Source organism: Physcomitrium patens, chromosome 3 (genome assembly GCF_059467195.1).
Source record: "Physcomitrium patens ecotype Gransden chromosome 3, ASM5946719v1, whole genome shotgun sequence".
NCBI lineage: Eukaryota > Viridiplantae > Streptophyta > Bryopsida > Funariales > Funariaceae > Physcomitrium > Physcomitrium patens.
The window spans coordinates 1628516-1771601 of NC_143412.1; the positions used below are offsets into that span (position 1 = coordinate 1628516).

At 35.7% G+C, this 143086-nt stretch overlaps 10 protein-coding genes and 3 long non-coding RNA genes across 50 annotated transcripts; 6 read left to right on the forward strand and 7 right to left on the reverse strand.

Moving 5' to 3' along the window:
• Nucleotides 1–46426: 46426 nt before the first annotated feature.
• Nucleotides 46427–47713, reverse strand: LOC112279470 (large ribosomal subunit protein uL29). The gene is made up of 5 exons (XM_024513938.3): nt 47642–47713; nt 47438–47493; nt 47181–47260; nt 46746–46902; nt 46427–46582 (listed from the first exon to the last, which is right to left on the reverse strand). The coding sequence occupies exons 1-5, from the start codon at nt 47643–47645 to the stop codon at nt 46508–46510; spliced, it is 372 nt and encodes a 123-aa protein (XP_024369706.1). The 5' UTR covers nt 47646–47713; the 3' UTR covers nt 46427–46507.
• An 11260-nt stretch (nt 47714–58973) lies between these two features.
• LOC112279785 (uncharacterized) lies at nt 58974–65298 on the reverse strand. 5 transcript variants are annotated; one of them, XM_024514458.3, is made up of 19 exons: nt 65232–65298; nt 64136–64255; nt 63886–63955; nt 63619–63659; nt 63350–63419; nt 62967–63110; nt 62715–62765; nt 62379–62518; nt 62162–62207; nt 61878–61903; nt 61681–61755; nt 61269–61322; nt 60836–60957; nt 60644–60688; nt 60508–60546; nt 60161–60247; nt 59900–60009; nt 59601–59704; nt 58974–59430 (listed from the first exon to the last, which is right to left on the reverse strand). In XM_024514458.3, exons 2-19 carry the CDS (start codon nt 64189–64191, stop codon nt 59259–59261), a joined length of 1452 nt encoding a protein of 483 aa, XP_024370226.1. In that variant the 5' UTR covers nt 64192–64255; nt 65232–65298; the 3' UTR covers nt 58974–59258. The 5 variants fall into 5 exon arrangements, with proteins under 5 accessions (XP_024370226.1, XP_024370223.1, XP_024370228.1 ...); XM_024514455.3 differs by having other exon boundaries at nt 63619–63707; XM_024514460.3 differs by having other exon boundaries at nt 63619–63745.
• Nucleotides 65299–65430: 132 nt separating this feature from the next.
• Nucleotides 65431–66607, forward strand: LOC112279787 (uncharacterized). Of its 4 annotated transcripts, none has more exons than XM_024514472.3 (2): nt 65431–65620; nt 66050–66607. In XM_024514472.3, exon 2 carries the CDS (start codon nt 66106–66108, stop codon nt 66382–66384), a length of 279 nt encoding a protein of 92 aa, XP_024370240.1. In that variant the 5' UTR covers nt 65431–65620; nt 66050–66105; the 3' UTR covers nt 66385–66607. The 4 variants fall into 4 exon arrangements, with proteins under 4 accessions (XP_024370240.1, XP_073388727.1, XP_024370241.1 ...); XM_073532626.2 differs by having other exon boundaries at nt 66087–66607; XM_024514473.3 differs by lacking the exon at nt 65431–65620 and adding an exon at nt 65627–65783.
• Nucleotides 66608–66985: 378 nt separating this feature from the next.
• LOC149989464 (uncharacterized) lies at nt 66986–68169 on the forward strand. Its single transcript, XR_016501965.1, has 2 exons — nt 66986–67248; nt 67360–68169. It is a non-coding gene; the product is annotated as an uncharacterized LOC149989464 (long non-coding RNA).
• Nucleotides 68170–69876: 1707 nt separating this feature from the next.
• On the reverse strand, nt 69877–74378 carry LOC112279786 (putative protein S-acyltransferase 16). Of its 14 annotated transcripts, XM_073532730.2 has the most exons (13): nt 74093–74373; nt 73589–73843; nt 73048–73143; nt 72633–72798; nt 72441–72519; nt 72076–72124; nt 71822–71850; nt 71570–71623; nt 71232–71305; nt 70876–70992; nt 70671–70730; nt 70332–70452; nt 69877–70124 (listed from the first exon to the last, which is right to left on the reverse strand). In XM_073532730.2, the coding sequence occupies exons 2-13, from the start codon at nt 73717–73719 to the stop codon at nt 69943–69945; spliced, it is 1158 nt and encodes a 385-aa protein (XP_073388831.1). In that variant the 5' UTR covers nt 73720–73843; nt 74093–74373; the 3' UTR covers nt 69877–69942. The 14 variants fall into 14 exon arrangements, with proteins under 14 accessions (XP_073388831.1, XP_090104647.1, XP_024370231.1 ...); XM_090248521.1 differs by lacking the exon at nt 72633–72798 and having other exon boundaries at nt 74093–74378; XM_024514463.3 differs by having other exon boundaries at nt 69964–70452; nt 73589–73743; nt 74093–74370.
• Nucleotides 74379–74906: 528 nt separating this feature from the next.
• LOC149989465 (uncharacterized) lies at nt 74907–80797 on the reverse strand. Of its 3 annotated transcripts, none has more exons than XM_090248514.1 (7): nt 77766–80797; nt 77047–77107; nt 76786–76880; nt 76430–76463; nt 76180–76228; nt 75805–75866; nt 74907–75425 (listed from the first exon to the last, which is right to left on the reverse strand). In XM_090248514.1, exons 1-7 carry the CDS (start codon nt 79713–79715, stop codon nt 75358–75360), a joined length of 2319 nt encoding a protein of 772 aa, XP_090104640.1. In that variant the 5' UTR covers nt 79716–80797; the 3' UTR covers nt 74907–75357. The 3 variants fall into 3 exon arrangements, with proteins under 3 accessions (XP_090104640.1, XP_073388829.1, XP_024370189.1); XM_073532728.2 differs by lacking the exon at nt 74907–75425 and adding an exon at nt 75464–75624 and having other exon boundaries at nt 75824–75866; XM_024514421.3 differs by lacking the exon at nt 74907–75425 and adding an exon at nt 75464–75624 and having other exon boundaries at nt 77766–80796.
• A 2980-nt stretch (nt 80798–83777) lies between these two features.
• LOC112279346 (uncharacterized) lies at nt 83778–92128 on the forward strand. Of its 8 annotated transcripts, none has more exons than XM_073532590.2 (19): nt 83794–83902; nt 84004–84083; nt 84413–84506; nt 84860–84951; nt 85143–85220; nt 85513–85724; nt 86860–87033; nt 87194–87452; nt 87728–88122; nt 88365–88654; nt 89001–89055; nt 89375–89442; nt 89599–89744; nt 89977–90184; nt 90437–90505; nt 90645–90694; nt 90928–91050; nt 91206–91290; nt 91533–92128. In XM_073532590.2, exons 7-19 carry the CDS (start codon nt 86917–86919, stop codon nt 91990–91992), a joined length of 2325 nt encoding a protein of 774 aa, XP_073388691.1. In that variant the 5' UTR covers nt 83794–83902; nt 84004–84083; nt 84413–84506; nt 84860–84951; nt 85143–85220; nt 85513–85724; nt 86860–86916; the 3' UTR covers nt 91993–92128. The 8 variants fall into 8 exon arrangements, with proteins under 8 accessions (XP_024369473.1, XP_090104651.1, XP_073388691.1 ...); XM_024513704.3 differs by having other exon boundaries at nt 86880–87033; XM_024513707.3 differs by having other exon boundaries at nt 86883–87033.
• A 436-nt stretch (nt 92129–92564) lies between these two features.
• LOC112279347 (uncharacterized) lies at nt 92565–96732 on the reverse strand. The gene is made up of 5 exons (XM_024513715.3): nt 96550–96732; nt 95966–96128; nt 94252–95460; nt 93846–94079; nt 92565–93538 (listed from the first exon to the last, which is right to left on the reverse strand). The coding sequence occupies exons 3-5, from the start codon at nt 95188–95190 to the stop codon at nt 92642–92644; spliced, it is 2070 nt and encodes a 689-aa protein (XP_024369483.1). The 5' UTR covers nt 95191–95460; nt 95966–96128; nt 96550–96732; the 3' UTR covers nt 92565–92641.
• A 715-nt stretch (nt 96733–97447) lies between these two features.
• On the forward strand, nt 97448–103188 carry LOC112280668 (uncharacterized). 4 transcript variants are annotated; one of them, XM_024516415.3, is made up of 12 exons: nt 97448–97547; nt 97933–98682; nt 98840–98979; nt 99110–99332; nt 99793–99934; nt 100053–100238; nt 100415–100549; nt 100711–100821; nt 101002–101378; nt 101511–101727; nt 101955–102148; nt 102330–103188. In XM_024516415.3, the coding sequence occupies exons 2-12, from the start codon at nt 98282–98284 to the stop codon at nt 102514–102516; spliced, it is 2313 nt and encodes a 770-aa protein (XP_024372183.1). In that variant the 5' UTR covers nt 97448–97547; nt 97933–98281; the 3' UTR covers nt 102517–103188. The 4 variants fall into 4 exon arrangements, with proteins under 4 accessions (XP_024372183.1, XP_090104650.1, XP_024372186.1 ...); XM_090248524.1 differs by having other exon boundaries at nt 102572–102711; XM_024516418.3 differs by having other exon boundaries at nt 102305–102483.
• Nucleotides 103189–112665: 9477 nt separating this feature from the next.
• Nucleotides 112666–119546, forward strand: LOC112280558 (fatty acid amide hydrolase). 6 transcript variants are annotated; one of them, XM_024516167.3, is made up of 22 exons: nt 112666–112947; nt 113132–113341; nt 113929–114038; nt 114247–114310; nt 114447–114652; nt 114750–114873; nt 115077–115154; nt 115282–115429; nt 115705–115817; nt 116038–116113; nt 116468–116539; nt 116704–116755; nt 116867–116962; nt 117088–117168; nt 117320–117423; nt 117541–117633; nt 117791–117859; nt 118013–118077; nt 118279–118340; nt 118516–118611; nt 118923–119045; nt 119232–119546. In XM_024516167.3, the coding sequence occupies exons 1-21, from the start codon at nt 112878–112880 to the stop codon at nt 118977–118979; spliced, it is 2046 nt and encodes a 681-aa protein (XP_024371935.1). In that variant the 5' UTR covers nt 112666–112877; the 3' UTR covers nt 118980–119045; nt 119232–119546. The 6 variants fall into 6 exon arrangements, with proteins under 6 accessions (XP_024371935.1, XP_024371937.1, XP_024371936.1 ...); XM_024516169.3 differs by having other exon boundaries at nt 113132–113324; XM_090248528.1 differs by lacking the exon at nt 112666–112947 and having other exon boundaries at nt 113305–113324; nt 114467–114652.
• Nucleotides 119547–119586: 40 nt separating this feature from the next.
• LOC149989466 (uncharacterized) lies at nt 119587–119901 on the reverse strand. The gene is made up of 2 exons (XR_016501966.1): nt 119808–119901; nt 119587–119647 (listed from the first exon to the last, which is right to left on the reverse strand). It is a non-coding gene; the product is annotated as an uncharacterized LOC149989466 (long non-coding RNA).
• A 500-nt stretch (nt 119902–120401) lies between these two features.
• Nucleotides 120402–124894, reverse strand: LOC112280559 (glyoxylate/hydroxypyruvate reductase A HPR2). Its single transcript, XM_024516171.3, has 4 exons — nt 123551–124894; nt 122411–122596; nt 121924–122172; nt 120402–121527 (listed from the first exon to the last, which is right to left on the reverse strand). The coding sequence occupies exons 1-4, from the start codon at nt 123812–123814 to the stop codon at nt 121258–121260; spliced, it is 969 nt and encodes a 322-aa protein (XP_024371939.1). The 5' UTR covers nt 123815–124894; the 3' UTR covers nt 120402–121257.
• A 2530-nt stretch (nt 124895–127424) lies between these two features.
• Nucleotides 127425–131414, forward strand: LOC141045153 (uncharacterized). Its single transcript, XR_012217116.2, has 3 exons — nt 127425–128022; nt 128298–129285; nt 129600–131414. It is a non-coding gene; the product is annotated as an uncharacterized LOC141045153 (long non-coding RNA).
• The last annotated feature ends 11672 nt before the right edge of the window (nt 131415–143086 follow it).

A 143086-nucleotide genomic window follows, 5' to 3' on the forward strand; every position in this document is an offset into this window, starting at 1 on the left:
ATCTTCGCCAAACATACATTCGGAAGTAGAAGACATGCAAATTGACGCGGTACGTTTTAAACCCCTAATTGAGCAAAAAAAGATTTGTCGACGTCAAGAAGGATTATGTTTATATTGCGGAGAACCTAAGCACACTGCTCAACATTGTCCAAAGAAACAACGTAACTATAAAATGAGGGCTACGGCGGTCAAAGAAGACAACATGTCAGAAAACGGATTCGTCCAACTATAATAGGGACCGTGCAGCTGGAACCTTCTACAATTCCTAATGAAGGTCCTATCCTCTCCTCAGAACCCTCTTCTTGTTTTATAATAGAATTATATTTAGGACCTAAGAATTATAAAGCCTTTGCTTTATTAGATTCGGGAGCCTCACCATGTTTTTTAGATGAACAATTTGTTAAAAGTCATAAAATACCTTTTGTACAGAAAACTAAACCCGTACATGTAGAAGTCATTGATGGCCGTCTTTTGTCTTTTGGAGATGTCACTCATGAAACTCGCCCTATAAAAGTAACAATAAACGGTCATGTTAGCTACATAGCTTTTAACATAATTAAATCCCCGTCCAATCCAGTTATTTTAGATTTATCCTGGCTAGAAAAATATAACCCTCGAATAGATTGGAATTCTCGTAAACTTGACTTTTCCCAAAGCATTATTAATAGTTCTACTAAGCAAGTAAAAAGTTATAAATCTAGTATAATAAAACCCGTACTTATAGGTGCAAAAGCATTTATATACGGAGCAAAAGAAGGATCAACTTTTGCTATTTATGCTGTACCTATTTCTGAAAGCGTAAAGACTTCAAGTGGCATTCCAAGTCAATATCAGGATTATCAAGACGTTTTTGAGAAAAAGAATGCAGATATTCTTCTTGAGCATTGCCCATATGATTGTTCAATCGACCTCAAGGAAGGAACTCAGCCACCATTTGGACCAATTTACAGTTTATCGCAAGATGAGTTGGCTGAACTCAAGACATATATTGACGAGAATTTAGCGAAGAATTTCATACGCCATTCAAAATCTCCAGCAGGAGCTCCAATTCTATTCGTAAAGAAAAAAGATGGATCTTTGTGAATGTGTGTTGACTATCGAGGACTCAACAAGATCACAATCAAGAATAGGTATCCATTACCTTTGATATCAAGACTCCTTGACCAATTGAATCAAGCTAAGATTTATACAAAAATAGATCTAAGAGGAGCATATAATCTAGTACGAATCAAGGAAGGAGATGAATGGAAGACTACATTTCGAACCAGGTACAGACATTTTGAATATAATGTCATGCCTTTTAGACTCACGAATGCACCAGCTGCTTTTCAACATCTCATGAATGATGTATTTCATGAATTCTTAGACAATTTTGTCGTTTGCTACCTAGACGATATCCTGATCTATTCTAACAACGTCGAAGAGCATGAAATACATGTTCGTCAAGTATTACAAAAACTTAGAGATGCAAGATTGTACGCCAAGATGGAAAAGTGTGTATTTCACACTACTCAAGTTGACTTTTTAGGATACATCATTTCAAATGATGGTCTCATGATGGATTCTAAGAAAGTCCAAACAATCATGGATTGGAAGATTCCAAGGACACTCAGAGATGTCCAATGTTTCTTGGGATTTATCAATTACTATCGGATCTTCATCAAAGAATTTTCACGAGTTGCAGCTCCATTTACACGCTTGACCAATAAAGACAAATTTCAATGGAATCAAGAAGCGGAAGCAGCATTTGAAGCCTTGAAGACATCGTTTGTATCTGCACCAGTCTTATATCGTGTTGAATTTTCTAAGGTATTTTTTATGGAAACAGACGCATCGAATTTTGCCTTGGGTGTAGTTTTGTCACAAATGGGAACAGATGACAAACTTCATCCGATAGCTTTTCATTCAAGAAAATTCTCAGCAACCGAGATCAATTATGAGATCTACGATAAAGAACTGCTTGTAATCGTGGATTCCTTTCAAGAATGGCGTCATTATCTAGAAGGCGCTTCTAGTCCAGTCACTATGTATACAGATCACAAGAACCTCGAGTATTTCATGTCAACACGCGTGTTGAATCGTCGTCAAGCTCGTTGGAGTATGTCTTTGTCAAGATTCGAGTTCATTATCACTTATCCGCCAGGAAAACAACAAGGTTTGTCCGATGCATTGTCTAGACGTTCTTATTTTGCACCAAAAGAAGGAGATGCAGCTTTTGAGCAACAAAGAATGGTCCTCTTGAAACCGGAGCAATTTCATCTCCCAGCAATGAAATCAACATTGACTGTTGATTCAACTTTTCTCAAGCAAATCCAGTCCAGTATGTCCTTAGACCCTCTTGTTCATGATATTGAGAATAATTCTTCCAAGTCTCATGATTCTTCTAAGTTCGAGTTCAAGAATAATCTATTATATTTTGAAGGACACCTATATGTTCCAAAAGGAGAAGCACGTGTACGTGTTCTTCAAGCACGTCATGATTTTCCAGCAGCAAGACACTTTGGATATAATAAGACTTTGGAACTCATATCAAGAGATTTTTGGTGGCCACAAATGTAGAAGTCAGTCAAAGACTTTGTACAATCATGTAATATTTGTTCAAGATCAAAAACTCCTCGTCATCGAGCTTACGGACTTCTTCAGCTATTACCTATACCAGAACACCATGGTCTTCTGTTTCTATGGATTTCATCACAGATCTTCCAAGCTCAAGATCTTATGATTCTATATTTGTGATAGTAGATCGTTTCACCAAGATGGCACATTTTGTGCCATGCATAAAATCTATCACAAGTGAAGAAATAGCTAAGCTTTTCATTGATAATATCTATCGCTATGATGGATTACCTAAAGATATCATATCGGATAGGGGAACTCAATTTGTGTCGAGATTTTGGAGGATCCTTTTCAAGATTTTAAAAGTGGACATAAAGCTATCTTTGGCTTTCCATCTTCAAATTGATGGACAAACATAGCGCGTAAACCAAGTCTTGAAGCAGTATTTAAGGTGTACCATCAACTACCAATAAGATGATTGGACAACCCTTCTGCCATTGGCAAAGTTTGCTTATAATAATACGGTATATTCTTCCACGCAACAAACATCTTTCTTTGCCAATTATGGCTATCATCTACGACTTGATGCTTTTGATTTTTCAAAAGTTGATAATCCTGCAGCAGAAGATATAGCAAATCGGTTGTCAGAGTTACATGCAATAATGAAGGCGCAATTGAAGGAAGCTCAAGAACGACAAAAGATAAACGTAGATGTATATTGTAAGGAGCAACCACAACTCAATGTGGGTGATAAGGTATGGCTACTTCGTCGTAATATTAAGACCACTCGTCCTTGCAACAAGTTGGACTATCGAAGGCTGAGACCATTTTTTATTTCTATACAAATCAATCCAGTTGCATATCGTTTACATCTATCGAAGACAATAAAAATCCATCTAGTATTCCACATGTCTCTTCTTGAACCATATAAGATAGTGGACATACCAAGAAGATGACAAGCTCCACCTCCTCCTATAGAAGTGGACAATAATGAAGAGTTTGAAGTAGAAGAAGTCTTAGATTCAAGGCGGCGTCGAAATAAAATAGAATATCTTGTCCATTGGCGCGGATATGATATTAGTGAACGCACATGGGAGCCAATGAAGAATCTTACAAATGCAGCAAAGGCGGTGGAGGCTTTTCATCGATGACATCCATCAAAATCAAGACTAAAACTTTTTTTATAAAAGAAACAACATCTAGGTAAGATAACATTCTACTTTCAATTCTTGTTCGTAGCTTCTTTGTAGTAGTTGCGCTCAGGAGATGGAGAACCAACAACCAACGGATTTAACTCAAGAGCCTTTATTTGCTGACCTGTCGGACGAGACATTACGATTGTCACAACCTTCAAGACAATGCAATCGAGATGAAGATCTTCAAGAACGACATGTTCTTCCTCGAATAGATGGTGAGATACAACGCGTTTGGTATCACGATTTGGAAAGGGACTCCCGATGTTTGGTGATTTTGCTAGAGGTAGGAACAATTCTTGATGGTGTTCCAAATATTCTATTCAAAGGAAGTTACGAAGGCCTAAACAATGACCAAATAAGTGGATGGTCTTCCCGCCCTGGTATGGGACACTACAGATGGTTGAGAGGCCCTATCAATCATCTTCGAAGGGAACAGAGATCAGAGTATGTGGCAAATACAATTCGTCGCATCATAGATTTCTTCAACATATGATGACCGCTCCTCGTGGAACTCGTCTCTAGAAGGGGGGGTAATGTCACGGCCATAATGATGTAAGCTAATAATTACATATAGAAATAGGTAGAAGTAAAAGTAGGTAAAAGTAAGTTAATTCTATAATATTTAATATAGAAGCTTCCTAGAAACTTCTTAGATGCTGCTTTGACTTCATAGGTGTCCTTAATTGACTTCTTGGATTAGAAACGTGGTCAACAAGTTGGCCATGTGCCACACATGTTGTTAGCTTAAAGATCAAGCTAACTATGTATCCCACACGTAGAAAAACTTGCCTTGTAAGTCAAGGCATGTGCCCTACAAAGTCAACACATATTGGAGGTCCTATAGAACGTCGCCACGTAGCCCCTAGTTAGATAGTATATATAAAGACAAGAGTGAAGGCTTCTTCACTCTTGTCAACTCCTTTCTTGCTTCTAGTCTGTTTCAAGGGTCTCTAGTTTTCTTGTCTTTTGGCAATAACCATTCCAGTTTCTCTTTTAATATATATACTTGTTTATATATATTTTGTTACCTCTCTTTGAGTGAATGCTCACTTGTTTGAATTATTTTTTCATTGAGTTCTTGTCCTTGACATTAACGCCCTATAACTCCTTCATATAAACTCCAAATGCAAAATCTCCTTCGCAAAAGATGTATGTCTTGAAGTTGGCCTTCTAGCCACTTCTTTCGATCTCCAAAGGCTTTCGTAAAACTCCTCTTAAACTCAAAAGAGTAACAATAGGTCTCAAATTGACACCTTAACTTCAAACGGCTATAACTAATTCACCCTAACTCCAAACCCTATAAAATTTGTACGAAAATTGTAGCCAAAATCCTAAACTTTACAATCTTTTCCTTTGATTTCCTAATGGCCTCTTTGAAATCGCCGAAACCCTTATCAAGGTCGCGGGCAGCCGCCTTAAAGCCCATTGGGCATGGATTTCGACCAATGAGGATGAAGATCCTTATTTCTACCTTCATCCAACCATGCCTTGGTTTCATCCCTCCCAATTAACCTCCTATTAATTTAAATCTTCATCTTTAGGCTTCTACCTTCTTCCAAGGCTTCATACTAAACATTTAGGTCATATATATATATATATATATATATATATATATATATATATAATTTCAAAATCAAAAGAAATAAAGAAACAAAGTAAAGTTTCTTATACCAACTCTTTTTAATTTAATCTACTAGCCACTCTAACACACATCTAGATTTATCAACATGTAATATGTTTTAACTAATTTTTACATATTGTAAGCATTTACAGTACCACAACGAGGAGTTTTCGATCTTGAGCAAATATCACATGATTGTACAAAATCTTTAACTGCCTTCTACATTTGAGGCCACCAAAAATCTCTAGATATCAACTCCAAAGTCTTATTATATCCAAAATGTCCTGCTGCTGGGAAGTCGTGATGAGCTTGAAGAACATGTAAACGTGCTTCTCCTTCTGGAACATATAGGCGTCCTTCGAAATAGAATAGGTTGTTCTTAAATTCAAATTTAGAGGGATCATGAGATTTAGAAGAATTATTCTTGATATCATGAACAAGAGGATCTGAAGACATACTTAACTGGACTTGCTTAAGAAAAGTTAAATCAACAGTCAATGTTGATTTTATTGCTCGAAGATGAAATTGTTCCGGCTTCAAGAGAACCATTCTTTGTTGCTTAAAAGTTACATTTCCTTCTTTTGGTGCAAGATAAGAACGTCTAGATAAGGCATCGGACAAACCTTGTTGTTTTCCTGGCCGATAAGTGATGATAAAGTCGAATCTTCATAAAGATATACTCCAACAAGCTTGGCGATGATTTAATATGCGTGCTGACATAAAATATTCGAGGTTCTTGTGATCCATATATACGGTGACTGGATTGGAGCGCCTTGTAGATAACGACGCCATTCTTGAAAAGAATCCATAATTGCAAGAAGTTCTTTGTCATGGATCTCATAATTGATTTCTGCTGCTGAGAATTTTCTTGAATGAAAGGCTACTAAATGAAGTTTGTCATCTATTCCCATTTGTGATAAAATCCCACCCAGAGCAAAGTCCGATGCATCTGTTTCCATAAAGAATGCTTTGAAAAAATCAACACAATAAAGGATTGGTGCAGAAACAAACGCTATCTTCAAAGATTCAAAAGTAACTTCCGCTTCTTGATTCCATTGAAATTTGTCTTTATAAGTCAAACGTGTAAGTGGAGCTGCAATTTGAGAGAAGTCTTTGATGAAGATCTAATAGTAGTTGGCAAATCTTAAAAAACATTGGATATCTCTTACCGTTTTTGGGATCTTCCAATCTATAATAGTTTGAACTTTTTTAGGATCCATCATAAGTCCATCATTTGAAATGATATAACCTAAGAAATCGACTTGAGTAGTGTGGAATACACACTTTTCTATCTTGGCATAGAGTCCTGCATCTTTTAATTTTTGTAACACATGACAAACATGAAGATCATGTTCTTTTGGATTCTTAGAATAGATCAAGATGTCGTCTAGATAACATACCACAAAATCGTCCAAAAACTCTCAAAAAATATCATTCATTAGATGTTGAAAAGCTGCTGGTGTATTTGTGAGTCCAAAAGGCATGACATTGTATTCAAAATGTTCATACCTAGTTTGAAACGCAGTCTTCCATTCATCTCCTTCTTTGATGCGTACTAGATTGTATGCTCCCCAAAGATCTATTTTTGTATAGATCTTAGCTTGATTCAGCTGATCAAGAAGTCCAAATATTAAAGGTAGTGGATATCTGTTTTTGATGGTAATCTTGTTGAGTCCTCGATAATCAACACACATCTACAATGATCCATCTTTTTTCTTCACAAATAGAATTGGAGCTCCTGCAGGAGATTTAGAATGGCGTATGAAATTCTTGGCTAGATTTTCTTCAATATACTCCTTGAGTTCAGTCAACTCATTTTGTGATAAACTATAGATTGGTCTGAATGGCGGTTGTGCTCTTTCTTGAAGGTCAATTGAGCAATCATAGGGACGATGTTCCGGCAATGTATCCACATTCTTTTTTTCGAATACATCTTGAAATTCTTGATATTGGCTTAGAATGCGACTTCAAGTCTTTTCACCAGTAGAAACGGGTGTGGCATAAATAATATATGGTGATTCTTTCATAGAAGCATGCAAGAAAGCTTTTGCACCTATAAATACGGGTTTAATTGAACTGGTCTTATGACTCTCTACTTGCTTAACTACACTGTTAGTTATACTTTTAGAGAAAGTAAGAGTTCGGAAAATCTAATCTATTTGAGGGTTGTATTTTTCTAACCACGATAAACCTAAAATGACTAGATTAGAGGGAGATCTAATGATTATAAATACTACAAAACTATTATGACTATTGATTATTACTTGTATAGGAAGGGTTTCGTGAGTAATATCTCTAGAAGATAATGGACGACCATCTATGACTTCTATATGAACAGGTTTAGTTTTCTTTACTAAAGATATGCTATGTCTTTTAGTAAATTCTTCATCTAAGAAACATGTTGAGGCTCCTGAATCTAACAAGGCAAAGACTTTGTAATATTTAGGTCCTAAAATAACATTTAATGTAAAACAAGGAGAGGGCTCCGAGGAGAGAATAGGACCTTTACTAGATGTTGTGCAAGGTTCCAATCGCACTGTCCCTATTGTAGCTCGATAAACTCGTTTTCTGACATATTGTCTTCTTTCAGAGCCATACTCCTCATTTTGTGATTGTGTCATTTCTTTGGACAATGTTGAGCAGTTTGCTTTGGTTCTCCATAATATAAACATAATCCTTCTTGACGATGACGAGTCTTTTCTTGCTCAGTAAGAGGTTTGAAACGTACTGCATCAATTTGCATATCCTCTACTTTCAAATGTATGTGTTGAAGAGGTGTTGGTATTGCCATTGAATTATAGTAACGTTGAAGTCCACTTGTACGGTTCTCAGATCGAAATTCAAAAAGGCGATTGTCGCACTTCACATCAAAGTCAATTGCTTGACTCAATGTTTGAGGATCAAGTAAGTTGAGTATTAATTTTTTTACCTCATATTGTAATCCATAGAAAAATTGGCTAATAAGTGCAGCATCATCCCACTTGATATCAGTTGCAAGTTGTCAAAATTGTGAAGCGTATAATGTTACTGATTGATTGCCTTGTCGTAAAATATGGATCTTATTGGTTGCAACACGAATTATATCATGTTTTCCATACATGGATCAAAACTCCACCAAAAAAGCCTCTAGATTATCCAATATTGGATCTCGTCATTCAAGAAAAGATGAAAACCACGATAGTACCGATCCTGAAAGAAGCATACCAATGAATCTAACTTGCGATCCTGGAATTGGATAGCTTTGGGGTTGAAGTTCAATCAAAAGTTGCACTTGATTGATAAATCCTCAAAACTTAGATCTGGTGCCATCAAACTTCTCGAGTATGGCAATTCTTGGTTCTCTAACATTTGAAGGACATTCCACTATAGGAAAAAGGACATGGTTTGGTGCAGATGTTGAAGCAGCTTCAACCATTTCTATATCTTCACTTCCTACCAATCTTGTTGCTCCTTATGGTGGTAAATTGAATTGAAGGATCGCAAGCATTAACTCCCTCAATTGCTCTTATATTTGTGCCATTGCTCTCTTCATTTCAAGAAGTTCTGCCATGATAACACTTAGAAGAGAGAAGATGTTTAATATCCCTCAAGATAAATAGAAGAGAGGACTTGAGAACAAAGAAAATACTAAGGAAAATATTAGTTTAGAAGAGGATAATCCGTAACTTCTAATATACTTATATCTTATGAAGAAAAAGGGGTAATCCACTCTTAATCAAGATTAGACAAAGCTCTAATATTGTAGGTATACTCTTGTCAATCTGTCAAGGACAAGGACTCGATGAAAAAATAATTCAGACAAGTGAGCCTTCACTCAAAGAGAGGTAACAAAATATATATAAACAAGTATATATATTGAAAGAGAAACTGGAATGGCTATTGCCAAAAGACAAGAAAACTAGAGACCCTTGAAACTAGACTGAAAGCAAGAAAAGAGTTGACAAGAGTGAAGAAGGCTTCACTCTTGTCTCTATATATACTATCTAACTAAGGACTATGTGGCGACATTCTATAGGACCTTTAATATGTGTTGACTTTGTAGGACACATGCCTTGACTTACAAGGCAAGTTTTTCTACGTGTGGACCACATAGTTAGCTTGATCTTCAAGCTAACAATATGTGTTGCACATGGCCAACTTGTTGACCACGTTTCTAATCCAAAAAGTCAATTAAAGACACCTATGAAGTCAAAGTAGCATCTATGAAGCTTCTAGGAAGCTTCCATATTAAATACTATAGAATTAACTTACTTTTACCTATTTTTACTTACTTCTACCTATTTGTATATGTAATTACTAGCTTACATGATTTTGTCCATGATATTATGTCCATGACACCGGGGCAGTTTGGATCACTCAATTTCAAAAGAAGAATTCTCACGACTAGATCATTAGATTGCAACAAGGATTTTTGGATCAAAAGCACCTACAAGTCAGGCTTGCAACAAGCTAAGAATCATTCAAATTGAAGCCGATTACAAATTTTGGAAAATTTTGGAGTAGAAGGAGGTCGTTGCCTTCAATCTTTACGTTTTGTCAAGGTACGTTTGCTTTCACCTCTCTCATTTTATTTTTACTATCGTCTTCACAATGATTTGTAAATTCTACATTTTACTTTTTGGCTAATAAATTTTAAGTTTAATTTTTTACCTTTAATATTCTCACTTTAAATTTTAACTTTTAACTTTTAACTTTTAAATTGAACTTTTAATTTTAACTTTTCACTTAACCTTTAATCTTAATTTTTAACTTAATTTTTTTACTCCTTTTAATTTTAACTTTTAACTTCACTTTTTAATTTTAATTTTTAATTAAACCTTTTAATCTTAATTTTTAATTTTAATTTTTTTTGTAACTTAACTTTTAACTTAGCTTTTAATTCAAACTTAAGTTTTTATTCTTATGGTCAATTAATAGTAATAACTTAGTTAATTATTTTTATTATGTTTGCAAAGTAAATTTCATTTAACATGTTAATTTAATGTTGGTAACCATTGCTTGGAAGGCCTAAAACTAATTGAATTTTTAATATAAAAATTTAAATTAGTCTAACAATTACACAATTGGGAGCTCTCCAATTCCACCTCTTGGACTTGTTGTATGGTATAGGTTTCATCAAGTGGTGAAATTTGGCCTCACACACTGGTTTACATTCTTTTTTACTTTCAGCTCCAGGTTAATAATAAGGCTGGATGTTGACATGAGCACAAGGGGTTCTAAATGGAGGACAACCTTCTCTGAGCAATTAGAACTGAAAGGGACAGGATCTAAAAAAATTACAGGTGTAGTAAAAGATTATGACAAATGTTGGTATCTTGGATACGTATAGATGGGATATGTATGTATCTCTTCAAGAACGTCAAATTGAATATCGTAACATGGCCGGATCAAGTCGAATACGACGCCGTCCGTGACATGATAAAGCTGAATTCTGATAGAATTATGGATTCCGAACTGTCAATTATTGTTTCAATAAAACAGAAGAGTGGTAGACTCTACCTCTTCAATTGTTCGGATTCCAGAGGAGAGCACTAGTGACAATTATGATATTTTGTGGACATAGACATCACAACTGCTCTCCGGACGAAATGGGACAAAGTGATGCTAAGATTCTTTGACCCCTCTGTAGGTATGCGACTGCCCATATGCTTTTGCCCTGTTGAAATGCCAGGGATTGTAGCACAAGGATACTCTCCAGAGTGACTGGAAACCTGCAGAGTGAACAGTCGCACGGTAGTTGCATTACGCCGTCTACCTGGTAGGCAATTATTAATTCATTCTCTTAAGATGAAGAACCCGGAGCTTTCATCCCTCCTTACTCAAGGCCCTCAAGTATCCTTTTTAATGAGCTTCTTGCATGTTTCGATAAACTAATATTACTTATCTTATGACGTAGAAGATAAGTCCATACATGTTGCAATTAGGCTAGCCGCTCTCTGTAATTGGCATTTATTTCATCTCTTAGTCTCGGCATTAGGTTTTAATTCTCCCTCTGCATCGGGATTTAGCTGCAGCGTTTGTTGTGCCCCAACACGCATTTACCACTTCGGGCAGACTGCAAGGCAGGACATGGATGCAGGCACGACAACCACCAGGGCAGAGGTAAGTATGGTAAATAATGAATCCGAGGAGCGCGAAGAGCTTGCTTCGTGAAGGTATGATCAGTAATAATATTAGATGTGCTTCCTACAACTCCTAGGCTAAAAAGATCAGAAAATACCAGGGAGACAGCAACAACACAGAGCATTTATAAGTCCATTGCACGTGTGATGGCAGCGCTATCTGTCGTATTAATCCAGTTACTCACACTTTTAAATTCTTCTATGACGCTCCTTACGCTAGTGTTAAATTTCCGTGTTGGAGATGTTTACTAGACATCTACAACGACCTGCTTATAAAATAGAACACCATCCAAACGTGCTAAATTTCAAATCCCCATCAAGCAACTTATGACTTTGATGCGGACGGTATATTGGAGAACGTGGCTTCAATCACTTGCAACATTAGTGAACGTGCACAGAGGACTATGCTATTGATGATAAAACTGCAAATGAATTAAGACCGAATCAGATTATAGCTTGCTGTCGAATTAAGTATTCCTTAGAAGCAATTTTGAGACGATCGTGCTTTTGGGTTGAGAGTGGATTGGATTTTATACAGGTTTCACAAGACTTACACTTTCAGCCAGGTTGGGGTTTCAAAGAAGTTGTCCTGCAATGCTGTCAAGTTCAGAGGCAGAGTTGGGGGTAAGCTCCCCTGAAACCGCAACCTGGCGATAAGTGAGAGTCTCTTCCTCACATATCAGAAGTGTAAATAACTTACTAATTGTTCTTTCGATCAATTTATCAATGTGCATAGCTTCTGCACAGTTCCTGACAAACTCTCGGTACTATGCTTGGTTTCAACTGCGAGTAAGTCAGCCTTCATTGCTAGTAAGGTGACTTGCCATGTGGATGCATTTTGCTCTCAACCGTGAAGCAGTAGACATATTATTGGCATTGAATTGTTGTTGAATGAGTGAACATTGCAAACTAATCTTCTGTTAACACAAATTAAAGATTATTGCAATGTAAAGGGCATCCACCACCCACCACCCACTTGATGAATGGTTTTGTATAATCTTTACTCTGGCACTAATAGCACCTTTGCAAAGATAATATACAATGAAAAGGCTAAATAATGTTGTGAGATTTTTCCTACTTGTTAATTATATCAAATGTTATTAAATGAATAAAAAGAGATGTATCCAAAAAAAATTCTCAATAATTGCCAAGATATTTCCAACAAATTTTAATCATAATTTGATATATATAAATATAAATATTATGTATCTTAGAATCGTAAATAAACAATATGTAATGTATAAGATTTAAATCTTTAATTTATCATTGCTTTGTTGTTATAAGTTAAATAATTCAAAAAAAGATTTATACATAAATTCAAAAGCCTATACATTATTATATTAAAATTTAAATAGTAAAAATAAAAACCATATTTTTATAAATTAAGAGGATGATATTAGATTAAAATTAGTTGAATATTAATTAGTAGTAATTTTATTTTATTTATATTACTATAAAATAGACATTCTTCCAAATAGACACTTCTATATCATACCAATAATATAATATTGCTACAAATTTTACACTAAGTGTCAAGGATAAGAATTCGATGAAAACAAATAAACAAGTGAGACTCTTTCAAAGAAATATGAAAAAATAGAAATAGAGAAGTATATATATTAAAAATAAAAATAGAATGGATATTGCTAAAAGACAAGGAAACTAGAGACTCTTGAAACTAGACTAGAAACAAGAAAAGAATGTATAAGAGTAAAGATGTCATCACTCTTGTCTTTATATATACTATATATTTAGGATCTATATGGCAACATTTAATAAGACATCTAAAAATATGCTGACTTTGTATGACACATATCTTAACTTGCAAGGCAAATTTTCTATATGAACGCCATATAGTTAGCTTGTTTCACAAGCTACTAATACATGTGGCACATGATTAGCTTGTTGACCAAATTTCTAACCTATCAATTAACTACAAATACATGTAAAGTCAAAATATCAATTACAAAGCTTTTAGGAAGCTTTTTTATGAGATATTATGAAATTAATCTATTTTTATCTACTTCTATCTATTCATATTACCTACATAATAATTACAATAGATATATATCCGTGACATTATCCTCCCTTCTAGAGACAAGTTCCATGAGGAGTGATAATTACATATGGACGAAGTCTAAAATGCGGCAAATTATATCTGCCATGAACTTTGATCTTTGTTTCCTTCAAAGGTAGTTAATAGGTCCTCTTAGCTATTAATAATGTCTCATTTTAAGATGGAAAGACCACCTTGTTATTTGATCATTGTTAAAATCTTTATAACTTTCTTGAAATAAAACATTTGTAATACCATGAGGAGTCATTCCTACCTCCAATAAAATCACCAAACATCAAGAGTCCCTTCTCAAGTCATGATATCAAATGCATTATATCTTATCATCTATTCAAAGAAGAATATGTCATTTTTAAAGGTCTTCATGTCTATTATGTTGTCTTGAAGGCTATAATAATTACAATGTCTCATTTGATAAGTTAACAAATAATGGCTCTTGAGTTGAATCTGTTGGCTGTTAATTCTCCATCTTATTAATGCAACAATTATACAAAAACTACAAATATAGATAGAAGATAGAATGTAATCTTTATTAATCATGTTTTTTTTATATGAAAGGTTTGTTATCCTTCATCTTAATTTTGATGGATGTCGTTGATAAAAAGCTTTAATTTTCTCTATTGCTTTTGTAAGATTTTTTACTAGCTCCTATGTACATTTGTTAATATTATATTTGTATTAATGAATAAGATATTCCAACCTATTTTAGTACTATGTTGAGTCTAAAACTTCTTCTATCTCAAATTCTTGATTATTATCTAATTCTATAAGAAGCAATGGTATTTTTCTTCTTTCTAAGATATTCACTATCTTATATGGCTCTAAAATAGGCATGTGAAATATGAGATAGATTTTCATAGACTTTGGTAGATGTAATCGATAAGCGACTGGATTGACTTATTCACAAATAAGAAATAATTCAAGTCTATGATAATTCAACTTGTCAAAAAAAAAGAATAATTTTAATATTACAACAAAGTAATTATATTTTATTACTAATATAGAAATGAGGTTTTTTTTTGTGATAAGCATCCATGTTGTTCTTTTGTTATTCTTGAACTTCTTTTAGGTGTCCCTTCATTGTTGTATGTAGCTTAAATCAATGATTTGGCAAATCTTTTGCGATAGAATTATAAACATTTGAAAAGTCAAAAGTATTAAGTTCTAGATGATAACCATAATTAACAAAAAAAGGTGTTTATTGCATAAAAGAATGTACCATATTACTATAAACAAACTCTGCCAATGATAAAAAAAATTGTCTAATTATTTTATTAGTAGTTGATGGTAAACTTCAAATACTACTCCAAAACTTAATTTACTAACTTTTTTTATGTATTAGTTTAAAAATAAGAAGCCAAAGATAGTTTTATTTTTATTTTTAGAATCTTAAAAAATATTCTCTAAAATCTTGATACAAATTGAATTCCTCTATCTAATATAATAACCTTAAGTAATCTATGATAACAATAGATATTATCAAAAAAAAGCTTATCTATTTCTTCACTTGTGATAGAATTTTTACATGGTATAAAATGTGCCATTTTAGTGAAACAATCTACTATCACAAATATAGAGTCATAAGAACTTGATATTGAAAGATTTCTAATAAAATCCATAGAAACAAAAGACCATGGTTGTTCTAGAATGGATAATGGTTGAAAAAGTCCATAAGATTGATGACAAGGAGTTTTTTACCTTAAAAAAATGACATATAATTGGACAAAGTCTTTCACTACCTTCTATATTTGTAACCACTAAAAATCTTTGGATATAAGTTCTAAGGTCTTGTTTTATAAAAAATGTGTAGCCATTGGAAAGTCATGATGTATTTGAAGAACACATAAATATGCTTCTCTTTTTAGAATATATAGGCATCCTTCAAAATATAGTAGGTTGTTTTTGAAGTCAAACTTGGAAGCATCATGAGACTTGAAAGAAGGATTCTTGATATCATGAACAAGATCATAGAACATACTTGATTGAATTTGCTTAAGAAGAGTTGAATCAATAATCAATGTTGATTTTATTACTCAAAGATGAAAGTGCTTTGGCTTAAAAAAAAAAAAAATCTTTATTGATCAAAAGATGCCTCTCTTCATTTTGATGCAAGCTAAAAATGCCTAAAAAAGGTGTTTAACAAACCTTATTATTTTTTAAGTTGATAAATGATCTTAAAATCAAATCTTAACAAAGACATGCTCCAACGAGCTTATGTCAAGGATATGAATCTTGAAGAAAGTAAATCCTCAATACACTCTTGTATCACTAAAAAGAACTAAAAAATCACTCAAAGATGATATAATATTGAACTAGAATGGCTATTACTAAAAACAAGAAGAGTAAAAAGTCTTGGAACAAGACTAAAGACTAAAAAGGCGTTGATAAGAGTGAAGAAGGCTTCACTCTTGCCTCCATATATACTTTTTAACCAAGAGCTATATGGTGATATTCTATAGGACCTCCAATATGTATTGACTTTGTCAGCCATATGTCTTAACTTGCAAGGCAAGTTATCCACGTATGTGCCATATAATTAGCTTGTTCTATAAGCTATTATATAGAGTTAACTTATTCTACAAGCTACCAAAATGTGGTTAACTTATTAGCTAAGTTTCTATCCTACAAATACATCTAAAGTCAAAACCACATCTATGAAGTTTCTAGGAAGTTTTTCTAGAAGACTTTACAAAATTAATTTATATTTACATACTTCTATCTAATCATATAAGTAACTATTAGGATATATATATATATATATATATATATATATATATATATGTCTGTGATATTATTTTCTCTTCTAGGGATGAATTCCACGAGGATTAGTCTTCATATATTGAAGAAGTTCAAGATGTGGCAAATTTTATTTGTCACATATTCTAATCTTTGCTCCCTTTGAAGATGGTTGACAGGCCCTCTCAACTATTGATAGTATCCTATACGAGCCAAGAAGACCATCTTATTATTTGATCATTGTTGAGGCCTTTGTAACTTCTTTCAAATAAAATATTTCGAACACCATTAGAAGTTGTTCCTATCCTAATGAAATCACCAAATATTAGGAGTCTCTTCCAAGATTGTAATACTAAATATATTATATCTCGCCATCTATTCAAGGAAAGACATGTCATTTTTGAGGATCTTTATCTTGATTTTGTAATCTTGAAGGTTGTTACAATTACAATGTCTTATATGGTAAGTCTTCAAATGAAAGCTCTCAAATTAAAACTGTTAGTTGTTGATTCTCCATCTCCTTAGCGACACAAATATACAGAAGCTACAAAAAAAGATAGAAGATAGAATGTTATCTTTTTTTGATCTTATTTCTTTTATAGCAAAGATTTGTTATTCTTCATCTTGGTTTTGATGGATGTCATTGATGAAAGGCTTCAACTCTCTTTGCAGTAATTGCAAGATTCTTTGATGGCTCCCATGAGCATTCACTAATACCATATCTGTACCTATGAACAAGATATTCCAACCTATTTTGATACTGCCTTGAGTCTAAGACTTCTTCCACCTCAAATACTCGATTATTATTTACTCCTATGGGAGGAGATATCATTTGTCTTCTTCTCAAGATATTCATTATTTTATACGGCTCAAGAAGGGATACATGGAATACAAGGTGGATCTTCATAGACTCTGATAGATGTAATCGATAAGCAATAAGATTGATTTTTTCACAAATAGAAAAAGATTCTAGCCTACGATAGTCCAACTTATCACAAGGACAAGTAGTCTTGATATTGCAAAAAAATAATCATATCTTCTCACCTACATTGAATTGTGGTTGTTTTTTGCAATAGGTATTTGTATTGGTCTTTTGTCATTCTTGAGCTTCTTTTAATTGTGTCTTCATTGCTACATGTAGCTCTGATAAATAATTTGTTAAATATTTTTTTATAAGATTATCAACTTTTAAAAAGTTAAAAATATCAAGTTATGGATGATAACCATAATTGGGAAAGAAAGGTGTTTATTGAGTAGAAGAATTTAGCAAATTATTATATGCAAATTTTGCCAATGGCAAAAAAGATGTCCAATTATCTTGATGGTAGTTGATAGAATACTTCAAATATTACTCCAAAATTTGATTCATCCATTCTATTTGCCTATCAATTTGAGGATAAAAAGCCAAAGAGAGCTTTATATCCACCTTTAGAATCTTGAATAGAGTTCTCTAAAATTTTGATACAAATTGAGTCCTAGTATCTAATATACTAATTTTTGGCAATCCATGATAGTGATAGATATTGTCAATAAAAAGCTTAGTTGTTGTTGTTGTTGTTGTTGTTGTTGTTGTTGTTTTTTTTTTTTTTTTTTTTTTTTTTTTTTTTTTTTTATTTCAAATAGATTTTATATATTGCATAAAATGTGCTATTTTGGTGAAGCAATCTATGATTACAAATATAGACTCATATGAACCTGAAATTAGAAGATTCATGATAAAATACATAAAAATAGAAGACCATGGTTGTTTTGGAATTGATAACAGTTGAAGAAGTCTATAAGACCAATGGTGAGAAGTTTTGGATCTTGAATATATATTGCATGATTATATGAAGTCTTTGACTGCCTTCGACATTTGAGGCCAGCAAAAATCTTTGGATATAAGCTCTAAAGTCTTATTGTATCAAAAATATTGGATTGTTAGAAAATCATGACGAGCTCGAAGGACAAGTAATCGTGCCTTGCCTTTTGGAATACATAGGTGATCTTTGAAATATAATAGGTTGTTCTTGAATTCAAACTTTGCAGTATTATAGGATTTAGAGGAAGTATTCTTGATATCATAAACAAGAGGATCAGAGGACATACTTTATTGAATTTGCTTGAGAAAGGTTGAATTAATAGTCAATGTTGATTTTATTGCTTAAAGATAAAAATACTTGAGCTTCAAGATAATCATTCTTTATTAATCAAAAGATGCATCTCCTTCTTTTGGTACAAGATAAAAACGTGTAGAAAGGATGTCTGATAGACCTTATTATTTTTTAGGTGGATAAGTGATCTTGAAATTGAATCTAGATAAAGACATGCTCCAACGGGCTTGAATACAATTCAAAATAGGTGCTGATATGAAGTACTTGAGGTTCTTATGATCCATATACATGGTTAGTAGACTTGAGGCGCCTTCTAGATAATGAGGCTATTCTTGAAATGAATCCATGATTGCAAAGAGCTTTTTGTCATAGATCTCATAATTAATCTTGGCTATTAAAAATTTCTTGAAATAGAAAGTTATTAGGTAGAATTTGTCATCTATTCATATTTGTGACAATAGAATATACAGCAAAGTCTAACGCATTTGTTTCCATAAAAAATGCCTTAAAAAAGTTGACATAATATAAGTTTGGTGCAATAATAAACTCCTTCTTTATAGTATTAAATGATGCTTCTGTTTCATTATTCCATTGAAATTTGTATTTATAAGTCAAACGTATAAGTGGAGTTATAACTTAAGAAAAATTCTTGATGAAGATTTGGTAGTAATTAACAAAGCTTGAAAAACATTGCATATCTCCTATTATTCTTGAAATCTTCCAATCTATGATAATTTGAATCTTTTTGAAATCTATTATAAGACCTTCATTGGAAATGATGTACCCTAAAAAGTCAACTTGAGTAGTGTGGAATACATACTTTTTCAACTTGGCATATAATCTTGCATCTCTAAGTTTCTGTAATGCGCGACAAATATGAAGTTCATATTCTTAAGTATTCTTAGAGTAGATTAGAATGTCGTATAAATAGTAAATGATAAAATTATTGAAAAACTCATGAAAAACATCATTCATAAGATGTTGAAAAGTAGCCAGTGCATTTGTGAGTCCAAAAGGCATGACATTATACTCAAAATATCCATACCTAGTTCACAAAGTAGTCTTCTATTGATCTCCTTCTTTGATACAAACTAAGTTGTATACTCATTGTAGATCTATTTTGGTATAGATCTTTGCTTGATTGAATTGGTCAAGAAGTCCTGAAATCAAAGGCAAAGGATACCTATTTTTTATGGAGATCTTATTGAGTCTTCAATAATCTACATATTTATAGAGATTCATCTTTCTCCTTCAAAAATAAGATAGGAGCCCTTAATAGAAATTTAGAATGGTGTATGAAGTTTTTTGGCAAATTTTTATGAATATATTCCTTTAATGGAGCTTACTCATTCTGTGATAAGCTATAGATTGGTCCAAATAGTAGTTGAGTTTTTTCTTGCAAATCAATTGAACAATCATAAGGTCAATGCTTTGAAAGAATATCTACATTCTTCTTTTAAAAAATGTCTTAGAATTCTTGATATTGGCTAGAAATACTACTTGATGTTTTTTCACCATTAAAAATTGACGTAGTATATATAACAAAAGATGATCCTTCTTTTGTAGCATACATGAAAGCTCTCGCACTTATCAGTAAAAATTTGGATATATTCGACTTATATACTTCTACTTCATTAACTCAATCTTGGATTATACTACCAAAAAAATTAAGGTTACAAGAAATCTAATGTATTTGAGAGTTATATTTTTTTAGCCACGACAATCCTAAAATAATCAGATTTGATGGAGATCTTATTATATTAAATACAACTGCACTGTTATGATCTTTAATTGCTACATCTAAAGAAATAGTCTTATGGATAATATTTCCAAAAGTCTACAAATGACCATCTATGATTTCTACATGTATGGATTTAGTTTTCTTCACTAAAAGTATTTTTTGATTTTTGACAAAATCTAGGTCTATAAAACAAGTTGAGGCTCTTGAAGCTAATAAGACAAAGACTTTGTGATTTTTAGGTCCTAAAAATACATCTATTATAAAATAGGGTGAGGGATCTAAAGAGAGAATATGACCTTTATTAGGTGTTGCATATGATTCCAACTGCATTGTTCTTATTGTAGCTGGAGAAACTTATTTTTTGACAAATTATCTTCTTTGGTAATTGTACTTCTCATTTTGTAATTGCATTGCTTCTTTGGACAATATTGAGTAGTGTGCTTAGCTTCTCCATAATATAAATACAAATCCTTTTGGCGATGTTAAGTCTTTTCCTACTCCATGAGAGATTTAAAATGTATTGTATTAAATTGCATTGATTCTGGCCTTGATGAATATGTTTAGGAAAACTTGGGAACTACTGCCATTACTTGACTTATTCTTTTCCAATCAAATCTTTGTTCTTAATGCCTTTCAAATAATTGATTGTCACATGTAATGGCTTGAGTAATAAATTATTTCAAAGATTTTGTTTTTGGTATTATTAATAATAAATCTTTGATGCTATCCTTGAACCTATATCAAAATTGATTGATAAGTGCTTTATCATTCCAATCCATATTGCAAGCAAGATTTTGGAATTTAGTAGTATATATGGTGATTAATTGTAATCCTTCTCGTAAAGATAAGAGTTTGGTTATTATTACTCATTCTCAATTATTTCTTCAAACGTGATTGTAAACACTTTTAAAAATGAATTTAAATCATAAAGAATTTATGAATCTTTTTCTATTAAAGGTACAAACTAAAAAAGAGCACTTCTAAATAGAAATGTGATTATGAAGTCGACTTGAGTAAATCCATCTGCGTATTGAAAAAAGTGTAACCTTAAGTAGAGCTTAATTTGTTGTAAAAAACCTCAAAATTTTGATCTTGTTCCATTAAACTTTTGGGGCATACTAATTCTTATCTCTCTTGATTTTGTAGAAGTAAGATCTCTTGAATTTGGTTGTAAGGCTAATCAACTTGTTTCTTTCAACTGCACAACTTTTTGATATAGACTCTAGACTTCTTCCATAGATATAAAAGTAGTGCTCCTATGATTGACATTGGTGTTGTGTGAAATTTCTGCCCTGAGAGTGTTGACAAGCTTAAAAAGATCCGCAATAGTTGCAAATCTATTCTCATTTTTGCTAAGAGTAGCATCCATAATCTTTCCTTCTATAGATAATTCAAACAAATCTAAAAAGTTAAATTAGAGGAGGGTAATCCATAACTTCTAATAAAAATTTCCACAAAGAGAGGTAATTGTCTCCTTTTAACAAAAAGATCAATTTAAAAAAATAAGATCTTTTGTTTAAAGATGAGTAGTTTGTAATCTTCAAAATAAAATAATAGAAGTGAAATAATCTACTCACTTCTAAAATAAGTCAAAAATAATATGTTAGTATTCTTATCAAACTGTTAAGGATATGAATCTCAAAGAAAGAAAATCCTAAACACACTCTTGTATCACTTAAAAGAACTAAAAAGTCATTCAAAGATCATATAATATTGAAATAGAATGACAATTTCCAAAACAAGAAGATTAGAAAGACTTAGAATAAGAATAAAGACTAGAAAGGTGTTGATAAGAATGAAGGTTTCACTATTGCCTCCATATATACTCTCTAACTAGAAGCTACATGGCAATATTCTATAAAACCTCCAATATATGTTGGCTTTGCTAGCCACATGTCTTAACTTGTAAGACAAGTTATCTACGTATGCACCACATAATTAGCTTGTTCTATAAGCTATTACATAGAGTTAACTTATTCTACAAGCTACCAATATGTGATTAACTTATTAGCTAAGTTTTTATCCTAAAAATACATCTAAAGTGAAAACTACATCTATAAAGCTTCTAAGAAGTTTTTTTAGAAGACTTTATGAAATTAATCTATATTTATATATACTTCTATCTAATTATATAAGTAACTATAAGGATAAATATTTATGTCTATGATAACTTGGCAACAATTCAAAACACATGCTTATATAAAATATTCAAGATTATTGTAGTTGATATAAAAAATGATTGGATAAGAAGAACCTTCTAGATAATAGCATCATTCTTAAAACGAATCCACAATTACAAGAAGTTCTTTATTGTGAATCTTGTAGTTGATCTCGATTATTGAAAAATTTCTTGAATGAAAAGCTATTAGATGAATTTTATCATTTATTCCTATTTATAATAATATGGCACCCAAATCAAAGTTCAATGTATCTGTTTCATAAAAAATGGTTTAAAAAAGTCAATGTAGTAGAAGATTAGTGCAAATATAAAGGTTGTCTTCAAAGCTTCAAATGTTGTTTATATTTCTTGATTCTATTGAATTTTTTCTTTACAAGTCAAATGTGTAAGTAGAGCTACAACTTGAAAAAAATTCTTCATAAAGATCTATTAGTAGTTGGCAAATCCCAAAAAATATTAGACATCTCTTTTTATTTTTGAGATCTTCCAATCCATAATAATTTGAACTTTTTTAGGATCCATCACAAGTCCATCATTTGAAATGATGTATTCTAAGCAGTCAACCTGAGTAGTGTGGAATATATACTCTTATATCTTGGCATAGAGTCTTACATTTCTTAGTTTTTGTAATACACAACAAACATGAAGTTTATATTCTTCTGTATTCTTAGAATATATTAAGATGTCATTTAGGTAACATACAAAAAAGTCATCTAAAAACTCTTAAAAAATATTGGATGTTGAAAAGTTGCTAGTACATTTATAAGTCCAAAAGGTATGACATTTTATTCAAAATGTCCATATGTTAGGGACATAGTGCTTAGAACCTTCTAGAGACAAGTTTCTAGAACCTTCTAGAGATAAGTTTCTAGAACCTTCTAAAAACAAGCTTCTAGAACCTTCTAGAAGCAAGTCTCTGAAACCTTCTAGAAGCTTCTTAGTTGATAGAAGATGTTAGGGACATAGTCCTTAGAACCTTCTAGATATAAGTTTCTAGAACCTTCTAGATATAAGTTTCTAGAACCTTCTAGAAGTAAGTCTCTGGAACCTTCTAGAAGCTTTCTAGTTAGTAGAAGTTACTTGAGAAGCTTCCTAAATAGGAGTATATATTGGAATCGAGGCTGAAGAGTTCTTCAGTCTCGACAACACCTCTCTTGGAGCTCTAGCTCACCTCTCTGGTGTTGTTCTTGTATTCATCTGATTAATGTAGTTCTTGCCAGTTCTTCTGGAACTTCTTCGTAGATATCAAGTTTGTATTCTATGTCCGTGACAGTTTGTCGAGACTTCACTCACCTCAGATATCAAAGCTAGTTTCTTCTTTGTTAGAGTGTGGATTATCCCTCTATTTGGAAGTGTACTAGCACTTTAGAGGTTGCGGATTATCCTCCTCTAAACTGATACTTCTTTTGTTATAATATTGGAGTCTTATTCTTCTTGGAGAGAGTGGATTACCCCTTTTCTTGAAGCTCTTAAGGCATTTGTCACGGACACAAAATACAGACTTGAAATCTAACAAGAAGTTCAAGAAGAAGTGGCAGAACTAGATTAAACAGATGAGTACAAGAACAACACCAGAAAGGTGAGCTAGAACTCCAAGAGATGTGTTGTCGAGACTGAAGAACTCTTCAGTCTCGATTCCTATATATACTCCTACTTAAGAAGCTTCTCGAGCTACTTCTATTAACTAGGAAGCTTCTAGAAGGTTCCAGAGGCTTTCTTTCTAGAAGGTTCTAGAAACTTCTCGAGCTACTTCTATTAACTAGGAAGCTTCTAGAAAGTTCCAGGGGATTCCTTTCTAGAAGCTTCTAGAAACTTCTCTTCTAGAAGGTTCCAGAGACTTCCTTTCTAGAAGCTTCTAGAAACTTCTCTCTAAAAGGTTCCAGAGGCTTCTCTTCTAGAAGGTTCCAGAGGCTTATTTTTTAAAAGGTTCTAGAAACTTCTCTCTAGAAAGTTCTAAGGAATATGTCCCTAACAGCATTTTAGAGGTTGCGGAGTACCCTCCTCTAAACCAATATTGTCTTCTTGTAGAGTCATTTTTGTCCTTCTCTTAGAATGGTCGGGGGCCAAGACATTAGTATGACAAAAAGTTCAGAGTCCAAGTTAGATGCTATCATAAATGCCCTGGCTACGTTATCGCAAAGAACTGCAGAGATTGAAGGAGTCATGGCAAGGCTTCATAATGATGGAGCATCTGGAATGGCACAATCTAGGTTGTACTAGCTTCAAACTTCTACACTTGGAGAAGCAACTTTACCTCAGGTTCGATAAGCACCGCTGTTTTTACAACATAAAGAATCTCGAGATAGCCTTCCGGACAAGTTCGATGGTACGTATTCCAAGTTTCGAGGATTTGTCAACCAAATCACATTAATAACAGCTTTACAGCCCGAACACTATCTAACGGAGGAGTCACGTGTTGGGCTTATTGGAACCTTACTTATAGGACAAGCTCTATCATGGTTTGCTCCTTGGTTTGAGAAACGATCGTCCATACTAAATAACTTTGAAACCTTTTTGGAGGCATTTGCGGAAGCATTTGGTGAACACAACAAGGTTCGATGGGCTACAACAAAGATCCGGTCACTACGACAAGGGATGCGTTCTACATCAGTCTATGCATCGGACTTTAGGGCATGTTTATTCAGGAAAACGAGGATGCCGAGCCACAATAGGAACCGTGCGACTGGACAGTGAAATATCACAACAACAACCAGATTCCTTTCTTTCCGCTCAATCTGTCCTTTGTTTTACAATCCCTTTGCTTATTGGCCCTCAAAAACTGAGAACCTTAGCATTATTAGATTCACGAGCATCTGCTTGTTTCTTAGACAAAGAATTTGTAAAGCGTCATAAGATCCTTTTAGTACAAAAATCCCAACCTGTTCACGTTGACGTCATAGATGGACGACCTTTATTGTCTGGTAGTGTCTCCCATGAAGCAAAACCTATAGAAGTGACGTTTAAGGACCATAGTAGTCATATTATTTTCAATATTATTAGAATCCCATCAAATACTGTTATTCTTGGTCTTTCCTGGTTGGAAAAATATAACCCATCCATAGATTGGAAGTTGCAGAAGATGACCTTTCCCACAAAACCACCCAAGAGCAAGCCTAGTAAAAAATCCCGAATAGAGAAATCCTTATTTATTGGAGCAAGAGCGTTTATAAGATTGTCTAAGGGAGGCACACCGTTTGTCATTTATGCTGCTCCAACTACTGGGGAGAAGATCTCGACAACAAGTATACCGGAGCAATATAAGGATTTTAAAGACGTGTTTCAAAAGAAAAATGCTGACATGCTACCGGAACACAAATCATATGATTGCACCATAGACTTACAAGAAAGAGCACAACCGCCTTTTGGTCCAATCTACAATCTATCGGAGATGGAGTTGGTAGAGTTGCGGAAGTACATCGACGAGAATCTAGCCAAGAACTTCATCTGTCATTCAAAATCGTCAACTAGAGCACCCATCTTATTTGTGAAGAAGAAAGATGGCTCGTTGCGAATGTGCGTGGACTATCGAGGCCTCAACAAGATAACAAAGAAGAATCGTTACCTGTTACCCTTGATTTCTGGTCTCTTAGAACAACTTGGACGTGCAAGGATCTTTATAAAAATTGATCTAAGGGGAGCTTACAACCTCGTACGAATCAAGGAAGGAGATGAGTGGAAGACAGCATTCCGTACAAGGTATGGCCATTTTGAATATAATGTCATGCTCTTTGGCCTTACCAATGCTCCAGCGGTCTTTCAACATATGATGAATGACATTTTTCGAGAGTACATTAAAGATTTTGTTATCATCTATTTGAATGATATTTTGATATTCTCCAAAAATGAGGAAGAGCATAAAAAACACGTTCGTTTGGTATTGGAGAAACTACGCAAGCGAGGACTATATGCCAAGTTGGAGAAGTGTTTATTTCACCAAATAGAGATGGAGTTTCTGGGGTTCATTGCAACTACGGAAGGCTTGAAGATGGACCCAAGAAGATGGAAGCAATCGTGTCCTGGGAGGTTCCGAAGACGGTTAGAGACGTACAATGCTTTCTTAGTTATGCCAACTTCTATCGGATCTTTATCAAGAATTACTCTCAAGTTGTTGCTCCTCTCACTCGGTTGACATGCAAGGATAAGCTGGAATGGGGACCTCTAGCAGAGAAGGCGTTTCAAAACCTGAAGACAGCATTTACTACGACTCCAATCTTGGTACATCGAGACTTTACAAAGGCCTTTTATTTAGAAACTGATGCTTCGGATTTTGCTTTGGGAGCTGTACTTTCACAAATGGGAGAAGACAAGAAGCTCCATCTGGTTGCATTCTATTCTCGAAAGTTCTTTGCTGCTGAAATCAATTATGAGATCTATGATAAGGAACTTCTTGCTATAGTGGATTCTTTCTAAGAATGGCGTCACTTTCTTGAAGGAGCTGCACATCCAGTGACCGTATACACAGATCACAAGAATTTGGAGTATTTCATGTCGGCTCGAGTTCTAAATCGACGTCAAGCTCGATGGAGTATGTTGCTATCTAGGTTCGATTTTATTATCACTTATCGACCTGGAAAGCAGCAAGGACTATCTGATGCCTTATCGAGGAGATCATATCTTGTACCAAAGGCTAGAGAAGGAGCATTTGATCAACAATGTATGACATTGTTGAAGCCAGAGCAATTTCAGCTTTGCGCTACTATTATGCCAATTGATGCTGACTTCCTGAATCATGTACGTGCCGTAACCATTGAAGATTCAGTAGCCATTGATATTAAGCAGCGTGCCAATGACGACAAGTTTAAGGTGGAGGGAGATCTTTTATATTTTGAAGAGCAGTTATATATCCCAAAGGGACCAGCACGACTCCGAGTTCTTCAATCTTGCCACGATTTTCCAGCTCCGGGAAATTTTGGATTCAACAAGACCTTGGAGCTTATTTCTCGAGATTTTTGGTGGCCCCAAATGTGAAAGGATGTGAAAGATTTTGTCCTCTCCTACAACATTTGTTCAAGATCCAAGAATCCTCGACATCGCCCTTATGGACTCCTACAGCCATTGCCAATTCCACATCGACCATGGTCTTCAATTTCCATGGACTTCATCACGGACCTGCCATCATCGAACTCATTTGACAGCATCTTTGTCGTGGTAGATCAGCTTACAAAAATGGCGCACTTTGTCCCTTGCAAGAAGACATCGTTCAGTGAAGTCACAGCAAGGTTCTTTCTCGATAATGTGTATCGATATCATAGACTACCAGATGATATCGTATCAGATCGAGGAACCCAATTCGTATCAAAGTTTTGGAGATCTCTCTTTGAGATATTGAAGGTGGATATCAAGCTTTCTTCAGCTTTTCATCTTCAAACTGATGGTCAAACGGAACGAATGAACCAAGTCTTGGAACAATACTTACGATGCACCATCAACTATCAGCAAGACGATTGGATCACATATCTGTCGCTAGTCGAGTTTACATATAACAACATCCTCCATGCGTCGACTCAATATACACCATTCTTTTCCAACTATGGGTATCATCCAAAGCTTGATTTATTCAGTCCATCAATAAATAACAATCTAGGAGCTGAAGGATTTGTGAAACAACTATCAGAGCTTCAAAATACGTTGAAGCTTCAATTACAATCCGCTCAAAAATCCTACAAGGCGTTTGCAGATAGATTTCAAAATCAAGCACCTACTTTCAAAATTGGAGATAAAACATGGCTTCTTCGATGGAATATCAAGACCAAGCGACCATGTGATAAGTTGGACTATCGAAGATTGGGACCATTTATCATCCAAAAGCAAATCAATCCAGTGGCGTACTGTCTGGAATTACCAGCTTCTATGAAGGTACATCCAGTCTTTCATGTTTCTTTGTTGGAGCCTTATCGAGAGTCATCTTTTCCTGGAAGAGTGCAATGTCCACCACCTAGTATTGAGATCGAGAACCATGACGAATACGAGGTTGAAAAGGTACTGGATTCTCGGTGAAGGTAGGGCAAGTTGGAATATCTTGTTCATTGGTGCGGCTACGACATTAATGAGCGAACAAGGGAGCCAGCTGAAAATCTCACCAATGCGCCGCAAAAGATACAAGAGTTTCATCAACAACATCTTCATAAACCTAAGCCGATTCGACAATAGCTTCTTTCTAAAGCTTGCTCACCCAAGAATATAAGAAAGGGGGAGAGCACCACCAAAATTCGTAGTTAATGTAGTTATTTTTTCCAAGATAAAATAGAATTTTTTCAGTAGCCATAGTTTGGTCTTCTGATATGGATAGCCAAGAGATAGATACTATGCCAGTCAGATTATTTCAACCAACTAGTTCACGAAGGCGACCCCGAGATGAAGAACCACCTGCACCACGACGACGACGGAGGATACCAAGTAACCGATCACTGGTGATTGTATTTGAGTCCCAGCCTGCTTACGATGGTCAACGAGAAGGCATATTTGTAAGACAATTTCACAATGAAGACATGGAAGTTCATGCTTGGTCAGAAGTTGAAGGAGTGGGCCACTATCGTTGGCTTCAAGGGTGGATGAACCACTTACCTCGTGAACAACAGTTGGAGTTCATAGCAGACGTTATGCGACAGATCTTCATTTTCTTGTGTTGGTACTGATTGACAACAACATTGCTTCTCAAAGACCTCGAAGCTAAAAGAGAGGATGATGTTAGGGACATAGTCTTTAGAACCTTCTAGAGACAAGTTTCTAGAACCTTCTAGAGACAAGCTTCTAGAACCTTCTAGAAGCAAGTCTTTGGAACCTTCTAGAAGCTTCTTAGTTGGTAGAAGATGTTAGGGACATAGTCCTTAGAACCTTCTAGAGATAAGTTTCTAGAACTTTCTAGAAGCAAGTCTCTGGAACCTTCTAGAAGCTTCTTAGTTGGTAGAAGATGTTAGGGACATAGTCCTTAGAACCTTCTAGAGATAAGTTTCTAGAACCTTCTAGAAGCAAGTCTCTGGAACCTTCTAAAAGCTTCCTAGTTGGTAGAAGTTACTTGAGAAGCTTCCTAAATAGGAGTATATATTGGAATTGAGGCTGAAGAGTTCTTCAGTCTCGACAACACCTCTCTTGGAGCTCTAGCTCACCTCTCTGGTGTTGTTCTTGTATTCATCTGATTAATCTAGTTCTTGCCAGTTCTTCTTGAACTTCTTCGTAGATATCAAGTCTATATTCTGTGTCTGTGACACCATACTTTATTCAAAATATAATCTTCTATTCATTTCTTTCTTTGATGTGTATCAGATTGTATGCTCTTTATAGTCTATTTTTATATAGATCTTAGCTTGATTCAATTCATCAAAAATTCTAGATATTAAAGGTAGCGGGTACCTATTCTTCATAGTGATTTTGTTGAATCCTCAATAATTGACACATATCCGTAATAATTCATCTTTTTTCTTTACAAATAAAATTAGAACTCATATTAGAGATTTGGAAAGACATATGAAGTTCTTGGCGAAATTTTTTTCAATATACTCCTTGAATTCAACCAACTCATTTTGTAATAAACTGTAAATTAGTCCAAATGGCGGTTGAGCTCTTTCTTAAAGAGCAATTAAGCAGTCATAGGGATAATGTTCTTATAGAATATTTATATTTTTTTTTCTCAAATATATCTTAAAAATCTTAATATTGGATTGAAATGCCACTTAAAGTCTTTTTATTATTAGAAATAAGTGCAACATAAATGACACAAGGTAATCCTTCTTTTGCAGAATACAAAAAAGCTTTGCACCTATAAATACATGTTTAATTGCACTAGACTTATGAATTTCTACTTAATCAACTATATTCTTAGTTATACTTTTAAAAAATCAAGACTACAAGAAATCCAATCTATTTTTGAATTATATTTTTTTAACTATGATAAATCTAAAATGATTGGATTAAAGGAAGATCTAATGATATTAAATATTACAAAGCTATTATAACTATTATTTGTTACTTTTATAGAAAGGATTTCATGAATAATATTTCTTAGAGACAATGGATGACCATCTATGATTTCTACGTAAATATGTTTAGTTTTCTTTACTAAATGTATGCTATGTCTTTTAGCAAATTCTTCATTTAACGAACACGCTAAGATTCTTGAATTTAACAAGACAAAGGCTTTGTGATGTTTAGGTCCTAAAATAATATTTATTGTAAAACAAAGAGAGGATTTTGAAGAGAGAATAGAACCTTCACAAGATATTGAACAAGGTTCCAACCTCACAATCTCTATTGTAACTGGACAAACTTATTTTTTGACATACTATCTTCTTTAATAGCCATATTATTTATTTTGTGGTTATGTTGCTTCTTTAGATAATGTTGAGGAATGAACTTAGCTTTTCTACAATATAAGCATAATTCTTTCTAACAACAAAGATTTTTTTTTTTGTTTAGTAAGAGGTTTGAAATGTACCACATCAATTTGCATATCTTCTACTTTTGAATGTATGTATTGAGAAGATATTAGTATTGTCATTAAATAATAGTAGCATTGAGGTGTACTTGTGCAACTTTCAAATCAAAATTCAAAAAGTCAATTGTCACACCTCATAATAAAGTCAATTGCTTGACTCAATATTTGAGGATCAAATAAGTTGAACATCAATTTTTTTCACTTCATATTGGAATTCATAGAAAAATTAATTAATAAATGCAACATCATTCCACTTGATATTAATTATAAGTTGTCAAAATTGTGAAGCATATAACATTATCGATCAATTGCTTTGTCACAAAATACAAATCTTATTAGTTATAACACAAATTACATCATGTTCTCTATACATGGATCAAAACTTTATCAAAAAAAAGCCTATAGATTATCTAATATTGAATCTCATCGTTCAAAAAAAGATGATAAATCATAATAATGCTAAAAAATAATATACAAATAAATCTAATTTGTAATCTTAGAGCTGGATAGCTTTAAAATTGAAGTTCAATCACAAGTTGTACTTGATTGATAAATCTTTAAAAGTTAGAACTTATGCCATCAAACTTCTTGAGCAATACAATCCTTGGTTTTTTAACACTAGTAGGATGTTCTACCAAAGGAAAAGGAATATGATTTGGTGCAGATGTTGAAGCAGCTTCAATCATCACTATATCTTTGCTTCTTGCCATTCTTATTATTCCTTGTGGTCGTAAATTGAATTGATACATTGCAAGCATTAACTCCCTCAATTGCTCTTATATTTGTGCCATTGCACTCTTCATTTCAAAAAGCTCTATCATGATAATTTTTAAAAAAGGGAAGATGCCTAATATTGCTCAAGACAAATAAAAGAGAAGATTTAAAAACAAAGAAAAAATACTAAAGACAATATCAGTTTGGGAGAGGGTAATCTACAACTCCTAATATACTTAAGTCTTATGAAGAAAAAGAAGTAATCTACTCTTAATCAAGAAAAGCTCTGATATTGTAAGAGTACTCTTGTCAATTTGTTAAGGATAAGAACTTGATGAAAGCAAATAAACAAGTGAGACTCTTTCAAAGAAATATGACAAAATATAAATAGAGAATTATGTATATTAAAAAGAAAACTAGAATGGCTATTGCTAAAAGACAAGGAAACTAAAGACTCTTGAAACTAGACTAAAAACAAGAAAAGAATGTACAAAAATAAAGAAGGCATCACTCTTGCCTTTATATATACTATCTATTTAGGATCTATATGGCAAAATTTTATAAGACATCTAAAAATATGATGACTTTACATGACACATATCTTAACTTACAAGGCAAATTTTTTATATAGACGCCACATAGTTAACTTGTTCTCTAAACTACTAACACATGTGGCATGTAGTTAGCTTGTTGATCAAGTTTTTAACCTATCAATTAACTATAAATACATGTAAAGTCAAATTAGCGACTGCAAAGCTTTTAGGAAGCTTTTCTATGAGGTATTATGAAATCAATCTACTTTTACCTAATTTCATCTATTCATATTATCTAGATAAAAATTACAATATATATATATATATATATATATATATATATATATATAATAGTTAGTTGGATACTAATAAGGCTGAAAGGTATAAAAACAACAACCTACAATAGATAAATATTAAAATATAAAATTTAAATAAATCAAATAAATAAAGGAGGGTGTCCACTTATTAATTTTGTTAGATGGATACCAATTATTATTATTATTATTTATTTGGATTAATTAACTATTAAGTTTCTAATTTTTTTATATTGTAGACACAACTATTACAAGTTTTTTAATATACCACTTAATACAAAAAAATTATCTACCTAATGATTTTTTATTTTAAATGTATAATATGCATCTATTAGAATTAAAATCAAATGTTACATTAGTATGTCAAAACTACAACTTTAAAACCTTTGCTAACAAGCACATATTAATATTTATAAAATTATACTTTAATGCTTATCAAATGCACTACTAAATATTCAATAATTTATTTATTTATTGTTACACTTATTACTTGAATGATTCTTTTTTTTATAAATATATATATATATATATATATATATATATATATATATACATAATATTTCATCATTTTTCTTATTAATACATATGTAGCTCTAACTAATATAAGAATGTATTTATCTTTTGTTTTTGTAATGTAATATATACATGCAAAACATACATGCATAAAAAAACATAAATAACAGAGTTAGAAATATGTCATCTAATATTTTGATAATATTTCATATTATTTCATAACTTTGTTTTACATAACATATCTATTGAAGTTTTTATTTTGAATAAATACTAAAAGATGTCCAAGTAAGCTAAAGATTACATATGGGATCAATGTACTAACTTAGTTGGTATTTTTGTTAAAACTATAAACTCAACAATCTAATGTTTATATATTTTTGTTACAGCTAACCCAGTTGTATAATATTTCAATATTTGGGGTTTTAAATATACAACGAAATATTCATGTACAATATGTACTTTTTTATGTTATAACTAAATAAGCAATGGTCTACATATGTAATTTCAACATGCAGTAAAGTCCGCATTTATGAATTAATAAAATCGGAGTACTACAACAAGCTATCGTATATTCAACCTGTTGAGAGCATTAAATATAGCCAGTGCTCTCTATAATATTTACTATAATCTACAATAAATACTATAGCTATATTATTTGGAATGTAGTCGAGAAAAATTGTTTATCCTCTCTCATTCTCTTCTTGTATATGAGACACAATTAGATCAATAGACTTTTGTGTAAAGTTCTCTTTCCTTAGAAACTCTCTTGTATGTGTGTGTATTACTTACTACTACTCTTAAGTCTTTCTAAATATTCTCAACACGTTATCAGTATAACTCTCTTCTATACACTATCATAATTTTTTTCTTTGCTCTAATCTTGACTCTTCAAACTTGTTGCTACTCTTGCTCCTTGTATGATTTATAATCTTGCTACACTTCTTGCTGATCCTTCACACATTAGCTACTTGCTTATAGTACTTGCTCCACTTTATGCCCTACTTCTTTAGAATACTTGCTCTAGATCAACTTCCCTATTGTACCTTTTGCCTGTTGCCAAAATTGTAGTCCCTGCTTGCTGCTGACCATGCCATTGATTCTACCACTAATATTGTCCTATCGCCATTGCTGACCGCCAACTGCCACTGACTCTACCATTGATTGCCATTGTTATTGCTGCATTGCCGCTGTTGTTGACTACCAACTATTATTCAATAATCCCTGACTCTATCGTTGATTGCCACTAACTCTTGTTGTCACCCTACTGCCATCGCTTCGTCACCATCGACCTCTTGTTGCTGCTGTTTTGCTGCCACAATTAATAATTTTGTTGAATAATAATAATAATAATAATAATAATTAATTAATATTTTTGATTTTAAGTTCAATTTTATCATTTTATTTGACTTTATATTTTAAAGTACATTATACTCAACTTTTCTACTTGATCTTGTATTTTTTTTATAGATTTATTTAAAATGAGTGCTTCAACATCTTCAACTGCTTCTACTATGGTTCTAACTATTACCAGTGCATCCCAACATTTTCAAGCTCTTTTATTTCCACCTTTGATTGTGCATAGAAACAATTATCTAATATGGGCAAAAATGACAAAAACAAGTTTATTTGCAGAACAACTCTTTGATGCCATTATGTTTGAAGAATGTCCTACAATAAGTATTTCTATTCTTCTTGCTATCTGTTGGAAAGCACTTCTTCTCTTTCATCATCATCTTGTACATGTATTATAATATGAATATTTAGAAATGGAAGATCTTGAAAAACTTTGGAAGAATCTTAAATCCAGGTTTGATCATCAAAAGAACATTTTCCTTCCACGTACATGTTATAATTGGACACATTTATGTATCTTGAATTTTCTAAATTTAAATACTTTCAATAGTAAAATATATAGTATTATCTCACAATATTGATTATGTGGATAAAGCATCTCTAAAGAAGAAATGATTGAAAAAGTTCTCTCTACATTTCCTCTTGTATCTGCTGTGCTTGCACAACAATATAGGAATATGAAATTTTAGTCATTCTGATCTCATGTCCTATTTATTTCTTGTGGAAAAGCAAAATAAGCTACGCTTCTACAATACAGAAGCTTGTCCTATTGGAACCACAGTTCCAGAATCTCATGTACTTAATATTTCAAAGTCTAAAAAAAAAAATTATATAAACATGAAAAACGTGCTCATAAGCATCAAGGTAGTGTCACGGCCATAATGATGTAAGCTAATAATTACATATAGAAATAGATAGAAGTAAGTAAAAGTAAGTTAATTCTATAATATTTAATATGGAAGCTTCTAAGAAACTTCTTAGATGCTGCTTTGACTTCATAGGTGTCTTTAATTGACTTTTTGGATTAGAAACGTGGTCAACAAGTTGGCCATGTGCCACACATGTTGTTAGCTTGAAGATCAAGTTAATTATGTAGCCCACACGTAGAAAAACTTGCCTTGTAAGTCAAGGCATGTACCCTACAAAGTCAACACATATTGGAGGTCCTATAGAACGTCGCCACGTAGCCCCTAGTTATAGAGTATATATAGAGACAAGAGTGAAGCCTTCTTCACTCTTGTCAACTCCTTTCTTGCTTCCACTCTAGTTTCAAGGGTCTCTAGTTTTCTTGTCTTTTGACAATAGCCATTCCAGTTCCTCTTTCAATATACATACTTGTTTATATATATTTTCTTACCTCTCTTTGAGTGAAGGCTCACTTGTCCGAATTGATTTTTCATCGAGTTCTTATCCTTGACAGATTGACAAGGGTACACCTACAATATCAGAGCTTTATCTAAACTTGATTAAGAGTGGATTACCCCTTTTTCTTCATAAGATATAAGCGTATTAGAAGTTGTGGATTACCCTCTTCTAAACTGATATTGTCCTTAGTATTTTTTTTCTCCGCAAGTCCTCTCTTCTATTTGTCTTGAGCGATATTAAACATCTTCTCTCTTCTAAGTGTTATCATGGCAGAACTTCTTAAAATGAAGAGTGCAATGGCACAAATGTAAGAGCAATTGACGGAGTTAATGCTTGCAATGCATCAACTCAATTTACCACCACAAAGAGCAACAAGATTGGCAGGAAGTAAAGATATAGAGATGGTTGGAGCTGCTTCAACATCTACACCAAACCATGTCCTTTCTCCTATGGTGGAACACCCTTCAAATGTTAGAGAACCAAGAATTGCCCTACCCAAGAAGTTTGATGGCACCATATCCAAGTTTTGAAGATTTATCAATCAAGTGCAACTTGTGATTGAACTTCAACCCCAAAGCTATCCAATTCGAGGATCACAACTTAGATTCATTGGTACGTTTCTTTCAGGTTCGGCACTATCGTGGTTTTCATCTTTTCTTGAATGACGAGATCCAATATTGGATAATCTAGAGGCTTTTTTGGCGGAGTTTTGATCCATGTATGGAGAATATGATGCAATTCATGTTGCAACCAATAAGATCTGTATTTTACGACAAGGCAATCGATCAGTAACATTATACGCTTCACAATTTTGACAACTTGCAACTGATATCAAGTGGGATGATGCTGCACTTATTAGCCAATTTCTTTATGGATTACAATATGAGGTAAAAAAATTAATGCTCAACTTACCTGATCCTCAAACATTGAGTCAAGCAATTGACTTTGATATGAAGTGCGACAATCGCCTTTTTGAATTCCGATCTGAGAACCGTACAAGTTGACTTCAACGTTACTATAATTCAATGGCAACACCAACACCTCTTCAACACATACATTCGGAAGTAGAGGATATGCAAAATGATGCAGTACGTTTTAAACCTCTTACTGAGCAAGAAAAGACTCGTCATCGTCAAGAAGGATTATGTTTATATTATGGAGAACCAAAGCAAACTGCTCAACATTGTCCAAAGAAATGACACAATCACAAAATGAGGAGTATGGCTCTGAAAGAAGACAATATGTCAGAAAACGAGTTTATCGAGCTACAATAGGGACAGTGCGATTGGAACCTTGCACAACATCTAGTAAAGGTCCTATTCTCTCCTCGGAGCCCTCTCCTTGTTTTACATTAAATGTTATTTTAGGACCTAAATATTACAAAGTCTTTGCCTTGTTAGATTCAGGAGCCTCAACATGTTTCTTAGATGAAGAATTTACTAAAAGACATAGCATATCTTTAGTAAAGAAAACTAAACCTGTTCATATAGAAGTCATAGATGGTCGTCCATTATCTTCTAGAGATATTACTCACGAAACCCTTCCTATACAAGTAATAATCAATAGTCATAATAGTTTTGTAGTATTTATAATCATTAGATCTCCCTCTAATCTAGTCATTTTAGGTTTATCGTGGTTAGAAAAATACAACCCTCAAATAGATTAGATTTCCCGAACTCTTACTTTCTCTAAAAGTATAACTAACAGTGTAGTTAAGCAAGTAGAGAGTCATAAGACCAGTTCAATTAAATCCGTATTTATAGGTGTAAAAGCTTTCTTGCATGCTGCTATGAAAGAATCACCATACATTATTAATGCCACACCCGTTTCTACTGGTGAAAAGACTTCAAGTGGCATTCCAAGCCAATATCAAGAATTTCAAGATGTATTTGAAAAAAAGAATGCGGATACACTCCCAAAACATCGTCCCTATGATTGTTCAATTGACCTCCAAGAAGGAGCACAACCGCCATTCGGACCAATCTATAGTTTATCACAAAATGAGTTGGCTGAACTCAAGGAGTATATTGAAGAAAATCTAGCCAAGAATTTCATACGCCATTCTAAATCTCCTGCAGGAGCTCCAATTCTATTTGTGAAGAAAAAAGATGGATCATTGTAGATGTGTGTTGATTATCGAGGACTCAACAAGATTACCATCAAAAACAGATATCCACTACCTTTAATATTTGGACTTCTTGATCAGCTGAATCAAGCTAAGATCTATACAAAAATAGATCTTCGGGGAGCATACAATCTAGTACGCATCAAAGAAGGAGATGAATGGAAGACTGCGTTTCAAACTAGGTATGAACATTTTGAATACAATGTCATGCCTTTTGGACTCACAAATACACCAGCAGCTTTTCAACATCTAATGAATGATATTTTTTGAGAGTTTTTGGACGATTTTGTGGTATGTTATCTAGACGACATCTTGATCTATTCTAAGAATCCAAAAGAACATGATCTTCATGTTTGTCATGTGTTACAAAAATTAAAAGATGGAGGACTCTATGCCAAGATAGAAAAGTGTGTATTCCACACTACTCAAGTCGATTTCTTAGGTTACATCATTTCAAATGATGGACTTATGATGGATCCTAAAAAAGTTCAAACTATTATAGATTGGAAGATCCCAAAAACGGTAAGAGATATCCAATGTTTTTTAAGATTTGCCAACTACTATTGGATCTTCATCAAAGACTTCTCTCGAGTTGCAGCTCCACTTACACGTTTGACTTATAAAGACAAATTCCAATGGAATCAAGAAGCGGAAGTTGCTTTTGAATCTTTGAAGATAGCGTTTGTTTCTGCACCAATCCTTTATCGTGTTGATTTTTCCAAAGTATTCTTTATGAAAACAGATGCATCGGACTTTGCTCTGGGTGGGATTTTATCACAAATGGGAATAGATGAAAAACTTCATTTAGTAGCCTTTCATTCAAGAAAATTCTCAACAGCAGAAATCAATTATGAGATCCACGACAAAGAACTTCTTGCAATTATGGATTCTTTTCAAGAATGGCATCATTATCTACAAGGTGCTCAAATCCAGTCACCGTATATACGGATCACAAGAACCTCAAATATTTTATGTTAGCATGCGTATTAAATGGTCGCCAAGCTTGTTAGAGCATGTCTTTATGAAGATTTGAGTTCATCATCACTTATCAGCGAGAAAAACAACAAGGTTTATCTGATGCCTTGTCTAGACGTTCTTATCTTGCACCAAAAGAAAGAGATGCAGCTTTTGAGCAACAAAGAATAGTTCTCTTGAAGCCAAAACAATTTCATCTTCAAGGAATAAAATCAACATTGACTGTTGATTTAACTTTTTTTAAACAAGTCCAATTAAGTATGTCTTCAGACCCTCCCGTTCATGATATCAAGAATAATTCTTCTAAATCTCATGATCCATCTAAATTTGAATTTAAGAACAACCTACTCTATTTCGAAGGACGCCTATATGTTCCAGAAGGAGAAGTACGTTTACGTGTTCTTCAAGCTTGTCACGACTTCCCAGCAGCAGGACATTTCGGATATAGTAAGACTTTGGAGCTGATATCTAGGGATTTTTGGTAGCCTCAAATGTAGAAGGCAGTTAAAGATTTTGTACAATCATGTGATGTTTGTTCAAGATCGAAAATTCCTCATCATCGACCTTTTGGACTTTTGCAGCCATTACCTATTCCAGAACAACCATGGTCTTCTGTTTCTATGGACTTCATCACGGATCTTCCAATCTCAAGTTCTTATGACTCTATATTCGTGATAGTAGATCGTTTTACCAAGATGGCACATTTTGTACCATGTACAAAATCTATCACAAGTGAAGAAAGAGCTAAGCTCTTTCTTGACAATATCTATCTCTATCATGGATTACTCAAGGATATTATATCAGATAGGGGAACACAATTTATATCAAGATTTTGGCAGACTCTTTTCAAGATTCTTAAAGTGGATATAAAACTATCTTCGGCATTCCACCCTCAAATTGATGGAAAAACAGAGCGTGTTAATCAAGTTTTGGAACAATATTTAAGATGTACCATTAATTACCAACAAGATGATTGGACAACTCTTTTGCCATTGGCAGAGTTTGCTTACAATAACACGGTACACTCTTCTACAAAACAAACACCTTTCTTTGCTAATTATGGTTATCATCTATGACTTGATACTTTTGACTTTTCAAAAGTTGATAATCTTGCTGCGAAAGATTTGGCAATTCATTTATTAGAGCTACATGCAACGATCAAGGCGCAGTTAAAAGAGGCTCAAGAACAACAAAAGGCCAATGCGGATGTCTATCGAAAGGAACAACCATCATTCATCTTGGGTGATAAGGTATGGCTACTTCGTCGTAATATCAAGACCACTCGTTCTTGTGACAAGTTGGACTATCGAAGGCTGGGACCATTTTCTATTTTTGTACAAATCAATCCAATAGCATATCGTTTAGATCTACCAGAGTCAATGAAAATCCATCCAGTATTCCACGTGTCTCTTCTTGAACCATACAGGACACTGGACATACCAAGAAGATGACAAGTTCCACCTCCTCCTATAGAAGTGGACAATAATAAAGAGTTTGAAGTAGAAGAAGTCTTAGATTCAAGGCGGCGCCGAAATAAATTAGAATATCTTATCCATTGGCACGGATATGATATTAGTGAATGCACATGAGAGCCAATAAAAAATCTTGTAAATGCAGCAAAGGCGGTGGAGGCTTTTCATCGACGACATCCATCAAAATCAAGATGAAAACCTTCTTTATAAAAGAAACAACATCTAGACAAGATAACATTCTACTTTCAATTCTTGTTCGTAGCTTCGTTGTAGTAGTGGCGCTCAGGAGATGGAGAACCAACAACCAGTGGATTCAACTCAAGAGCCTTCATTTGCTGTCCTGTCGGATGAGACATTACGATTGTCACAACCTTCAAGACGACGCAATCGAGATGAAGATCTTTAAGAACGACATGTTCTTCCTCGAATAGATGGTGAGATATAATGCATTTGGTATCACGATTTGGGAAGGGACTCCCGATGTTTGGTAATTGTGCTAGAGGTAGGAACAACTCCTGATGGTGTTCCAAATATTCTATTCGAAGGAAGTTACGAAGGCCTCAACAATGATCAAATAAGTAGGTGGTCTTCCCGCCCTGGTATGGGATACTACCAATGGTTGAGAGGCCCTATCAATCATCTTCGAAGAGAACAGAGATCAGAGTATGTGGCGAATACAATTCATCGCATCATAGATTTCTTCAACATATGATGACCGCTCCTTGTAGAACTCGTCCCTAGAAGGGGGGTAATGTCACGGCCATAATGATGTAAGCTAATAATTACATATAGAAATAGGTAGAAGTAAGTAAAAATAGATAAAAGTAAGTTAATTCTATAATATTTAATATGGAAGCTTCTTAGAAACTTCCTAGATGCTGCTTTGACTTCATAGGTGTCTTTAATTGATTTTTTGGATTAGAAACGTGGTCAATAAGTTGGCCATGTGCCACACATGTTGTTAGCTTGAAGATCAAGCTAACTATGTGGCCCACACGTAGAAAAACTTACCTTGTAAGTCAAGGCATGTATCCTACAAAGTCAACACATATTGGAGGTCCTATAGAATGTCGCCACGTAGCCCCTAGTTAGAGAGTATATATAGAGACAAGAGTGAAGGCTTCTTCACTCTTGTCAACTCCTTTCTTGCTTCTAGTCTAGTTTCAAGGGTCTCTAGTTTTCTTGTCTTTTGGCAATAGCCATTCCAGTTCCTCTTTCAATATATATACTTGTTTATATATATTTTTTTACCTCTCTTTGAGTGAAGGCTCACTTGTCTGAATTGTTTTTTCATTGAGTTCTTGTCCTTGACAGGTAGTCATAGTCATGACCATTTCTAGTCATATAGAAAGAATAAATGTTCTACTATTAATTATAATAGAAAATAAAAATTAGAGATATATTCTTACTATAAATATAGAATGATTGGACATTTAATACATAAGTATCTTATTTTAGAATATTTTATTAAAATATTCTAAAAAAAATAAGAAACTACAAGCTGAGGCTCGTGAATTTCATATCATAGATGTATCTATAGATTCAATTGGTATTGATGATTTAGAGGCTTATATGAATGACAAAACCTCTAATGATGAATCAAATGGTGCGCTCATTGATTCTGCAATAACACATACTATCCTCCAAGATAATATCTTGATAGACAATTTTTTATTGAAAAATCTTCAACTTGGCAAACTAAAAATATGATGACCTTGGCTAAAGCAAATGCGTTTTTTTTCCAAGAGGACATAGCGATGGTAAAATTACCTGCGAGTTCTATCATAAAATATAAACATGCGATGTTTGCACTCTTAGTACCTTAGAGTTTGATCAGCTACCAAGATATGTGTATTAATAGTTATCACCTCTCGATCGCCATTTTAAATAAAAAAAGATATTTTGGTTCTTGCGAAGAACCATGAAGTTGTTGAAAAAGCTTTTCCTACAGAAAATGGTTTATATCAAATTACGATTCGATCTTCTGTTATATTTAATTTTGCATCATCTATCATAGAGAGTCATGCTTCTCTCTAGCATGGACAATTGAAACATCCAGGATCTACATTATTTAGAAAGATCATTCCATGTATAAATAGATATAATTTAAAGCCTATGGATATAGACTCTATAAAATTATGTCGTGCATGCGTATAAGGCAAGATGATTATTCGCCCTTCAATTTGAAAACTCCTACAAGAATTACTACCAATGCTTGAAAGATTGCATCGTGATATTTGTAATCCTATTAATCCAATATCAGGACCATTTCATTATTTTTTAGTCATTGTTGATGCATCAAGTAAACAATCACATGTTTCATTATTATCAATCTAAAACATAGTGTTTGCCAATATTATATCTATGATTATTCATTTTCGAGCATATTTTCCTGATTATCCTATAAAAACATTACATATGAATAATGCGAAAGAATTTGCATCAAAGTCTTTTGAAGACTATTGTACTGCAATAGGAATTGAGTTGACATATTGTGTTCCATATGAACATGCTCAAATTAGACTTGCGGAGTCATTATAAAGCATATACAACTCATTACTAGGCCACTCTTCCTTCACACAAATTTACCAACATCTATGTGGAGTCATGCAGTTTTACATGTTGCAACATCAATATGCCTCTGTCCTTCTTTTTTTAAAATTGTTTCACCACATGAGCTCATTTTAGGTCGTGTTCCAAATATATCTAACTTACAAGTATTTGGTTGCCATACTTGGATTCTAGTACAAGAACTTCAATAGCATACTCTTGAAGTTCATCGACAAGAAGGTATATATGTTGGTTTTGATTCATCAAGCATTATTCATATTCTTGATTTATCAATTGGCACATTATTACATGCATGTTTGTAAAATTATTATTTTGAAGAGAATATATTCTCATTTCTTCAAAGAAGAATATCCAATCAACAAAGAAATAAAGTACTTGCATTTGAAGCACCCAAAATATTTAGAATGAATCCTGATTCTAGGACATCTTTGGCTAAAATTAAAGTTGTTAAGATTTTGCATCTAAAATGGATCGTAGATGAAACACCTGATGGCTTCAATAATGGAGTTAGAATTACAAGAGTTCTTATTAATGATGCTTAGAATACACCTGGTCTTATTGCAGTGCCACTAACTACAATACCTCAAGTTATAACAACAACAACTAAAAGAACTTGTGAATCAAATAAGCAACCATGTAAGAAGAAAGCTATAATATTGACTAATTTTGATATTATTTCTCAAGAAATTCTCACTCATCTTGCAGAACCACCAATTCATGATGATATATCCATGCATAATGTATACCTTCAATTCTTGTGAAAAATAATCTTGTAATTGGAAGGAATAAGAACAAGTTGATTAAAGAATTATCTATTCTGTATTGTGCTATAAACGATATTTGGGACAAACTATCTATTATGGTAGATGAATCATTTGCATGTATGATTATAGAAGCTCTTTCTTGCGAGAAAGACGATCTTAAACCTCAAACCATCGAGGAAGCAATGCATCGCTTTGATTGATCAAAATAAAAAATTGCTATTGAGGAGGAGTATACTTCTTTGCGTAAGATGAAAGTCTTTGATTCCATTGTAGACACTCTTACATCTCACTCTGTGTGATATAAGATGGTATTAATATGCAAGCAAGATGCTTAGGGTCAAATAATCCGCTAAAAAGCCCGTCTTGTTGCTCAAGGATTTACTCAACGATTTGGTATTGATTATAAATCCACATATTTTCTAGTCATGGATTCAATTACATTTTGATATATTATTCGAATGGGAGCTCATGCCACCCTTGAGATGCATTTAATGGATGTGGTAACTGCATATGTATATGGTTCTCTTGATGCAAGTATTTATATGAAAGTTCCACTTGGCTTAGAAATAGAAATTCTAAATGAACCTGCTCTAGGACAATATCATGGTATTAAATTATGTAAGGCCTTGTATGGTTTAAAACAATCCAAATGCATGTGGTATCAATGTCTTTGAGATTATTTAATTTCACATAAGTTTGTAAGTGATCCACTAATCCCTTATTTATTTATCAAACAAGATAAAAGTGGTTTTGTGATCATCGCTATATATATTGATGATTTTAACCTAATGGGTATTAAATCTGCATGTGTTGCAACTACTAATCTACTTATATGTGAATTTGAGATGAAAATGCTAAGAAAAATAACTTTCTACATTGGTCTTCAGATTATGCATCTCACACATGGTAGCATTTTTTTTCTACCAACTAATATATATTAGCCAAATCTTATAGAGATTCAATATGATTAATGCTTATCCATTGCCTATACTAATGGTTGGACGTGGTCGTGATAGTCATGATCCATATCGTCCATGTAAGGAGGAGGAGGAGGAAATATTGAAAGATCAATATTCATACCTTACAGCAGTTTGAGCACTTTTATATTTGGCTACATCTACAAGATCAAATATTGCATTTGCAGTTAGTATTCTTGTAAGACATAGTACACATCTAATATTTTGACATTAGAATGGCATCAAACATTTATTACGTTATTTAAAAGATATTGAAGACTTGGGATTATACTACACATAATCTGCAAATCCAAAATTGGTTGGATATTGTAATGTGGCATATAAATCTGATACTACAACAACTAAATTTCAAACAGGATATGTATTTTTAAGACATGGAGTTGTAATGTCATGGAAATCAGTGAAACAAATAATAACTACAAGTTCATCCAACCATACAGAAATTATTATCTTACATGAAGCATCTCAAGAATGTATTTGATTGCGATCAATTGATAAATTCATTCAAACAACCTGTGGATTTTCATATGATGATTCTCCAACTATTTTGCATGAAGACAATAGTGCTTGTATTGCACAGATGTAAGTTGGTTTATTAAAGGCGACATGACAAAGCATATTGATCCAAAGTATTTTAGTTAATATCCATGACTTGATTACTGATCAAGCACTTATAATTAAAAAAATTGAATCTGCAAATAACCTTGTTGATCCCTTCACCAAAGCTCTTCCATTATACAACCATCATTGACTTATTTATGGCATTGATATGCGATGACTTGCTTTTTTTGGATAAGAAAGTTAATGAACTCTTTAAATAATTAAGAAAAATGATGTATTCTTTTTCCTTCATCTATGGTTTTGCCCTTTAATACAATAAGATTTTCCTAGATAAGGGTTTAATGAGGCAACAATTGTTGAACTTGTCAAATTACAAAAAAGTATAGATCATAATTCTATACAAATTTTATATTATGTAAATATTGTGATGAACGAGGAGTGTTGGGAGCATTAAATGTAGCCAACACTCTCAATGATATTTACTGTAGTCAATACTATAGCTACATTATTTGAAATGTAGTGGAGAGGAACTGTTTATCTTCTCCCCTTTCCCTCTTGTATACAAGACACATCTAGATCAATAGACTTTTGCATGAAACTCTCTTTTGGAATTCTCTTGTATGTGTGTATGTTACTTACTACTATTCTTTTCTTTGTAAACAACCGCAACAAATTCAGTAGATGCCAACCAGATATGATTACATAAGCATAAACCTTCAATTAAACCTACTACATAACTCGTAACAGCCATCAACTAGAACACACATGCAACCAATATGCTGACAGACCTGCATGTTGTATATTATAGTGTGCATCACTCCCGTGAGCAACATCAAGACATTAGAAATAACTACTACTTAAACGATCGGTATGTATTTAGTGTAAACAGCAAAAGTTGTAAGAAAACATTACTTTCAAACTGAAATGGATGCTTTCATGAGTTGCAGGTAGGATATTTGACACGATGAACCCTAGTTCTTTCTGACAACTAGCTTAGTAGATTTTTTGGTAAAAACTATCAAGCAAGATATGAAGCTCATGCAATAACTGCATTACTTCACATTGTTGACATTCATCATGAACGATACATGATCCGATCATGTCGAAGATTCAACACGCCCATGCCTCAGTTGGACTATGCAGGTCAAAAATCCAGAAGAGATGCTCTGTAAGCTTGATTCGCAATGCTCCCAATTGCAGCTCACGAAAAAATATAAACATACCGCCTTGAATTGTAAGAAATAAAGAGGTACGTTCGCGGAAAGGGGAAAAGATAGCGTCATCGTAACCAACCAGGATCGGTCAACGCAGTAATTAAAAAGTCAGCATAATCCCTCAGTTCCCTCCATTCACATAACTTTTTGAACATCTCTAACATGGATAAATGCGAGACAAATCCCATAAATAGATAAGGATTCATTCAAGAACGAGATTTGAGACTAAAAACAGAATTTCCCACGTTGCATTCAAAACAATAAAAAAGATGCTCCAACAAGCGATCGATGCACCAAGCACAGATTTCTAAGCCTTAACTGCGAACTTCCTCATGGGGAAGTAAGCCTCCTTCTTCTCCTGCCTCTCGGTCTTCATGGAAGCCTGCGTATTCACGGGCAGAATATTAGCAGATCATTCGCTTTTAAAACCATGAAACAATTGCTCGAAGTAGGGTGAAGTAAACCCTGTGTATTTGCACCAAGAATAAAAACCTTCAGCATTTTGAAGTCCCAAAAATTTGATAGGCCAAATCTCGAAAACTCACCTGGTGCTTGGTCAACCTCCTGCGAATAGCGCGAGTCTTCTTCGGACGCAAGTCAATGGGAAGGAACTTCTTCTTGCTGTAGGCTTCTCGAAGACTTGCCTTCTGTGTCTGAGAAATGACAGTCAACACCTGGGCTATTGAAAGCCTAACCACCTTGCTGTAAAATCAAAGACAAAAGGACTGAATTAGGTGAAGGTACTTTATCCTTGAGAGCAAGTCGAGGGACCGTGACGATCTCGTTCTGTGCTATCTCGGTCAGTTCGAAAACTACTGAATCTTGAAGATGGAAGAGAGGACATCGTGTTAATTGTTCATCAGTATTTAACGTGAGTAGAATTTCATCATTTAACTCGAAAAAAATTCTACAAAGTTCGAGAAGTCGCAATAATCTGGAAGTATACACGACCGATTCACTTGATAAAGTAGAGAACGTACATCTTAGACAACTTGTTCGGCGCACCCCCGGTCACTTTAGCAACTCTCAAGGCAGCGAGCTCGGCTTTCAACTCCTTCAACTGCATTCACGATTTGAAGTAAAAGCTCCAGAGTTAGGACCACAAAATCCTCACACTCCTGCTAGTCTCTCTTAGCTACACTCAAACGTGAGAGACATCATAGTATCAATGAAAACCCTATGTTGAGAGGGGGAAGCAGTGGAAAGTTAGCACACTTTCAAAGAACAGAAACTACACCTGATTAAGGAGTTCATTCTTGCTCTTGGCGCGGAGCTCGTGAACTTTGATCTTCGCTGCAATGCATTAGAAACAAAATTAGCAACAAACGCCAGAAGCTGCACGGTCATGTGTCGGCCGCATAAAACCCTAAGCCTCCTTTTCATCAAATAACGAATCAAATGCGAAGAAAAACTTCACGAAGAAGACACGAGCATGTCTTACCCATTGCGGAAGAGAGTCAAGCGCTCAATGCGTGGAGCGGTGAAGCAGCGGAAGGAGCTCAGACAACAAGCCGACCACGAAAAGAGCTCCTGTTACTCCTCCCTTGGCCCAAGTAGCGAGACACGACGGCCCTAAACCCTAATCCCTCGGCCCCCTTCACACCGCACCCCTATACCTTGCCTAATCCCTCGGCCCCGTTCACACCGCATCTCCTTGCCATCCCTTTCGAACCTGAGTCGGAAATGTAAAGACATATTAAATGTAAAAAATATTTTATGAAATTATATTTTAATTTTTCCACGTAAATTATAATTTTCACTTATAGTAGTAAAAGAAACACAAACAATGATTTTTAAGTTTAGTAGAATTTTTAGTATATAATAGATTGCAATGTATGGTGTACAACAAATAGTAATAAATGATTTGGGCATAATTACTTGTTTTGGATACCTCAACCTTTTTTTTTATTGTATTCTTTTGTTATAGATTTTTACATTTATGTATAATTCTCTCATTTAAACACTTATCCTACTTAAAAGATTTTTAGTTTTATCAAACTTAAGAAAACATATTTGTGTAAAAAAAAAGTTATAAAAAAGTAATGGCAAAATCTTAAGATAATAGAGATTTGATGAATGTTCGATCTAGCATCAAATTTTGATTGCATCCAAATCATGAATTAGCAAATATTGTACCAAAATAAAAATCTACATACCATACAGATATTTGAGCTAACGTGACTTATTGCCAAGAAATCCTAATTTGTAGTGAAATATTTGGCTATGGAACTCACACAAAATCAGCATCATTGGTAGCCAAATAGTGAAAAATCTTTGTCACTTCTGCTTATTTGAGGCCAATTGCAACAACAACACTTTTGATTGTTCATAGAAATTATCATAGAATGATTTTTTTTTATCAGAGTGCTTGACCTGCTAATATTAAAAGGTTCTTCCATTCAAAACAATTGATGATGGATTGTTATGTGTGGTTGCTATTGAGCGCTCTTTCTTTATATTGAAGAAAAAGAAGTTAAAAGCTACAATACTTAGCATTAATAAGGTTGCACTTAAGAGAAGTGTGGAGTAAGATGACTCTCATTTCCAACACTCTCTACTTATAATTAAAGTCTTCATCTATAATTTTATTTATTCTTCTTTACTACATCCAAAAAAATCCTAAATTCTTCTTAACTTAGTTGCCATCTAAAATCTTAGCCGCCACTGTAGTAACTTCTTTTAATTCTTTGTTATTTTTTAACTATTAATAACTTATTATGGTTTAATTCTATATGGTGGCAACTATATAAGATCTTGCTGATCTTTAACACTCCCACTTTGCTAATTATCAAAAGGCTTTGAAGCCTAATGCCTCTACCAATCCCTGGTGTCTATCATTTATTAATACTTTTGTAAGCACAATAGCAAGCATATCTTCTGTAGCACAATATTTTATACCTATTATTCCATCTTCAATTTTTTTTCATACGAAATGATGTTGAACATCAATGTATTTATTCTTGAATGGTGCTTTGGATTCTTAGCAAATACAAGTCATCCTTGATTATCATATATTATTGGAGTTGCTTCTAATTGCACTAATTCAATGTTTTCTAAGTGTTGTCTTATCCAACATACTTCTATTACATAATGACTTGCTGCCATGTATTCAGCTTCCATGGTTGATCTTGCAATGATAGATTGATTCTTACAATTCCTTGAAATGACTCCCAGTTTAATAAAAAATATATATTTTATTATAGATCTTCTATTATATACATCTCTAATCCAATTTGCATCATGATAACCTTATAAATCAATGTTCTTACCACCAAGGTACAATTTGAACTTCTTTATATCTTTTAAGTACCTTAATATCTTTTTTATCATTATCCAAAATAAAGATCTTGTCTTAGATATGTGTTGGCTCATAATACTCATATCAAATGTAAGATCCACTCTTGTAGCCACCATTGTATATATAAATAAGCCTACTACTACTTTATATTGAATACTTTGCATTTTACCTTCAACTTGTATATATTCATTATTCAAGAGCCTCATTAACTTCAAATTGGCCTCCAAGGATATTCTAATAGGCTTGCACTCATTCATGTTGAATTGTTTCAACTCTTCTTTAATGTACTTGCTTTAGCTCATTTTAATAGTCTTCTTCCTATGATCTCTTATAAACTCCACTCTTAAATAATAGTAGAGCTCTTTCAAATCACTCATCTCATATTCCTTTTCAAATATGGTAATCATTCAATCCATCTTTTCCATATTATTAGCCAAGATAATCAAATCATTAACTTAGAAGATTATAATCAGTAATAATTCTTTAGATTGCATGGCATACAGTGAATAATTAGCCTTACTACTTATAAATCCTTTATTCATAAAAAATGTGTCAATATATTGGTACCATATTTTTGGTAATTGTTTCAATCTAAACAAGAATTTCTTCAACTTGCATACAAGGTATTCTTTGCTTTGTTATACAAATCCTTAAGATTGGTCCATATAGATGTTTTCTTACAATTTTCCATTCAAAAAGGCTGTCTTCACATCCATTTGGTATATTTCCAAGTCCATTATTGCCTCAATTGCCACAATGATCTTAATAGGGGTGAATTTGGCAACAAGTGTATAAGTTTCATTAAAATCAAGTTACCTTTTTGTAACTAATCTTGCCTTAAGTCTCACCGCTACATCCATTTACAATCAATATTAGATCAATTTGCTAGAAGAAGTGCCAATTCATATATACCATTGTCCATAAGAGATTGGTATTCTTCTTCTATAGCCTTCTCCCACTTCATTGCATCTTGAGATTTTATAACATCACAACAAGACAAAAGATTAGCAAAAAGAACAATATTTGTATGTTCTTTACTTATTTGAGGAAAGATGTGATTCTTCTACCATTTGCTACGTGGTCTTCTTTTTTTCAAGAAATATCTCCTTTCATTTGAAGAAGATTCATTTTATTGTATTTCATACTTTCTTTCAAGCTTTTTTTTAAAGATTATCTTTTTTCACTCAAGGATTGATACTCTTCATCATCATCATCATTATAATCTTCAACATCTTTATTACTAGTCTTAAAAATTTATAAGGCCTTCTTTTTCATCTTTTTTACCTTTTCATCTTCATTCATACATTTTTCATCCTTTGTTTTCTTCATCTTCTTCTTTTGTTGCTAAAATTGGAGATGTGTCCATAAACATAGTATTAATTTTACTTAGACATATCTCCAAGTGCTTACAAGTACTCTCATACTCTAAAAATTCAACATCACGAATTTTAATGATCTTTTTGGTATCCAAATACATTAGCCTATATGCCTTAGTACCTTCATAACATCTTAAAAAAATACACTTTGTATTTATTGCATCTACTTTGGATCTCATACAATCTGGTATCTTTGTATATATAATGCATCTAAAAATCCTCATATGTAAAATGTAAGATTGTTTCCTACTCCAAGCTTCTTGTAGAGTCATTAATGTAAGAATACTTATTAGATATCTATTCCTTGTATGTACTGCATTTACTACAACTTCTATCCAAAACTCATAACCAAGATTTTGAACATGAAGCTTGATCTTTATCATCTCTACAATGGTTTGATTTACCCTTTTAGCAACATAATTTTGTTGTGGAGTATATAGAATTATTGTTTGTTTAGCAATTTCTTCATTCTTCATGTAAACATCAAATTGCTTAGATATATACTCACCTTGATTATTCATAAGCAACAATTTGATCTTGTACTTACTTTATTTTTTAAAAAATACTTCAAATTCCTTAAACTTCTAAAAGCATTCACTCTTGGCTTTAAGAATGTAGATTCAAATATTTTTTGAAAAATTATCAATGAAAGTAAAGAAATATGTTGATCTTCCAATACTTATGGTCTTCATAGGTCTACATATATCAGAATGGACAATCTCCAACAACTTTGTAGCACATTTTGCTACAACACTTGGAAATAAGGCCTTTTGTTGTTTGCCTTGTATGCATTCTTCACATACAAGTTTTATTGTATTTTGGCTTGTTTCACCAAGATCTAAGTCACTTACCATAGATTTAAGCTTTGCCATGCTTTTCATGTTCAAATGGCCAAGGCAACAATATTATATATTCAACTTTTCTTGGTTTGATGTAAACTAAGCATATGCAGCTACTTGCACTCTATTCACCTTTTTATACTTGAGGTAGTATAAATTTCTCTTTTTAGAGTCTTTAGCAACTATGTTTTTATGTAATATCTTTACTAAACACCCATTCTTATTGAATTTAACCATAAAACCTTCTATTACAAGTTTACTCACCAAAAGTAGGTTTTTCTTCATCTTAGGCTCATGAAAGATGTTTTTGAATGTAATCCTATTGGTTTATCAATTTACAACCACCTCCACTATAATAAAACCAATTCCAATGGCTTTTCATATACCACTATCTTCCAAAATCACATTTAATGTTGAAATAGCCTCATAAGTATCAAATGAACATTTATAAGATGTCATGCTTGGAATAACTTGAGTCTACAAACTATCTTGATATGGCAACCATAGAGGTGTCATTTACTATTGAGAATGCATAATCTTCTCTTCTAAACTCATTTTGTATATTATTTGCATTCTCCCTTTCCATCTTTTTGCCTTTGCAATAATTTCAAATAAAATATCTTATTTTGCCACAAATAAAGAAAATTTTGATATTATCTTGGTGGTTTGAATAATTGCCATTTCCTTATCATGAATAGAATACTGAATCTTCACTTTGAGGTTCTTTATCTTTTCTTTTGGTCACTTCATAACTAAGTCTTTCTATCACTTGGTCCATTGTGAGTTCTTTCATCTTTATAGATTTTAAAGCCACAATGAGGTAGTTTTAGGATTTTGGTAAGCTCATAAGTAGAGTCATAATAACATCTACCCCCTCTAAAGGCTTGTTTATAATTCCAAGTTGGTTTGCAAGTACCTTTACTTTGTTGATATGTATCATGAAGTCTTCACCTTCTTCCATCTTACAAGTCAAGAACTTTCTCCTTATATAGATGATGTTGGATAAGTTCTTATTCTTATAAATGTTACAAAGAGTCTTTCATGCTTCTGTTGATAAAACAAGACTTGATTTTTTAAGGTCTAAAACCTTATAAATTTCATAACAATAAAGATCTCGACACAATGTAAGACCAAGCACATCAGAACAAAATTGAAAATAACTAAACAAAATAGAACATGAAAGATAGGATTGAGTAAAAGAAAATAGAATTAAAGAGAATCAAACAAACTAAAACAAGAAAAAACAACCAAATTTTACTGAAAAAAGAGTTTAAAGCCAAACTTGACTAAATGTCCAAATGGCCTCAACTAATTTTATTTATATTTTATTCAACTATCTTTGGAACTTTCTAGAATGTCTCTAATAGTAGGCTCCACCAAGATAACTATCCTTCTAAAAGACTTTAGAGGTAGGCCCTATTATGATAACTGCTCTAAACCTTTTTAGAAAGTTCTATAGTAGATTTTACATGAACCACCACCCTAACTTCAATTCTGAAAACTTTCCAAAAACAACTTCAACTACATATCTTTGTGTACAAATAATATGAATATCTTATCTATGCCCTATTACAACTAATCCTATTCTATTAATGCAAAACATCTTCGTTTCAAATAGTTTCCTTAGAATGAATGAGATTTTGCACGCTTTGTTTGTCCATTTGTTTAAGAATGGAAGGTCATATAGATAGCAAATTATGTGCCTAATACCTTGAATAAGGCTTACCAAAAACTCTCCATGAAGCATAGATGCTAATCTAAAATGATGATACGAGGTAATCTATGGTGATGAAAGACAATGTCAAAGAAGATTTGTGCAAGTATTAGAGCATTAATATTAAAGCGCACTATGGCCAAGTGAAATTGCTTTGAGAGTCAATTCACAAAGTTAACAACCGCAATATGAATATGAAGCATTTGCAACAAGTATGTAATGAGATTTATAGTTATATACTTCTAACATGCTATAGGTAGTCAAATTGGGTACAATAGCCTAAAAAATATTGCATGTGTGCTTTGTTATACTAGCATGATTTAGAAGAATGCCTAAAAGCTCAAATATCACAATTCAAGCCTACCCAAAATTATATCCTTGAAATCCATTCTAACGTCTTTTCATACCCTAAGTGTCCATAGCTTCCTTCTATTCCACTCTTTTCATTAAGTTTGAAATGACATTACTAATAGTAGGGACTTTTGCCTTGTTATATAATTCAAGTTATAAGTCGAATCTATGTGATAAGGTATCTAGCATGGTGTATTATTGCCCTTGCTTATATTCAAGCAGAATATCAAAGAGTTGGAATTACTCCTTCCAACAATAATGTTGTGATTTCATATTATTTAAATGTAAATCATTTAGCAAGGATTGATGGTCACTGCAAATAGTCATTAGTTTCTTGAATAAATAGTGTCGCTACACGTTTGTGGCTGTACAATTGCTAATTGCTCCTCATCACAAGTAGAATAATTGTGCTTTGTCCTTTTAAATTTGCATCATTCATACACCACAAATTGAAGGGCCCTATCAAAGTTTTGTTGAAGAACCACACCAATAACAAAATCAAAAGCATTCAAATCAAGTGTACATGGAAGATTGCAATCATATGGTTGTAATATTGGAGTAGTAATCAACGCCTCTTTCAACTCTTCGAAGGCCTTTTTTTGTTCCAATTTCCATTCAAATGAGACACCATTTTCTAATAAGCTTGTCAATGAGGCAATAATATGTGCAAATTGCCAAACAATACAATGATAATATTCAGCAAAGCCTAAGAATGAACAGACTTCAAAAACATTCTTGGAAGTTAGCCAATTTTCTATTGCTTTCACCTTATCTTGTTCCATAAATACACCTTTGAAAGACACTACATGCTCCAAAAAAGTGACCTTTGCCTTCCAAAATTCACACTTTGATTGCTTACAATAGAAGCAACTATCACATAGGTAGCACATTACTTTTCATAGATGTTGCTTATGCTCCTCAAGGATTTTATTATAGACTAGGATATCATTAATGAATACAATTACATATTTATATAAAAGTTCCCAAAATAATCTATTCATATGACTCATAAAAAAGTTGGAGCATTGATAAGGCTAAAAGATAATGTAAGCTACTCATAATGTCTATAGTGTGTACAAAATGCCATCTTTTTTATATCCTCTTTGGCAATAGGAATCTGCCAATAACCACTCTAAAGGTCTAATTCTTCCAATGATTTTTTTAATTCTTCAAATTCATTTTATATTAGACAATAAATTGATTAATTTGTCGATTTGGCCCCAGATACTAGTTCTATTTGAAAGAGGGTATCTGGATCAGATAGCATACTACTACATAAGTTGGTTGAAAAGACATTCCAATATTCATATATAAGTTGTTCTATTCTTTCTACTCCTTTGGTTGTATTTTCCACCATTGGGGCAAGATTCAAAACTACCACATATACTTGTTGCTTATATTGTATTTGTTTCTTTATAAAGGTCATTTCTACAAAGAAGCTCTTAGTGACAGATTGTTTTGCTATTCCACTTAATGTAAAGGCGCAAAGAGTCACCATGCATCTTCCATCTGTAAAAGAGATTGTCTTTGCTAGCTAATCGACTTATTTATTTCCCACTTCTATGCATGGCATACTAAGGATAACATCATATCTAAGCTTTGTTATTCTGAACGTCTCGATCAAGACATAAGTATCACATAGTCTCAGAATTTCTTTTTCACTTGTTTGGCTCAACATGTTTTCTTGGTTATTTGCTAGGTATATATTCCTTCCTTTAATCACCTTTATTTTAATGCCAAATTGGTTGATAATTATTTTCAATATATAATTTTTTGTAGAGCCGTAATCCACAAGCACTTAATATGGTTATTTTCTTAGTCGACCCATTAGATACACTAGTCAATTCTTCTAATAGTTGTCTGAGGCTATGTCATTTGTCTTTGAAAAACAACAACTATTCCAAGTATTAGCCCTCAATGCTTTTATTGGAGAACCCCATTTTTTTGCTCCACTTCTTATATCCCTTAAGATTGTAAATTTGCCATAATTTGTTGATGCTTGAACTTTGATATTTTGAACAGTCTTTGATTTAAAATATATAGTAAAAGTATATTTTTTTTTGCATTAATATTTATCATCTATTTAATGTCAATAATCCTTGAAGAGCATCAATCTCCATTGGTGTTGGTTGTTCCGTCATAGTATTGACTAATGGCATAGCACCCTGCATTATAGGTCGTACTCCATAATTTTTGAAATCTATAGCATTGGCCTTCTTTACAATCCTAATTGCTTCTTCAAATGTTTAAAGATCCCTTAATTCCACCTCTCATAAGACCACAAGTTTCAATCCTCGTACAAATCGATCCATCATCTTTATCTTTGAAATGTTGTTAATTTAGAGATATAAAAACTTGAATTAGGAGATTTAATTTTACATTAATTTAGATTGTGTAAGATTAGCTAATTAATTGTGTGCTAATTTCTTTGCATTAAAAAGTCAAAATTAACTCCTAAACTTGGTTTCAAACTCTTCTTAGTTATAGAATCCACCTTGAGCTCAATAGCTTTGAACTCGATGTTGCCACCAAATGGTTGCTACACCTTTCAAATAATTAGATGCATATATGATTCCTTTGCTTATATTTGTCTAAGATAATTAGAGGTACTGTCACATTCTGAAGAACCATTGGCATACATCTTCTTGCCATGAGATCTTTGAATATATATTGGACTTGTTTAATTTTAGCCTAGTAGATGTCAATTTTTTATCTTAGAAGCTTCTATTTGTCCTTGCAGAGTAGTTATTTGGCCTATGAGGTATTGTATTTGAGTCTCCATTTGGCATTGCTTTGCCATATCTCCCATGCTACAATTTCCTTGCTAAATTTTACTATTATAATACATTTTCTTCTTCCAATTGACTTCTTAAAGTAACTCATTATAGCTCCAAAATAGTATTCAATGTGATCACAACAATTGACTTCTAATTAAATGGTGGCTATTAACACACTACCAAAGTACATACTAATACTTCCTCTAATAAGAATAAAACATGACTAGATTCTCTAAGGTCTAAAACCTTACAAATTTCATAACAAAAAGTTTTCAACACAATGTAAGACCAAGCATACGATAACAAAACTAAAAGTAACTAAATGGAATGGAATATGAAAGATAGGACTAAATAAAAGAAAATAGAACCAAATAGAATCAAATAAAATAGAATAAGAAAAATCAACCAAACTTTATTAAAAAAAAGAGTCTAAAGCCATATCTAACCAAACTTTCAAATGGCCTCAGCCAATTCTATTTATACTTTGTTCAACTATTCTTAGAACTTTTTAGAATATCTCTAATGGTAAGTCCCATCAAGATAATTATCCTTCTAAAAGACTCTAAAAATGGATCCTACCATAATAACTACCTTGAGCCTTCATAGAAGGTTCTATGATGGATCTCACATGAACCACTATCCTAACCTCAATTCTAAAAAAATTTCAAAAATGACTCCAACTACATATCTCTATATACAAATAATACAAATTACCTATTCATGCTTTGTTATAAATGGTCTTTTATAAGGGATAATATAGGAGAAGTTGGCTTCATCAACATTAGTTGCAATCAATCCAAAGGCCTTCTTTTCATGATATTTATAGTCTTTCTTCACCTTTATATCAACATGCATGCTTAGAGGCTCTTCACTTTCATCTATAATATCCCATAGGTCCAAAAAAGCCAACAAAAGCTCTATTTTGACCTTCCAATGGTAGAAATTCTCACCTCTAAATTTTTTAATTGCTCTAAAACCTTCACCTTCACTTGAAGCCATGTTTAAAGAAGAGATTTATCAAAAACAAATCAAGAGAAATAGTTCTAATGCTCTCAAAATCAACAAGAAGATACTGCTAACTTACCATCTCAGAATGCCCTCTTTGTAAATAAGCTAGTGTTTTCACCCTCAAATCACTCTTAATTTAACTTCTAAGACCTCTTACAAGTCCAATAAACTATATAAACATCTCAAACCAGATTTTTCACTCTTCTATCAGTTTAATGCTTACAAATCAACTCTATGCACCATAGGAGATCTTTTGAGCACCTTAAGCTCTTTTAATACATGAAACTACAAAGTTAGTCCACCAAAGATCTAATTCAATAACAAAATATAATATTAGTATTCTATAACATTATTATTAGAGACAAATCAAACCTTGAATCCAAGATGCATTTAACAACAAGTAAGAGCAAATAAAGATATAGATCTAGATCTGAATATAAAAGTTAAGAATTTCAAAATCCTAACTTTAGCAACAATAATATGATCTATTCCACAAAACAATAAAGACTTCATATAACTTCAAAAAAACTCACAAGGAAATGTAAGTGGATCCATGATTTATTGAAGAAAAAGAAGTTAGAAGCTACAATACTTAGCACTAACAAGGTTGCACCCAAGAGAAGTGTGGAGTAAGATGACTCTCACTTCCAATTCTTTTTACTTATAATTGAAGTCTTCATGTACATACTCATTCTTCCTTGCCACATCCAACTAAATCCTAAATTCCTCTTGACGAAGCTGCCACCTAAAACCCTAACTGCCACCATAGCAATTTCTTTTAATCCTTTGTTATCATTTGACTATTAACAACTTACTATGGTTTAACTCCATATAGTGGCAACTATATATAAGATCTTGTTGATCTTCAATAGTTGAGCGACAAATCACATGCAATCTTGAATGATTATCCAAGTAGATTCGATATACATTATGAAAGCTTGTGATTGAGTAGTATCCTATATGCTGAAAAGGAAAGAGTAGAGCTAAATGAAAGCTCGTATTTGCTGGAAAGAAAAGAGTAGAGCTAAATGAAAGCTCGTGATTGAGCAGTATCCTATTAGCTGGAAAGGAAAGAGTAGAGCTAAATGAGATTGTTAAATTACTAATCAATTTCACAAGTACTGTTTCCCTCTCGGTTCTAACTCAGCTTAGTGGAGTGATTGTGGATTCTGAAATTGCAAAAGAAAAGTATGTAAACGGTTTTCGAAAGCATTAGTGTAGAACTAGATAATCAATAGGTTCTCTCAAGCAGCAATATTCGTTGAATGGTTAGTCTTCAGGTGTTCCTACTTGTCAGAACTATTAAATTTCCAAGGTATACTTGATCAAATGTACAACTCCCAACCGACAAAGGCTAGAAATTCTTTAGAATTCTCTGAAATTCTAATTAACGTACCTGTGCAACAGTGCTTCCTGCAATGAGCCATTAAGAGAGCTCTTAAAAAAGTGTTTCATGAAATAAGGTGGTTGGCCCCTATTGGTGTTGAATACTCAATATCCTGCAATGGAGCCAGAAGTCGAGACCATTTGCTTCAAGCCATCGAGAATATATGATTGAAACTCTCCCTTTCTCTTCAAACTATCAAGCTTATAGATAAACCACAAGACAAAAGTTACGCAACAGTGATGATTCTAAACCGTAGCTTGAGCTGGAGAGATCAGGGCCGGTGAGTGCATCGTACGAAACACTAAATCCTATGCTGTTGGTAACTTCGTCCACTTCTCATACGTGTTGAAGATCAGAGACAATAAAGCCCATGCCAACACTGCAATCACCCAGCCTTGCCCTGCAAATGGAGAGTGGTGGAAGTTGGTGGGCTGTGACATCCTTGATCCCTTCTTTGAATTCCACGCTTTTGTGAACGCCCTGTATTGGTGTAATACACAAAAGAATTTTCAAATTACATTCATGCCTGCTAGAAAGCACTTTATTTTTTAAATTTTATTTTTTAAATTTTATTTTAATCCGCTATTCTGATTCTTGGAAAAAGAAAAGAAATCTTTTAAACAAGAAGCCATGGTGGCGAGAAAGCTTACCTTCTAGAACAGTACACGAAGGCAGCAGGGATGATGAGCATGACTGCGCATCCTGCAAACGCTCCCGTGAAGCCCACCAAACTGTCCACAGAAATGTTCGCATGCTGCCAGTGGTTCGCACATGTTACCATAGAAAGTACTTTGCACGACTATATTTTAGAGGAAACTCTCTAAGAGTTATGTTGGAATGCGTGGACAAATTACTTGGTGGTATTTGATTCAGTCTCTCCACACAGCTAAGAAGATTAACATGAGAAACTAAAATTTTCAGTCACTGTAAACTTGGCATGAAAGCACACCTTAGCGATGTAGCTCATCAAGGTGGGTGGCCCAACAGCAAGCAAAGTGAGGATCGTTCGACGAAGTCTGCTAGTTTCAGGTGGTGGTAACGACGCCCCTTTTTGTGAACCTGTCAACCCGTGCATCAAAAATGAAATTTGCATGAAGAAAACTGGAGCTAAAACGTACAACTCACGTCCAAGGGGAGGACCAACAGTTGCCAATCTTAGAATAGTTAAAATCATGTATTTATTGCAAATCAGTGTGTTCCGCTTGTTTACCTTTGTCAGATACGAACTGGATTAAGGTGTCAATGTTGTTGCGCAAAGTGATGGAGAGCATGGGAAAGGTAGATGACAATGTAAACACTGGTCACTCCAGAGTCATTCCACAGTCAGTTTGGTCACAATGTGATTGCGAATGAGTAGAGAACTCTCTGATCACTTGCAGTATTTATACCAGGGTAAAAAGAAGTAATTGGAATTCGAATGAAACATACTAAAGAGTGGTGTTTGATTCAAAAGGAATTAATCTGGTCAGACTCAAAGTCAAGCTCAAGTTATACTTGTAAGGGTTATCTAGGTAATTGGAAATAAAATGAAAGTTTTTATCCCGTAAAAGAGCATACCTGGGAAAAGAAAAAGAAGACTACCGACAAGACCATACTCTGCAGTTTGTAGTTAAGGAATGTAATAGTACATTATGAAATGGTTCAACGGCCAATAGTCATAGAAATAAGCTACAAGGATCTTCAAGGTGGATACGGTCAGCAGGAAAATTGAACGTCAAAGGATCCTTGACGGTAACTCCTACATCACGAATACATATGTTAAGGATTGGTGCAGTGCATATTCTAAACCATTTTTTTTTTGATGCAGTTGAAACGTACATAAAATGTAATGTAAAACAGTCGGCTTATTATGATATTCACTACCAAAAGGCATTCCATCACATACCAAAAGCAAATCCGCAAGAAATGAAGAGCAGTATGTAAACAACAATCACACTGCCGTATGACGTTGCCACAATGCGCTGTAAGTGTGACTTATTCCGCATGGGTGTCACAATACCAGGTAAACTGTACATACAGAAGACAATACCAAGTACCACTTTAATAGGCCAGGTAGAGACAAAACGTTTGTTGATAAACCTTTAGAAATCAGAGTTCAAGTTTCTAGACATCCCACCACATGCAGAATCCAAACAGATTCCAAAAACTTTGATTTTGATAGAACTGTTTTCTTTTTTCTTTTCTTTTTTCACCGACGCGATCTCAGATTCAGATTTACAATGCAGCACTAACGACGAGTGGGACGAATAAGTAATTTAATTACATATCCTCAAACACCACAAATTAGCGCCGATGCGAAGTAACAAAGACCGGGATACCTGTGATGACACATGAACGAATAGACAGCCCCTCCAAATAAGTTTGGCAGTGCTCTGAAAAATCGCAAATAATTTCTTGTAAGAGTTGTAGACCCAAAAGATTTAGATGTAATGAGTATGGCTGTACAAGATCGCAAGTAACAGGGCATGGTAAAAAAGAAAAAAAGAAAAAAAAGGAAAATTTGGCAATCTAGTGAAAGAGGCAAACAGAGTTAAAATCAAACAATTTGATCGGGTTACGATGCATTTTACAGTTTTCAAGAAGAAATTTACCAGAAATATTTTTTAATAAATGCTAAAGAAATATAATGAAGCACAGTAAGTTTAGAACCAGTTTCCTTAATTTGGCATGTAGACTATCCACATAAACCCACTTCTTCAACGGAGAACTCACTATGGTGTTGTGACTTACGACAAGCTGAAACTTGGTACATCAGAGTCCTGGCGGCCTCCCTTCACGACTTTTATAGCTGCCAGAATGATCATACTGCAAGATAACACGCCATACTTTCAGAACTGTAGAATATACAGATTCTAATGACTGTGAGCGCCTGTACTCCGCATAACATTGCCAAAGAGAACTATCCACAAGGGAGCAGATGGACATACGTGTAAAGTGAAATATTTCGAATAGCCTGCACGTTGTTTAGCCAAACCAAGTGTTAGTGGAAATAACTTCTTTATCATGCGGTAATTAGTTAGTGCAACACTTGCCAGGACGCAAACGGTTCCAATTCTCAGTTGCATCTGGGAGACAGCTGTGTGTAATATTCGTTCTTAACTACTTTAAAGGTACCTATTAAATAGTAATATTAATAGCCAACAAATCAGAAAACATCACTATTAACCAAATCTACATTGATAGTTCAACAGAAAGGCATCAGAGTTCATACGAGAGTTGTTATCTGCAGCAGCTTCGTCTTCTGGAAGTCGAAATAGCTGCCACAAAGCAGAAGTACCATACATTTGAATTAAAACGCTCTCCATTACAGCAATGCGATCCAAAAGACATAGTCACGCCAAAACCATCCTTGCCATTGCACAGCAGAAAAAAAGAGGAGGAAAATGAATGTGATGCTATTTGTCGTGCCGAGAACATTGTATAATTACCAGAGAGGTAAACTGAAACAAAAGAAGATACCCAGGAACAGGCCAAATCCCCATGAAGCTGGGGTGAGGTTAGCAAAATATTGCGCCAAGGATCGAGCAACTAATGTGCTGTAGATGAGCGAATCTCCGACAAGATACAACTGCGTCATTCACATTCACCATTCCACAAGATGTAAGATTTGTTCTTGTAAAAAATGAAGCCATCGATCAACATCCGGGAACATCAATAAACTCAAAGCCTATGTGGCTCTTTTCTTCGTATTGCAGATTATACATCCAAAACAGGTTCTCAGTGTTTTCGCACAGTGCATAAGATTCAAAGAAAGGAGCAATTACGATTAGGGCGCTGTAAAAGATAATGATACCCCATTGGTTGAAGAACAGACCCTGCATTTAAATCACCATGCTTCAGTATTCATTGAAGCAATTTTTAATTTTTCAAAAATAACAAATCACGAAAATCGATTAACATTCTCTATTGAAGACTTTCTTGATATGTGTGCGCAAGGTGGATCTTATTCTGAAGCATGAAGGGGTATGAGACCAAGAAGTGGTTCGAGAAGTACAAAGGGTGTCCATTTAACTTACAGCCATTTCCCCCATCTCTATCTTTCTTGAAATCTGAAATATGCCTTCGTCATTGGGTGTGTGCAGAGATTGCGACTCCTCAGAAGGAAAGTCATCCCCTCGATGTCCAGCCTCTTCACTCAACAGAGATTCATCGAGACCGTCCTGACAGAAGTGGTGACACAAACCAAATCAAAAGTTGGATATTAAAGTTGAACAAGTCGGATGCCGCTCTGTTCCGCGTGAGTTTTGCACTGCTTTCAAGAATCTGGAACATTCTTAAAATTTTGGTATTTACTCAAGCTAATAATGAACTATAATCTACAGTGGATATATTTCTTCTGAGAGAGATGAGAATGGTCACGCCAACCAAGGGTTGGTCAGTAGATATCGTTAAGACATACTTTGCTTTTGAGTTGGATGAAAGCATTTGCTGTGGCCATGGACTCCAGCACAAACGTCACACTTACATAGCTGCGCAGAAAGATAACATGATTTAAGACAATGGTAGAAATTGTACATGGAGTATGGTGACACAGAACTTAATAAAAATCAAAAAACATGTTGGCTAATGCTGAAGTATAATCGTCACGCAGAGCACAGGAATTCGACAGACTTCGTGTATGCGTGAGTATGCAAAATGGAAGAATCAACCATAAGACAATCTGCGTACCTCAGGAATGCGACAATGAAAAGAAAGGAGCTACCCAAAATCTGTGAGCATGTCCACCGTAACATGCAGACTCGTGTTAACATTATTATCTGGGCATAAAATGGTATGAGCTTGTCTTCGTATCCATCTAAATCACATCACATTGGAAAGAAATGTTTTTAATTCTAATGCTTTCAAGTCTTGCAGCCAAAGCCTAGCAGAAGCAAATTGGTATCTTCGTGAACAGAAACCACTAACCGTCGAGGAAAGGATTGCTCAGAAACGTACCCAACCTCCTTTCAGTAATACTGATGGAAGAGCCAAACAGCCAGTGCCTACCATCAAGTTGAAGATATAGCTGCAAACAGAAGCCATCGATTCAAGTTGAGCTTCGACGTCAAATCAGGAGTTCTTATTCTTCTCGACTTTGAACAGATGCACTAAAGTTGTCTACAACGAGATGCTCAGCTGAAAGACACTGCCAAAGACCATGCCAAAGAAAGAAAGCGAGAAGAAGAAGAAGACGAAGCAGACGCACATTAAGGCCACAAAAGGCGAATATTGAGAGCCGCGATTACTCTCCTCATTGGCCATCTTCGAAACAACTCTAAGATTTGACCTTCTCTTGGTCAACTACACAAGAGCAATCACAGCACTCCTGATCACAAAGATGCAACATCGTCACAAATTAGTCATGGTTGAGTGCATCTTTCAGTTTTTATGCTCCGATACTAAACCCGCAAAACAACTTGTTTATATACGTGCACTCCTGTAAAATAGTACCCGCTGTAAGCCTGCAGCTCATCTAAGTCCCAACCAAGTACAAGTTGAACATAGGAACCCAGCAAATGGAAAATTGAGCACGATAAACTCTATACACATGCATGTCCGTTATGAAGCAGAGTGGGAACTCAAGTTGTAAAGTTTCCAAAAAGAGAGATTTTACTAAAAATCGAGAAAAACTCAAATGAAAGATGAACTCAATTGGAAAACCATTTGTCGATAGATCGAAGACCATAGCCAATTCCTAAGGTCCGTTTGAACTCTCAGCAAAGTACTATCACTTCAAGTGTCAAGGACTAAACAAGGAGGATATCCATTCTACATTCACTAGGTTCTTTGCACATGTAATCTCAGGCTTTACCAAATCCCAGCTCGAAGTCAGCTTCCCCTTCATTAAGTGACGACTCAGGATCTAACTAACCAGGCCCAATTCTCGCACTTCAGACCTTCTCAAGCAACGCCTACATTCACAAACCATAAAAGTCCTCTAATGCCTTCACTAAAATAACAAAATAAAAACAAAAAGATAAACAACAAATCAAAATCAGAGTATTTATTAACCCATTCGACGCTTTACGTGCGAACTTTCAAACAATCTTCGTACCTCTGAAGAAAAGCATTCGAGCTGGACTGAAAAAGCGAGAAGTGAAGGCGACTCTATTGCAGGAAAAGCCAACTCGATGAACTGTTAAACAAAAATTGAGCTGCGAAATTCTATAATCCCAGAGTACTAAGCGATCACGCTCAACGTCAACGTGCAGATGCATAAACCACGAAAAGGAATCCAGAAGCTAAAGAACACGACGCTTCGACACAAGAGGCGATCACTTGCGCCAGCGATTGCTACTCACCGTCAGCCCAAATTCAGACTTCGAAGCTCCACTGCCTGCAAGCCTCAGCGGACCCAAGCAACTTGCGTCCAAGCACAACGACGAATGACAATGGGGAGATTCTTTATATCTCTCCGTTCGACAACGCAACAGTAACATCGAAATATGAGTGACACGTCAGCTCTAGCATTGCATGTAGACGACGACGATTATTTGCAGTTTAGAAGTACATATTCATTTGCGGATATGCTCAAAGACGTGGGTCAACCCAATTGAAATCCGTGCAGCGACGAATGTAACGATACCCGAGGTCTCCTCCTGTTACCGCGGCAATACGCGAGAAGTTCTGACACATACACCGAACATGAACTTTTAGGGTTTTGCGGCTTCATTTATTACAGTTTCCGAAGGTGGGTATCTTGATACATTGAGGACTAGACTAAATTCAACATTTTCTAATGTTTTCTGGATCAACATTTAGAGTGGGTTGTCGTATTAAAGTTTTGCTTCACATTTAAATAGCTTATGATTGTCTTCGAAAAGTTGAGTTTCGTTGCCAAACCTGAATTCAAGGTATGGTTTGAGATAAAAGCGTTGCAAATGTAACGAGGTGAATAGTTAGCCTTGAAAAGTTTCGTGTGTTCTCTTTCTGTGACAAAAACCCTGGACACAATCTATGTCTTTGGAGCCCTAATCCATGAAGCAGAAGAAACTGCAAAAATTTATTGAGTAGTCGTTTAGGGCTCAGGAATCGTCGACAGTATTGTTGGTCGATTGCTGCTTGTCCATTGATTTTGGATTCTCTGGGTGTGCTCATGTACATGAAATTGTTGAGACAGTGAATTGTTTTCGATCAATCTCGTGCGTTGAGGTTAGGTAGTGAGACTCGGGCTCCATGGGGAGAGGGTTGCTGTGGGCAACGGCCGAAGACCTGGCGAAGAACAAGCCGCTGGTGTTGTCGCTGTATAGGCAGTACCTGAGAGCCTTGAGTTCGACGCGATTGGGGCTGGGCTTCGCTGCCCAACAGACCAAGAAAGAACATGTCAGGGAGATTTTTAACATGGGAGCGGAGGAGCGGTCGATACACAACATTCGAGAATTGATTGCTGCTGCCGAGTATACACTCACGCAATTACGGAAGGGTCGGATACCTCGTGAGAGCTACAACAAGTAATGGGTGACAATTTGAGTTGGCAATTTTTCGTAAGTATCTCTTAGAGAGTTTCTTTCAAGTTTGGAGGACGTAATTTCGGACTCCTACACGCATTCCATTTGATGCACTGAAGGAACAGGGTCCGACAAACTACGATGCTTTGTTTAGGGTTCGACGCGTTGTCAATTTTTGAATAAAGTCGGTTTTCGCACAGGAAGCGGAAACCAGCATCGATTGCCAACTAGTAGAAGAAGAGGTCGCTGTTGTTTGTGAGATGAGGGTTCAGTGACTTACTCATGCAAGATTGAAATAACCTAGCGCACAATCGAATCTCATGACTTAGAGAGAATGTATTTACGTGGAGAAGCACATGTGATAACTATGGGGCTGTATGTTGACAAAGATAGTTCAAGCATTACAGCTGCATTGCACATTTTTCTTCTCAGCTGTCCAACAAGAGATTGTATTCAAAATACACATGCCGGCATTCAGCACGTGCACCACCTGGAATGCTTGTTCTCGACATAGATATGAGCTTCATGGCGTAGATGCGCGGGTGTAGCAAAAGATAGGATTTGCAATTCAAATAACCTAGCAATGCAGATATTTGGAAAGCACTGAAATGCAACGATTCGACACTCTCAACGCAGACCCGCTCTATGTGTCAGCCATTCAAAGCTCTGGCCACCTACGAAGTGAAACTGGAGTGGAGAACTCAGTAGATCAGCAAGTTGAGACTGAGTCACTAGCAGACCTGATGATTCAACACAAGACTAGTGATGCACCTTCCATGAAGATTGAGTTTATAACTGCCTTTCCATCACCATGTGGTGATTCTTCAAGGCCGCTTAGAGATATTGCAGGCATTGTGCTTTGTCTACAATGGTGCGTTTCTATCATATCCTTTTTGAGGTTTCATTAGCTCTGGATGGCAGTTGAAGTTGACAGCAAGACTTTGTGGTGGTGATTGCTTTGGTCTATCAACATGTGGAGCAGGAGAGTGGTTTTTTGGAGGCATTGAAGTGCAGCCAAGCCAAAAAAATTACTACTTCTGATGGCAGATTAGGTCACTTGCTGTGCTTGTGCTTGAGCTTGTCATGCCACGCTCAGTGAAACTCTTAATGAATGCAGCAGCACACAAGACACAATTAATGTGCACACAAGTCCACAATTTTAGGGCTATGGGCTCTTGTTTATGAACAGGTACACGCCAGCAAGGGAGTATCTAAATGACCCAATTTATGGTTTCATTTGAGTGTTGCGTTGCACAGAAATGTATCTGCTGCTTTTTAAGCTGTAAATCAAGGTGTGTGCATCTTGCGCTAACAGCTTACATGACTATTTTTGGCCTGTTTTCTAGAGGCATGGTCATAATAGTAGCATTGTTGGACGAGTGCCCATTGTTTCAAAGAAAACTGAACATGAAAAAACAAAAATTATATATTAAATTTAAATTGTGATGCAGCTGTTTTTTGTCAGTTGTATATACATATTGTAGTAGACAAACAATAAATTACAATAATTAGCAGCTTTATGAACATTCTAAAGCATTTCAGGATTTCATAAGTAATTGTATCATTTTTTTGCAAATTTTAGAAATCTCTAGAATTTTTTTGTAGTTATTTAGAAGTTTTAAGGAAAATTTTATACTATTATCCACGAACTTTTTAAATCCTCCAAAAAGTTCATATAGAAGATTTTTTGGTTGGGTAGATATTTTAGAGTTCCCACGACCTTTTCTAGAACCCATTATGTGATCTAGCTTGTATAGTATGGATAAAAAGGTAATGCAAGATATTCTTTAATTTTGTTGATATAACTTTTGAAGCAATCCAAATATTGTCTTTGATTTATTTATTTATTAAATCTGGTTTTCTTTTCTTGTGAATTTATTTTTTGATCTCTTTTCTTTATTGTCTTAATGGATGTTAAAATATACTTATGTTTAAATATTGTAATTTTTATTAATTTTTTTGAAAAATAAAAGTAGAGGTTCATTTGATTTCAAAAATTATAAAATTTAGGATTCTTACCTTAAATTGTTTGTGATTCGTTATTACAAAACAATTGTGTTGAAAAGTTGGGAGAAGCAACCAATTTCTTGAGTCACAAATTTTAAGTTCAAATAATTTTTTTTTCTTTTTGTCATTTATTTATAAATAAGAGGAGAGAGAACAACAAACTAATAATCAGAATGGATAAAAATAATTGCTTCTCTAAATGACTTTGTATTATATGGTTTAATAAAAATATTGAAAGCTTCTTCATTCCTATTTAATATATTTAAGCTAATTTAGATATAAACTAAACAAGTCAATTGTTAAATAAATATAATGTGCAAAAACTAATTAAAAATAATATTAATATTAATTAATTAATTAAATGAGTACAAGCCATTGTGTATTATAGGATTCTAACATTATATTCATAAGAACTTTAATCTATTAATGTTTTTTGTGTAGATATTTGTCTTTACTCATTTGTCAAATATACTTTATATAAGGTTCAAGAAGAAGATACAAGAATCGACATAGCCATATTAATTTTATTTAAAATATCAAAATATATTTTTAAAATACTTAATTATTAATATAATCTAAGATGCTTAATTAAGTCAATTTTTCTTTTCATGATATTATTACTTTGCACTACAATTATTACATACAAAAAAAAATTAATAGCAAATTAAAATCTTATATTGTTAAAAATTGAAATTGAATCACTAATATAAGACACCAAAGAATAGAATGAGAGATGCAATTTATGAAACTTTGGTTCTTAAATTTATCTTTTTAATTTTTTTTTACTAAACACAATGTGCTTATTTAAGCATGTTGAGTGATTTTAATTATGGATAAATGTATAATTAGTAATATAATTTTTAAAAAAGATAATGGATCAATTTATATTTAGTAATATAATTTTTAAAAAAGATAATGGATCAATTTGTATTTAGTAATATATTTTTTTCAAAAGAAAATACCATTTAAAATTTTCATACTCACACTTATTTAGAATATGTAATTATCATGTAATATTTCAAAAAATAACATATTCTTTTAAATAACCTAATAATTGAAAAAAATATGATTAATAAGTTATTGTTTAAAATTTTATTCACATCAAACTTAACTTTAAAACACTCAATAAAATGTTTGACTTCACCATCTTTTTATCAACTTAACACAAGATTCTCTTACATTTTATAAAAGAAAGTCATTTGCAACAAAGTATTAGTAAAAGCAAGAACTAGGATATTTTAAGACCACCTAAACTTGACAGCTTTGGCCAGAATGATCTACTAAAGGACCCAGTCTTCATCCTCTTTGCCTAAATAAAAAGTTCTCTTCACAATAGAACGAGTGCTTCAGTTATACTTTCATTTAAAAACTCCAATTCTTATGTTTTACAACAAATTGTTGTATAAATGATGGTATGAACAGGATCATAGGACAAGCTGTTGTGAGAAGTGAAGGATTGATAGAGCCCAAGACATTCTTCATGCTCAAGCAATTGGGTATAAATCATGGTTTGTATATAACGACTTTTCTGTATAGAATGTATCTTCATAAGAAGCAATCATTCTAAAATAGTCCCGTAATCGGTCAAACAAGGATAATATCTATTTAGAAATTGTTTTAGTGAATTAGAGTTCAATAAAGTATAAGAACAAAAATAACGTAGAAATCTCAGACCCTGCGCCACTGCCAGTGCGTTGTATCGAATTGGTAATAGCTTTTTATGGAAGTGGCAGTTACAACCTTCAGCAAAACACAACGATTACAACCTGTCAGTTGCATTCCAGTCATTTGATGTCATCTCTCTCAAACTACTACTACTATCAGAGACAAGATGGCTCCTTAAACTACCAGCATCAGCAGAGGGACTCAAATTTTCACACAATGGTAGCCCCAGCTGAGTAGAATGCATGGGCTGGAAGGGGTTTTCCTTCAATGGGAAATGCACACCATCTCCTTTTGGTAGGGCTCGAGTTGGGAGTAACAGCCATAGCCACCAGTAACTACCTCCAACGTCCGTAACTTGGCGCAGGTTTTGAAGCTTTCCGAGGTCGTATACATTGGTCCAAGACTAAAAGCAATGAAAGGACACATGAATCAGTATGCTGAATACAAAATTCAAAATTCAAAATTCAAAAAAAAAAACTGAAACTGAAACTGAAACTGAAATTTCAAGAAAGATTTAACTTGACCTAATGCATCTGGAATGTATAGCATTAGTTATAACTGTTATCAATTCAGGCCATTTTCTGTCGCCCTGATTTATGCTATCAACATATTCTATCGTACCTCTCCATTGGCACGTGCCTCCTTCCGTCGCTGCCGATTCCCATAAAAGTCTATGGTCGTCTGTTCACAAATGGAAACATAAATGGAAACATACTAGAAGCCCAGTAAGAAAGACAGCACCTGTCGATCGAGGTGGGATGCAGGCGATTGAAACGCACTGACAAATCTAGAAAAGCTCTGAAGAAAAAGAGTCTCAGTAGCATACCTGAGCAGTAAGGACAAGATAAATATGCCAACCTAGAAGGAAAGTAAGTGAAATTAAGACTGCCACAGAAAGTATGAATGTGAATAGTATGCCCACGCCATTTTCCTCACCATCGTCCTGAATTTTGAAAACGTTCAGCAGTGTTAGGGAACAAAATCAAGACAGCATTCATTCAATAGGTTGAAGTGCTTTTGTACCGACTACGTGCCTTATACTTGAGCACAATGTCTTCTAATGAAGGTTGACAATTCAGTATCTCAATTTCAACCATGTATTTTTGCCCTGTTAATGCAATTAGAAATCACAATGCATCATTTCGCGGGGTTGAAAATAAACAGAAGTTGATAGTTACGTACTTCGTCTTCGGGGCCAAACATGGGCAGGGAAGACATCACTGCTGCGTAAAGGCAACCTGCCCACATATACAGTACTAATACAGACAAAAATTCATTGAATAAGTATATCGTCTTGCACTAAAATGTCGCCCAAGTCAATTTGAAAGCAATCACAAACCCGAGAACTGATTAAACACAAACATTACATCCATTGACCAACATCAACATCATCTAATTACAATCTGTAAAGTTGAGCTAAAGACAAGATTGCTTGAATGCACAAACTTCTATAATCGTTTGTCATCCGGTATGTGCGTTGATCAGCGCTACTGGAGAAAGTTTAGGTGAAGAGTGCTCACAAAATACAAAGAAGAACCGATAATTATAATATCCAATGCAGTTGTGCATCCATGCTAGTCACATTTGTCAAGGTATTGCACAAGGATATATCCAAGATAATGCACAAGTGGACATTTCTCTATCCAAAGCAGCAAATTCGTTGACAAAGTGAGCACTACGAATTGATACACACTATAAAGCTTCTTTTACTTTCTTAATGTGCAACATAACTACAGAATCTCACGAAAAGGAGTGACTTGCAGCAAGGATACGGCAATGATGGTCCATCTTGAGAATGCATCTGCTAAACATACAAACATCAGCATTTGCGTATCACACACAAGTTATTGCACTCACCAATTCTGTTGAAGTCATTTTGTACTTACAAATAATCAAGGAGCACAAATATTACATATAACTTCGAAGAAATGATTGCAAGACGGGCAACTGGGACTTCTGAAACATCTCCTATTGTGCAAACAAACCAAAGGCAGGACAAAAGGTAAGAAGTAATCAAGTGCTTGACCTTTTACAAATATGGCAGTGGTGAGTCATTGGAGGCTTTGGCTTACGACCTGTTGCATGGCATAAATACAAAACCATCAGCGCATCTTCGAACAAAACAAAGCATGTTGTGCGACTGTAAGAAGGATATAGGGTTGTGACTCAGACAATCTAAGTAGCTCACACCAAACTATTCAAGAAACTGCAAGAACAGATACACTGACACAACTTGGTTCAACATCTAGTTTTTACTGTCCAATACATGTGGGGATGATTTGGCCTTGGGATCACAGTTCAAATCATTCCGCTTAACTAACACAGAAAAAGCCAGATCCTCTGGACCTAAAAGCCAACTTTACTAAGGGAGCCGTGGTTTGGAATGCTCACAACGTTTGCACCATCTGGAAGGAGCATAATCTGCACCTTCCAAGTCCATCTCGTACCTGGCCAAGGGCATCACTGTATCCTAAGAAAATCACAGTCTTAGATATCAGTCCCTCCCATTCACAATTCCAATGCTAAGAACTGAATAAAGAGAGTGTAATATCCTAAAAATGTGGAGAGGAGTTGAGGACGCACAGAAATAATTGGAGAACTGCCAGGGTCGGTGCAAATGCAACAAAAGTAGTTAAAGAAGACATTAAACGCTAGCCATCCTGCTACCAAGAGGTGGGCAATTCCTTGCCAAGAAGAGAGAGGATAAACAGCTGGAAGAATAGATACCAAGAACAGATAGATGACAGAACTGCAAAAAAAATTAAGATGGTAATTAGCATCGATATGGCCCTGGAGCTGTGCCATACAATAAATTGATACAAATGATATTTTTATAAATTGGTATACGTAACCTCTTCTGAACCCACTTCAACCGCTTCTGTCTCCGTCAAAGACTCCATAAGGACTATGAGCTACAACAGGCGTCAACCATTTATACATTAATTTCTTCACAAATGAAATACAGGATTACGATCAAACTGGAACTAGACCAAGTTACCTGATGAGAGAAAAGGCAAGCAAAATGTACAGTGGTCCAGCCACTTGGACCGAGTAATCTAATCGCGCTTGGAATTTCATAACGAATGAATTCCATCTGCAATCGACAAGTGATCCAAACAACACATGAGCTGTGAAGAGCGTGAAATGTAGGAAAGAATCCATCCAGACCACATTGAGCAGCACTCATGACCTAAAAACGCTCCATGTAAGAACAAACTCACAAGTGCTTCGAATGAATCTTAAAGGTCATCTGTCCATGACATTGTAAATGATGCTTAGATTTGTTACAGCCAAGGAGCCACATTGAAATCTCGTCTGTAAAGATAGACGGTCAAATGAGCCCTTTAATCATCCACCCCAGAAATTCTTCCAAATTGCATCCTCATTATTCACCAGATTCCTGTTTACAATGCTCCGTCTAAAATTCTCTCTAGAATTGAAAAAATTAAGCTTCATTATAACGTTTTTTTTTGAAAAGGGATTCAAGTGTATGGATTTCAACCGGCAAAGGCAGGATATGATAGACAGTTCCAACTTACAAGTAACTCACGCTCCAACGATCTGAAGAGCAGCAACCCCGACCAAATTGCCTGTGCAGCAGCAAAGGCTCACGTCGTCGTCCTGGCATCAAGGTTTTCATATGAAGGAGAATCCCCATTAATCTCTTCATGTTGATCACACTCGCGAGCCTTCCCTGCTTGAGACGCAACAGGCAGCTGTATTACACCCACAACGCACGCTCTATGCATCATGAAAAACACGGTCGAAGAAAGCGGTGACGGACATGTTGTAAGCTGAAAAAACAAAGACAAAAAAAATAGTAAAAATAAAAATAAAAAATCCTTACGCATCATCAGTTCGATGTTGTGTGAATGATGCACGTGAGCAATGCACCGGCAACAAACAAAATACAAATTCTCAAACGTTTCAATGTCCAGGATCTACGACCCAAAAACTCATCACTTCATAACGCTCTCTCATAACCCGCCGAAATCAACTCAACAAACCCAACTTCGAGCTTCCATTGGCAGCCCATCTCGTACCTATCCAGAAGCCCGAGCTGCCAATCTCCTACCAACGATGCTCCGCCACGGACAGATGCTCTTCCAACCCAATACAGCTAATCCAAGCAAAACCCACAAACTAGCCGACGTCGCAATCTCCCATACTACAAACGCTCAATCAAGGAAAAATATACTTTTATGTACATGTATATATACAACAACCCAACACGCATCAAGATCACGTCAAAAACAGACTTCCGACGATGCGTATCAGCACCAATGCGCATCAGTGCCTCATAAGAAGCTCCTCCTCCGTCAAATAATGTGCTATACATATGCAAATATGCACCACGAATCCTAGCTAGGTGCAAATCCGCCGAAACAAAAAAAAAAAAAAAAAAAAAAAAAAAAAAAAACTGCCCGTTCTAATGTGGATTGTGGGCAATTTGTAGGCTTCGGCGCATCAGAAAATGGCGCCGTCGCCGTAAGTCATTTGGAATTTTTTCGCAATTAAAACGAAGATTCCATTGTTTGAGCTTGGGCGCAGCTGATGGGTATCCTCCGACATCGATTTTGCTTCAAACTAGTTTGTGCCAAATCATGAAACATATTTCACGTGGACTCTAGTTTTTTTCTTCCTTTTTTACTTTCTTTTTTCTTTCTTCAATTTATTTTCTTTTTGTAGCGAAGCCTCACAAAATTGAGCTTAAAGTATGGATTCTGCACATATAAAATGTGTTTTTTTTTTTTTTTGTTGTGGAATGGATACAATATACTACCTTCTCCATGGGTCTCATCCATGTATGGATGAATTATATGGATGAAGAAGTGTGACGTGGAGAATTTTGGTAAATTTGCTTGAGTTGTGAAGTGAATGTCGCATTTTAGAAGTGTCTTGTGATTATTCTTAATGTAGTTTCAATAAAATAATACAAAGGTTCTAATCAAAGTTCAAACATCTATTGCTTTAGAAGCTTCTTCTTTTTAACTTTGTTTAATCACTTTAAGTCTTTGAATATTTTCACTCCATGTGTTTTACATGAAAAAAATAATAAAATAATAAAATAAAGGATAAGATGAATTTATTATCAGTAAGTGTAGTAGGTTACAATGCAAAATAAATTAATAAAATAAAATAAAACCCCCCTTCCAAGGACCATGGTCATCTGCACCAATTCTCATCCATTGGTTGATTTTTCATCCAATATGTCTACCCTCATCCACCACCAAAATGGGCTTCATATGAGCAAAGCCTTTCTCTTGCTCCACCTAAAAGTCTCCAACAAAACTTTAAAGTGTTCTCTTCATCCACTTTTAACTTTAAAACTATTGTGAATTCCATGAGCTTGATATATGTGTGAGAAAAAGCGTTCTATTGTATACAACATAGAAAAGAAAAAACAAAAACAAAATTTAACACACTTTATGGTTGCCTCTAAACCTTTAAAGGAGAACAATTTACATGTGTGTTTTATTTTTTTATTTAATTTTATTTAATTTTAAATTCCATTCAAAGTGACAACAATTTGGTGGCCATCTTCATGATATTGATGCTCACACAAGCAAATGGCCTGCAAATGAAGAAAAAATAAATAAATAAATAAATAACAAACATATTATTTTGTGAGTGACACAACAAGGCTTTAAGTTGAAAAACAACTTAGGGAACGAAATGGAGAACATAGAAAAGAATCAAACTAATGGGAGGTGGATTGAATGGGAACACAATGGGAACTTAAACAATTGCATACCATTGTGTACAATTCTTACTTGCCATTTTCCTAAACTCAAACATCCATCCGTAATGGGGATTCTGCATCCAAGGCTCAAAAAAACATACGTTTAGTTTATTTATTTTTATTTTAGTCATTGTTTAAGTGTATATATATATATATATATATATATATATATAGTATTTAGTTATAGAGAAAAGAGTAATTAAAATGTTATTGTCTTGCACATTGTCGAGTTAGAATTAGATGAATGTCAATTTTGGAGACCCCAATTATTTAAGAATTTATACTCCAAAACTTGAATTGTTAAATAAGAAATTATGTGGTTGAATAAGTGAATAAGTTTTATAAGGAAATATGATGATTTTTGAAAGGTATTGTTAAGGCACCTACACAAGGGAACATCCTAGAAGCTTTGTTTTGATGTGCGGCAAAATTTCATCTGAAAATAAGAAAAAATAAAAGGGTTCAATAAGAGCTGAGTTTCAAGTTATGGGTTCTTTTGTTGCGCGGAAGAATGATTTGTAGAATTTGTAGAATTATTGTCTTCATCTTTGATGCAAAATAAATGGAGAATTTACAATAACAAAAAGTAGGCCAAACAAGCCCAAATAATACACAAAATGGGTGATAAATATAGAACCTTCCCTTCTGTTTCTTGAAGATGATGTTCTTTTCTGAAATGACCACCAAAAACATGTTCAAAAGTTTATGAAATACAATAGCATCATGAATAATTTTATCACCATTAGAATAATTTTCGTTGCTTTTTATTTATATGTAAATGTGGTTCATTGCTTGATTGTTATCACAAAATCAAAGTTTACAACATATTGAACAAATTACGTAATTAAAATGTGTGTGTGTGTGTATATATATATATATATATATATAAAAGAAGGCAAGATCTTATACATTTATTCTTCATTGATAATTTCAAAGTGTAATTTAATATCCACATTCTAGAAAAAGAATTAATTGTACTGAGCTTTGTCTTACTATGGATGCAGACATATCTAAATATATTTCAAAGTCTTCAAAAGCTCTTGGATCACAATCTTCAATAATGGTCAATGATGCATTTGCACTTTGAGCTGTTTTATTTTTTTTTTTTTTTGGTCATCAAACACAAGTTCAATAAGTATTATATACTTTCATAAAAATATACTTATTGTAACTTATTTGAAACATTCATATCCCAAGTAAACCGTGTATTGATTTACAGAATAGTATATTTAAAATAAACATCAAGTTACTTACAATATATATGTGCAAGACCACATTTGAAAGTCGATAAGTCCGTTTTGAGATGTTGCAAAAGCTATCAATGCAAGATGCACCAAAACTAAAATTAAAATAATGTCAATAGGAAAAAAAATCTACTGTTATTTCAATATATATATATATATATATATGTAACGACATAAAAATAAATAATTTTTTTTTCTGCATTTGTGTAACTATGTATTTGTAAGTATTTACAGTGTCAAAAATAAAAATAAAAATAAACTATATAATCTATTAAATTTTTATATGTTTTAATATAAAAAATTACAAAATAATTTGAAATATTAAAAGTTGTGAGAATAAATGAAATACATGAAGGTAATTTAATTTATTAAGTCTTTTTTAACTTTTAATTTTTAATTTTTTTTTCTTACATCTATTAAAGGTTGTAATATATTTTATTTTTTATATAAAATGTTACATAAAATATTTATAGTATTTTATTTTATTATTTTTTTAATACTTTGTAAAATATTACACGTAATTTAGTAACATAATTATGATAAGTAAAAAAAATTGAAGTTATAAAATTAGATTCACATACTATAATTTCTATTAATTAATTATTTCTTGGAAATCACTAAATTTTGAATATGTATTGTATTGGTTTACATATTATTTAGGATCACATGAAGATGACAATTCATTTTCAAACTTCTAAAACATGATTAAAAAGAAAACACAATACATACCAAAGAAGTTATGTTGTGGCAACCAAACTTTTGCGATGGAATTAGAATTGTATTTTGTATCCATATGGGGCCATTTGTTGTAGGAACTTGTACATTTTGAAAACAACTTTGACAAGTTTGTGATTGGCTCAACTCTAAGTTTTGAATCTTTGCATGCATATTTGTAAGTGAATTTCGAACATCATATTCAAGAACATCACAACCTTGATCTTTTAAAATTTTGGTTTGCACTATCATATTATTTTTTTTATAGTTACTTGGTTGAGGCATTGAATTATTTGAGATTTGCAAATTATCATGTTGTTGACTTGATGTAATTTGACTTCCACAAGTTTTATAATTTTGCATAATATCATTTTGGTCCAAATTCGAATTAGAATATTTACTATCAACACTAGAAAAATCAATATTTTCAAAGGACTTAGGATTTAATATATTCATTGGAGTACACAATTCATAAGCTTCACTTTCACAATTTGGAGTAGTTGGCAAAATTGAAGGTGAATTGTACAAAATAGGAGAAAAATTAATATTTACTATAGGTAACAAACCTTGAGAACATTTTCCAATAGGATTTGGGATTTCATTTGAAGTACATTGTAATGAATTTGTGAGTGTAGGAGAATTTGCTTGAAGGTTATTTGGAGACTCAACAATTGTCATATTTTGCAAGTTTTTTAAGTTGAAAGAAGGGTTTTCTTGAAAATAGCTTTGAGAATTGTTTTCATGTAAATTAGACATGTTGGGACTAACACTTGTACAAAAACTTCTTTGTTCATGGATCCCTTCTTGAGGAATGTAGGAACATTTACAAATTCTTTCGGGACTTAGATTCCTTACTATATCTTGTTCTTGAGAAGCACTTTGACAACTTGATGTAGGATTGTTACTTCTTTTGAAATTTTGATGAAGGTCTAATCTTTGTTCTTGTGTAACATTTTGCATGTTATGTGTAAGGATTTGATGATTATAAAATCCATGATTAGGATTTTGATTAAGGTCTAATCTTTGATCTTGTGTAACATTATACATGTTATGCGTAAGAATTTGATGGTTATGGAACCCATGATTAGAGTTTAGTTGTTGTTTTAGTTGAGGAATATCTTGAAAATTTGACATTGTGTTGGATACATCACTAGTGTTTAAATTAGGCATGAATATATTTTGTTGATGAAAGTTTGAATTGTTAATTGGTGTAAAAACTTCAAGGGATTCGTTAAAATTATTCATATCATTTGTTGGAAAAGATGGTCTTTGAAGGTGATATGAAACATTAGGAGGATTATTTGTGCCACTAACTACATTTTGATCATGAGGCATAGAATTGTAGTTGTTGTTGTTGTTTTTAGAATTTAAACATCCATTCATATTGTAAATATCATCATTATGATTATTATTATTATTATTATTATTATCAACTGCGCTTTTTGATTTAAAAAACCTATCAGAGGTATTTTGTGAGGAAGTTGTTGGATATGATTTCGATTTACCATAATTCTCATTTTCTTGTGAATTGTTTGCACTATAATTTCTATCAATAGAAAAATCTGTAATTTCAAGGATTGTGTCATTGCTATTCTGTATGTTTTGTGGAACATTAAACATGTTTTGAATGTCAGTTTCATTCATATTAATTGGATTTGTTTGAGAATTTTTCCTTGATAAATCCAATTGATGTTGGGAGTTATGACGATCTTTGCATCTTTCTATTGATTTTGACATTAAATTTTGCAATTGCCGTTGTTGCAATTGAATTGCTTGTTGTTTTTGGTGATTTTGGAACATATCTGCATGATTTTTCGAAATTGCTTGCAAGATTAATTCTTGTAATAGAGGACTTTGATTGTTTTGGGGCACTTCAACGAGATTTGTCATGGGATTTTTTTGAATTTCTGCTTGCTGAAGTTGGACATTTTGTTCCTTTTGAATTGAATTTGATGGATATTCCATTCCTTATATTGATGTTTGAATTCAATATTTTAAAGTGGAACCATTAAAAAATCATACATTTTTTTTGTTTCTAATTCAACCAACCCTTATTTGAAAAGAATTGCTCAAATGAATCATTTAGAGATTTTATAGTACTTGCATATTTGCATTTATAAGTTGATGTTAATAGTAGTCATAGAGAAAAATGAAAAGTATACGATTAATAAAGTTGCAAACGTAAAGCATGCATCTTTTACAATCAAAACCATTCATAAACCTACACTCACTTGATAAATGTTACTTCAAAAGGAAAATGATTAGCTTGTGAAAGTGATATTTTTACAAGACCTTGCATAAATTTCAATATAATGAAATCGATGAATAAATTTAATTGGCAAATCTTATAATTAAAATGAAAATATATATTATTTGCATAGTTTATTGAAAACTCAATTTATTCGTTCAAAATCAACAATTTTCAAATTTAATTAGTATATTGTATATGTTACTTTTCATGTTTTGAAATTATGCAACGTCATTTTATGTTTAAATTGAATATCGGTTTTCATCTTTTTAACAAAAATACATTTAACAAAAATTATTGGAAAAAATATTGTAATGATGTGATAATTGTAGGGTGGCTCCCTAATTATTTTATTAAATTTACTGGCATATTCTATCATTAATATCATAATGATCCTACAACTGTTTATTTTTATTTTTATTTTGAAATAAATTTAATGTAATATGTTTTGTAAAAAATAATTATTTAGAATAAATAGTATCAATTTTTAGATTACATTTCGAAAAGTATAATTTGATCAAATATATTGTAGAAATAATATTTTAATTACATAATATTATTTTCCGTATTTTTATTTTTATTTTTAAATCACTATTACAATTTTAATATATTAGCTTAATGTTTAATGTCAATTTTTGCTACCAGTAACAAGCCACAAACTTTAAAGAAGCTAAATAATAATAATAATAATAATAGTTAAAAAACTAAAGATTAAAAGCGCATATGAAAATAAATTCCAAATAATAAATTCACTTGAAAAATAAATAAACAACAATTATGATTATACAGACAGACATGGGAAAACAAAAAAAAAGCTTTCAGAAAAGACTCGTTTCCGTTCATCCACAAACACTTCATCCGAAAAGGATTTCATCTGAAGGGCTGTCAATAGAAACCAGATCTGCCGTAAAACGAGTCTCGACGATCGAAGCTTGCGAAAGTCGGAAGCATCAGTCACCGACTGAATCCGTTCTACTACATACAAATTCACCGTAGATTTGATACGCATAATGGCTAGTATCGTTCGGAATCCGAAGCCAAGCCCGGCGCCGCAAGTTTCAGCAAGGTCAGCGACACAGATCCACGTCACGAGCAATCTGGGATTGTCGGCGCTGAAGCCACGAGCTCGCACTCTGATTTTTCTGCAATCGCGACCGCAATCAAGGCTCCCCGAGTTGTGAGTCAGAGATCTGAACACACCTTGTTTCGACACCAGCATTGCTGGGTGTTGTTCCATGAACCTGGTGGTGGAATTTCGTGTGCATCTCTCGGCCCGCTTGTGTATGGTCTGTCTGAATCACGGTCCAGAAACTCTTCTTGTGCATATTCGAAGAGTCTTGTGTGCAGTACTCGCGATCGATGCTTCATGTCATTATTCTGTGCGATACTCGCGGACGATGTTTGTTTTGCTCCGAGTAGGAAGAAGCGCGTCGCCACTTCCTGCACGTCGACACCCACGGATTGGTGTATGTGTGTTTGTGTGTGAGATCACTTGAGAGTCTGAGCGTTCATGCTTAGGTTGACCTCGGCGGCGTTCACCTAAAGGTGCTCATTTATGTTTGTATTAAGCGTTTGGCGCGCCGAATTTCTGCCGATCAGCTGGGACGCAGACTTTACCACACAAGTCCAACGAGCCAGAACGAAGGAGCTGAGGCAGTTTCTAGCCATTGTTTGCCACAAATTCTGTTTCGAATTGCTGAAAGGAAGGTGATCACGGTGGAGATGTACATTCCAAGGACCGTTGTCTATTTACGGAAATTATAATGAAGGAAGTAATCGAAACATCCATCAATTGATTCTCACATTAAAATAAAAAATAAAATAAAAACAATTGAAAGAATCACAACTTTTCATTTGAAGGTTCCAAGTATGTGGTTTAACTCAGAAATTATGAAAAAGCTGCACGTGCTCGTAGACTATCAAACAGTCCCTGTAGCGCCCAAAATAATATCATTTAATGACATTGATCTCAGTGGTTTTAGAGAAACTTACACGATCAAACAATATTTCAGTGTGCATTTCGTGAAATACTGTTCCTTCTGCAAAATAAACATTTAATAACTCTCCTACAATATATAGTCGATAAAAGTACAACCCGAATTACATTACCTAATACCTCGTATTAAAATCAGACACGCACGCACGCTACCGAAGTGAATGAATGAAGCGAGTTCGACGAACTGCAGTGCTGCAGGAAAGTGCGGATTCCACACGTTGATCGAGTAAATCGTCGTCTGTCGGTACCAACCCCGTACCATACGAAAATCGGTGTAGCCTGACATATACCCGCAGCTCCGATCCCCCCACTGACCAATGAAGACCTCGAAATATCGACCGAGGTAGCCAACGCGAAGGGACACGAATCTCGATTGGCTCCACCGGGATTGCTGCAAGGGGGTGTACAAACAGCCCTTTCCCGCCCGAATACGAACAGGAGCAGAGAATCCAGGCTGGCCTCGGGGAACACTACCGACAGTTCCACCAGGTGAGCAGCGCTTGTCTTTTTCCAGAATTAGGGTTTGGGATTTAAGTACCGCGATGCGAGCGACGAGCACGAGACGAGCCCGTTATATCGTTGACGTCGTCGTCGTCTAAGTCGTCTACGAACTCCGCGGTCTTAGGTCGACTTTCCGGAACGTGTCAGTCTCAAGAGCTAGATTGTTACATCCACGCTTTGCTGTTGAAAAGCTAGATGTTAGGTTGTTGTATTTACCAATAGAGTCCTAATAAGGAATTCATGGATTATTGTTTTTTAGCATCAACATATATAGATTACATTACATTAACCTTGTAATTGTTCTGCTGGAGCAGTAGATTTCTATTGAGCCAAGTATAATTTAAAATATCTTTTTGATATTATTTATCGAAATTTAAAAGTCAAGGTTTATCATAGTTTAAATCACTTTGCTACTTAAAAATGAATAAATCCTGGAAAAAAATTGATTTGTTACTTTTTTGTACCTTGAGATTTCATATATATATATATATATATATATATATGTAGTTCACATGTTCTGTTTACACAATGCCGATTTTGCCTTTGAAAGCCATAAATCTTTCTTGAACCTTTATATAAATCAAATTTTATCTTCACAACCTTAAAACAACAACAACTGACCTACAGAAACCAAATATTTTGTAGACATGCATGCATTCCCTATTTTGCAATAGACAAAACTGCAAGAACAATTGTTTATGTGATAGTTTTGAAAACATCTATATTTTATGAGATTTTTGTCAAGAAAATTTAAACATAAATCATCTACACTAAGCACATTTCAACTAAAAAGAATGAGAATTAACAGCACATGTTGATTCAAAATATTGCTTCTCAACATCATATTTTCATCCATGACCTACATGCTATTTATTTATTTATTTATTTTTAAAATGTTCAAATAATAATTAAGAAATATATTTTTTACAAATGCAATACTTCAGAAGGGCAGATTTTGATTTCCTCTTTTCCAACCTGGTGAACCCCAATTCAATCGCTTGAATAGTAACCACATGTTATTATTAATATTATATAATAGTACCATAATGTTATGATTTATTCATTTGTATGTCTATCATACCTGCAATGCGTGGAATACTTTTTGCAAAATCAAACACATACAACTTTTCATATATGCTAGAGCAGAATTATTGCACAGTCGGGCGGTAATACTAAATCGAGGGTTACATTATTAAAGGAGGATTAGTGAGTAGTAAGATGCTCTTACGAGAGAACCGATATTAGTAAGTAGTAAGTGGAGGCTGAGGTGGTGTACCTACTACTACGGCACAGAGAGCAGGCAAAGCCCCCCCGTCCTCCTCTTCTATTCCACTGGCTATGGCGGCCATGGCCATGGATGCTCGCGCCTCCGACGTCGTCATTCCCCAAACGCCGCGGCCACTACTCGTGAGCTACAGGCCACGCCTCGGTTGTGTCAGATTTTGTTCTCATCTTGCGTTTTTTTTTTTTTTTTTTTTTTTTTTCCCCTTATTCTTGGTTTTTTCCAGGTGCGGGAGTTAGTATCAAGGGATTGTAGTTAGTTCGTGAATCTTCGGGGTTTGGAGGAGCGAACGGTTGGTTGCCGGAGGTGCGATTGGCGACGTTTGTTTAATAAGTTATTTGGTTCGATTTTAGTATTGGATGTATATTTTTTTAATTTTAGAGTGTAGAAGGAAGTTTCGAGGCGGATGGGGTTTGGTGTGTGTTTGTCGAGAAGAATTGCGGCTTCCTGTGAGTGTGTTTGAATTAGGTCGCCAGGGCATGGGAATCGAGGCATGGTAAAATCTGGATTTCGATTCTGGGAGGACGGTGGGATAGCTGGTGTGAATTCGTGTGGCAGTTGTGGAATAATAATGTAGGTCTGGAATCGTGGTGTTTTATTTAATTGAATTTTTTTCCTTTGTTTTGGAGGAACAGGATTAGAATTTGTTGCATGGGGTTGCGGAAATGGCAGAGAAAGCGGGAATGAAGGGACCTGTTGCACGAACATTGCTTCTTGTGTTACATTCTGGTACTTTCTGCACGTCTTGAATTCCACGTCGATGTTTGTCGCAATTTCTCTTCACTTTTTTGCACGTTCCTGTGTACTATTTCTCAAAAACATATTTCCCATGCACTAATAGGTTTGTAAAGTTTGATGCACAGTTTCTCTACAGATACAAAGTTGTGATGATTTTTTTTGTTCGTTTGTTTATTGTGTGTGTGTGTGTGTGTGTGTGTTTGTACGTGTCAAAAATTTCATTGACACACCTTGCCTCTTACGAAGTTGTTCGTGGTGTCGTATCAAACAGCCAGATGTTTAGGCTGCCTTTGCCTCACATGTTTGAGGATATGTTAATTTGATTGAAATATTTCAACGTGCAGGGTCAGCTGGAGGCGTCACTTTGCAACCCGAGTGTGTTGAAGGATTGCTATCCTATGTACGCTTATTTTTTGCTCAACCTCGTTCGGGCAAGGTACCAGATAAAATAGACGCTCTGGCAATCTCATTTATCAATCAAGTATTTTGTCAACGTATTTGTGTGTGTGTGAACATGTATATACATACATGCATACAAAATTTGGGGGGCGGGGGGGCTTTATACGAAATGGTGATGCCTCTTTAACACACTCTTAACATGGAATTGAAATTGGTTATTGTGCTCAGTTATCTACCCTTGCAGCTGCCGGACGAAAAGTTCATACTGTTACAAGCTGGGATCCAGGTCAACAATCAGTTGAAGCTGTAAGCTGTTTACTTCAAAGAATATCTTTTCAGTTCCTCACAAGGTTTGCAGAGTGTTGAAAGGATTCAATGGACGTTTGGATCTAAAAGTTGCTTGTCAGTTGGTGGAGTTTTACCTTTTATCTTCTTCCTTGGCTGTAAGCCCGTTCATTTTGTGTTTGATACTCGTTCAATGTCTTGTGAGCGCTTTGATTGTACTTTTATGCTGTTTAAGGAGTGAGGTTTATGCTTCTTTTCTGTGTATTAATTTTCAAATTAAATTTATTAGGTGTCGTTGGTTTCTCTTGTATAGATTGTGCAAGGACTTGCAGATTGGAAGGCCGTTGAAGGAGATGTTGGGTTCAACATTAAACATACACTGATGGAAGTTGCTCAGTTTCTCTATAAAACGACCGGCAGCTCTGTAGCAGACATGAATTCAGCCAATAAACCGAACCCAATGTATGGCTGGGAAGCTTCTGCCATGCTGCGCTCAAGGCTGTTGGTCATACTGCCGCAAGATTCGTGAGTCTTAGAACCTCATTTTTTTGGACATTGTTATCAATTACATGCTGACATAAGAGCAAGCAAAATTGTAGGCAGAGTGTTGTAAGGCTATTCTAATTACTTAATCTGCCTTATCCGTATGTTTTGTGAAGCTTCTTCTTTATTAATTTCCACATCGAAGGAAGCGTTGAACATATCATAGTTTAGCGTAACTAGTCGCCGTGCAACTCCCCAAGTGTCGAGAGTCTACATCACAGAATTTTTAAGACAATGAATATCATCAACAGCTCTATTGCGACCCTTAGGGTTGATTTTTTTTTTTTGCTTCTATTGGGGTCTTCCTTCAGAGATAAAATAAGAACCATTTTAAGTACATCACGTGATGTTTGAATAGAAGTGAGTTTTTATGACAACTGAACTCTTCTTTTCCAGATTATTGAACTTCAGATTACCAATTCTGCTTTACCCGGGTCCTTCAAGTGCGTCAGCTCCTCTACTGGTCTGGGCAGCTCTACGGATGTGGCATTGTTTTCTGATTCATATTTGTGGTCCATAATTACCTGACGTGAGTAGGCAAAGCCATCTCCAAAAGCTGTTCGCAAATCGGGTCAAAATTCCTGACTATCAACAGCTTTTAGAGGTACAGATTATAGTCATCTTGGAAATCAACCTAGAGATGCTCAGCTTCGTCAGAGTAGTGACGGATTGCTTAGTCTTCTTATTTCACACCTATGGTAACTCATATGTCCAGCAATAATTCAACAACAAATCAACTCAGTATAATTTCTAATAACAGTAACCTATCAAAGTTCATGCTGACAAGGTGAATGTAAAAGTACAGCAGTAGAGGAATTTAGTCCTAAGTTTGATTCAATAGTCTGTACTACTTGGATAGCCCAAATATCCTGTGCAACAAAAAGGTTTTCTGGTAACAAATGTTTTTCACATCTACTTGAGCACTAATGTGGCTTATTAAACGTCGAAGACAATGCCTAGGGCAAAACACCCAGTGGGTCCTGGTGCGGAATGTATTACATGCTGTTTGATTTGTTGCTCGATTTTTTTTTTTTTTTTTTTTTTTTTTTTTTTTTGTTTTTTGTTTTTGTTTTTTTTTTTTTTTGCCAGATCGTATTAAGATGCATGAAATGTGTAGACCTGTTTTTCTTCGAAAAGTAGTGCAGGTGGTGGAATTCATACATATCACAAGTACATGGAGGAAGCTCTTGCAGGTGTGGGTCTAGCCGAGATCGAGTTCGAAACAACTTTTCTTGATATTTCTGTGTCAAATTCTGCTGTCAAACCGATTATGACAACTGCTGCTGCAAGCGTACACTCCGACACTCCATAAACTCATTAGTTGTGTATATGATTAGATTTTGTCTAATAGAGACATCCATTCTTTGACATTTTTGTACGAGTTAGTCTTGGGGGCTTTGCAGTTTGAACCGTGGTACTTAATTATGCTAAATAATTTTCCGACTTTCCAGGTTCCTGTTCGTCTTTCGACAATTCACTACAAGCTCCTGCCTAGTCATGCATCAAATCTATTTATAGATCTTGCATATTTTCATCTTGAGCTTTCCGCAATAGCTGTGAAGGGCATGCTTCCGTATCTTCTAGAAACGAGCGGTGAAAATGCTGAGAATTTGGCCCTGAAGGAACGAGAGATAGAAGACGAGCATATTGCTGCTCAGGATACAGTATTTCGTCTTGTGATCTGCCAAAACAACTTTTCGCCGGTAAAAGGTAATTGCGTAGTTGCCGGGACCCTTGCTTCCATGTGTATCAAGTTGAAGATTGAGTCGTGACACAACAAGAACAAATTCTCAGCTGTTACCGTATGACAAGATAGCAAACTTATGACACACCGCATAAGAGTGTTGGCTGCTGTACAGAAGGGGGAGCTTTGAATTGGATGAGGTTGTGAGACACGAGAAGTGCCTCCTTAAGTCTTAATTAACTATTGTCTAGCTACTTTCTTATTCATGTACTGTGTCGTATTGTTCGTTGTATCTGTGCAGCCTTGAACGAGGTGTCCGTTTATCCAGGTTCTCCGTTTTTCAGAGAATCCAGGACAATATCTCTGAATTGTATGAAGACGACCCTGTCAACAAACCATCTCTTAGCTCTACCGTGTGCTTCTATTGTCCCCACACTTCCAGAAGTATTTCAACGAGGACCAGCTGCTCGGCTCTGGGAAAATTTAAAGCATCATGACAATGACTCATTCATCATAGCCCTCTCCCTTGAAGAAGATGAAGGAAATATCACACATTTTTTCACATGGCGCGATGGTAGGTTTTGGTTGCATACCATCACTAGGTCGGAACAAAAGACTTCTGGTTCAGCGATTGTTGCAGATTACAAAGGAAGGGATGAGATTCTTGGGGATAGGGAAGCCGGTGCACAACAAAAGGTGAGAACTTGGTGTATAATAACCATACCTTTACACATGTTCCAGATTGTTCCGTTCAAAATTATTGTAGGGCATTGCTGATAGAGAACGATTTTAGTATCTTTTCCGAGCTACCTGTAGTTTTTATGTTTAAAGCTAACAGTCGTTAAATGAGTTTTTGTGTACATTCGAATCGGGTTCTTAGGTATAGCAATTTGCTAGCGCTAACGTAGAACTCAATGCGATTTTAAAAATTTCGACAGAATATTCCCCAATCAACTCCAGAGGTTGTGGTGACTACACCTCCACGAAGAGTAGGGCATCTGGAGAAACCCTTCCATTCTATTAAGAAACGAAATCTAGAGGAGGCAGATGATAGTGTCCCTTTAAACAGTCCTATCCAGGCCACATGGCGTCACAAACGAAGTGCCCCGCATGCATCAAAGCAGATGGAGCGGCCATCGAGATGGTTTCCAGGGCCAACCGCAGACTCGATAGTTGGTAGCGCAGAACGCTACTTTTTACAATTGGCATTATTAATTTCTCCAATAAGGTCAGGCTTATTTTCATATCATATTTTTATTTTCTAGGCTAGTTATGTATGTGTTTTTTTTATAGATGGGCAAAAGTCTAAATCTTCAGAACACTCAGTTGCAAATTTTATAGCATAGGGGTCGTCTGCAATATCTGGAGTTCTTTATCACACTTACTGTAAAGCGAGTGATGTTTGTGGTCTATAGCGTAGAATTGTGCTACGGAATTTTAATTCTGGACCAGAGCATTGCGAAATGCAATCAAATTAGAAACAAATTTTAGCTGGCTTGTCATTTTAGTGCTTTTCAAGTGGCGAAAACTGTATGGGTATTTGCTCCTTCTTTAACATCGTGATTTAATGGCAGGATTGCATTTGTAACAGAGGATCCACCAGTTGAATGTATCAACAATGCTTCTAAGGTTTGGTTGTCTCCTTCTCGACTTGTTTCCAAACGCGTGTCTTTTGGTGTACAATCAAAGATGTCCATGTCGCAGTATTTTTGCTGTTGGTTTTGCTATGTAAGCAGTAGTGTATCTTGTAACCGTTGCTTCTATCCGCCCCTCCTAACTTAAGACCCTACTCTTTTATTTAATATCCTGGGTGCTGATGTTTGTCTTTAAACTGATGGTACTCAACTCATGTTACATTTTATTGTTATTCGAGTCCTACCTGCAATGTCAATTTTCTGTTCACAAGTTTGCTCATGCGTTTTGTGAATATGTGGTGGCTGTTTTACAGTGCATTGCAAAGCTTTTGGAGCACACGGAAAGCAATGACATTTCATTGTTTCCTTTAACTGTGGACACGTAAATAACATCTCTGCATTTATTTTATTTTATTTTATTCGTGTAGTACATGCAGAGATGTTCAGTGATTGAGGTTGGGATGTGCATTGACTTTTGATCTTAGTTATCTGACTGTTGAGGTCTGCGTAATAGTCTCAAATGTTGTGTATGAATCAGGCCTTCTGCACGAAGAGATTTGTATACAAATGTCTGGCGTGAGCTTGATGGCATGGTTAAGCAGGCAGTTGATAAGACTCGTGGGCAGGAAGAACTTGCACACGCGATTGCTATTGCTGCAGCTGACTTGAGTGTATTTAAAGAGAGTAAGCTCTTTCCACCTAATCTTGAATATGTTTAGTCCTGCTCCTCCTTCTCACTTTGTTATGGTTCAATCTGCTTTTGTGCTAAAGCACAGTGGAGTTATGAACATAATTACGACCTCAGCAGCGTTTACCCGAGGCGTGGGAATTAGATATGATTGTATTTGTAAGACCTATTGTGAGATGTTTTACGAGTGTAGATTCAGTATGGATGTGGGGTTTATCTTACATACAGGAGCGCCTGTGATCGCAACACATCCAGTACCTCCAGAGAAACCAACAGAGTTCGCACCTGTGAATAAGCGCCGCCGTTGTGAAGAAGTGCCTCGAGACACATTAGGACGTCCAGTGTTCCCAATCAAACTAGGGCCAAGTCTTCAAGTGTATGACCTGGGAAAAATAGTTTGGAACCGTCCCAACTTCCACAGTGAAAAGTATATCTGGTAAGTACCGGATGTTAAACGAGACCTTTAGTTGTAGACAGCATGTCTCATTGAACTTTTCGTTGTAAACCCTGAAAATTTTCTAGTTAATTTCAAACTTGTTCTTCATCTATCGCAATATTTCACGTACACAGCCACCTAGAATGATTCATCTAGTGGAAAGGAAGGCTAACTTTTGCTTAACACACTTATGGTAGTTTTAGTCTGGAAAGTGTGGCAGGTTGATGAAGTAATTGAGTGAGGATGATGCAGGCCTGCAGGGTATAAAAGCCGAAGAGCTTACGCAAGCATGCTTAATTCTGAAAATCGTATTTTCTATTGGTGAGAAACAAATGAGATACCGCAGCTTCCTTTAATTGCGTGTCATTTTCTGGGTTACTTTTTAAATATCAACTTAAAAAATAAAATGAAATAGTAATTATCACGTCTTCATGTGTTGCATTCTGGTGGAATATTTCAGGTGTGAAATTGTCGATGATGGCCAAGCTCCCGAATTTCGATTAACTCCTGGTATATTCTCGAGTCCTTCTTATATTCTTTTTCAATTCCTCACTGGCAATTAACTTGAAGCACAAATCTGTATCTTGCAACCAAACATGTCCTTTTAGAATTCCATTTAAAAAAAACCCTTTTCACGCTTTTTCCGTTGCCTGTTCATGTGAATGGGTCGCAACTAGGACGGCGCACGCTTGTCAATCTTTGTAGATATCCGTTTTGAAGTGATAATTGCCGATCAACTGCAGAGGATGATCAGAACAATCCAGTGGTGGGTATATCTGCAACAGCAGTTTGGACTGTGGTTGTAAAACGAGTGGGAGCACTTCGAATAGAGGAGGGTGGGAAGAAGACGTTCGCGAATGTTTCAGGTGCGGCATGACCTTCACCCGTTCTTTTCATCCTATTGTTCCAGTGCTGTGTTTTTGGCAATAATCCGCCTTCAGTAGCTTAGAAACCTCTGTAATAGTTGATTATTATGATATATTCACCGATCACAATTCATCTGCTCTTCATCGTCTTTCAGGGCCAGAATATTTTGGATATGCAAATCCAACTATTGCTAGACTGATCCAGCAGCTACCAGATGCAGAAAAGTGCACCAAGTATAAGTAAGCTGTCAGCTAGATGGCTCAATTATCCAGTCATTTTTTCTCAATAATCCATTAGCTTAACAAGAAAAAATTTGTAGCTGGTTTGAAGTTTGCTTAATAAATCGATAGCGATGCATTCAATGCTAGCTCCCTCTTTTCTGATGAATGTCTTGGCTTCATACGCTTCTTTCCCTCTATCCTTGCTATGATCTCTCTCTACACGAGAATCTCGAATACTTATTAAGTAGTTGCTTTGACAGGCGCCAGGATTATCTGCCAAATGTGCCCATGAGATTACCTGAAACAGAAACAGCCCAAGGAGCTGTTATACCTGAGGGTTCCGACAGCCCACGAAGCAGGGATTTAGCCTTCCATAAAACGCCACCTCATTCACATCCTGCTGAGGAGGTGATACATACCCCCAACCCTATTCTCCTTCCAAGCCCCGTTCGAGAGAATTCTGGAGGTGCCCAGTCCTTTCATGATGATGCACCTCCACCTGTGGCAGAGGAGCCATTGCACTCGCCAGTTGAAGCCAGTTGTAAAGAGGATGTGAAGCCTCTGTCTTGGTTGACGGAGTTTCGAATCACTGAAAGGTCGAAAGTGGCTGGAAAGTTGCCGAAGCAATTTGCAGGCTGTAGTCCAGGTAGTTTGTTCAACCACTACTGGTCTGCTAAATTAAGGAGATCACGAATTGTTGAACTCGATGGCAGACAGTAGCCCCTTTTTGATAAACTACCGAGGGTTGTAAAATGCCGATTCATTTGTAAATGGTTGTACATTATATTTTTGGAAGTTATTTATAACAAGGAAACTCCCAGCCATTGGAAAGTTTGGCTGCAATTCCTCGTCTCAATCATAGTTCTCCCCAGTTCATCCTCATTTATTTAGTACAGTACTTACGTCTCTTTTCTAAAGTCGAATGAATTATCACTGCGAAGTATAAGAATCCGGTTTTCGACGCACTGTTGATCCTAGCTGGTTAGATCTTTGTGGTTTGCAAAGAAAAATTGAATGATTATATAAAAGACAAAAAAAACAAGGCTAAAAACACTTGTGCATCGCAATCTGTAAACATCAATTTTCACTGGTTTTAATTTTTTGACTACTATATCGCAGAATAACCAATTCGTAGACCAAAAGCTTGTGGGTCGTACTCGCTTCAAAATGAACATATGGTAGCTCTCGATGTATGTAGCAGTCAGGATACCAACATGAGCGGCTGAAAATGATATCCCTAAGCTCAATGATATGAACTGCAATTTGCAAGAGTGCAAGTTACAGATTGAACATCCAGTTGAATATAGTTCTTTAAATGGCAATACAGTTCAGCAAAGCAAATACATTTCAATCAGGCTGTATCGTGAGACTAGCGGGGCACTTCATAATATTCCATATCGTGGTGCTTATCGCGAGTGCCGTGGTGCACCTGAGAATTCTCATCACGATGTTTACTAAGATCCCTGTGATTCTCCTCATCGAATTTCTCATCACGATGTTTGTCACTCTTTTTGTGGCCGTCCTCATCATGGTGTTTCTTGCGCTCTTTGTGGTCATCTTCGTCGCGATGTTTTTTCCGCTCCTTGCGATCATCCTCATCAGATTCCTCGTCATCACGATGCTTCTTACTCTTTTTGTAATCTTCCTCGTGACGATGTTTCTTCCGCTCTTTGTAATCGTCTGAGTCAGTTTCCGCCTCTGAGTATTTATCACGACGTTTCCTACGGCTCTTATGGCGCTCTTTATGATCTTCCGAGTCGCGATGCCGTTTCCTATGCTTATCCTTTTTCTCGCGCTTGTCTTTCTTGTCGTCTTTAGAACTGTGTCGTTTATCCCTCTTTTCTTTCCTCCTTTGCTTCTCTTCCTTGAGACGAGCAATTACAGCATATGCTTCCTCAACGGTAGTCGGTGCATCTGGTAAAGTTGTATCTTTCTTATGCTCAGTCTCAACTACTGGAGGAGGAGCATGCCCCCCAACACCAACTCCATGCTTCATCCAGGCTGGTTGCACAACTGAACGACCTCTACCTACAGATCCAGTGGCCAGGAGATGGGTGGAAATGCCGCTTGGCGGTTTGGGAGGTTTTGCGCTCATCGCGGGCAATCTATCGTCACCTTTTGTGACATTTTGAGATGTCAAATTAGCATCTTCGTCATCCGACAACAGCTTGTACGACTTCTCGCCTGAAGAGTAGCACTCTTTCTTCAAGTGGCCATGACCTCCACAACGTTCACACTGCACATTATATACAGCTTCCAGCTTGAACTGGAAACAAGAACAGCAATAGATGTGAGGGTCAAGGTTTAACTAGCAAGAATTTGATATATAACGCACAAGAAGTCGCAACCCTGCGAAACTTGGGTGGCAAAACAAAGAATCAATACAGTCAATCTTCAAAAGCATATGTTTGAGAGGTCACCAACCTCCAACATTATCACTGGCAGCAGACTCATCTCTTGTGGGGAATTTGTACATTTAACTGCACGGCTGACACTTGGGACCAGCACACGTGCCCGCTGACAAGTAATAAATTGCTGATACATATTGTTGGTTAAGCCAGAAAAGCGCTAACCTTTTGAGGCTCCTTCCAAGAGGGTCGTGCCTGGTTCTTTTCGGCTTGAATATTATTCGGATCCAAATCTTCCCCGTTACCCTGATTTACGTACTTCATTGAACATCCTATTTTTGTTTTCCCATCTTCTTCCACCTGCACAGACACAACCTTTACCCACACCTGCTCCCCTTCGTCAGCTACAGAAGACAAAGCCTTCACTTTCGCTTCCTCGGAATCGTCCCTATTGGTGACCTGGAAACAAATGAACCAACCTAGGTCATGCATTCGGGTTAACATCCAATCCAGGGTTGAAGTAACAATTCTCCGCGCCATCTAGCTGTACTGCTGTAAGTTCACTACGATATTTAAAAAGAATTAGAAAATATGCATTTCGCAAGTTTGCAGACAGTGGCAGGATATGAACCTCATGATCGCTGACTTGAGAAAGATGTACGAGTCCATCATTTCGGTACCCCTCCATTTGAACAAAAATGCCAAAAGGTCGAACTGAACGCACTGTCGCTCTGTGAATGCTATAAAGAGGTGGCGCTGCAGGTTTGCCGCTGTCATCCCCTCGACCTCTTCCACCCCGCCCCCTTCCACCCCGACCACGATCACTGCCCATTGGCCTCCTCTCACCATCATCATAATATTCCCGGCCCCTATTATCCCTACCCATCGATCTCTGCTCGTCATCGCCCAAACCTTGTCCTCTGCCCCTGCCCCTGCCCAGTGGCATCCGTTCGTCGTCATCGTATTGTCGACCTCTATCCCTGCCCACGGGCCTTCTCGCATCGTCATCGTATTCTCGACCTCTATCCCTGCTCACAGGCCTTCTCGAATCATCATCGTATTCTCGACCTCTATCTCTGCTCACCGGCCTTCTCGAATCATCATCGTATTCTCGGCCTCTATCCCTCCTCACGGGCCTTCTCGAATCATCATCGTATTCTCGACCTCTATCCCTGCTCACGGGCCTTCTCACATCGTCGTCGTATTCTCGACCCCTACTCCGGCTAATTGGCATCCTCTCAATATCATGGACGTCTCTCCTCCTCAAATTATCTCCTTCGTCGTCATTGCTACGACGAAATCTATTTACAGGGGATCCACTCGTCTGCTCTCTATCGCCACCAAATGCTCGATTCCCTCCACGCCGATCTCTATCAGTATCTCTAGAATTCTCCCGTTCTTTACCTCTATCTCTGTAACTATCCCCATCTCTGTCCATACCCCTGTCTCTGTCCCAAAAGCCTCGCGCCTTCTCCTCTCCTTCATCACCGGTTCCTCGACTAAATCCATTCCTATCTCTGTCTCTGCCTCTTTCACTATCTCTAAATCCGTCCCCGTCCCCAATTGACATCGTAACAAGTTCTGTAGCTATCTTTTCCGTTATCGTCGGTGCTAGGTATTGCTGAGACCTCACATGCAATGTACACCAAAGAGGAGTAGAGAGGCTTTAAGGCGGTTCAAAGCTGCAGACTGGTTATAAAGTAAAATCAATGAGTGTTCTGGCAGCAATAATCGATCCCTCCATACAATTTGTAATTGAATGCTTTGGCGCCGTCTTTCTCGTCTCCTGAAGATTCGCTAGAAGTGTACTTTTCACCCATGTATATCTGTGCAACAGACACTGCATAGAAAGCGTGAACAAGTCATGAAAAAACTTCAGTGTTGATCTACTAAACTTTAGATTACCATAGGGCATGCAATCAAAACAAATAAAACCCAATAACTCAATCCAAGTGACTTGCTCCCGATTACAATGCTGAAACATAACGACATCTACTTACCAAATAAGGTACAAGTCCAGCTTAAGGTACGTATTCAAGATATATTACGCGGAGACACATCAGTACTAACCTCTTGTTCAAACAAATTATTTACCACAAGTGGACTCCGGCCTTCAGGAGTTTCGTCCTAGCTCCTGTAGAGCTAAAAGCAAAAAGACTTTTCGGCAGAATTTCAGAATGCCAATACTACATTCAATCTGGACTTCTGTGTTTGAAAGCCATGATCCCTAGCATCCAGTGAAAGCTCTTCGTATCTAACGAGACACTTCGCATAATTACTCCAGTCAATTGCTAACAACTATCGTAAGAGAATTCGGGTTTTTCACGAATATAAATAGGTCTTACCGAAAAAAACTGGATTAATTGCGAACTGATCGGGTTTTAGTCATGATTCTCACAACAAAACACCAAGCCCTTGAGCGACTCAAGTTAACACGTTCACATTTGAGTTACTGGGATGTAAGAACATGTACTTATCTTCGTAACATTTGCTCTTTGTTCACATTTTCTGGATACCACCATCAACGTCGTGACGCTAACGTCAGGAAAATGCAGTAAAATTCAACTCATGAGAGATTCAAACATCTACTTGTCACATTGCAAAAGAAAGACACCAAGTAATATATACGGTCCCAAGAAATTCACAAAAAGCAGTTTCAAAACACACAAGGACTAAATTTAGCGTGTACAATACTCAGCAAGAAATCAATTCGGCAGCAGTAGTCACTTCATCACGAGCTACATTCACTCCCCTCGTCGACGTATTCCAGCCCTAGGCGCAAATTCAAATTCACGTAAAATTAAACGAAACCACCCCACTACCTAGCTTTCGTCTTCAGTTTCTCCAGTGTCGAAATCAAGCCAATCAGTCCAATAAACCCTGTCACATCCTACACATGACGAACATCAGGATGCAGCATTCGTGATACCTGAATTACGGTGACAAGAGGCAGTGCTGCCATGCATGGTTTCAGCCAGTCCTAAACCCTAGCTTGATTGTCACGAAACGTTGATAAATGAGCACAAAAACACTCGCTGCTCATCGGCGTGTTCGACGCGTTACAACTGATCCGGTGCCAGCGATGAATAGCGAGGGTGCAGAGCAAGAGATCAATGGAATTGTGACGAAAGATGTGTGATCTCGTATAAGTGCTGCGAAAACACCGAAACCCTAGGTCCAAGCATTTCATGTGAACGCGGGCTGGGTGAGCACTTGCACGTTCGACCGGGTGGTGTCACCCGGCCCACCCCGTTCAAAAAAGTGTGCATTTACTGTGGCCCACAGTAAATCTACACACGTCACAATAGAATTGGGGTAACTGCATGTCAATTAAATTAAATATATATTTATTATTCATTATATTACCTTATTTAAATGATTTAAAATGAGATATTAGACATAAAACGACATTCAGATTTTATATAGGAAGAGCTTGTGCTTACATGATTTAGAGAATAAATATATTAGGTATAATATCAGATCTTAGTTTTGAAAAAATATCACTTATATTAGGATACTTCCAATTAATAATATAAAAAAATGTAAATAACCTCTAAAAATAAATAAGGTGTCCTTTTATGACGTGGATTATGCACTGGATGATCACAAATGGGTCTTTGGCGGGTAAAGGCCACGGTGGCAGTGTGTGCTGAGGTGGACATGCATAGGTGGCAGAAATGGCGCCATGCTCAATGGTTCAAATTTACGGTTGGATGCAGAGTTGGTGACTCCAGGGTTTCTCGTAATAAATGGATGAAAAATTTGGATGAACGATTACGGTGCCCAAACTGTGAGGAAACATTCATTCGTCTTTGTTTTGTGAACGGCGAGGTTTCGGGTTTACGGGAATCACTCCCAAGTGAAGTTGTTGCTCAGGATCTGGCTATGGCGGAAGAGCTCTCAACCGAATCGAACGTCTTGAAAGAGGTAATCGACTTTCATACTTTGAAATCGATCTTTCCTCGCGTTTCTCGCTTATTTTTTTCATTCCTTTTTTCTTATTTTTACTCTCTCTTTCATGGTGTCGTTGGCTTGTGGGGGTTGAATGTTGGATTCATCGTTGAAGGTGGAAGGAGGATGTGCGTGGAGAAGCCTGCGTGTGAGATGCCAATATCAAATTTCGTTTGATTCCGGGATTTTCGTTACATACGCTTGGGCAGAATAGTTCTGGAATTCGATGGATAAAAAATGTAGATCACATGACGAATTCGCTTGCTCTGAGGAATTCGCATGAATTTATACTGAGGATACTACATGTTGAGTATCTAGTGTGCTGTATCGAAAACTCACTTTTTTTGTTCCTTGCTCACAGCATCGAATTGCGAGATTTAGCGATTCGTAAGCATGAGAGCTGGACCTGGCAGTTCTCAGTCAAGTACATGGAGAGTATTACTGATATAGTCTGAGCCACGTCCTTCATGTCGCGGAGCGGGCTGAGCATTTGGAGGGTATTATCTGAAAACGAATGTCACCTGTAGCATTCAATTTCCTTGAATGTGAGTGTTTAGTCGGAATCCAGCTACTGACATGAACAGCGGCAAGTTGTAGTGGCACGAATTACCCTCATAGGCGACGTCTGATCTGCACTTCTGCAAATTACATTTGACCTATGTCTGTAACCATGTGGACCCCGTGATTACACTGCACACTGAGGATTTAAGATGGGAAAGCAACGAGCTTTGTCACGTGTGTTCTTTTCTTGGCACCGAGGACGAGAGCGAGATTCTGCTCTTGTGTCATCTTGCTTGAGCCGTTTCCTTGGAAGTTTCAAGTCCTGTGAAAGAGAATTTTGGAGTGAGCGACTTCATGCTCAAACTAGGCCTCCGATCGCTTCAAAGAGGCCTTTCCTAAAAGAAGCTCATGGCATCAAGTGGAACGATCCATACCACTGGATGTCGAGTCCCTCTGAGAAAGCACATTTGACCGAGCATGTTCGTCGGGAAAACCGGTATGCAGACGTGATAATGGCTGATACTTTACCCTTACAACACCGCCTGGTCCAGGAAATGGAGGGCAGGATAAGCGCAGAGCTTGTTACTCCTCCAGAGCGCTGGGGAAGCTGGTATGGTTTTTCTGCTTATGAAGAAATCTCGCTCCCTTTCGTTATAGGCCAACACTATTTGGAAGTTGATAAACTTGCTCATATTTGGTTGTTAGTTGATATACTTATGTTACCACTGTTGTTGATATTTTTAGTTCCAACTCAATTGCTTTGACAGGTTGTATTACAGCAAAGTTCCAGAAGGAGCAGAATTTCCAGTTTATTGCCGGCGGCGAGCAGAAGGATGTGATGTGAAGGGTTTTATGAGCACGCATGAGGAGATTCTGCTTGACCAGAATGCCATAGCTAGGGAATTCGGTACGCTCTGGTTTTGTTGCCATGACTTTCCTAACCTATCAATTACAGTTAGGCATTCATATTTGCTTAGTAGATCTGCTGTTAGAATGTTCTGTGTATACTAATGAATGACATTGAAAGTGGTACGCAGGTTATGCGCATGTGGGGATGTGCAAGTTGTCAGCAGACCACAAATTGCTAGCCTATACTGTGGATAAGAATGGTTGTGAGGAATTCACTCTGTTTGTGAAGGATTTGAGTTCCGGGCAGGTTCTGGCTCAGCACACTGTAGAAGGCGTTGTGAGCGTTGAATGGGCGCAGAGCGAGCCAAGCCTATTCTACACCGTTGCTGACAACTTAATGCGACCTTTCAAGTACACTTCGTTTGTGTTTCTCCAACTGTTTTCATTTAAATGTGATAATGTCATCTATGCTTACGTAGATCATCTATATTGCATTATGTGTGTCTTTCCTTATGATACTTCTCCAAATGCCAGCTGCTTAGTAACAGAGCTCACTTGATCTAAGTTGTTAGCTTCACATTGCATCATTCTACAGTTCTCTGATCTCAAATAATAATCATATTCTTACAAGTGTATGTATGTAGACATTGACCTGCAGTCAATGCAACATCACCTTCCAATAATTAAAATGGTCCCGATTGATTTATGGCAAATCGTTGTGGTTAACCGAAGAGGTTGTATTGTTGCACTACAGTTTATTGTGTTGTCTTCCAAGTGCAGTACAACTAACATAACGGGTTAGTCTTTCGTGCGTCAGTATGTGATGTCCTGGACCATTTAAGTTTTGACAGATTTTGGTGTGATCGTTCAGGGTGTATTGTCGCAGCTTGGACTCCTCTACTGGGAGCAAACTGGTACTGCAGGAAAACGATGATTCTAGGTTTGTGGATGTCGCCAGAACGAAGGACTGGCGTTATTTGACACTCAACGTTAATTCTAAGACGTCATCCGAGGTAGAGCTTTTGTTGAAGTAGTTTTAGTTTTTGACATCGTGACTTTTCTGGCTTCTAGATTTTAGAGCGCTATGCTGTCATTAGCCCTTGCATTGAGGTGTGAAGACAAGTTATGCAGGTCCATCTCGTGGATGCAAGAAATCCTGGAGGAAAAGTACGCATTGTGGAGCCCCGCAGATCAGAAGTCGAGTATTTTGTGGAGCATCATGATGGATTCCTCTATATTCTTACTAATTCAGGACTTTCCCCTAATTACCGACTAGTAAGGTGTCCTGTTTCGACACCTGGCTCAGATCATTGGGAGGTAAACCTCATCCTGAGTTTTAACGAACTTCAATCTTGGTGGCATTGTTTTGGGTGTACAGTATTTGCGCACAATATGTATCGCGACTTTACATATTTATATCCTGCTCAGCAGTATTGGCTCTTATCGTTGTGAATATTGTATCTTCAATCCATTCGGGTGTCTTATGGACACAGGAAGTCATTCGGGTGGAAGAGGATATGGCCATTGTGGACATGGATGTATTCCACAAACATTTAGTGCTTTACCAGCGAAAAGCGGGCCTGCCTCGTGTACAAATTTTGGATCTGCCTCACAATGAGACGTGTAACGTAAGTTTTTAGTAAAATTAGTTCGTCGCGCCTTTTGACAATGCGCATATTTCATGCTTATTTGGGAAAGCTGGATGTATTTGAAGTTTGCACGTTCTGATATATTTCTTGCTTACATTATATGTGATAATTATATTGCTGGGGCTGGTCCTGTCATGCAGGAAAGAAGAGGAAGGGAGCTTTCCCTTCCACAGCAGGTTTGCAGTATTCTCCCAGGTGTCAATCAAGACTTCTTCTCACCATCGATCCGACTAACTATAAACTCACCATTGGTTCGTTACTTTTGCGATTGTGTGCTTCTGATTTTTCTCCAGATTTTCTCTGTATCATCTGAATTGATAGACTTTCTGTCCGCACTATCGTTGTATTTAAAGGCTAGCGAGTTGAAAGCATCCGCTCCACCCTTGGTTTTTCTCTTCACTGAATCTTGATCTTTATCGTCTGGTGTGTAGATGCCAGAAGCAACCTTCGACTATGACCTTCGTACTGGTGAATCAACTTTTTTGCAGCAAAATCAATATGTCCTGCAGCCCAATACTCAAAACAGTCGATCCCTTGTTGAACGCTCAGAAAGTAGACCACCAAATACCAATTGTGTGTGGCGAGATCTTTCTTCTTTATATGTGTGCAAACAGGCTATTGTAACTTCATCAGATGGAGTCCACGTTCCACTTACTATATTTCATTCCAGAAATGTCGTCAAGGAAGGAACTTCTCCAGCTCTGTTGCTCGGCTATGGAGCTTATGGCCAGATTCTTGAGACGGAATGGTGCAGTGACCGGTTGAGTCTTCTTGACCGTGGTTGGGTTCTTGCATTTGCTCATGTGAGGTGGGGACTCATGGCAAAAAATCGTACTTTGATTCACAATTCTCACTTCATTCTTGGTTCTCACTTTGTACAGTACTTCCAAGTTCTCTTCTGTTCTAGAAGACTTCTTTGACACGAGGCATTTGATTCCAGGGGTGGTGGAGAACTCGGCAGAGAATGGCATCATGCTGGAAGGCTGACAAAGAAGTGTAACTCTTTCCAAGACTTCATAGCCTCTGCCAATTATCTTGTGGAGCATGGTTACGCGCATCCCAGTAAGTTGGCCGCGTGGGGAATTAGCGCAGGAGGTCTCCTGGTTGCTGCCACTATCAACATGGTCCCTGATCTATTTTGTGCTGCCATACTCGAGGTACGTTTTGAATGAAGTACTTAGTGCACTTATTCAATATGTTCTGATTTCTGAGGACCAGCTGGAATCCACCCAAACTGCGCTTGTTGGTGTTTATACGATAATCAACAGCCATTTGTAGGCGTTTGTCATTGTTGTGTTCAAATCAGGTTCTGAGGTAAACTCATAAATGGCGGTTTTTTAATTAAAAAACGGAGCACATTGTCTTCTGAACTTTTGACTTGCAGGTTCCTTTTGTGGATGTTTGCAACACAATGTTAGATCCAACCTTGCCATTGACAGTAGCGGACTATGATGAATGGGGAAATCCTGAGGATCCTACCTACTTCAATTATATTCGTGAATACTCACCATATGACACACTAAAGGAGCGGACCGCCTATCCAGCATTGCTCGTTTTAGCCTCTCTGAATGATACTCGGTATGATCTTTTTTCATGCATTCATCTCTTCTATTTTATCATGAATTGCAGAAGATTGAGCAGGAACTTGGTAGTTTCTCTAGCACTAAGCTTCTTTCCTCAGACGAGTCAAAAGCAGTCTTATATTTAGCGTGCAGAGTGTCTTTCACTCAGCAGCCCCGTCTTGATTGCACTTGAGTAGAGTGGGGTACTGGGAGGCGGCGAAGTTGGTTGCAAAGATTCGAGATTTGGCAATTGTAGGCGAGGACAAGCCCGTAATTTTGAAGACTAGCATGAATACAGGCCACTTCGGTGAGAAAGGCCGGTATCAGCACTTGATATCGACAGCGCTTCAATATGCCTTCTTGATGAAAATGATGGATAATTGAGGGCGTCAATTGATGTTTACCACGTGGCATCTTTATTGATATGAACCTCACGCAGATGAGAATTTAAATGTGAAGGGAATCCTAATCATCTGTCGACGACGTGATAATTGTCTACAACCTCGATCAAGGGACTAAAGTCCGACGCAGCCACACGGGATCGTGGGCCGAGTTAAAGTCTGCACACAACAACCTGACACTAGGTACCGGGAAGGGTCATGGGGGGATGAACTGTAGTACTTCTCAAGACCCACCTCACATCATGCGCAGAGAAGGATAAGCGGTACGAGGAGAGCTCAATCTTCGTCCGCCCTCAAAAGTTCCCTTTAAGTTTAGTAGGTCCTTCCTGCAAGCGGAGATGAGTTCGCTTTTCCATAATGCAGGTGTCCTTGACGGTAGTTACATGATTGTCTCAAAAAACAGAATTCTAAAGGACAACATCCCAATGAGACAACTAAAAAAGCGGGAGGAGGTCCTATCTTGAAGTATGATTTGTTTTGTTTAGTTTCGTTTATTGTGTTTTTTGCGTCAGTAGCGTCAAATTTCATTAGTACCCAAGCATGCATGGTTGTATGGATGGAGAGACTTAACCCGTGGAGCAGAGTACGAACAGTAGACCACAACTGTGGTCCATATAAAATCTTAAATATAAAGGAAGTTGCTGCGATGAAATGAGATGAGAGTTTTATATATCTTCAATTGGATATTGTGGTACAATATTGCCACCTCCTAGTAAACAGAGGAAGAAGATAAGCACATAATTTCCTTTTTCTTTTGGTGTCGCTGTTTGCTTTCCATTCCCCATGCAAGAGCTTGAGAACGAGTGTCTACTTTTATTTTTTCTTTATTTCTTTTTGATGAAGTGGATACATTCAGCCTTTCTAAGCTAAGAATAAACATCTTTGTTGCAGCTCATGTTTGAGTATCAGCATTATAAACCAAAGCACAAAAGTAGGTAGTCAATAATGTTGACATGGCTATGGCCACTTGTCTCATGCATCAATAACAAAATCTTTTCATTTTGAGGTATGATGAATTTTGATTGCTCAATTTGGTCGCACTTAGAGCAAAAGAGTAATTTAGTTCATGCTCTTTGCATTGGAAATCAAGGAATATATATAAGGTATCATGAATATCATGGTTGTTGTTTCTTTGACATGACCATGAAACACACACTTAAAACATTTTACCACTTACATTTGATAAAAGCAACAAAATCAAATTTTTGTGTGGTTTTTTCATTTAATTCTTTTAAACTTGAATATTATGCATTTAAATATTTTGTACCCTTAATACAACACATCTTACAAAATTCAAAACAATTTGTTGAACATATATATGGTCTTTTATAAAAGAATTTTAAATGTATGGTTGATAAATTATTTTTTAGATGGAATAATAAATCATATGATAAACAAGCCAAATGTATATATACATATATATATATATATATATATACACATACATGAATAATTTAACATTATTATAGCTACTATTAGAGTTTAATATAATATCCTTTTCTGAAAAAACTATAACTTGATTTTTTGACAAAAATGTTCAACTTTTTATTTAGTTCAATTTTTTTTTTCAATTATTCTCAAATAATAAAGATTCTCAAATAAGAAAAAAAAAGTTTGGAGGATTAGCCAATAGTGGTGGTTAATAAGCATCAATATTCTACAATCAATTGTAGTATTGATTAATACTATTTATTCATAGTATTTTAATTTTAAGTAATATATTTAATAAAATTTTATCTATTTATATATTTTTTGATCAAAAACTATAAAACCTTATATTTATTATAATAATAAAATATTTATATTTTTTGCAATTGTATTAAAAGTGACATATATTTGTTTGTATACCTTAAATCTCAATATGGTAGTAAATATTCTTATTTTTTTACAAATTTTTTATTTAGTAATTTAATATAAGTAAAACATATAGAGGGACTTGTTAAAGCCACCCCAACTTTGTTAAAACTACACCCCCCTTTCCTACTAAATGATTGAAATTGTAATAGTCTTTCGTCCCCAATCCCCTCGTTCCCTGTTCTCATATCAAGTCTCCCGTTCCCCGTTCCCATACCCCGTCCCCCCCCCCCCCCTTCCTGCCCCCACCCTCTCCAGGGAGGAGAAGAAAATAAAATAAAATGTATACAATATATGAGATATCTTATTTTAATAAAATATTGTATATGTTTGTATTAATGTGTCTATTTATGTGCCAATAAATGATTTTTTATGTGTTGAGCACAACACATGATTGTTTACATGATATTTTTTTATTTTTATTTTTATTTTTACTGTAGATCACAAGATACAATAAATGAAAATCTTGTGCCCGCCAATATGAGAGTCTTGTACCTCAACACTGCTTTTGGAATCATTTATTTTATTTTTAACGTTTATTTTCTTCCACATTTAACATCTTTTGATCCATTATATATTGTAAGGTAGCTTGTATTTAAGTGTTAACTTGATTTCTGTTGAGTCCTATTTTAATTTTTTAATTTTGAATTCTTTATATATATATTTTTATATTTCATATATTGTATATATTTTATTTTATTCCATCTCCTCCTTGTGGAGGGTGAGGTGGGGACATAGTATGGGAATAGGAATGGGAGAATTGAAATGGGAACATGATTGGAGATGGGAAATAGTACAATTTCAATCATTTAGTGAGAAGGGACGGTGTGGCTTTAACAAGTCCCTTTATTTATTATATATATATATATATATATATATATAAGACTCTTTGGAAGACTCTTTAAGAAGACTCTTTGGAAGTACCATTTAGCTAAAAAGAATGATTTGGTCCATTTCATAACCTCTTCTCAATTTATACTATCTCCAAAGACAAAAATTATTTAAAAAAAAATAAAATAAAAAAGTAAAAAAAAATCATTGGCAAACAAAACATTTTTTAGACAATTTTATAACATGCCTTTCCAAAGCAAACATCTACATATAAAAACCCTCTCATTCTAGTATTTATTTTCTTTTCAGACATACTTTAATCTGGGCAGTATACAAAATCAAATTAAACTAAATCAGTTGCCCTAGCACACAATTTGAAACCAAAATGCATTGTCTGAAAAAACCTTCCTTCTTCTTGAAACCACACCAATGTACAAGTAAACTGTATCATAAATGAGGTAATACATCACATGGAGAAAGTACACTATGACAAGCTTATAAGACCCTTTCTTTTTAGCTAAACAGTCAAACTCTCTACCAACTCACACACCTCACCACCATCTATTATTCCTGATCATTCATGTGAATCTGTGACAATATATATATATATATATATATATATAAACATACACACACATACACACACAAATTGTGATCAACAAAATAACTCATACATTCTATCTATTATATTAACAATTTAGGTCTAAGATAAAGACATAAAGTCCTCCTCATGAGTGTGAGAGTGGGAGGTAGGGGATTACACGGTAGGTGGTGGATCTCATCTCACCCACCAATAAACCAAAACCAAAATTGTTCTTTTACGACAGTCGTCTGGTTAGGTCAACAAGCAAAGCGGTGATTTAAACCGTTAAAATAACAAGCCAACAACAACAAGGCACTACAGGTCGTCTCTTGTGACTACATGGAACAACAACAGAAACAATAATAGAAACAATAATAGATCCTTCTCAATAGTACAATTCTGCATAATAAAACAAAGACAAATGCAATGGGCTCGCAAAGTCTCCTCAAGTTGGTCCAGCGTGATCATACGCACGGTTCTCACCGTGGTTGTGTCTTTGTGTGGAAGGATCAGCTCACACACGGGATCTGACGCCGTTGAAGCGGCGCAGCGGAGCACCGGCAACGTCCACCAGCTTTTCCTTGCGCTCCCGGTCATTGCAAAAACCCAGAAGTAATCGCGCTTCATGCTTACTTGATGCTGAATGCGAGATGCTTGATTGCAGTTAATAAGGAAGCACCGGGAGAGCTTTGACGCGGCGTTCTGTGGAGGGTCAGAGAATCCAGTTTTATCTGGGAGTCAGAATTCACTTGTGGTGACAGAAACAAGTCATTCGCACCACTAGACAATATCTCTCAAGTCAAGTACTCTCAGACCACCAGTTCGGTCACGACTTTAATTTGACGTTGGAACAGCGAAAGTGCGTTCATAGGGAGTGGAAAAGTATGAAACTGCTCTGTGGGTTGATTTGAAAGTAAGTTGTTTAAAGCTGCGTGGGTACTGCAAATTAAATGTTGTTAAAGACGCCCTGCTTGTAATACTCCCTGTCAGGGTATCAACTTCTATCTCCGGGTCTCCTCCCCGGATACCAGACCGGTCTCACTAACTAGTGTTTGTATCGACCCTTCTGGGGCTCGACAACTTATGAATCCGATTTCTGCGCTTGTGTCTACGCACATTATGTGTGTATATATTCTGTGCTCTGTCATTGTGTGTCTGTATTCTGTGTTCTCTCATGGTATCAGAGCAAGCATACGTTTGTAATAGAATACGTTTGTAATAGAAATGTGTTGTTGTTTGTTTTTTTTCTAATCACCATCTCCATCACTCCAAAAGACAACCCAATTCCTAAAGAAGTCAAGCTAGTAGGATAATCAAACTTCCACCTTTGGAGTACATGATCACAAGTATTGCTAAGCAAGAAAAACTCTAAGACATTCTGTCAAAGCACACCATGAACATTTTTACAAAGGGCAAGAGATCAGACACCAAGGATTTTGATGTTGAGGAGTCTAGTGAGAATAAGTTTGAACAACTCATGTACACATTAGACCGAATCTCCTATCCATGCTCATTGACTATTAGAAATTTTAGTGCCACAATGACATCAACAAATATTCCAAGCAAAGTCTCACCATTAGAAATTCTTGCATGTCAGCTCAATTACAAAATAATAAGAGATTTTATAAAGTGGTACAAATAAAAGCTACTATAGTAATTAATAGTAGCACCACAACAAAAGTAGGATATTAAGTGGTGTCTAAGAAAATTTTAGGCACATAAAAAGTAATTAGAGGGACTTTGAGGTCCGACTTTAAATTAGATAATTGGCCATCTATATAGTAGCACCTTAAGTGCCAGTAGTTTCACCAAATTCCATAGTTACTCCAATTACATACATGACTATAGATTGTTTTGGTATAAATATGGTTCCATTGTATCTCTATAAAATACCTTACACTAGTTTAAAGATAATATATGGCTCTTTGGATGCATTTATAAGCCATTGTACTAATTTTTATCATCTACTAATATGTTTTTGACTATAATGACTTGAAGGCAAACAAAGAACCAAAGAGGCTTTGAGATTTCTTACACTGCTTATTCAAAAATGCCAATCGCAATAGGAAGTTTGACTTAAAAAATAAGTTAAGTCTAATAATATTCTTAAAATGATAAAGCATAGAAAATTACTTCTCTCTATTTAAACATATACTAGCTAAATTTTCCACTATTGGTATATGCATTAATGATTCAAATCTTATATAGGTGGATATGAGAGTTCTCTCTAATTCTCATAATTATTTTTTGAGCTATTATACAACCAATGGAAGATATCTAGTACTAGACCAGTTGCAATCATACATAATATTTAAACAAAGATGATGCCAAACACAATCCAAGATCAAGATTGCTACTACCAAAGCTATCTACTTTTATAACAACTAAATACAACACACTAAATATACTATAGGCTCCACAAATCCTATATTTAGCTTCTTAGCACTTCATACAATCTATAGATGTAGAAGCAATACTTTTCAACAAGTTCAATGCTACTACTATCATTAGCTCAAATACCTCAAATATATATATTTAGAAAAATTAGTGGATATATGAAAGTTGGAGTTTGATTGTATAGCCAAGCTTGGCATCAAATTCTAATCCAGAAATCTTATGGAAGAAGAATAAATATGGCTTGATTTTCAAAACTATGCAGTTGACATTGTCTTTATAATAGATAACATAGGTGACCGAGTTATTGAAGGCATAATTTCCTTGCCGGATACATATAGCTTTGATTTGGACTCATATCTTGATAGGAAAGAAACTTAAGATGTAAGTGACAATCTATATAATATTAATAGCTTAGAGATTTTTAGTAGCAATTTCAAAATAATATTCAACTAAAATTATCAGATCATTAGTAAAGATATTATTTATTTATAACTCCCATTTGATGAAATAATTTTAAAAAAAAATCTTTAGTATTTTATATATTTTTTGTATTATTTTTTATTATTATTGATATACTTATTTATAAATTATAGTATTGTAGCATGTTTTAATTTAAAAAAATGAATTCTTTATAATTAGGGCCATAGAAAGTTTGTTGCAAAAGAATTCAAGTATAAAACAAAATGGGTCCTATCAACTCTTATCATGACCACCAAATATGGTAGGAAATCTGGCCCAGTTCAACTTGTATACCATAAGATTATGGTACCATTGCCATGAGCACATTAAATATCCACATCTTCACAAACTTGCAACAAAAGAAATAGTAATAAGCTTATTCTACATTCTAATATATTCCAAAATATATAAAGGATGCTAAGAAGAAAAATAGTTTTGGATTGGATTTCTATAAAGTAATAATTTACAAGCAGCCAAAGCATTGGAGTTACTACACATAGATCTCTATAGTATTTTTTTGATGACATCTCTTGAAGGATCAAACTACATGTTTGTTATTATTGACAATTATAATAGGTGCACCTAGGTGAACTTCCTTTAATTCAAATTTCAAACTAAAAAAAAAATCGAAGTATTCAAGAATATGATTAAAATTTAATTAAAAAAAAAGATATACTTTATTTAAAGTAATTTTGAGGGCGAGTTTCTATCCAATGATTTTGTAAAATTATGAAAAGATATAAGAATGAATAGACATTTTACTAATGTAAAAATCCTCAAAAAAAAAAAAAAAAAAAAAAAAAAACATAGTAGAAAGAATAAACCTTAAAATATATGATATATGACTCAACTTGTTGATTCAAGCTAGCATACTAATGTTCCTCTCGATCTAAGTCATCAACACTACTACATTTTTCATCAAAAAATTTCCAACAAAATATCTACCTCAAATAATATCATTTCAAAAATTCATTGGTAAAAAATTAGACATCTTCATCTTGAAAGACTTTTGTTCATGTATTTGTATGTGAATTAAGATCAAAGAATTAAATTTTAAGCTAATGCTAAAGTTTTATCATGTTTTGGCTATGATTTAAGAACAAAAGAATATAAAACCTAAATACTAATTGTTAATAAGCTAGTTGTTTCTTCAAATGGTAGATTTGATGAAAATTACATTCTATACACAGGAGCTCCAAGACAAATCACTCTATTGTCAAATTCTAGAATGATTGTCTACAATATAATTATACCATCACAAGTTAGCTCCATTATTTCATCTATTGTAAGTGCCTCAATTCTACCATAAAATATGTTCAATGAAAAAAACTTGTTAGCATTAGATCTTGTAGCTCAAAGAATAACATCATACAACTTATCTTTTATGACATCTACTACTTTCCAATGTAAATACATGTTTATCTTTTTTGGCAATGCAAGTGCCAAACATTCAACCAACATCATCTCTTCATGACAATCATCTTTGATTTGTCTTTTTATAATACATGTGGTATCTCAATTCTAGCCAAAGCTATAATTTAGCCCACAACAAGGCACCAATTCTTAACTTGCATAAATCAACCTTCTTTACAAGTAGAAGGCAATATCATCTACTCCATAAATATTGTTGAACTTTCTCATTCTATCAACTTTGATTAATTTTTTGGGATTATAAAAAAATCAAGTGATCTAATTACATTTACCGACACTAATTCTACTGCAAATTGATGTGCTACAATAAAATAAGAAAAGATTTTATAATCAAAAATAAAATATGGGAGCTTTGCAACCTTCTACTTGAAGTATCAATTATGACAACTAAATAGGTTTATACAACAAAAAATGGAGGAGATGGCCACCTAAATAAATTCAAAGCTTGATTGATAGCATGTGGATTTTAATAGATAAAGGAATAGATTATAATAAAGTTTTTACATATATTACTAAATTAGAAGCAATGCACTTCATTATTAAATTTATTGCTAGTTACAACTAGTCCCTCTTCTACTTGGACATGCATTCTACATTCTTCAATAATAATCTAATAGAAATCATTTACATGGAGGTACTTGATGGCTTTAGTGATTCAACTACAAACTACAAAGTATGTCATCTTGAAAATTTAATATATGGATTCAAACAAGCATTACAAGTATGGTTTGAAAAAATCAAAAATCTTATTAATAATTATGGTCTCTTTCAAACTAAAGCTAATTATAGCTTATACTACCTCCAAGATTTGGAAGAAGGAATCACACTACTAATTTTTTGCATGGACAACTTTTTCTTCATAAGCTTGAATTTTGGTAAAATTTCTTAGATCAAAATCTATCTCATATAATAATTTACAATAACAAACTTAGATAAAATCAATTTATATCTAAGCATAGAATTCACTTGATATCCTAAGGCATATTTATATCAAAGAAGGTCTATGCAACTTAGATTTTGAAGGAATTTGGAATGGAAGAGTGTATTCTTTCTTCAAGACTAATGTTTGAAGGACTCAAGTTGGAGAAAGAAGAAGATTTGCCATAAATTGATGCTAAACCATTCTACAAGCTAATCAATATGCTAATCTACCTCGTCAATATAAAACCAAAAAAAATATTTATAATAAGTGCATTGAACAAGTTCATAGTCTCAGCACTCCACACTTACAAGTAGCAAATCAAATCTTCCTCTATATCAAAGGCTTGATTGAACTTAATATCTTCTACGAAATCAACCATAGGCCAATATTAATGGAGTTTATATATTTAGATTAAGCAAAGTCCAAAGTGGACCACAAGTCAATCATCAAATGGATATTCAAATTTATAAGAAGCCTTATCTTTTAAGCATCAAAAAAGCAAAAAAAAATATCCATATTATCAACTAATGTCAAAGCTAGAGCTTTTGCCAAAGGCATCAAGGAAGCTATTTGAATAAGAATATTATTCTCAAGATCTATGGAACAAAACAAGATCCAATAGCATTATTTTGCAATAACTAGAGTAACTTCAAGTAAGCTAAAAACTCCATCTACTATGATAAGTCAAAACACATGGAAATATGGCTACATTACATGCACAAAAATGTCCTCACAAACGTTGTAGATCTATTCTATATTCCAATCCAAGATCATATTGCAAACATTTTTACCAAAGTTCTAAGCAAGTAGAGGTTTACAAAACTAAGGAGTGAATTAGATATTTGAAGTCTAAATTCATTAAATAGCTAATAAGAAATGACTTAGTACCACCTAAAAATCCATTATAAATTTCTCTGCCTTTGCTAGGATCTTAAAATTCCTATATTTAGTACCTTTGAATCCTATCACATGTTTCTCACACTTAGAATAGTTGTTATAGATGCCAAGGTGACGACCTTGTTGCACAATATAGTACCGCCTTAAACCTCAGCTCTCAATACTCCCTCTTTGCACATTCAACCTCAACCTCATGGTGCAATCAAACAACGTCTCTAAACTACAAGCAAAGCAACGATGCAAAGGTGAACTCAAAACACTAGCAATTGACTTAATGAAATGCCACCATGAAATACCATAGTCCCATTAAGATCATATAAATTTGCACCAGCAAAAACAGCAAGTTATTGATGTGTTCTACCACTTCCAAACTAGGACAAGCCCGAGATCCGATCACGGCAAAAAGATTGAAATATTCTTATCAAAGATGTACGCTCTGCATCAGGGACCACTCTATCCCTTGGTACATCACACCTTTGGCCATGCTCTCCCCACTCTCGGCCATGAATCTCCACCATTGTTCCAAGTTGACGTTATACGGCTCCTCTCGATTGTTGACAATTCAGTGATCACCTCCACTTGCATCCGATTATGGGTGTATCCAAGTGATAGGGCGTGTTAGAACCACCCTGTTTGTAATACTCCATGTCGGGGTATCAACTTCTGTCTCAGGGTCTCATCCCCGGATACCAGACTGGCCTCACCAGCTAGTATTTGTAAAGCCCTTCTGGGGCTCGACAACTTATAAATCCAATTTCTGTGCTTGTGTCTACGCACATTAAAGTGTGTCTATATTATGTAATCTGTCATTGTGTGTCTGTATTCTGTCAATTCTGTGTTCTCTCAAATGTAACTCAAGCTTCATCTCAAGCTTTATCCTGGGAGAGAGATCGTAGTATCTAGACACCATACTTAAAATCTCAGAATTGTGTAAAGAGCAAAGAGGTGGGACGGTGGTAAAAAGTGTGCTATGATTGCTCAGTCGTCAAGCAGCAAGAAGAGCATGTTGAAAAGCCCATGCACGTTGGATGTGCACACATGTAAGATGCCCTTGAGAAAGTCCTAAGAGCGAAGGGAAAAGTCTAAAAAAGAGGGGATTGGTAGCCTGAGGGCATTTTGGTTGCACAAATTCTGTATCTGGAAAATTCTACTTCCAAGGTTGCAGCAGGACTCGTTGGTCTGGATTTGTGAAATTGCTTGCCATCTGTTCCTGTCGATCTGCAGTTTTAGTGGGGAGACCAGTGGAAGAGGTGAAAGACGTGGACTCATATCGAGCACATCTCCCAGAGAGAAGCGTACAGGCTAGCGATTTGTGCACAGAATTCACTGAAATTAGCCCAGCTATGGTGGTTAAAGTGGCAGCATCAGGAGGGATGGAGCTGCTGAGCACAGAGGAGAACAGCAAAGCCGAGTACCGGTATGTTACAGTCCGCGGTAAGAGCATCAGCCTCATCATATTGGGCTTTTTTTTGTTGTTAGAGTCCGTTTTCATGAGATTGGTTGGAAAATGGCGGTGAAGTATACTAGCAAATCGCTGAGTAGCATCAGCAGCTTTCGGAGTCTATTTCTTGTCAGCGAGTAATGAACCTGGCTGATAAAAATGAACCTTAATTCATCATTCTAAAACTTCCGCTAGATTGCCATTCATACGGTGGCGCCAGGGGTTTATGATCCCTATCATTCCTGTTTGAGAAAGATGCTTTCAAAATTCTGATCACCTGAACTTCCTGAATCACCAACCAGGCTTGTTCTAGGCAATAAAACTAGTAATTGTCCAAGGGCGGCAGCATTTCTAAAACCTCCTTCAGGCAATAAGCTTGAACTGCGCAAAAGAAAGTAATTTCCCCACAATTTTGTTCTGAGAGGCTGAATGAGAAAGATGCTACATGAGGTTGGATTGACTAAGCACTGCTAAAAAATTCCACCACTCGTTTCAGTCAAAGACCTCCATGTTTAGCTTCGTTCTTGTGCAGGTTAACCAATACTTACGGAAGAATTGTGTTGATTGCCTTGATGCGCAGCGCCACGGCTGGCAGGGTTTCCCCTCAAGTGCTTCACATGGTTCCTGGAGACAGGAATGACGAGCTCCCTCATTTTACCCAAACTCAAAAAGGACAACCTAATAACCAAGGTCTGTCTAACACATGCATCTCGGCAATTCGAGTCTCTCCGAGCTTGTTTCTAATCTCAAATTCTATGCATCTATCAATCCTGTACTCAATGAACTTGTAGTAATTAAGCAGATGCTGGCGAACATGTCCGGAATTCTCCCTTTAAAAGTTGCAGGATAAGACCGTGGATGGGCTATGAGAAGTGTCCCGTGCTGTGATGACATGCAGACGTTGGTTGAGTCGAAGTATGACGAACCACCCATGTACATTCCGCAATTTCCTAGAGAGGCTGGTGAGTGTATCACTTATCACCCCACCAACTCCTGCTTGCAATTGAACACATTCCATCTTTAGCTTCACGATGCAACTCTCGGCAAGGGTTTTGAAACCGTTCGACGAATACTCGTTTGTGTGGAATAATCTTTCAGCGAGGCTTGTTCAAGAGCAGATGGTGCTCCAAGTGCAGCCGGATACGGTTCCCACGGACAGCGTTGTATCGGCTGTGAGATGCTTGCCACCGCAAGCATTAGACAAAGTATACAATGAGGTAGAGGACAAACAGTACAGTTTTCGCCATTGGACTATTCGGGACTATGCCCAGGCTTACATTTCAGGAAGGCTTACTCCCATACAGGTAAAACTCATATTCTTACATTAATCCACACTCCATAAACATGAACAAATTTTGGACTGGCTTTCGATGACACTGACCTCACGCATGATGTGCGCAGGTAGCGGAGCGATTTATATCAGCAGTGGAGGATTCGCAAAATCAAGGAATGAACCTATTCAGTGCAATGGATTCGCGAGACGTACTTGCTCAAGCGGCAGAATCAGCTGCACGCTACAAGAAAGGTACACAACGTTGTTATGTGGACGACGTCAATTGCAAACGTCGTTCCTGCTCTCGAAGACATGCCTCAGATTACGTTCTTCTGAATATCGATTCAATGCGAAGGTGTTCTTGCAAAGTCGACGACAAATCGCGAGTATCTGCTTCATATCAATGAACCACATCGAAGTTATGGCTGAACCGTTGCTCTACTCGTGTCCTTCAGGGCAACCGTTGTCAGTGTTAGATGGAGTCCCCATTGCGGTGAAGGATGAGATAGACTGCCTGCCTTACGCAACTACAGGTACGAGGATTCCAGCCAATCAAACAGGGTGTGTCGATGGTAGGAGAGTCACCCCGTGGGGGATGCTTGATGTGGATTGTGGTCAGAATTACAAAATTTAGGATTCAGGGTTGAGAAATTAGTGCAGGGGGGACGACGTGGCTGGGCGAAGTGCGGCAGACGAAGGATGATGCACAAGCGGTGAAGTGCTTGCGCTCATGTGGGGCAGTCATGGTTGGGAAGACCAACATGCACGAATTAGGTATGGGTACCACGGGCATCAATCCACATTACGGGTACGTGAACTCAAATCTTGGTACTCGTTGTCGTTTAGCTTTCCGCAGCGAAGGATTTGGCAATCTCATGTGTGATTGTGTGAAATGTGTTCACCTCTTTCTAGATCCTCGAATCATTCTGTCAGCTGGTGTGACTGGAAGATGCTGGATGCGAAGAGGAGATTGGAATCTCGTTTTTGTTCCGGAACTTGTGGAAGGGACACGGCAGCAATGTGATGCGCCCATCTGTGTAGAATATTGGCAGTGTGTTTGATTGTGTAATTTCTGTGTCGTAGGGCAACTCGCAACCCATATGACAAGACAAGAGCATCTGGAGGCTCATCGGGAGGCTCGGCAGCGGCAGTGGCTGCTGGCATCTGTCCTGCTGCGCTAGGTGTTGATGGAGGAGGTGATCCTCAAGGGCCTACTCCTTCCTTCACAAGCATCAGAAACCTCGGGCCGAAACCCATCTTCCTCAATGGGATTATAACACTATAGATTGTAATTTGTCTTAGATCAGTAGCCATTATTTTGATTCGCTCTTCTTGTGTGACCCAATTCGAGGCTGTCATTTTCACGCGGTTCTCAATACGTTAACTGGTTGGGCCGTTATTGCCGATGGGTGACAGGCTCGGTGCGTATGCCTGCTGGTTTATGCGGAGTGGTGGGCCTCAAGCCCACATTCGGCCGGACATCGAATGTTGGGTATGTCCTAAATTCTCCACCACTAAGGCCCTGCAGATGAAGCTGTCCTTTGTCATGATTCCCCCTGAGAGTCTAAAGCTCAACGTACTTGAAAGGCAATTGTGGACAGTGACCCTTGCGTGAGAAGTATTCTAAAAACCTGTTGACTTCCGGTTTGCGAGTTTCGATTGGTGCCCACTGCCTGTATTCACACTCAGAATATGGTAATGAAACGGATTCTAGCCTGCCGTAGAATCCACGTCGCCATGATGCCATCCAAAAAGTTGAGGAGGCTTAAATGGAGCAAGTCAAATTCTAGGACCAGTGTGCAGAAACTGTAGTCTGAAGAAAGTGTCTACATGAACGATCTTGCAGAGTCTTGCCATTGAACTGGACGGTGGGAATGTTGGGTACTCTTACCGGGACCGTGGAGGACGCACTCATCATGTAAGCTTTCAAAAAACTCATTGCTGGGCGATTAATTCACTGGATCATGACGTCGTTGCATCCTGAATTCCATGACGTGGAATATTGTCTGCACAGAATCCCTAGATATGAATCATGCAATGAAAATCTACATGCACTTATCATTAGTATACTATCTTTCGCAGGTATGCAGCAATACAAGGAGCACTTCCCCACGATCATATTGTGTCCTTTCCGGTGAGCTTGACATTATCGAAAACCAATGAATCTAGTAACAAGTCAGAAACAAGCCCCTTCTCCACTTTTCTCTCGATATAATTCTAACAGAGAAATCGTGATGTTATGCAGCCACCAGCAAACTTTCCCCTATTAATGGACTCTCATGAAGAAACAATGAGACGTGGGAAACTCATGGGAAACCTGAAATTTGCAAAATTCTCAGAGGTCGAACCGATTGCTCATTTGGTTTGGTGCTAGAAGGAAAGAATACACTAATATTTGCTTGCTTCCATTATCTTTAGGGAAGAAGGCTCAGCTGTGGATGTTTGTATTCGTGGGTTATATTGCAGTGGTTCAATGATTCTGATGAGCCAATACGCAAAGCGTGTTGTAGAGCAGTGCGATTAGTACAGCAACTCTATGATACCCAGGTGCCTCTTCTGCGTTTCAAAGCATCGCATCATATTCCGCACTTTTTATTTATTTTGAAGTACGGTTCCACGCCAATAAATACGTAAAATTCAACCTCTTTTGGGTTGTCAACTGATTTTCCATTATTCGGGGAATTGTGTTCCGCGAAAGGTTGTGGAAGTGACCATTCCCGAGCTGGAAGAGATGCGGTTGGCACATTTTGTGACCATAGGCAGCGAATGTTTTACTTCTCTTGGAATGGACTACCAGCAATCGTGAGCCTCCTCCAACTTATCGCCGTCTGCAATGATTTACTTTTGTAGATCCTAAATTTGCCCTCCCTTTTCTTTCTCAACTCATCTGATTGTAACATTTGCTTTTGTGCATGATAGAGGGCTTGAGGCATCTGGTGGAGACGTGCGAGTCGGATTCTCGATATATGAGAGTTTTAATAGCCGGGAATTCATTGCTGCACAACAGATGAGGTATATTCAGCGTTAGGATCAATCTGTTTTTTCTCCATCATGACAACCAATGTGCTACCTACGAAAGGATTTCCAATGAGAATCAGCAATCATAACTGTAACTGGAACAAAAGTTCAGAAGCGTAAAGTATCATGATGTCGCATCATTTTTCTTCAGGTTTCGGCAGATGCACTATCATAACGAGATTTTCAAGAGGGCTGATATCATCATCACGCCGACCACAGGGTGAGCACACTTCGTCATTTTAAGTCGTACATGCCTCAGAAGTCGCAGGTCTTGGCACTCTTCTATCAATAAATCCATGTACTATTGTCTCGATGTGTGCCCAATTCCCAAAGAGAAAGGCGATGATACATTTGCGGTTAATATGTATTGTAGGGCAACAGCACCACTGCTTCGGCGTAATGCTGAAAATTGCGGGGAGCTTGACTATGGTCTTGGAGGTAAAGCATCATTCAACATCACTATGGGCACCATATGCTGAAAGAGACATGGAACTTTGGCTGAAACCATTGAGTATTCTTTTTCTTCTAATAACAGACTACTTGAAAAGATGGTTACAATTGATTTTGACTATCATTTTACCCAATTTTAATACTCTCCACTGTGTTTCAAATGTGTTTATATCATCTTGTGGTCTGCAGCCAAGCTGATGCGTTTTCTAATCGCTGGGAATTTTCTCGGACTACCAGCTATTTCTGTGCCGGTAGGTTCACTGAGATTAGGCAAATTCTTTCACTAGTTTTCACTTTGCATCAGATCAGATAAGAAGCAGGTGGTTTTAGTGCTGTGTGTTAGTCTCTCTTGTGGGATTGTGGTTTGTTAGGTTTAAGAGTTCGAAGAGACTGTTTTACAAACATCGTTGGAATTTGAGTTTCCAGATAGGGCATGATGAAGATGGTTTACCGATTGGATTACAACTCATCGGTCGTCCATGGTCGGAAGCTACCCTATTGCATGTGGCAGCTGTTATTGAGGTTTGTACACTAATCCTGCACACGTCTCGTTAGAATTGAACTAGGAATCCGAATTTGTATCTGAAGCGCAGTAATCAAGCCCAGAATATGACATTATATATGAATTGTTACCACTACGGGCTCGAAATTGGGGCAGTGCTTGACCTGATAATGACCTTGAAGGAGCCAGCTAAGTTGGTTCTCTGAGCTGGGTAAAACATCCAGCAGCTCATGCCTGGTTTAGGGTTTGTGCATCCTTGAGTGTTGTAGGTCATACTTCTTTCAAATACTTCTAATAGACTGCTCTGTAATGTGAATTGTACTGATCACAGAGATTGTGCTCCTCTTTTCGAGAACCACCTGATGTCTTATACGACTTGCTCTTGTAACCTTTGCTCGAAACCCCATTCCTAGAGTCTTTTGATGGTAACTCTACCACCAATAAAAAAATCATGGTTGGTGCCCTTCAATTCTCCTAAATTATGTCACTTATCGTTGATACTGAATGTTATGATTCTTCCTTCTCTCCCTCTTTTTCTTCTATTTGAGATCTTTTGAAGCTCAATGTAATTGCTAGAATTCTTCAAAAACAAACAAACATAAAAACAAATAGGAACTCACGTTCTGGAACTGGGCAACAGATATCTGTTCACATGTGCAGCAGCGTCTAAGTGCACAACTTGAATTGCACCCATCCACTCCTCTGGGCAGAGATTACGAGTTTGGTGGAAGTCCATAATGTGAGGAAACAGGTTCTTGAGCTCTCACCAGTTAGATTGTATGACATGCAGATAGCATGTTTGTACAAAATAAATCAATCATATTTTTAATTATTCATTGGGAATTTCAAATAATCTGTAACCATGTATCGCAGTACCTTACCAGCTTGGGCAGAAATTAATGTATTCGCCAGTCCCTTGAATTATCTTCAAAACTTTTTGAAGCATCAACATGAATGCTTGCCCAGATTCACAAAATCAAATGGGAAATGAAGGCTTCTACCAGGCTTGAGCATCACAGTTTATTGAAAACACTAAGCATGAGTTCGCACTGCACTCTATGCAACACGGGATAAGAAAAACAAAATCAGTACAAGTATATGACCAAATGACAAGTTGTGGAGAAGCGCATATTACTAAATTCACTCACACATACAAATGCCATGTCAATACTTCTGGTTTTGCAATCTAGCAGAAGCCCAATGCGGATCTACTCACGATAATTCTTTGTATTCAATGGGACTGGGTGAAAAAGCACCCCAGTCCATCAACGCCTATTCATTAGCTGTATCTGTTCGAAGTGTAACTTTCATGAGAGTTAAGTATGCCTGTAAAGTGGAACACAGGTATCGCGTGAGGTGCCACTTCATACATCCGCAAGGAAACATCCACGAACAAAGTACCCAAGTGAAGACACGCTAGCTAAAGCAGAATTTTGGTACTCTGAAACGACACCACCTTCAAGTCACCTGTGGAGGGTGCAGAGGCGATCGGATGGAAGATGTCGAGACACGACTCCAACAATACTGTCAGCAAGTCCGTTTGCAAAACTTTTCATTGTAACGAAACATTATTGTAGCGCTCACCTGCATGTTGTGTTGATAGAAGCATAACGTACGAAGAATGAACTGATAAAGTTAACGATTGAATAATACAAACACCAGGTACTTAAAAAGATGAAGGTAAACAGTATTAAATCAAACTCAAACAAACACCTCAAGAATAAGTTTGGGCACACATTTGTAAATCAGTAAAATTTGCATCATCGCATAATCAGCACTGCATTAGAGTAGCAATCAATATGCACCACACTGTCCAATACAACAAGATATATTGCACCACGTAAGTACAACTGTTGAATTGGAAGTTCAGCTTAACTGGCATGACCCTAAAGCATGGTAACAATGCCGATAATACTGTCTCTCCCCATTGTCGTGGCATTTATGCTCTGAAGCACGTAGACTATTATATACATAGTCTTCACTGCCTAACGAGACTAATCTACCTCACCTACTTGTGTACAAAAAGTGTATCTTCATACTGGTGCTCAACTCCGTCGACAAATGTAAACCAGCGTACTCGGCACAGGGATGAACCCCCCGCTTAAAACAATGAGGTGCCAGAAAGGACAAGAGTCCCATCTTTCGTCCAGTCAAACGACACTAATTTCCTAAAACGGAGGGAAGAATAAAGGATGGGGATTAACAGAAACGAGTAACGCTGCCAAGCTGCAAATCTGCTTTCAGCAACCTATATCACTCGACAACGTGAGCTGAAAATAGGCACAAGGAAATGCCATGGTTCCAGACTCTAACCACTAGAAGCACTTCCTCCTTCGGACCAAAAGAATATCACATTAGAAGTAGTTTAAAAACCCTTCATCTGAACTACCGCAAATCTACAAAACCCACAAGTAATGCCCGAAAACATTACGTACACCTAGCTATCATCGTGCATGGATACAGCTGAACTCGCCGCGATGCTCAAACGCATTTGCATCAACGCCCAGGTCTATGTCACTACCGGGAGTCGGAAGACGAGCTCCCAAACCAAAGCGACCAAAACAAAAAAAAGGACAAAAAACCTTCATCATGTAACAATATCCCATTTCCACAAGAACATTCTGGAAGGCAGAAATTTCCTTCGTTGAGAGCACATTGCACCTAAATTATGTAACCGGAGTGAGTACAGGCTTGCCAGAAAAGTGTGCCTCCAGATTTCCAGAGATAAGGTCGGCCATAGCCCGCCGTGTTTCCCAGGTTCCGCTAGCCACATGAGGGAGCAACACAACATTATCCATATTCCAAAGCTCCTGAGGCACAATGGGCTCGTTCTCGTATACATCCAGACCTGCTCCACCCAACCTACATTCTAGTAGAGCCTTCACGAGCTCCGGCTCATCAACCACACCTCCTCGAGATATATTTACAAGAAAACCCTACACAAGCACAGCACATCAGCAAGAATATCAACATTACATCCGACAACTCCTCCTAAAGAGGACCCCGTTTTAAGAAACTCGTGTGTCCATCGTAGGCGCATGGACTTAGGAGTAAATTCTGAATAACTTTAGTAACTAAGTATCCAGATGTGAAGGCAGATCCTTGGCATACAATCAACCAAGTCACTAACTCTTAGAAGACAACAGCATAAATCAGCTCTGCAGTAGCTACCAACTATAAGATGGATCGGAAGTATGATTTAGAATATATACTCAAGATGATTAGGTTGAGGTCAACATGGGATACCGAATTCAAATGAATAACAGACCGTAAACAGCAAGATATCTGACATTTAAGACAGGATAAGGACAGGCAGAAATAAGTTCACTAACCTCAGGACCCAGAGCATCTAACACCCTTCTGTCAATGATCTTGGCAGTCTCCTTTGTGAAAGCACAACACACAACGAGCATAGTTGAGTTTTTAGCGAGCTCCAAAACACTACTGAAGTATTCATATGGAACATCTTTCTTATCTGATCTCGCATAATATTTGATTTTACAACCAAATGCCTCTGCCCTTTTTGCCACAGCTTTTCCAATCCGGCCCAATCCAACAATTCCGAGGTCTTTCCCACTCATCTGCAGAAACATGCGCAATTACTGTAAAACAAACTGTAGTGCAATACCAAGAATAGTATTTACAGGTCACAATAATCAGAAATCAAACTGCACTGTTTGAAAATAAAAACATTGACATTCGGTACTACTGTAAACACCTATCACAACATCCTGTCCATCACAAATTCTAGGAAGATACCGAAGTTGGGGAAAAAATATGCATGCAAAGTGAAACCCCACAACTAGTAATTACTAGTACCTTGTAAGAAAGTGGGTAGGTACCCTGTTTCGGCCAGCAACCTTTGCGCACATATCTATCCGCGGAACAAATCTGTCGCATTGTAGCCAACAATAGTGCAATAGCAAGGTCTGCACAGTCTTCTGTTAGAACTTCTGGAGTGTTCGTCACGACAATCCCTTTTTGTTTGCAATAATCTAAGTCAACCTGCAATTTCAAGGGAAGTAACATAAGACTTCTTCCTAAAAGAATCTTGGATACTCACCACAATGGAGACTAATCAACTGCTTAAGAATGAACAAGACAACCTGAACCGAAATGCTTGTCTACGTCAAATCTGAGCGCACCGTGCATGTGCGGATCTAATACTTCGTGTTACAGAAGTCGGTCCTACACCTCAGATTTTAAGTCGTCGACTATATCCTAGGCAAAAGAGTACTGTATTGGAAAGGACCATAGAAACATATCACTCACAGTGTACAGCCATCCAGAGCTAGCCCTTTATGAAACACAATCACAAACAGCATACTCTTACTCAGACGTATGAAGCCCACACTTGACGACGGCAAATGCGCATCAAGCACAACTGTGTTTCATGGAAATAAGTGGCTTACAAACTTGGTAGTAAAGCTTCCTAAAATATCCACCTCGAATTGCTAAATAGGACAGTCAGCCCAAGCGTATCAATGTAACACAAAGTCTTAAATATACTGGTACACTATTATGGACATTTGATTATTAGTTTAGAAGCAATATACGGGTTCAGTGAATCTGTGGCATCGATGTTTTATCCACTAGCTATTGCACTCGCTAGTGGCAGAACTGAACATGATAGACCACAGAGACTTGGTTCACGCCATCAGCATACAAAGTTTTGCAGCACGTACGAAATTAAAACAGGCCTGTTGAACTTCGAATTGAGTTCCGCCAGACCAGTGAAACGAGGTAGAGAATTTGGCTAGGCAAAAGATCATCACTAAAACAACTTGTAACAGATCAAGGCAAAAAATAAAGGAAAGAAAACAAACTCCCTAAACGCGTGCACTGTGTATCGGAACACATCAGGATCGAGTCGACATAAAAGGTATTCAGTGTCTGTTTTATCCACTTCGCAACATCTCGTACACTAGGAACTTCAAAATAGTGAATCGTAGTGCTCACCTTATCCAATCCGACGCTGAAACTGGCAACAATCTCAACATTAGGTAACTTTTCGAGGAGTTTTGCACCGACAACTGAGTTAGTAGATGTGACAACAGCACGGACAGAACCTCCTGCCATCGCCAAGTATTCGTCCCTGTTGGTGTGTTCCGATAAAACCAACAAGTTGAACTTCGATTCCAAGGAGTCCCGTAGGTAGGGCATATCCACTTGCATCATAAGCACATGAGGTTTCCCGTTCGGGGAGGATTCTTTGATAGCCATACTCTTCACCACACGTCTCGCCGTCGGAGAATTCTTAAATACTCGTGGGGAGAGAATTGAGGTAGGACGGTAGATCGCGGAAGAAGTAGAAATAATGTTGTTATATCTTATCGCTCCAGTGAAAGAGCGATGACTAGTGATTAAAGCGGCCACAATTCGTTGGCGAACTTCCCAACGTTAAGCGCACAGGGGAAGCAGTTGAATCAGAATTCAGGACTTCCAGCCAAAGGAGCTAAGAATGAGTCTACAAAGAGGCCTCTGAGACAGAAACTTCAGAAATATCTCGCAGCAGAAGAAAACACGGGCATCTGAACTAAACTCCAGGACGGGAAATGTAGTCTTCACTGGATTATTTAGTCACGAGCACGTTCTACAGAACCGCTGAGATGGACAACGAGAGAAAACGAGAGCACTATTACACCAGCCTTTAACAAGGCTTCTCCAATTCAATTGGAATAAGTACTCGAAATGATTGTAAGCACTGGACACTGGAGTCAGCGAGGACGCAAGATTGTCGCTTAGACGTAACCAGAAACCCAGCCCCAGGCCTTTGCACAAGTGCAAAACGAGTCGATCAAGGAAAGGCGTAAAATATGTAGGAACGTCGACAACCCACTATACTCCCCACTTCATAAGGTACGGGCAGAGAATTGTGCCTGCTCAGGCAGGTTCTCCAGGAAGCTTTGCAGCTAATGGGAAAAGGAACGCCAACGCTCTAACCTCAGCCGGACGATATGAAAATCTCAGCAGCCATCAATTTGCGATGCAATGGATGCGCAGGAATAATGGCGCAAATTCTTCTTCCACAAGATTACCAATAGTAACCAACGACAACCGGAGCGACCACTTCCAACCAATACTAATCGCAAAATCTAAGCACTACAAGAAATGTAATGGGTATCCGACACAATCAAGGCAGAAAGTCCGGCAGAGTCTTATAACAGAAGTAAGCCTAACGCAGCAGCTCTTCTCACAGCGAGCCGCAAAAACAAATGCGAAGACCAACTCCGCTACTCGCTGAGCCTCACGAAAAGACAACGCGATGTAAAGACCAATCCCCGAAAACCAAACAAGCCCAGGATCTGCAACACTGGCAATGGCGAACACACTACTCCTTTAAAATACCTTTCCAAACGGCTCCGTTCCACTACCCTGGGATCTTCTCACCCCACACGTATTCGCCTGTTGGCAACTCGCCTTCTAACTCGACGACGACAAGAGACAGCACACCTCGACGGCTGATATAACACTCGTAGGACTCAAACGAAAAAAAACAAAGAAAAAAAAAAGAAAAAAAAATCCGAAGAACCCACGAAATGCGACCGCCTATATAGCTATCACGATCAGGAGAGACTCTAGGCGAGGGTCAGGGCGTTGTAATCCTCTCTCCCACGAAACAGCAACATAGAATGCATGCATTCGTAAGGAGAGGAGAACGCTAGAACCGAGAAAAGGAGCAAAATCAAAATAAAATAAAATAAAATAAAGAGGGAAAAAGAAAGACGCAGAGCTGCAAGCAGGGGGGGGGGGGGGAGACGACCCAAGCCTGCCTTCCGGCATCTTTCGCCAGTGGCACCGTAGAGCGCTCATAACTGGCCCAGTCGCTATCGCAAGGCCCCGCGCTGGCCCTATGGCCGCGAGTACTACTTCTCCATCTTCCGATTTCCTTTGAGATCGACGGTTAGAATATGAGCTGTTCTGCGCCTCACGATGGTCAAAGCGGGACAAGGCTCGAGTGCTATTTATGAACCCGAGGGGTGGAATCCAGAAACGTCGTAGACACACTGACGAGGCGATCCAGGGGGGAGGGGAATATAGCACACATAGATTTCGAATCATGGAGAATTTACTCTTTGGGTGCATTTAAAAATAAAAGCCAGGTGGGGTCGGGCTGGGCGAAGAAGATCGCTGGGTTGAGGGGTTAGCAAATCGGGTTCCAGATTCGTTGCCCAGATTCCTGGCCTTTGCTCAGTAATGGGCATTGTGAATAAGGAAGGGGGACGGTGATGGGTCCCGGTCCTCCTCCGCAGTCCACGACGTTTAATGATGAAGGAATTTCGACGGAAGTGGGTCTAGAATTAGTCCCGTATCAGCATCGCCCACACATTCCGACTGTTCCCCACCACTCACTCTGGGGGGCCCTATACCCTCCCTCCCCCCCTCCCCCTCCTCCTCGTCCTCCCTCTCCTCCGCGCGTGTCGTGCTCTGCACAGCAGCTCCTCTTCTGCTCTTCCTCACACGCTCATACATAATTGCAATATTCTCACTCTCCCTACTCATGGCCAGTGTATTTTGAGCCATGCATGAGTACTTCCTTGCAGTGTGATTGATATACGCTCACTCTGTCTATAATGCTATTAATCCCTCGTTTAGCGTATAGTTTAGTAAACATCGGGATTGTTTGCATTGGATGGGTGTTAAGCTCCACTCACGCATGATTGGATTACAATGTCTGCGCTGGGTCGGAGGCGCAAGACGAAACCCTTCTTGAGACTTGCGAGAGGACCACACTGTGTTTCGGCACTAGTGTTATTTTATGGAGTTTTTCCTAAAAAGAACTTTGTAAGCATTTCAGAATTTTCTTACAGTGGGTGCAGTTGGTGTGCCCTCGCAGTGGGTTGATTCTAGGAAGGCAGTGCGGATTCATGGTTCCGGCACAGTTTTTGAACTACCTCCGGAGAATCGTCCCGCACATTCTCCTGAATTAGGGCTTTTCTAGGGTGCTTAGAGGCTGTTTGCGCATGCGCTGCCACAGCTCCACGGACCAACATTGCACGCTCTACAATACCACATGAGAGCCTACAAAATTGATCATTTCCAAACGAAGAAGCAAAAAACCCACAGTGTCCATCGCGAAGGGTGTTCGATAATTCTTACTTCCTTCTCGAAATTTAGTAAAAACTTTAAAAGCATTACCCTTCTTAAGAACAGTGTTGACCGCAATCCGGAGGTCCCACAATCATGGCTGATAATGGCATGCTGGGATAGAATTACCCCATTCTGCGAAGAGTAAACGAAACCCGCCCGGCCACCTGGTGCTGTTACAAGCTCCCCTGTCAAGGAAAGACTGAAGTTGGCGACGAGATTACTGGAAATGAAGAGGGCCCAGATTCGGCAAGCCAAGCTCTGCGTGGGCGCTTGACTCCCCGTGGAGGTGAAAATCTGAGTCAGGGCCAGCTACGCTTGTATTAAAGCAAACCCGATCATGGATACTCTGGTTAAATTTAACCGCAGCGCATCTAATATTCCACTTCTCCCAACTCACCCACTCCTTTACCCCGTGGCAAATCGTCTGTTTTTACTTCGAGTGGTGGAACCAGAGGACATCACAGTCGCTAGGGGACAAAATAACACAGCTCTTTGATGATGAGCACTGCTCATTTGGTCCCAGCACCTTCACTTTTGGCAGATCCGCGAGAACTTTCTCAAGGGGTGCCGATGTGGGGAAATTTCAAGCACAAGGGGAGAATAATAAAGTAGCTTTTGAGGAAGTTTAATGTGTTCGTGCAGAGCTGTGATTGTAAAGGATGAGTTACGATTCGGCTGGTGTCGCTCGAAGCAGGAGCCGGGCTCCACACGGAAGAATGGAGCTGGGGGGGGGGGGGGGGGGGGGGGCAGCGTACAGGCTCACATGGGAAAGCGGAAACTAGAAACGGTGTGGTTTGGCAATCTCATGACAGCCGGCTAGCGACAAATCCCTGCAAGCAAGCAAGCCAGGAAACAAACAAACAAGACAAACTAACAAACCAAAGCATCAAACTCACCAACACCAACAACAGCATAACTCTCAGAATCAGGGCTCCATGGAGAAAAAGAAAAAATCACATAAAGGAACTGAAAGAAAAAGAAGGCTTGGCTTGGCTTGGCTGCTGTGCTTTGTGTGAATTGCATGCCGGTCATGAGAAGATGGTGACATTTTGTTGATGCATACAAAGGAAATGCTTGGGGGAGGGATGGCTGAATGTAAGAAGAAAGAAATTACGAGTTAATAGAGGACAGGAGGGTTAATGAGGGAGATTGAACCTTGTGCAAAGTGACTTGACATGTATATATCTATGTATTGAATGTGATAGATGGAAAAAATGGCAAACGCATGCCAGGGTGAGCTTGAGGCTGGAGGGATAAGAAAGAGGACATGGACATTTCAAAAGAGAGTCATGGGAAGATTGAAGATTCCTTGCAAGTGGTTGCATTCAACAGTTGTACAGGCACTTCAAAAACAAAGTTTAAATTTTTTAAATATATATATATATATATATATAGAGAGAGAGAGAGAGAGAGAGAGATTTGTAAATGCAAAAATGAAGGCAACACTTTTTTAATAGAACAAGCATCTCCCACTTCATCTAATCTTCAAGTAAAAAGAAAAACTGATTTTGCATAAGTTTCACATGGTTTCTGTTCATAGTTTGTGCCATAAAAACCCAAAATTTATGACATCGACAATATTAAAGACTAACTGGTGCGTGGGGATGACACAAAGGCAGCAGAGATTCAAACGTCACCACTGTATCCATCTCCCGCATACTCGTGAAAGTGCTCAGCATGTGGAGGTGGTGCCGACAACCTCACACCATGATCGGAACCAGGATTCTTTCTCTAAAATCCGCCTCATGTTCAGCTGAATGGTTACAGAATTGACAGGATCTGCAAGCTTCAGGAGTAGAAAGAAAGGGGAACAACTCCACAGCAGATGCGCCGAAGCTCCATGCGCACCGAAGAGAGGGATGAGAAGGCGGCGATTCCGCACCAAGGGGCGAGGTGGGTAGGCGATCGGAGACCCTGGAGAGGCGAAGGAGATTGGCACTCGGGGCAACATGCGATGAAAAGAAAAAGAAAAAAAAAAAAAAAAAAAAAAAAATCGCACCAGCTGAGCCCGACGCGTGGGGCTGGGTGCCACACCGAGACGTGAGACGAAACTCAAAACGAGGAGGCCTATATTGGCGGGGAACCAAATGAAGACGACAAGTCTCCAGCTCTGGTGTCTTGTGCGCTGGCAGCTGGGATCCGGGGCCACTGGTGCATCTGCTTTTGTGGGGGTTTGGGTGCCAAGCGGTCAATGCTCGACAGTGCATGATTTGAGAGCGGAGCAGGATTCTGCTGCAGAGGGCGCGAAAGGGGAGGAAGAGGGAGAAAGAGCTCCGCTGCGTGGGCCACTCCTTTTTCTTCCCTTTCAAGCTGGGCCTCCACGATTACCCCCCCCCCCCCTCCTAAAAAAAAAAAAAAAAAAAAAAAAGGCTTTGATGTTTTTAACCCTTCTCCGCACAAAGTTCAAAACCCATCACCAAGGAATCAAGCCTCGTGGATTGTATGGGGCTTCCCAAGTACTTGGAGTCGGCAATCGGTGAGATGAATTTACCGATACATCGATCGAGCCAGCAAACAACATGCAAATGAGCTGCAAATTAGGGTTACTCAGTACAATTACAGCTACTATTTCTAACTGGGTAACGGGGCCTGATTTGATTAAGGTATCTAAGCGAATTTAAGGTGTCTAATTACGAGTAGGTGCACGAGTTCGTTGTATTAGATATATCATACATAAGAATCTCTTCGGTGTGTTGTTCTTTGATGGATAATTTTAAGACTTGAATCTATATATATATATATATATATATATATATATAAATGCTGTTGTTCTTGTTGGATTCTGTACATTGAAAGTCCCAATTGCTATCAATTATGCAAATTTTTTGATGATCACATCCTCTGATTTTTAAGTATATTTTCCACATGTGGTGGGTACAAACGAGAGTTTATGTTAACTTTTTCCATGATTACTCAGGACCAATGACTTGTTCAAGGTCTGAATCAGAATCTTGTTTTATTTTATTTTGGAGAAAATTTAAGGTGGTTTTATTCTTCGTGCATTTTTAATATTGGAAATTTCATCTCGTGGTTGGAGATGTACGAGAGGTAATTTTCAAGGAGGGTATTACCTTTTCTTGTTCTTTCTCTAAAACCATTTTATTGAAACTTAAAAAGATTTTATATTAAGAGCTGTATGTTGACAAGTATAATATCAAGTTGTTCGTATATTTTTAATATAAATATACATTTTTCTCAAAGTTTTGCACTCTCCAAACAATCGTTGATGTGACACAGTTTGGAATAGTTAAAAACCCTAAAGCCGTTTGCACTTCAGTAGCATTCTTTAGAAGTGTGAAATGCGAATTTGCGAAACGATATTAAGTTTCCTGCGCTTCCACGCTGAGGATTTTCTCAATGTTATATTCGAAACAAGAGTTATTATCACAGTAACATTAACAGAGAGCATAATTATCAACATTTACTGATAGACGAAGTCTAATTCATAAATAGCTTGCGATTTCCCACAATTGCCGTGGCGGGACCAACTACGACGTCGCCACCAGCTCGAGCTTCCGCATGACGCCCTTCCAATGGTGTGGCACAAGGAGCATCGACAGGTTCGCCGCATCCAGATTCCCGGGGGAGGACCGACGCTTTCCTGCAGGCCTGCTCCTGCGACGCCACCAAGATATAGCAGAGCAGGCAACGGCGCGGAGCGGCGCGGCGCAACAACAACAGCATTGTGGTGAAGACCGACCTCCAGCAATCGAAATCGCTGGTTTTAAATGCAACAATTCGATCTCTCAAGGAAAGTTTCAACCCGTGCGCTGCTGCTCCAAGAAGCACACCATCCAGGAACACGTGATCGAGGCTGGGTTTCGAAGACGATGCGCGTCGAACCGCACCGAACTCCTCGCATCGCCGCAGAGGGTTCCTCCTCCGATGCCAAGCGGATCTCTTCGGACAACGCTTCAAAGCAGGTCAAACAAAAAAAACCCCCCCAAAGTATTCAAACCGAGTTGGTGATTCCGCCGAAGTCAGAGAACGAATGGATTCTAGGGGCCAGGGTCCTGACTCTTTTTAAACTCTCATCCATGGATGAAAACGTAAATTCAAAAGCTACTTCGTGAATATCCCATACAAACAGAGAGTCGGGTCGAGTCGGGGATGACCGTGGCACCAACGAAAGTATCCAAACTCCAGTGGTCTTTGTTCATCCATTTCCAGGTTATAACGCTCAGCTTCTAGAATATTCCAGTGGATATGCGGCACGGCACAACACACTCGGCGAAGCGCCACGATGGCAACGGGCACGGAAGCCCGTGCCAAAATCTGCATCGGTCTCCGCACCGGGTCAATGTGCACTCCTGTCCAGAAACCCCTTCTTCTTCCCCCGCTATTTTTCTCTGAAGGACCTACGTAAGGAAACCCTAATTTATGCGGAATTCTTGCAAAGTGGCACTGCGTTCGCTTTTTTCCTTTATTTCCGTTTTCGAGAGTCTTTAGGAATCCTCTTCTCGGCGAGTGATAATCGCTACGCCTCTTTCCCCACTTTTCAGAGGTTTTCGGTTGCAATGGGAGTTAGCTTCGCGCAGTGTGAAACGGGATTTTTGTAGTCACTCTTTCTTTCACTGCAATTTCTGTCTCTATTAGTATTTGGAAAATAAAAGATTATTGATTAATCTCATATTAGTTAATTAATTTTTAAGTTCTAGAAGTAATCTGAAATTTCTTATCTTCTCTTTTAGCAAATTTGCAATTTCCTTTCAATGTATTATTATTCTTCTTCTAATTCGTTTTTAAATTAGCAAAATCTAATGTTTAAAACCGCAATTATATTTAATTTTTAAAATGCCCAAAAATTTCTCCTTCAGTGAGAATATTTTGATCGTTAATATCTTTTATTTTGTAGAAATCTTTTCTAGATATTACTTCTTGTAATTGTAGAATTTTCCATGGATCTTTTCACAAAAAATATCAATTTCGTTAATTTAAGCAACTTGTACTTAGTTTTTAAACTTTATATATAAAAAATCTATTTCTATTCTTATTTAAACTTTACATATAGATCATTTCTATTCTTATAAATTTTAAATGTCACACTTTTATTATTTATAGTATTATTATTATTATTATTATTATTACTATTATTATTTTATTTTAATAGAGTCTTTATGCATTTATTGTGAATTTCTCTATGCAAAATGAGCCATTTTTTTCATTACAATTTATAGTTTAGATAAATTAAAGAAATATGATACTTGTCTAGTTGTTGATTTTCATATGGATATGAATAATTATGTTATAAATGATATTTAGTTTATTTTACTCATTTCTTGCAAAATGTTTTCTAAGTTTAAAAACATGCATAAAAGAAATCCATGTAGTTATTTTAAAAAACTTGTATTTTCTTTAAATATATTTATTAAAAAAATATTGTGGTTTGAAATCTTTTATCTTTAATTATTGTACATTTAAGTATGTAAAGAAAGTGTAGATATTTAAAATCATCAAACTTTGTGGATTATTTTAAAATATTTGTTGAAATAATTTTATTAATATATATTTTATGTGATTTATATATATATATATATATATATATATATATCTTTCTTTGTCATTATAACTATAATCATCAATTATGATTTGGAAAGAAGATAGACTTTGAAGTCTCTTAATGTCTAAAAAAATTCAACTTTTTTATTTACACCAAAGTACTATGTTCAAATCTAAAAGTTAGAGCATAATGTACTAATATCCTTTAAATGAAAAAAATAAAATATGGTTTATTATTAGCATTAAGATAATATTATTCATCTATATTTATTTTTAAAAAAAAGTGTATGTATGTTGTGATTTAATATGAGTGTGATTTAATTTATTCAAATATTATGTAGAGATGTGATAATAGTTTTTGTTAGTATTAGTTTGATTGCCTAAAAAATAACTTCTATCTGCAATAGGTAGTTTAACACCAAAAAAATATGTTTTAAAGTTTTGTATTTTAAATCTTTATTGATGATTTTTACATTTTGCATACCAATTTCAATACCCTATATCTTGTAGAAAATTTAGAAGAAACCTTCGCCATCAAATTCATATCTAGAGCTAATTTCTTTACTTCTTTGAATAATTGAATAAGTTATATTTTTTAATAAAAAAATAAGAAATTATCCATATTTAATTACTTTCAACATCCATTTTATTATGATAGTTATGACAATATTTTTAAATTCAATTAAATCAAAAAATTATAATCTGACTTGTAATTGTGTAAATAATTATAATAATCTTTTAAACAAGGTTGAGTTTTATTAAATATCAATACTATAATTTATGTGTATCTAACTTACTTTGTCTTATTTATTGAGGTTTCAAATTTTCACGGATATATATATATATATATATATATATACTTAGATAAGAAGTACTATGTAGAAAATAAATGTAGATAGATTTGATATTATCTTGTGACAAAACTTCTTAGAAGCTTCATAGACACACATTTGACTTTATACATGTTTATAGTTGTTTGACAGGTTATAAACTTAGCTATAAATTTATAAAGTTATAAATCTATAAAGCTAATTATAAATTTGCACATGTAAATAGCTTGTGATAGAAACTAACAATGTGGAAAATATATAAGAAATTTGTTTTACAAGTTAAGACCCATGACTTACAAATTGAACATGTATTGGAGGTCCTCTAGAACGTTGTTACATAGTTCTTAATTAAATAGTATACATAGAGGCAAGAGTGAAGCCTTCTTCATTCTTTTTAATGCCTTACTAGTCCTTAGTGTCATTTCAAGACTTTTTAGTCTTCTTGTCTTTTGCAATAGCTATTCTAATTTAATATTATACCATCCTTGAGTGATTTTTTAGTCTTTTTGACTGATATAAGAATTTATTAATCTATTAGTTCTATGAAATTTATATCCTTGAAAATTTGACAAGAATGCTTTCTTGTTGTTCTTGTTTGTTTTAGAAGTGAGTGGATTATCCCAATTCTACCATTATTTTTTGAAAGTTGCAAACTGTCTATTTTAAAACTAACTTTTAGTTTTAAGTATTGATTATTTTTCTTAAAGCAAGTGAACTACTTTTCTTTGTAGAAATTTTTATTTGATGTTAGAGATTGCAAATTATTCTCTTCCAATTTGACTTGTGAAATTATTTGAGTCGTGTATGAAAAAAAAATTATAGATTTTATTTATTACAAAAGTGAGAATAAATTTGTAACTGTTACAGATCTTTACAAGATTATCAACACTCTTAGTGTTGAAATCTCATGTATTTCTAACATGAGTCATTGAGGTATTATATCTATGTCTACAGAAGAAGTCAATAATGAAGTTTAAATTCTATGTAAAAAAATTGTAAAATTGAGAGAAGCAAGTAGATCAAATTCACAATTGAATATAAGAAGCCTTGTTTCTTCAAATATGAAGGACATAAGAATAAATATGTCATAGAATTCTGATGGAACAAAATTAAAGTTTTAAGGATTTTTATAATAAGTGAAACTCTTTTTAAAGTTGTATCCTTTTCAATATTCTAATGGATTTATTCAATATTCTAATGGATTTATAAAAACACTTCTATTCAAGAGTGTTCTCTCTTAGTTTGTATCTTTGATGGAAAAAGATTTATAACTTATTTTGATTTGAATTCATATTTAGAAGTTCTTAAGATTACATTTACAAAAATTAATCAAGAAAAAAAATAAAGACCCAACTCCTATTTTTACAACAAAGATCATGTTTAGTCAATATATATGCTACTAAATTTCAAAATCTTTCTTATGACATGGATTAGAATAGCAAAGCTCTTATCAATCAATTTTGATATAAATTAAAATATGATATCAAAGATTCATTATTGACAATATTGAGAACAAATCCATTGGAACAATTTATTGATCAAGCTATTACATTCAACAATCAATTATTTGAAAGATGCCAAGAACAAAAGTTTGATTGGAGAGGTACAAGTAAAGTTATGGTAACAACTTTTAAGTTTGTAAAAGCTTATTCATAAAGGTCAAAAACTATGCAAATTGACATGGTATATTTCAAACCTTTGGCTAAGCAAGAAAATATTTGAGGTTGTCAAGAAGGATTGTACTTATATTTTGGAGAATCTAAGCACATTGCTTTATATTATCCTAAAAAAAAATATAATTACAAAATAAGGATTATAGTTGCTAAAGAAGACGATGTCTCAAAAAGTAAGTTTTTTTATCTACAATAGGCACCATGCAATTGAAATCTTGTGCAGCACCTAGTAAAGATCATATTTTCTTCTCAAATCTTTCACTTTGTTTTACAATTTTTTTTTTTTAAGATCAAAAAATCATAAAAAAAATTATTTTATTAAATTCATGAGCCTTTCATATAACAATTAATGATTATAATAGCTTAATTTTATTTAATATAATTAAATATCTTTCTAATCTAGTTATTTTTAGATTATTATTGCTAGAAAAGTATAATCCTTTAAAAGAGTAGATTTCTCCTAACCTCAATTTTTTCCATAGTTTAAAACATGATTTTTTTGGTCAAGTAAAAATCTATAAGTCTAATATATCCAAACCTTTACTTGTAGATGTAAGAGTTTTTATACATATTGTAAAAAAAATATCAACTTTTGTTATTTATGTCAAATCTATTTTTGATACAAAAAAGATTTCAAGTGACATTCTAAGCAAGTATTAAGATTATCAAGATATTTTTGAAAGAAAAAAAAATGTAGATATTATTACAAAGCATTGTCTCTATGGTTGTTCCATCAATCTTTAAGAAGAATTCAACCACTATTTGGACCAATCTATAGCTTATTATAGAATAAGTTGATTGCACTTAAAGATTGTACTAATGAAAATTTAGCTAATAACTTCATACGCTACTTTAAATCTCTAGTAGAAACTTCTATCTTATTTGTGAAGAAAAAAGATAGATCTTTGCAAATATTTATAGGCTATTAAAGATTTAATAAGATCACCATAAAAATAGGTACTATCTATCTTTGATTTAATTTTTTTGATCAATTCAATAAAATAAAGATCTATACTAAAATAGTTCTATAAAGAGCATACATCTTGATACACATAAAAAAAAAAAAAAAAAAAAAAAAAAAAAAAAGATGAATTGAAAACTATACTTAAAACGAGGTATGAGCATTTTAAATATAATATCATGTCTTTAGGACTCAAAAATGCACGAGTTGCTTTTCAACATCTAATAAATGATTTATTTCTTGAGTTTCTTGATGACTTTATTGTTTGTTAACTAAATAATATTTTTAATTATTTTAAGACTACAAAATTCTAGAAATTTCACATTTGTCTTGTATTAAAGAAACTAAAAGATGTAAGATTATAAACTAAGATGAAAAAGTTTGTATTTCACACTACTAAAGTTGACTTTCTAAAATATATCATTTCAAATGATGTTTTAATAATGGATCTTAAGAAAGGTCTAGACTATCATGGATTAGAAGATTTCAAAAACAATTATAGATATGCAATGTTTTTTTAAATTTGCTAATAACTACCAAATCTTTATTAAGAATTTTTTTTAATTTGTAGCTATTCTTATATATTTGATATATAAAGGCAAACTTGAGTAGAGCAAAGAAGCTAAAGCATCTTTTGAAGCCTTGAAGACATCATTTATTTTTGTACCAATCTTGTATTACATCAACTTTTCTAAGGTATTTTTAATGGAAATAGATGCATCAAACTGTACTATAAATATAATTTTGTTAGAAATTGAAGCAAAAGACAAGCTCCTTTCAGTAGCTTTTTATTCTATTTTTTATTTTAGAAACTTAGATTAACAACAAGATCTATGAGAAAGAAATTTTTGCAATCATAGATTCATTTCAAGAATGCTATCATTATTTGGAAGGTGCTTCCAAACCAGTCATTATATATATAGAGATCATAAGAAAATTGAGTATTTCATATTAGCACATATTTTGAATTGTCTCCAAAGCCATTGGAGCATGTCTTTATTAAGATTTGATTTTAAGATTACTTATTGATTTGGAAAACAATAAGGTTTTATTAGACATCTCTTTTAGATGCTATTATCTTATATCAAAAGAATAAGATGTATCTTTTAATCAACAAAGAGAAATTCTTTTGAACCTAAAGTATTTTCATCTTTGAGCAATAAAATCAATATTAACTATTGATTCAACATTTTTCAAGTAGGTATAATCAAGATTATCTTTTAATCTTCTTATTCATGATATTAAGAATATTTTTTTTTAGTCTCATGATATTTTTAAATTTAAATTTAAGAATAATCTATTCTATTTTTAGAAATAATTATATATTCTAAAAAATAAAGTATGATTATATGTTCTTCAAAGTCATTATGATTTTTTAGTAATTAGACATTTCAGATACAACAAAATTTTAAAGGTAATATTGAAAGATTTTTAGTGGCTTTAAATGTAAAAGGAAATCAAAGACTTTGCACAATCATGTAACATTTATTTAAGATTAGAAACTCTTCATTATTTATTTTATTGACTTCTTCAACCATTATTTATTTTAAATTAACCATGGTCTTCTATTTCTATAGAATTTATCACAAATCTTTTTTTTAATTCTATATTTGTGATAGTAAATCAATTCATCAAGATATCATATTTTGTAGTATATACAAAATCTATTATAAATGAAGAAATAGCTAAGTTTTTTCTTAATAAAATTTATTATTATGGATTGCCAAAAAATATTATATCAAATAGGGAGACAAAATTTATATTAAGATTTTAAAAAATTCTTTTTAAGATTTTAAAGATGGATATAAAACTATCTTTGGTATTCTATCTTTAAATTGATAGCCAAATGGAATAAGTGAATGAATTTTTGAAGCATTATTTGAATTGTACCATCAACTACCAATAAGATGATTGTACAATTTAACAATTGTTTGTGAAAGCTACATGCAATAATAAAAGCACAGTTAAAATAAAATAAAAAATAAGAATGATAAAATATCAATATAGATGCTTATTATAAGAAACAATCTCAATTCTATATTATCAAGAAGGTATGGTTATTTTGTTGTAATATCAAGAATATTTTCTTTTGTGACAAGTTAGATTACCATAGATTTGAATCATTTTTTATATGTTAACAAATTGATCTAATTGCTTGTTGATTATATCCATTGTAGTCTAAAAAGATCAATCTTGTATTTTATGTATATCTTTTTTAGCCATATAAGACAATAAATATATTAGAAAGATAATAAATACTACCTTCTTTTGTAAAAGTGAATAATAATCAAGAATATGAGATTGAAGAAGTTTTAGACTTAAGGTAGTGCCAAAATAGGTTAAAATATCTTATTCATTAGCAATTATATGATATTAGTAAATGCATATAAAATCTAACTAAAAATCTTGCAAATATAGTAAAAAAGATTGATACTTCATTGATAACATCTTTCAAAATCAAGATGAAAGATATCAAAACTTTACTACAAAATAACTACATTTCAAAAAAGATTGCATTTGACTTTCTATCCTTATTTGAAAATTTTGTGTATTTGTGGCATTGAAAAAATGAAAAAATCAACAGCTAGTAGATTCAAGTGAGGAACCATAATTTGCTAACTTATCAAATGAAACATAGCAATTATTACAACTTTCAAGATGATGTAATCAAGATAAAGAGCTACTAAAATGACATGCTTTTTTTAAATAGATGGTAAGGTACAATTCATTTGGTATCATGACCAATGTTTGGTGATTTTATTAGAGGTAGAAATGACTTTTTATGGAGTTACAAATGTTTTATTTGAAGGAATTTACAAAAGTTTCAACAATAAACAAATAATAAGATGATCTTCCTATCCTTGAATGAGACATTATTAGTGGATGAGAAGACCTATCAACTATCTTTGAAGAAAATAAAGATCAGAGTCTATAGCAATATAATTTGTCCCATCTTTGACTTCTTCAACATGTGATCACTATTTGCTTGTAGAACTTGTCTTTAGAAGGGGGATAATGACATATATTTACTCAAATAATTACCTAGATATTATGAATAGATTAAAATATGTTAATTTGATAATATCTTGTAGGAAAGCTTTTTAGACATGGTTTCATCTTTATATGTATCTATAGGTGATTGATAGGTTAGAAACTTTGGCAACAAGTTAGCTATGTATTGTACATGTTGGTAGCTTGTGGCACAAGCTAATAATATGACATACATATAAAAAACTTATCTTGCAAGTTAAGACACATTTTTTACAAACTGGATACATGTTAGAAGTCTTGTATAACATTGTTACATAGCTTTTAATTAGATAGTATATTTGGAGGTAAGAAAAAAACTTTTTCATTCTTATCAATGTCTTTTAATCTTTAGTTTCATTTCAAGTCTTTCTATTTGTCTTGTCTTTGGCAATAGCCATTTTAGTTTAATATTTTACCATCTTTGAGTATATTTCTAATTTTTTTGGATGACATAAGAATTTAGGGATCTTTTAGTCTTTTGAAATTTATATCCTTGATACAATTATAGATAATTATATCTTTTATATAAGTTAAGAATTTACATATTAAAAATAATTCTATTGGTATTGGTATTTGGATATTGAATAATAATATGTTTTTTAGTCTTTCTAGGAAGAAGATTTTAATGCTTATCTTGTCATTCTAAATAAAAACTTTTATTTTTATTTTATTTTATTTTTACAAATAATAAATAGATGATTATTAATAGGTATATTTGGCATAGTATTTTTTAGATGGAAAATTTAAAGAAAAATTTGTCATTCATTCTTATTGCAATATATATCCATTTAAAGATAAGTTTTTCATATTGATAAATTAGAGCCCAAATCTTGGTATCTCCTAAGATTAAAAAATAAAATTTTATAGTATGTAATTTTAAGATTAGACAAAATATGATTTAAAAATCATTAAATCGTAATTAAAATAATTATTCAATGCCATTATTTTATAATACAATACAATGTTATTTGTAATATGTTGAAAAGACCAAATTTGTTTGTTTTTATTTTTTCATCGTAGTTTTTTATACCTATAAGAATAGATTGGATTTTCAAATGTATTATCTTTGATTTTTAAAATAGTAGTTTCTATTTATATTTTTTATAGAAAAATAATAAAAATCCTAACAATCAGGCCTCCAGATCCACAATGTGCACCACCTTCTCCCCCTCCATGGCATCCAAAACGGCCTGATTGCCCATCAGGAAGGCAAACTTGACGTTGGGACAGACGCTAAAAAAACACCTGCCGGGCCGAGATGATGTCTAGAACCGAGGGAAGGTGAGTAGAATGAAGCGCTTTGTATAGGCCAGGCCAGGGACCCATCTGCAACTCGTGCATCGACGATTGCATTGTATTGCTAGCCTGGTCCAAGTCTGGGCTGGAGGTGGTTCATCCGAGTTGTACGAAGAGGTTTCGTCTTTCGAGACTTGCACTGCAAACGGCGAAGGGGTTCATGCGTTTAAGAGGTTTTATAAAAACCTTGTTCAACAACTTCTAGAAATACTGATAAGAACATTTTGTAGTAGCTATGCACCATTGCGATGAAGTACTTCATCTTTCGGTGGGAGTGGCTTTGTTAACTTTGTGCTGGTCGAGGCAAGCCCATCGTCTGTACACTGATCAACACTTGCCCAGTTTCACTGTTAGTTTGACAAAACAATTGAATAATCTATTGCTGTGAAATTAAAAGCCTTCAAGAGCCCCCGAATATTTGCGCGTTAGATGACATCTCGTGTTGTTGATAGGGTTGGGCAATGGAATCGCCGCGACCACCTGCTTGGGCATCTATGCAGCATTGGGTGGGAGTTTGTTTGAATGTTTCCACTTCACAGAAATACCTGAAGAGATTGGGGGAGTATCAGGTTTAATCTGGATGGGCTGTGAGTTTGCAGGCTGCTGCTGCGACCACGTTAGTGCTCACCGAGCCTCAGCAGTGAAGAAGAGAAAATGTCAGTAAAGAGAGGCCTTTAATTGGTGCGGAGTGCAGGCAGTGCAGAAAAGTGCCGCTCCTCGCCCCAGTTCAAACTAAAAAAAACTGGAAGTAGATAGGTTATCAGTGAAAAGGACATTTTTGCAACTATCACAAAATGTAGGGGTAGCTTTGCTATTATCAAGAATTCAGGGGTGTTCTTGATATTTTGGGACATCTTAGAGGCATCTGTGATATTTCCCCTTGTTTTTATTGCCCCAAAGGTCCTGGTTTTAGGGCTAGGTGTGAATTTTCTCCCCTGCTCCAAAGGGCCTGTGAAACATTGGGGCATCCAAGTCCATATTGTGGATCCTCTAGCACGTGAGAAGAAAAAAAAATGTCCCCCACATGGTTTCTTACAAATAAGGTGAATTTATTGGATTGCATTATATACCCACATACATAACTCGTAAATAGGGCATATTTTGATTCTTTTCTTCTCTTTTCTTTGGGTCGTGGACCCAATCAATAAGCATTCAAGGTAATTGAAGGCTCTAAGCTCTGGAAATCCTTGTTTGATTTTGTGCTTGGAACCCCACAATCAAATGAATCGGAAAAATAGATGGATTTTGACAGATAGATTTATGTGTACATAGATGAATGAAAAGCAAAAATAAAAAAAGAGGGCCATAAATGACACCTCAGCCCCAACCATTTTGGTAGCATTGACTTCACTATTTTTATTTTTTTTCTTCTAGCTTCAATTTAGACTCATGCTGCCATTCACTCATTATTGACAAAATGCTATATTCCAGCATGATCGAGGAGAGGGAATATTGAATGAAGCAAAATGTGTGAATAAAAAAGAATTCATGCATTTTGTCTTCTTCTGCTTCTCCTATTGCTTCTTCTTCAACAGCCCTAGTAGTGTTGCTTGTTTTAGCTTCTAATATATAGAAAGACACGAGTAGCTTTACCATCAGTTTAAAAGCCAAATATCCTCATAAAAGACACCAACCAAGACTTTTTATTCATGTGCTGAATTGGAGTCCTCCAACCACACATAATGAAGCATCCAAGTTCAATTCTATATATATATATATATATATTGGGTGCATTTAATGTACATGCACATGGTCTGTGTATTTATGAAAGACTCAGAAGTATAAGGAAGTGAATCCATGTGATTCTGCAGTCCTTGGACATTAGCAATTGTGAAGGGGGAATGATATTAACTTACTTCCATACAGTTTATTGGAGGAATACTATTCTTTGTTTGTGTTCCCAAGTGGTTGCAATGGGCCCTACCTTGAATGCAAAGCATGTGTATGTTATAAGCTTTTGGCACTGCTTGGGACATGAAAACCACTCTCTGAAAACATCATTCATTCTACTCTATTGTTTCATACTTCGACTCCCTTTTTTATTTATTATTTATTTATTTTTGTCTCTGTTTCTCCAAAGGACATGACACGAGTTTTTTCATGCATCTAATACAAGTTATTGCTCATTTGTTCATTCCTCCATTCGTCCAATTCAATAGTCCCAATTTGAAGTTTGATGTGAAGTCCATCCTTGTTTGATATATATATATATATATAGAGAGAGAGAGAGAGAGAGAGAGAGAGAGAGAGAGATTGGAAAAGTTTGTAATTTTTGAACCATATAGGATTGAATCCACAATAGGGAGGAAGATGCCACACACAAAAGGAAGAAGTTGTACAAAATAGAGGAAATGGATATGTAGTTTTGTCATGAATATAATGTGATTTGTGGTGGCATCCTATGGAGTTTGTTGCCATGGAACCAAGGACACCAAGCTTGATGGCAATAGGAGTGGCCCCTCTTCTTCCAATGCCTTTGACCTCCTTGGGTGGTGGTAGGACTTGGTATTATTCTTTTACATGATCATTGTTAGAAAGGTTACAAATCCATGGAAGCTACTTGTACAATATAAGAAGGTGTATATATATATATATATATGTAATGGAAAACCAATATAATTTGTAACATAACAAGGATAATATATATATATATATATATATATATATTAATTGATATTTTTTTGGAAATTCAACAAATATTTAATTCAAAGAAAACTCCTCTACATGGAAATAAATCTGAAACAAACAAGTGTCTTTTTATGCATTAATTCCATTTTAGGGTATCATTTTCTATAGATTCAAAATATAAATCTTTAGGATCAAATATTGATTGAAAATATGAACAAGAGTAAAAACATGAAATTGGGTGAATGCATCTTAACTTGATTTAGTCTTTTAAATACAAAAAGTAGTAAGAAAAAAGAATAAGAAAGTACATTAAACCTTTTTTATTTTTATTTTTTTATTTTATTTTTCAAAAAGGACATTTGGGAATGTTGCCATGTTGGGAGCACCATGGAAAGATGGGAACTCCATGATTGTTGCAAGGACCAAGTTGTAGATTGATGTATTTGAGGGGAAGTCTAGTACCATTAAAACTCAAACTCCAAGGAGA

Bases quoted from the DNA above. Each gene is read 5' to 3' on its own strand.
- LOC112279470 (XM_024513938.3), bottom strand. The intron at 47,261-47,437 runs GTGTAGTTTCTG...TCGTGAATGCAG, and splicing joins AGAATGAACTCCTTAATCAG to TTGAAGGAGTTGAAAGCCGA. The intron at 46,583-46,745 runs GTGAGTTTTCGA...GTGAATACGCAG, and splicing joins GGAGGTTGACCAAGCACCAG to GCTTCCATGAAGACCGAGAG.
- LOC112279785 (XM_024514455.3), bottom strand. From the start codon at position 64,191: ATGGCCAATGAGGAGAGTAATCGCGGCTCTCAATATTCGCCTTTTGTG. The intron at 60,958-61,268 runs GTATCCCGGTCT...CTGTATGTACAG, and splicing joins TCGTTCATGTGTCATCACAG to TTTACCTGGTATTGTGACAC. The intron at 59,431-59,600 runs GTAAGCTTTCTC...ACACCAATACAG, and splicing joins TTCGTGTACTGTTCTAGAAG to GGCGTTCACAAAAGCGTGGA.
- LOC112279787 (XM_024514472.3), top strand. From the start codon at position 66,106: ATGGGGAGAGGGTTGCTGTGGGCAACGGCCGAAGACCTGGCGAAGAAC.
- LOC112279786 (XM_024514463.3), bottom strand. From the start codon at position 73,719: ATGAAGAGATTAATGGGGATTCTCCTTCATATGAAAACCTTGATGCCA. The intron at 71,851-72,075 runs GTCAAGCACTTG...TATGTTTAGCAG, and splicing joins CACTGCCATATTTGTAAAAG to ATGCATTCTCAAGATGGACC. The intron at 71,624-71,821 runs GTATCCTTGCTG...AAATGTGACTAG, and splicing joins CAAGATGGACCATCATTGCC to CATGGATGCACAACTGCATT.
- LOC149989465 (XM_090248514.1), bottom strand. From the start codon at position 79,715: ATGGAATATCCATCAAATTCAATTCAAAAGGAACAAAATGTCCAACTT. The intron at 77,108-77,765 runs GTATGTATTGTG...TTGCATTGATAG, and splicing joins GCCACAACATAACTTCTTTG to CTTTTGCAACATCTCAAAAC. The intron at 75,426-75,804 runs GTATGCAATTGT...TGTATACAATAG, and splicing joins AGTAAGAATTGTACACAATG to AACGCTTTTTCTCACACATA.
- LOC112279346 (XM_024513705.3), top strand. From the start codon at position 84,443: ATGGCAGAGAAAGCGGGAATGAAGGGACCTGTTGCACGAACATTGCTT. The intron at 90,506-90,644 runs GTGAGAAACAAA...GGAATATTTCAG, and splicing joins GAAAATCGTATTTTCTATTG to GTGTGAAATTGTCGATGATG. The intron at 90,695-90,927 runs GTATATTCTCGA...GATCAACTGCAG, and splicing joins CGAATTTCGATTAACTCCTG to AGGATGATCAGAACAATCCA.
- LOC112279347 (XM_024513715.3), bottom strand. From the start codon at position 95,190: ATGTCAATTGGGGACGGGGACGGATTTAGAGATAGTGAAAGAGGCAGA. The intron at 94,080-94,251 runs GTTCATATCCTG...ATTTGTTTCCAG, and splicing joins CTCAAGTCAGCGATCATGAG to GTCACCAATAGGGACGATTC. The intron at 93,539-93,845 runs GTTAGCGCTTTT...TCTTGTTTCCAG, and splicing joins CTTGGAAGGAGCCTCAAAAG to TTCAAGCTGGAAGCTGTATA.
- LOC112280668 (XM_024516415.3), top strand. From the start codon at position 98,282: ATGGGAAAGCAACGAGCTTTGTCACGTGTGTTCTTTTCTTGGCACCGA. The intron at 98,683-98,839 runs GTATGGTTTTTC...TTGCTTTGACAG, and splicing joins CCAGAGCGCTGGGGAAGCTG to GTTGTATTACAGCAAAGTTC. The intron at 101,728-101,954 runs GTACGTTTTGAA...TTTGACTTGCAG, and splicing joins TTTGTGCTGCCATACTCGAG to GTTCCTTTTGTGGATGTTTG.
- LOC112280558 (XM_024516167.3), top strand. From the start codon at position 112,878: ATGATTGCTCAGTCGTCAAGCAGCAAGAAGAGCATGTTGAAAAGCCCA. The intron at 115,430-115,704 runs GTACGTGAACTC...TCTGTGTCGTAG, and splicing joins GGCATCAATCCACATTACGG to GGCAACTCGCAACCCATATG. The intron at 117,169-117,319 runs GTGCCTCTTCTG...GTTCCGCGAAAG, and splicing joins AGCAACTCTATGATACCCAG to GTTGTGGAAGTGACCATTCC.
- LOC112280559 (XM_024516171.3), bottom strand. From the start codon at position 123,814: ATGGCTATCAAAGAATCCTCCCCGAACGGGAAACCTCATGTGCTTATG. The intron at 122,597-123,550 runs GTGAGCACTACG...TTGAAATTGCAG, and splicing joins TCAGCGTCGGATTGGATAAG to GTTGACTTAGATTATTGCAA. The intron at 122,173-122,410 runs GTACTAGTAATT...ATGTTTCTGCAG, and splicing joins CCTACCCACTTTCTTACAAG to ATGAGTGGGAAAGACCTCGG.